This window comes from Oncorhynchus nerka, linkage group LG10 (assembly GCF_034236695.1).
Source record: "Oncorhynchus nerka isolate Pitt River linkage group LG10, Oner_Uvic_2.0, whole genome shotgun sequence".
Taxonomy (NCBI): Eukaryota; Metazoa; Chordata; class Actinopteri; order Salmoniformes; family Salmonidae; genus Oncorhynchus; species Oncorhynchus nerka.
The window spans coordinates 27602457-27746635 of NC_088405.1; the positions used below are offsets into that span (position 1 = coordinate 27602457).

A 144179-nucleotide genomic window follows, 5' to 3' on the forward strand; every position below is an offset into this window, starting at 1 on the left:
TTTTTCTCTCCAGATTTTCTCAAACTCTGGGATGTTCTTGTCATGTAGAGTCAGCCAGAAGGCTAAACTGGATAACCTAACCTCTATCAAAATAAAAAGATGGCGGAGCCGCAAAAATTCTTCTGTGCAAAGGTGTTTATTTACAAGTGATTCCGGAACAAAACACAACAGTACTGCCATCAACATCTACCTTATGGGACAGCTTAAAAACAATGCTGCCCCATCCACAGCTCAATCCAAAATACCTCTCCCCCTGACTGAAAGAGAGGCTCCCTTTTGTAGGGCTAGCCCCTCCCCTCAGAACAATTAACCCTCATTAATGAATCAATTAACAATACAAACTTACATTTTCCATGAACTAAACATACTAAAGGATATACATTGCAACACGGTTTTAAACAATATCACAACATAACATTTACAACATTACATCACTACTGACAATATCTTTCAATATGCCCATATGCATTAATGAGCCATTTGGGACAGGCACTATAAAGCCAACCCAATTCCCTTAGCTCGGGTCCTTTTCCAGCATACCCGGAAGCTACAGAGATGGAGAGAGAGGAACAGAACAAACAAACAATGCGCTCATCCACAACATTGATAAGTATAATAATTATTGTATCTCTCAAATATGAACATTGACAAGTGTGAAATGCATGCACCAAGACAGAAGTTAATTTGTGTGTCGAACCACATTGTTAACTTATGGTATAATGGCGCAGGGAGGAGTGATGAATATGTGTGTGCGTTAAAGAACCAAATGCTGCCCGCGTCCAGTGACGGACTTCTACGTCACATTTCTTCTCTTTCAGCTCTACGTCTCTGTTGAATTTGGAAGACGATGGCAGCTCGTACATGACAGTGTGGTCCCCAACAGATTTTACTGGTGAGAGTATAAATGAGACTTTTCCACCATCTTTGGACACATTTTTCAAGTAGTAGTACTACAATTTCATAAAAAGTACCAGTCTTTCCTCTACTGACAGTATTCTGAACTGATAGCCTATCAGAATTGTCGTATTGAATTGAATCTTCTGCCGGTATCTGAGTTGAACTCAATACATGGCATATAGTATGTACAATTATGGTCCTGATGAACACACGAATAGTTGAAATAGATATTCTTACACTCTTTTATTAAGGTCCAACAGTTGTGCTTAAGAAATACTGTATTTAGTACTTGTCACTAATCTACATGATTTGCCATGACATACAGTATCTTAATGCAGTAGTCCCTGTTGCCAGATAACGATACTATGAATATGTGTAATCACTAAATCATTTATATTTACAAGGGGGCAAGGGAGATCAATACTTATTGGGTGATCGGGCAGCTTTTAACATTTTGATAAATAATGCCATTAGTACAATGTCATCTCTTAAAGTGGATGAGTCAATTAAAATACATGAATTAGGTCATATTTCACATTTACTAATATTGGGCCAAAATTTGACTAAAACTTTTTTCACAAACTGTATCACTTGGGAACAAATGATGATCAGGTGCTTTTTAGCCCAAGACAGGAGCCAAAGAAAGATGCAGTGGAAGCAATGTATCATCGAAGGAAAGCCATTATTGCTCTCTTGTTTTGAACAGTTCATATATTTGCCCTAAGATTTCCTGATGGAGTTGATACCAGAGTAGAGCTGGATTGAATATTGAGTAACACATTAGCTTTTTAATTAGTTACAGGTATACGATGAATTGATACCAGTTTGCATGGAGGTTTTTGTACAGGTTGTAATGTACGGATTATTTAGAAAATTGTTGCTTTCAATTCCATTCATTAAATAAACATTGTTAAATAAAAAGAGTTTTCCAATTGGTAGTTATAGTCTTGTTCCATCGCTGCAACTCCCGTATCTACTCGGGAGAGGCGAAGGTTGAGAGCCGTCTGTCCTCCGAAACACAACCCAGCCAAGCCGTACTGCTTCTTGACACAATGCCCGCTTAACCCGGAAGCCAGCCGCACCAATGTGTCGGAGGAAACACTGTACACCTGGCGACCTTGTCAGCATGCATTGCGCCCAGTCCGCCACAGGAGTCGCTAATGCGCGATGCTGGTCCGTCCCTCCCCGAACCCGGATGACGGCGGGCCAATTGTGCGCCGCCCCATGGGTTTCCCGGTCCCGACTGGCTGCGACAGAGCCTGGACTCAAACCAGGATCTCTTGTGGCGCAGCTAGTACTGCGATGCAGTGCCTTAGACCGCTGCGCCACTCGGGAGGCGCTCCTTTTTATATTATTGATTAAATATTTGATTTAGAGGTTTACTTTAGATGTCTTGGGTTTACGTATCTATTCTATATTTCTTTGTTGTTTACAACTTCTATGATCCTGCTATTATTGCCATCAATTATAAAACTGTCCTCTCTGAGGCAAACAAAGGTGTACACCCTCCTACCAAACATATATCTGTTTTGTTTGTGGTATGAATATTTCATTCAGGTAGGGCATGCATATTTCAGCAAGGAGAAAATACAGCTCATATCTTCAGTTCATTTGACTTTTCATTTGTTTTGCTGCTCCACATAACTGCAGTTTATCTACTGTTAACAGTAGACTTGCCTTGTCAGATTTACACCATCAACCTGTTAACAAGCCTTATAGATCACACAATGCAAGCATGTAGTCCATACAGTCCACAGTGATAGAGGAACATATAAGGAACCTGTTTAAGAACATGGGGCTGCTGTTCTCCAATAGAAGAGGATGAAGTATTTGACAGAAAGTCCATTAAAATAGATGGAGCAGCAAGGCAATTACAGAGTGCTGAGGGAAGCAGGATGGGACCTCTTTTATTATGGCTCAGACACTGACACAGTATAGAAAATGAGAAGGAACCCATTTTCTTCCACAATAGCTGCTATTTATACAACAAGTGGTCACTCTTGTCACTCCGCACTTAACCGCTGCCTCCCAGTTGAGGCTCAATTGAAAAAGGATGTAATGGCTCCGAGGCATCTTCCCTCTGAATTACCCCACAGACCAAGTGATTGACGGGGCAAAATGTTTACGGGATTTTTGGTTGTTGTTGCTGTTATTTTTTTCAGACATTTCAAGTAGCTGGGTTCCCCATTATAATTTAATTGAATCAAAATGGAAATCCCAAATATTGTCATCCTTCAAATGTCTTCCGACATGACTTTGTCCTCTCAAGGAAGCTGACGTTTTAATAGAAAGGTAGAACTAGCGTGATTGAACAGAGGGGTTGACATTTGTAAATTCATATCTCTGTTCTGAGTTCTGTTTTTGATTCATTTCTCTCTCTCACTTTTTTTTATGACTGTGAAGTACTGTTTTTGTTCACAGGATCCTTTTGGAATAGATGAGAACCAACAGAATGATTATTCATGTTTCCCATACAGTTTGATGTCAGCGTGCCTTTCTTCATCTTGTTGAACTGATTATTGATTTAGGCACACCTATGCTCTTCAATGAACCGATCATATCTAGATCAGGAGCTAAATGTACATGTCATTGATGAAAATGTTGAGATTCTATCATAAATGAACTGATACTATTATAAATCCAAACATAAGGTATTTACCATATAATGCACATATCATATTTGAAAAGATGTTCTGACTTGCAATGTTCCTCAGTTGTCTCTCCTCTCCCCACAGGTCAAAACTGGGTTTGGACAAAGAACCAGGAATGATTCACTTGGAGACAAGTGTTTCTGACAGACGTGAGTCATCATCACATCTAGGACATCACATTCAGCGATTTTATTATTCGGAATATAGCGATCATTTACAAACACAAGTGACATATTCCATCTGCCAAACTGCCTTTACAGGGTGCAAAATTGCAGAGACCTTACCTATAACCATCGTATTTCAAACAGACAGGAGGGAACTTAACACAAAATTAGTTTGGAATACTGCAGCTATTACTATTGTTTTCAGAAGGGAATAGAATACCAAAAAACAAAGCATAAAACACGCTTATCTATATTTACACTTATACATATCAAATTAAATCAAAATGTATTTGTCACATGCACCGAATACAACAGGTGTAAACCTTACCGTGAAATGCTTACTTACAAGCCTGTAACCAACAATGCAGTTCAATACATGGAGGTAAGACAATATTTACAAATGAACTAAAGTAAAAAATTAAATATGAAGTAACATAATAAAATAACGAGGCTATATACAGGCGGTACCGGTACTGAGCCAATGTGTGGGGGTACAGGTTAGTTGAGGTCATTTGTACATATAGGTAGGGGTAAAGTGACTATGCATAGATAATAAACAGCAGTAGCATCAGTATTTACTTACAAGGGGGTGCAAAGACCTAAGCTGTCCTCTTTTATAAAATAGTCATCATGTAGAGAGGAAACTTATCTTCAAGTACACATAACTCTCACCCATGCAAATTGACTGCATCTAGACACACTCGCTACTTTACAATTAAGTTTATTAATTTACTAAGGGACAGTTGGTCTGACTGGGCTCTTAAGTTGGACGGAGTGTTTAGAATGTCTGTTCCATAAGGGCTCCAGTGTTAATGTCTTGTCCCTGAGGAGAATGGCTCATTTGGCTAGAGCTAACACTGAGGGACACATTCCATCTCTGTTAATAGTGGAAATAGAAATTGGCCTCCCTGCTCTTCTGCTTTCTACTATCAATGAAATGAAATGCTAGTCTCTGATTGAATAGTCACAGAGCACTTATTTTCTCCTGTTACATTGTAGCAATTATTTAACTTCTGTTATAGGATCCCAGTATATAACATGTAAGCTGCAGAACTGCACAGAGGCCAACAAAGGCAGGCCTTTCCCTGGGTTTATCAGCCCGGATTCCCTGGTGGTTCAGGACCAGTATGTATTCATCCAGGTGGGAATTTTGAATGTTTCTGAGGTAATAAAAAGGCACTAAAACTGTTGTGTGAAATACTATCTTAATGTAACCTTGTAAGGAATAATGACCATAAACCAAGAGAGAATGGTATAAAAACGTAAAACTAAGACTTACATAATTAGTAGTCTATCAACCCAATTTACAGTGATTTACTGTAATAAATGTGTTTCTCTAGGTACCAATGGGTGGCCGGCCTGTCCATTATGTGTCATACAAAAGAAATGCTTTCTTCCCCATGAAGCTGCCTAAGTACACATTTCCAAAGGTGGGTTGGAAATAGTACTTTGACATGACAATACTTGTATTACTCCTATCCTGTTATGAATCCAGTGAGCAACAGTTTCTTACCCTTTTGAAAAGTTTTTTTTATCACAACACTGATAAAAAATGTTGTTGCTTTTCCTGCTTTCCCAAGGCCAACTTTAATGAAATAATCAGAAAGAAATTGAATAGAAAGTACACATACACAGAAAGAAAATATAATGTAACATGTAAAGTGTTGTTTCATGAGCTAAAATAAAAGATCCCAGGAATGTTCCATACACACAAAAAGCGTATTTCTCTCAAATTTGGTTACATCCCTGTTAGTGAGCATTTCTCCTTTGCCCAGATAATCCATCCGCCTGACAGGTGTGGCAAATCATGAAGCTGATTAAACAGCATGATCATTACACAGGTGCACCTTGTGATGGGGACAATAAAAAGCCACTCTAAAATGTGCACACAACACAACGCTACAGATGTTTTGAGGGAGCGTGCAATTGGCATGCTGACTGCAGAAATGTCCACCAGAGTTGTTGCCAGAAAATTGAACGTTAGTTTCTCTACCATAAGCCGCCTCGAACATCATTTAAAAAAAATTGTCAGTATGTCCAACCAGCCTTACAACCACAGACCATGTGTATGGCGTCGTATCGGTGAGCGGTTTGCTGATGTCAACGTTGTGAACAGAGTGCCCCATGATGGCGGTGCGGTTATTGAATGTGCAGGCATAAACTATAGACAGTGAACTCAGTTGCATTTTATTGATGGCAATTTCAATGAAACATGAGGCCCGTTGTCGTGCCATTCATCTACCACCATCACCTCATGTTTCAGCATGATAATGCACAGCCCCATGTCGCAAGGATCTGTACACAATTCCTGGAAGATGATAATGTCTGTGTTCTTCCATGGCCTGCATACTCAGCAGACATGTCACCCATTGAGCATGTTTGGGATGCTCTGGATTGACGTGTAAGACAGCGTGTTCCAGTTCCCACCCATATCTAGCAACTTCGAACAGTCATTGAAAAGGAGTGGGACAACATTTCACAAGGCCACAATCAACAGCCTGATCTATGTGAAGATGTGTTGTGCTGCATGAGGCAAATGGTGGTCACACCAGATACTGACAGATTTTCTCATCCACGCCCCTACCTGTTTTTTTTAAGGTATCTGTGACCAGATGCATATCTGTATCCCCAGTCATGTGAAATCCATGGATTAGTGCCTAATTAATTAATTAAAATTCAATGATTTCCTTTTATGAACTGTAACTCATTCAAATATTTATATTTTTGTTTTATTTTCTTAGTATACAAAACATTAAGAACATAGACTGACCAGGTGAAAGCAATGATCCCTTACTGATGTCACTTGTTAAATCCATTTCAATCAGTGAAAAATAGGGGTAGGGTTGGGGAGAATTGAACCATGAATGTAATAAGAAACCTTAGGTGCTGACTTAAGGCCTGTAGCAACCACTATATACAGTATAATAGAAAATTGCCTAACACCATAAATTAGTAATATAAATAAACGGCTAATCGCTAACAGTCATAACAAAATGTTCATGCATTCAAATGCAAAATGCTAACGGTAGTGCTGACGCTAGCGGGAGCACGAGCTAGCTAACAACTAGTTACAACTCAACACACAGTAATTATGCACAATAGACCTAAAAACGTAGCTCCACTTAATATGACACAGATGCACGCACAATAAACATCAGACATACAGGTATACAGTCCACAGGAGGAAAAGTTCAGCAGGAGGGAAACTGTTGAAGAGCTCATCAGGATAGGGAAAGCACGTTTCTGACCACACAGCATGCTGGGGTCATAGACTAACTGAATCTGAAGTCCTGGGAACCAAGGCTATTGATAGGCTGAACTAGATGTGGTGATACGTTTTTAGCGAGACCTTGACCAATAAGAAATTAACAAAACTGGGGGTCGTCTGAATAGGAGACTAAACTGACCGACTAGAACTAACTTGAAGGGACAGCTATAATCACCCGACTGAAGCTGAATGTTTTAACAATCAATGTAGATGAAGGGGAGGAGACAGATTGAATAAGGATTTTTAAGCCTTGAGACAATTGAGATATGGATTGTGAATGTGTGCCATTTGAAGGGTGAATGCGCAGGACACAAATATTGAAGTGCCTTTTAAAGGGGTATGATAGTAGGTGCCAGATGCACCGGTTTGTGTCAAGAACTGCAACACTGCTGGGGTTTTCACGCACATCAGTTTCCTGTGTGTATCAAGAATGGTCCACCACCCAAAGGACATCCAGCCAATTTGACGCAACTGTGGGAAGCATTGGAGTCAACATGGGCCAGTATCCCTGTGGAACACTTTCGACACCTCCATGCTCCGACGAATTGAGGCTGTTCAGAGGGCAAAAGGGGGGTTGCAACTCAATATTAGGAGGATTTTCCTAACGTTTAATATATATGAGAGAGAGAGCGAGAGAGCGAGAGAGAGAAAATCAGTCAAAAGTTTGGACACACCTACTCATTCAAGGGTTTTTCTTTATTTCTACATTGTAGAATAGTACTGAAGACATCAAAACTAAGAAATAACACATATGGAGTCATGTAGGAACCAAAAATGTGTTAAACAAATATATTTTAGATTTTTCAAAAAGTAGCCACCTTTTGCCTTGATGACAGCTTTGCACACTCTTGGCATTCCCTCAACCAGTCTGGAAGGAATTCCCACATATTCTGAGCACTTGTTGGCTGCTTTTCCTTCCCTCTGCAGTCCAACTCATCCCAAACCATCTCAATTGAAGGTTGACTGATTGTGGAAGCCAGGTCATCTGCTGCAGCACTCCATCACTCTCCTTCTTGGTCAAATAGTCATTACTCAGTTTGGCCAGCTCTAGGACGAGCCTTGGTGGTTCCAAACTTCTTCCATTTAAGAACGATGGAGGCCACCGTATTCTTGGGGACCTTCAATGCTGCAGAAATGTTTTGGTACCCTTCCGCAGATCTGTGCCTCAACACAATCCTGTCTCGTAGCTCTACGGACAATTCCTTCGACCTCATGGCTTGGTTTTTGCTCTGACATGCATTGTCAACTGTGGGACCTTATATAGACAGGTGTGTGCCTTTCCAAATCATGTCCAATCAATTGAATTTACCACAGGTGGACCACAGGTGGACTCATCTCAAGGATGATCAATGGAAACAGGATGCACCTGAGCTCAATTTCAAGTCTCATAGCAAAGGGTCTGAATACTTATGTAAATAAGGTATTTCTGTTTTTTTTCTGTCTAAAAACCTGTTTTTGCTTTGTCATTTTGAAAATGTAGTGGTAATATTTCATTCAGTACAGAAATTTGCAGGTGGCTTAACTTACCCTGTCCCGCAACTCAACTTACCCCGTATCCAAGAGACCACTTTTTTTGGAAAAGCTATGTTTTCAAAACTGTAATGTTTACATGAATTCTGATTATTTCCAGGGATACATAACATCCTGAAATATACACTACCAGTCAAAAGTTAGCCTACATTGGAATATTGAAGACATCAAAACTATTACATAACACATACGGAATCATGTAGTAACCAAAAAAGTGTTAAACAAATCAAAATATATTTTGTATTTGAGATTATTCTAAGTAGCCACCTTTTGCCTTGATGACAGCTTTAAACATTCTTGGCATTCTCTCAACCAGCTTCATGAGTTAGTTACCTGGAATGCATTTCAATAAACAGGTGTGCCTTGTTAAAAGTTCATTTGTGGAATTTATTTCATTCTTAATGCGTTTGATCCAATCAGTTGTGTTGTGACAAGGTAAGGGTGGTATACACAAGACATCCCTATTTGGTAAATTATTTTCTTTAAGTGCAGTCGCAAAAACCATCAGGCGCTGTGATGAAACTGACTTTTGAGGACTGCCACAGGAAAGGAAGACCCAGAGTTCTCTCTGCTGCAGAGGATACATTCATTAGAGTTATCTGTACATGAGATTGCAGCCCAAATAAATGCTTCACAGAGTTCAAGTAACAGACACATCTCAACATAAACTGTTCAGAGGAGACTGCGTGAATGAGGCCTTCATGGTCAATTTGCTGCAAAAAAAACACTACTAAAGGACACCAATAACAAGAAGAGACTTGCTTGGGCCAAGTATGTCACAGCATCATCAGACTGAGCTTGTTGTCATTGCCACCAGCCATACTGCTCATTGTGAGCGTGATTTCCTGTAAGACAGGAATATCAGTGTTCTACCATTGCCAGCGAAGAGCCCGGATCTCAATCCCATTGAGCACGTCTAGGATCTGTTGGATCGGAGGGTTAGGGCTAGGGCCGTTCCCCAAAGAAATGTCCGGGAACTTGCAGGTGCCTTGGTGGAAGAGTGGGGTAACATCTCACAGCAAGAACCGGCAAATCTGGTGCAGTCCATGAGGAGGAGATGCACTGCAGTACTTAATGCAGCTGGTGGCCACACCAGATTTTGACTATTACTTTTGATTTTGATCCCCCCTTTGTTCAGGGACACATTATTCCATTTCTGTTAGTCACATGTCTGTGGAACTTGTTCAGTTTATGTCTCAGTTGTTGAATCTTGTTATGTTCATACAAATATTTACAGATGTTAAGTTTGCTGAAAATAAATGCAATGGACAGTGAGAGGACATTTCTTTTTTTGCTGAGTTTATATATACTGTACTCTATACTATGCCACTGTATCTTAGTCCAATGCCTCTCTGACATATATGTATGTATACTCTTAATCCATGTTATTTGGGGTATATGTTGTGAAACTGTTAGATATTACTGCACTGTTGGAGCTAGAAGCACAAGCATTTCACTACACCCGCAATAACATCTGCTAAACCTGTGTATTTGACAAATAAAATCGATTTGATTTGATTGATTTGATATTGGGAACTCCTTCAAGACTATTGGAAAAGCATTCTTCATGAAGCTGGTTGAGAGAATGCCAAGAGTTTGCAAAGCTGTCATCAAGGCAAAGGGTGGCTACTTTGAAGAATCTAAAATCTAAAATACACCGCTCAAAAAAATAAAGGGAACACTAAATAACACATCCTAGATCTGAATGAATGAAATATTCTTATTAAATCCTTTTTTCTTTACATAGTTGAATGTGCTGACAACACAATCACACAAAAATGATCAATGGAAATTAAATTTATCAACCCATGGAGGTCTGGATTTGGAGTTGGAGTCAAAATTAAAGTGGAAAACCACACTACAGGCTGATCCAACTTTGATGTAATGTCCTTAAAACAAGTCAAAATGAGGCTCAGTAGTGTGTGTGGCCTCCACGTGCCTGTATAACCTCCCTACAATGCCTGGACATGCTCCTGATGAGGTGGCGGATGGTCTCCTGAGGGATATCCTCCTAGACCTGGACTAAAGCATCCGCCAACTCCTGGACAGTCTGTGGTGCAACAGACTTGTGGCGTTGGTGGATGGAGCGAGACATGATGTCCCAGATGTGCTCAATTGGATTCAGGTCTGGGGAACGGGTGGGCCAGTCCATAGCATCAATGCCTTCCTCTTGCAGGAACTGCTGACACACTCCAGCCACATGAGGTCTAGCATTGTCTTGCATTAGGAGGAACCCAGTGTCAGCCGCACCAGCATATCTTCTCACAAGGGGTCTGAGGATCTCATCTCGGTACCTAATGGCAGTCAGGCTACCTCTAGCGAGCACATGGAGGGCTGTGCGACCCCCAAAGAAATGCACCCCACACCATGACTGACCCACCGCCAAACCGGTCATGCTGGAGGATGTTGCAGGCAGCAAAATGTTTTCCACTGCGTCTCCAGACTCTGTCATGTCTGTCACATGTGCTCAGTGTGAACCTGCTTTCATCTGTGAAGAGCACAGGGCGCCAGTGGCGAATTTGCCAATCTTGGTGTTCTCTGGCAAATGCCAAACGTCCTGCACGGTGTTGGGCTGTAAGCACAACCCCCACCTATGGACGTCGGGACTTCATACCACCCTCATGGAGTCTATTTCTGACCGTTTGAGCAGACACATGCACATTTGTGGCCTGCTGGAGGTCATTTTGCAGGGCTCTGGCAGTGCTCCTCCTGCTCCTCCTTGCACAAAGGTGGAGGTAGCGGTCCTGCTGCTGGGTTGTTTCCCTTCTACGGCCTCCTCCACGTCTCCTGATGTACTGGCCTGTCTCCTGGTAGCGCCTCCATGCTCTGGACACTACACTGACAGACACAGCAAACCTTCTTGCCACAGCTCGCATTGATGTGCCATCCTGGATGAGCTGCACTACCTGAACCACTTGTGTGGGTTGTAGACTCCGTCTCATGCTACCACTAGAGTGAAAGCACCGCCAGCATTCAAAAGTGAGCAAAACATCAGCCAGGAAGCATAGGAACTGAGAAGTGGTCTGTGGTCACCACCTGCAGAACCACTCCTTTATTGGGGGTGTCTTGCTAATTGCCTATAATTTCCACCTAATGTCTATTCCATTTGCACAATATCATGTGAAATGTATTGTCAATCAGTGTTGCTTCCTAAGTGGACAGTTTGATTTCACAGAAGTGTGATTGACTTGGAGTTACATTGTGTTGTTTAAGTGTTCCCTTTATTTTTTTGAGCAGTGTATATTTTGATTTGTTTCACACTTTTTTGGTTGCTACATGATTCCATATGTGTCATTTCATAGTTTTGATGTCTACACTATTATTCTACAATGTAGAAAATAGTTTTAAAAAACTTTAAAAACTTGAATGAGTAGGTGTGTCAACCTTTGACTGGTACTGTATGTAGAGACTGTATGTTTGATAGAAAGAATACCATAATTCCCTTGACGGAGTGATGCTGAATATAAAAAATGGCTTAACTTACCCCACTTTCCCCTACAGTTGTGTGCAGAATTACACCACTGGACACTAACGGGAATTCAATGTAAAAAAAAAACACACAAAAAACATGTAGTTTAAGTTAAAAGTTGGGTGAAAAAAATACAAACATCACAGAAATTCCCTTAAGTTGATGAATTCTTGCAAATCCGATCAGTTTTCAACGTTGATTCAAAATCGTCACATTGCATTTTCTAAACGAAATAACCTGGAAACAACGTTAATTCAACCCGTTTGTGGTCATTGGGTTCCACTGCAGTCCTGAAACAAAAATCCCTAAGGAAAATAACATTTGTAATTGTATGGTATAGGATCCTAACTAATAATTCATTTCCAGGACTTGCAGATAATCAGCACAGATGATAACCAGGTGGTGGCAGCAGTGCAGGATTGGCACCAGAATGACTCCTACAACTTGTACATGTCAGAGGCCCACGGTCTCTTCTTCACTCTGGCCCTGGAGAACGTAGTGAGCAGTGGGGGACCAGAGGGCAACGTCATGATAGACCTCTATGAGGTATGTAGCAAGTGCCATCCCTGTTTGTATGCACACTACCACTTCTGACAAGAAGTCTCAACCTTTATGGCACAGATGGTACTGGAGTGTGCCCTTGCCTTGTAACAGCCATGCATCTTTTTGAAGCCTCAATCCCGGCTGTTCCTCCTTATTTCATATGTTAGTAACTTAAGCAAACACATACTGTACATCAGTCATGAAGACCTGCCATATCCAAGTATGCAGTGTTATTAGAATATATTAGCATACTCATACAATATCAGATCATTATAATCTACATCTATGAAATATAGAGTTTTGTTAGCCATTAACTAGCAGGTCCATGCGTAACCAAGATGATCTAATTTTATAAGGTACAGTATGTAGCATTGTTACGTTAGCACATTTTTCTACACACAATAATTCTTGATTCACTTCTACTATATCAACTTCAGCTACTGTAGAACCTGCACCCATATCTGTCTTCACTGACCGCTAGGTATAGCGCTATTGACGACCTTACAAAGCAACGCCAACCCACACATGTAATCAGCGTTGATTACCTTCATCCTGAACTAGCAGTAAAAGCTACTCATGTAATTATGTTAATACAACCATACAGCCTAGATAGCTATCAGCAACGATTATACTCATTGCTCATTGTCTCCATTAAACCAGAATACGTGTTGAAGCTCACAGGACCAAACACACTGACTGTGAACCCTTTTTGTAAAGGCACTCTGAATATGTACAGGAGATGGCTTATCCAATAATGCTACAAAAAGGTCATAGACATTTCTCGAAACAAAATGTGTGCACTCTGGATTGAGGAGCAGGATGTACTGGAGTGAGTGCTGTGTGAGTGCAGTGCATGCATCTCCGTTTGTAAATACAAAGAAATAGAAATGTCTTTGGGCTCCGCCATATGTTGTTTTCACTCTGCAGAGACCCACAGATGGTCCAAAGCAGTGCTCCCTGTCAGAAATGCTATCGCGTTCCACCTCAAAACTAAGGCTTCAGCTTTACTTATGTTTGAATCATTTACAGTTGTAGCTTTTGACCCTCAATATTTTTTCATGTCTCTGTTTCTCACGTGTTCCTAGGTCGCAGGGATAAAAGGGGTGTTCTTGTCAAATAAAGTTGTCGAGAACGAAGTGAAAACATTTATCACTTACAATAAGGGGCGAGACTGGCGTCTTCTACATGCTCCGACCACTGATCTGAGCGGTACCAGACTCTACTGTGTACAGGTGAGTCTGCATTTGCAAGTGAGCAATATCTGAAAACGTGTAACAGTTTTGGTTTATAAACCACCTTATGTCTTTGTGTCTTGGTATTTCTTAGCCCTATTGTTCATTGCACCTGAATCTCCATGTGTCTGACAACCCGTACACGTCTGGAAACATAGTCAGCAAAGAATCAGCTCCAGGAATTATAGTAGCATCAGGTAAGCACTATTTGATAACTTTCGTTTTTTTTTAGCAATGCCCAAAAGGACCTCTGCTCTCCCTCAGAGGGGTATAGAACAAAGCAGGATCAATTACTTAGCCAGCTAACTTTGATAAACAACCAGAAATAACTATAGATTTTCTGGTTCATTAAGAAAGATCAACTTAGATATGTATTTTAGGTTCTTGAGTCAATTTGACCATGCCAATTTAAAGCTTATCTTTCCAAAAAAATAACAGGTTATTTCCAAATAATTAGGCAAATTAACTGGATAGCTCCTTGATCGTGCTTTGTAGTATACCCCTATGGTTCCCAATTAGCAGTTTTTACACAACTCTTTCACTTTGCTCTTTTTCCACCGTTAAAGACCCCTGTTATCTTGCTGGCATTCTGCCTTAAAACCCTTTGGTCAGATCTGGTTGCACTGTGAAATTGATCAGAGTATGCCTGCACATCTATTGGAGATTGGAATGTCTGAATGTCTCAGTAAATACTCACTTTTTAGGAGAGCTGTAGCCTGTTGCAGTGTGTATGCATCTTCATTTTTATTTAATTGTTCATTAAATATATTGTAATGTGGGTTGAGAAGGCTTAAAATGAAAGTTCATAATTGTTCAATGTGTTTACACTGTAACTATGCTATACCTTCTACATCAAGGTACCATTGGGCCTGAGCTGACCGCCAATAATGTCAGCATTTTCATCACCTCAGATGCTGGCAACACTTGGAGAGAGGTACTGTGATTGAAAGAGACAGGCGCCACTGAAGTGTGACACAAAATCAAGACGACAGACACATAGAAGAAAAGATCAATCGGCTTATGACTCAATCATTTGGAGGAGGGAGCAAACTCTAAATGAATGATGCATGATATAGATTGACATTACCCTTGATCACGCGCCATGGGCAGTCATTGTTATTTTCCTATGCAGCTTCTTAGGAGCGTTTTTCATTTGATGAGCCCTTTTTTCTATATAATATGTTGCATGTGCTATGTTGCTGTGTTTCATGTGCTATGTAGCTGTGTTGCATGATATAGTAGAATAGTAGCATAGTCATGAAATATTATGGTCTATTACTCATCAAAAGTATACATGAACGTTATGTACATCTCTGACCTCTGTGAAAATGTGATGAAATCCTGTCCCTGTTTGTAGGTATTTGAGGAGGAGTATAGCATCCTCTTTCTTAACCAGGGCGGTGCCCTAGTGGCCATTCGACACACACCTCTCCCCATCAGACACATTTGGTATTGTTTCCTTTAACATTCAACTTCGTGCACACTGTTAAATTATCAACATTGATTTACGTTTGTCTATTTAAATGTTTTATGGACTGTATTATGTACAGATGTTGGATCTTAATTTGAGCCAGCTTACTACAGCAGGAAAATAATCCTGCAGCAACATGAAATGTGAATTATTATGTGGATTGTACTGAACTTACATTTTTTGTAGGGATTGATTATTTTTCCGTAAGGGAAAATCAAGTCAGAAATGACTAAATGGAAATTACAAACTTCAGAAGCCTTTTAAAACCTCAAATACACTGCATTGCAGAAATGTTCTCCTGCAACAGGGTGATCAAATGAATTACAGTACAATCCTTTCTATGCACAGTGAGGGGTCCACATGTATGAGAGACAACATGTTGTTTCTCCATCCAGGTTGAGTTTTGATGAGGGAAGACACTGGAACAAATTCAGCTTTACCTCCTCTCCTCTCTATGTAGACGGAGTCTTAGGAGAGCCAGGGGAGGACACCCTCATCATGACGTAAGAATCAAAAGAAATGCCATATGGATATAGTATGTATTATGCAATGCACTGAAGGTTTATTGGATGTTTGTAGAGAAAAAAAAGTTTGTGTCTATTTTCTCTTTGTAATCGCAAACATCCCTTGTGCCCAGCCATAGTAGCCTTTTTTTTTGCACTTCTACAGTTGTGGCAAAAAGTTTTGAGAATGACGCAAATATAACATTTCACAAAGTCTGCTGCCTCAGTTTGTATGATGGCAATTTGCATATACTCCAGAATGTTATCAAGAGTGATCAGATGAATTGCAATTAATTGTAAAGTCCCTCTTTGCCATGCAAATGAACTGAATCCCCCAAAAACATCTCCACTGCATTTCAGCCCTGCCACAAAAGGACCAGCTGACATCATGTCAGTGATTCTCTCGTTAACACAGGTGTGAGTGTTGACGAGGACAGGGCTGGAGATCACTCTGTCATGCTGATTGAGTTTGAATAACATACTGGAAGCTTCAAAAGAAGGGTGGTGCGTGGAATTGTTGTTCATCCTCTGTCAATCATGGTTACCTGCAAGGAAATATGTGCCGTCATCATTGCTTTGCACAAAAAGGGCTTCACAGACAAGGATATTGCTGCCAGTAAGATTGCAACCTAAATCAACCATTTATCGGATCATCAAGAACTTTAAGGAGAGCGGTTCAATTGTTGTGAAGAAGGCTTCAGCGTGCCCAAGAAAGTCCAGCAAGCGCCAGGACCGTCTCCTAAAGTTGATTCAGCTGCAGGATCGGGGCACCACAAGTACAGAGCTTGCTCAGGAATGGCAGTAGGCAGGTGTGAGTGCATCTGCATGCACAGTGAGTCAAAGTGGTGTCAAGAAGGGCAGCAAAGAAGCCACTTCTCTCCAGGAAAAACATCAGGGACAGACTGATATTCTGCAAAAGGTACAGGGATTGGACTGCTGAGGACTGGGGTAAAGTCATTACCTCTGATGAATCCCCTTTCCGATTGTTTGGTTCATCTGGAAAAAAGCTTGTTCGGAGAAGACAAGGTGAGTGCTACCATCAGTCCTGTGTCATGCCAACAGTAAAGCATCCTGAGACCATTCATGTGTGGGGGTTGCTTCACAGCCAAGGAGTGGGCTCACTCACAATTTTGCCTAAGAACACAGCCATGAATAAAGAATGGTTCCAACACATCCTCCGAGAGCAACTTCTCCCAACCATCCAGGAACAATTTGGTGACGAACAATGCCTTTCCCATTGAGAACTTGTGGTCAATCCTCAAGAGGCATGTGGACAAACAAAAGCCCACAAATTCTGACAAACTCCAAACATTGATTATGCAAGAATGGGCTGCCATCAGTCAGGATGTGTCCCAGAAGTTAATTGACAGCATGCCAGGGCGGATTGCAGAGGTCTTGAAAAGGAAGGGTCAACCCTGCTAATATTGACTCTTTGCATCAACTTCATGTAATTGTCAATAAAAGCCTTTGACACGTATGAAATGCTTGTAATTATACTTCATTCCATAGTAACATCTGACAAAAATATCTAAAGACACTGAAATTAATATTTGTGTCATTCTCCAAACTTTTGGCCATGACTGTGTGCTAAAAAAATATTTTTTGCTAATAACCCTTTTTCCCACCCTTTTTTCTCATGCCTGACTTTTTGTGTTTGCAGAATATTTGGCCATTTCAGCCATCGTTCTGAATGGCAGCTTGTCAAGATTGACTTCAGGCCCATCTTCAACAGAAGGTGCACCACAGACGACTATCAGACCTGGCAGTTACACAATGATGTAAGAGCAACCATTTTGATACATTTATAATGGCTTTGGGGACCTTGGTTTGATGGAATACATCTGCTCAAGCTTATTCTTCTACATGGACACAATGAAGATGAACATGTCCTATCTCACCCAATTGTCTATCTCAAATTTGTCTGAATATTATGCCTATTTTCTGTGTATTAACTTCCAGATAACAAAGTACAAGTTATACACATTTTCATGTGTATACTACTATAATGAATTTTTTAACTCCATCAATCAGTGTCTTTCCTTTGAAGCTGTTAAATAAAAAAGGAAGTCAATTCTGAAATGTTATAGTTAATTATTCAAATAATGCATTATTTCTCACAGGGTAAAGTCTGCATCATGGGAGTGAAGAGACTCTTCCAGAATCTGAAGCCCGATGCCAGATGTGTCAAAACCAAAGATCAGTACATCTCCCAGATGTCAGACTCCTGTCCATGCACTGAGGCTGACTTTGAGTGGTGAGGAGCCTACTGTCTGCTACTGTCGCTTATTTAACATTCAATTCAATTCCAGTCTTTATTAATCCTTTTAGCTGCAAAAAAAAGGCACCATTGGAGCACAATAACACAATTGCAGACTGTTTGTAACCATTTATCCCCATTGTGAAGGAGAAGTTTCACAACGTTCATCATACATTTCTGTGATCTGTTGGGTCTGTCCAGGTACATATTTGTAGTAGGGACACTCCCCATAAGAACGCTCTTATGGTTTTGATGGAAGGAATCGTGAAAGATCGTTTGGTGCTGCTAGTTGCATGGCTGGGTCGTTCGAGGGTACAAGCATCAGGTTTATGGGGTTGTCCACATTTCCAGCACCGTTGTTTATCCTTTATCCATTTAACGATCTGTCCTGTGTTCAACTTCTTGGACTCTGGACATGAGATGAGATTTTGTTATGTGTTGTCACAGTGATGAGAGAATGGCTAGGGTTTGGAAGGGGTCTTGGCTTGAGCAGGCTCCTAGGAGCTTGGATATTCACTGATGTTAAGGATTGAAGCGGCTCTCTCCTTTGGTCTAGTGGAGGCACGTTGGTCATTCTTAACTGTCACATTGGTAGAGGGCCACATCTCTGCTTGATATATGCTTAGCCTTGGACTTCTTCTGGATCCTGGCTGTCAAGTCAGGTAAGGCGTACATTTGGCCTGTCCGATACCGTGGTCAAAACTGTACTCCACAAATTAATCTCTGTAGTCCTGTGGCATCTTGCTCAAGAGCGGGTTGACATGGGAAACAAATCTGAGCTCGTAGCTGTTCTGAGTCACTCTCTCTTCCGCTCTCAAAATGGGGCAACGATGACTTTGAGATGCTGTATAATGAGGCAATTAGCTGTTTCATACCAGGTCGTGGGGCAGGTTGTGGAATCATGCTGGAGCGGGGTGAGTAACCAGTTGCTGGTCCAGGGTACCATGGATAGGCAGGAAGAAGTGGAGGTGAGTCACCGTAGGCTCAACTTTCCTCAAGGTTGGTGTCTCGCTGTGCTACCTGTTCTGCCTGAGGTTCCTGTGCTGCCTGTGGTGCCTGTGGGAAAGGCACAAAGTTGTCACAAGGTGTGTGGAGGGACCTGTCAGATAGTGCTGGAGAGGTGCTCCTGGAGGTATCATCATCTTCCTCATCATCAAGGAAAGATGTGGCGAGCTTGAATAGCTCCAGCTCATTCTCTATTTTATTTATGCTTTCTCGTGTAGCAACATATTTTGTTCCCTTTACTGCTGAGCTTTTCTGGCCTGGGAGTCTAATCCTTCACAATCCATGGCGGCACTGTGATTTTCATCCAGCTGACGCTCCACAAGCTTTATTTTCTCCTCCAACATAGCTGCTTGGAGGTTAGAAAGGCCTGGGAATTGGCTCATCAAGTGGGCACTAGATCTGAAGCTGGGCAAACTGCTCTTTGTTAGTATATCTGCTCGACTACTCCATCGTCCTTGTCAGAGCAGTGCCTGTGTTGAGGCTAGGCATTGATCTTGGTGAGCGAGGTATTCAACTGCGTAGTCAGTCAGGTGTACTGGGGAATGTCTCTCTCTCAGAATACAGGGCAGCACAGATGGGCCAGGTGTGTCCATACGTGCTGCTTCCATATCTTTGCGTGATTACTCAATCCAGCTCTAAAGGAGCATGAAGTAGAGGATGGTGCCTCTTGAAATCGTGACTGGTGTGACTATGTGTACAGATGTAGAATAATTATTTAAATATTAATTCAGCAGGAAAATAATCCTGCGGTAACAGGACATGTGAATTATTATGTGGATTATACTTAATGGTCAGTTTTGTAGGGGTTGATACATTTTTTGTTAGGGTAAATCTAAGTCTGAAATGTCAAAGTGAAAATTACAAACTTTAGAAGTTTGCATCAAATTAAGATCCTACATCTGTAGATATGTAGATTGTGTTAGAGAGCGTTAGCAGTTCCTCAGTTAACTTCTCTGGGATATGTGAGACGCTAGCGTCCCACCTGGCCCAAAGCCAGGGAAAATGCAGAGCGCCAAATTCAAATAAATTACTATAAAAATCAAACTTTCATTAAATCACACATGCAAATTAGAGCTACACTTGTTGTGAATCCAGCCAACATGTCAGATTTCAAAAAGGCTTTTCGGCGAAAGAAAACAATGTTATTATCTGAGGATAGGACCTCCATAAACAAAGAGAGAAACCATATTTCAACCCTGCAGGCGTGACACAAAACGTAGAAATAAAAATATAATTAATGCCTTACCTTTGACGAGCTTCTTTAAAGTCGCTCTCACTACACTGGCGGTTAATAGGAATACAAGTTTTAGGTGGCGAAAACTTCTATCCTACATGTCAGATTTCAATACTGGCCGATGTCATAACTCGGGAGGTTGTCTTCTCTCGAATGAGCCATTGATCATATTTTTGTTATATTCCTACCTTAAGAATAGTGCAATTTAACAGAGGGTATAGCACATTTTTCCTATTTGTCTGCCTTTTTAGTCCAGGGTGCATTGCATGGTGCCATTGCCTAAGATATTATAGAAAGGAGATAGGAATCCAATGAATTTAGGAACGTATAACGCCCCACTCAGCAGACTGTCGACCAATCACGTTCATGTTGTCATGTGGTTGCTAAGCTAATCATCACGCAATCCCTTCTCAAAGGCAGTGTACATATCGAGAAACGTGCCTATATTCCTCAAAAGTACGTAATGTCACAATTCCCAAAGCTATACGATATTACAGATAGCAAGTTATCTCACATCTCAGAAAATACTTGTAATGTTGTACTTCTTATTGACAAAATTCTTGCTAATGTTGGGTTGGGAACTAGTGCACAATAGACTTGTATTCGCTATTTGAAGGAGTGCACTCCTTGTCCCAGAATCACCCAGAATGAACCGCACGGCCCATTGACATAGCATGGACAGCGTTTCCCATCTCCTCAAAAGTATATTTGCCATTGTGAATGTCAGACTCCACTCTGTGAGGCACATCAATCTGCAGGTTGAACATGGTGAGATTGTAGACTCCTAAATTGATTGTGCAGTTTGTTTAGGTGAATTTACAGCTAACTAGCTACTTTACATGCTGATATTGGATTTGGTATTATTGTATGTAGCTATGTTTGCTAGCTAGCTAGCTACCTAGCTAGCAATTCAATGCTCTCTCTATGGGCTGGCTGGTTGGCTAGATAGCTAGCTTCTTAACAGGTTTCCGCAAAGATTTTCCATGTTGCAACCAACGTTATTATAATGCCAATATGAAACATTTGTTCACAAAAACATATTATTCTGAAATATTAGTGTTATTTAACACTGTAAATTAAAGAAACAAGTGGTTTTGAGTGGATTCTTCCTTTAAAACCTCTTAGGGATAATTGAGACGTCTGCGTCCCACCTAGCCAACAGGAAATGGAAATGCGCAACGCCAAATGCTAATAGTACTCGCTAAAACTCAAACTTTCATTAAAACACACATGCAGGGTACTGAATTGAAGCTACACTCGTTGTGAATCTAGCCAACAAGTCAGATTTTTAAAATGCTTTTCGGCGAAAGCATGAGAAGCTATTATCTGATAGCATGCAACACCCCGAAATACCTGAAGGGGATGTAAACAAAATAATTAGCATAGCCGGCGCTACACAAGAGAAATAAATTAAATATAAAACATTCATTACCTTTGACGAGCTTCTTTGTTGGCACTCCTATATGTCCCATAAACATCACAATTGGGTCTTTTTCCCGATGAAATCCGTCCATGTATAACCAAAATGTCCATTTATGAAGCCCGTCTGATCCAGGAAAAAACTGCTTTACAAAACGCAACGTCATTTTTAAAAATTAACAAAGTTGCCTATAAACTTTGACAAAACACTTCAAACTACTTTTGTCATCCAACTTTAGTTATTAGTAAACGTTAATAATCGATCAAATTGATCGTGGGGCGATGTGTATTCAATAGCTCCACGTCTTGCAATGAATGGTCGATATTCTCTCTTCCAAAACATCCTGTCGTGTACCGTGAAATCAAGTGTCTCTTCTTCATTTGACCAAGGCACAACTTCAAGGCAATTGCCAAGACTGGCGACATCGTGTGGAAGCTGTAGGACTTGTAAACTGGGAGGTATATATTTTCCCTTGCCATAGACGATACAGCCAACTGGCGGATTAATCTTTTTTTGGGGGGGTGAACAGTTTTCCTTGGGGTTTCGCATGTTAAACACGTCCTGTTATAGTCACAGACATGGTTTAACCAGTTTTAGAAACTTCAGAGTGTTTTCTATCCACACATACTAATCATATGCATATACTATATTCCTGGCATGAGTAGCAGGACGGTGAAATTTTGCGCGATTTTTAACAAAACGTTGAAAAAATAGTCCCGAGCCCTAAGAGGCTTCATAGCCAGCTGTTTTAAACACTAGTTACTTTCACATCGATGTCAACATAGGCAGCATGTCCAATAGGCTAGGGGAAGATAAGCTTCCCGTAAAGTAAATTTAATTATATTTGACAAAAATTGCTATATAAGTAACGTAAACTCACGTATACTCGTACATCGCCTTGGTCCGTACAATTACCCTTATTTTAGCGCCCCCAATACGTAATACTTCCAGATCAACTGTAATGTCAATACCATTGTAAAGCACAATTTCTCCCCTTTCCAACAGAATAAATTACATGACCTAAATGCTGCCCGTTTCTGCATGATTCAAGCAGGCAATGAGCCCCGTCGGATCTTTAAAAAAATGGCGGGTGGGGAATTGAAACTAATACGTGATAGTGAGAAGGAGAGATGTCGTGTGGGAAAATTGCTTTTTTTCACTCTATCTGTCCAACATGTAAATAAAACACTATAAAGAGTTTATCATGTGTCATTACATACCTATTTGAAGGTTTGTGTCAAATTTGAATCAGGTTTTTAGGGCGGTGCTAAAGTGATCTTAGAAGTAAACAGCGGCTTTGAGAATGATGATCGCATGCATCGATGATGCAAAAAATTACTAGGTATCCCCCTTTACCCCCCCTCCCCCGTCACTGTCCATTTCTTGTTTTTAAAGGATGAGAGAAGTGCTACACCTGGTGGAGAGAGATTGTAAGACAGAAATAGTAGCTTCATGCGTACTGTACGTTACGACATGACAAGCCACGATGTAACGGAGGGTCCGTTTATTCAACTTTTCTCCAATACTATAGAGCCATTACCATGTCGATCAACGATTGAATAGAAACGTAGTTCACACCCCGATTTTGAAGTCAACACAGTCGCTACAGTCCCATTAGTTTTCCTTGTAGCCTCGTTTGAATGTTGCGGTTGCGCACATTTCTACGGAATGGGGTTAGTTTACGTTACTCATGTATATACACAAATAAATTAAATCATTTAAAATACTACACCAAAGAGCATGATTTGGCTCCAGAGGATCATTAGAAATTTGGGCAGAACGTGCGGCAAATAGCCTATTAAATATCTTATGAGTAGCAGCTGTCAGTGAAAAGTAGTTAAATTGGCCTATCGCAATATTTCCAAATACAATCGTAGGAAAACATTTGTTTAGAAAGTAAATGGCTATTGCTAAAAAAAGAAGACTCTAATTTGTCTCTAGAATTCTCAACACCCAATTGAGCGAACAGTATCTTATTGGCACCAGCGGAGAGCATCGGCCATATCCCCGGTGAGTGCTGGCATATTCACTGTCTTTATCATTGGATCAGTACAACTGGTCACTGGGAAGTTTTTTGGGGGACAATAATTTCCTCCTCCGGGCTAGATGGACGTCATATTGTACAAGTTGTGTCTCCCCTTTTCTTAGGCCTAGATTAGAAGGTTGTATTCAAGAAAGTGTTGTTTTTACTGTTTGTCAGTGTCACCAGAGTAGCCTACTAATTTGTGTCGTATTAAAAGAGATGTTGCTTGTGTCTCCAGTCATATTAAGCAGGGTTTCACAACCCTCTCCTCGGGGCCCCCCAGACATTTCACATTTTTGTTTTAACCCTAAACTGGCACATCTGATTACATTTCGTCAAAGGTTTGATGGTTAGTTGACTAATTGAATTAGGTGGGCCAGTTTAGGACTAAATCAAATATTTGAAACGTCTGGGTGGGCCGAGGAGAGGGTTGGGAAACCCTGCTATAAACCCTGATTAGACCTACTCTGTCACTATGCGCTAAACACATTCGTTGTTCAAAACGGTCTCTTTTGCGAACAGTGATTGAGTCACATTATTAGCCTAAATTCTGACTAAGCAATCTACTCATCACATTAGGAATAGTAGCCTACCTTACATTAGTCTGCAAATGCGATGATAGATGCATGTAAATCCTTTATTATAAAAGTGCAGTTTTATGGTGTCAAAATAGCTTCCCCAAACTTGAAACTCACTTGCCGCCTATGGATGTCAGCATCTGAAGGCAGCCTTTTTGTGACTTGATAGTGTGTATTATGCATCTATTTCATGTTGCGCTGTATGCAGCTTTCCACAAGTAAATGTGTGAATTTATGATGAGGTTGAGCTGTGGTTGACATTGTATATGCCATTCCAAGGACCTTTAAACCTAATATTGTTTTCGCTGTTCTCCAAATAGCATTTTAGGTTTATTAAATGTGTAGAAATGCAGTAAATTAGCTTCAATTTCCAAAGAATGCCATACCCTAGGTTTAGCCGAAATAACGCCACGGACACTAATCAGCTAATAATGACAGTAAAATCTAACCATAGTAACAGAGATGGCATAAAAATTAGCTGCATAAATGCTGTATAATGACGAAAAACGGACCAAATGAATAACAACTTCATCAGTTGTCAGTTCATCAGCAGCAGGTCTCGAGCTGAACAGTAAACACTGGAAGTTTGTGACTTCCTTCATTACAGTGCCTTCGGAAAGTATTCAGACCCCTTGACTTTTTCCACATTTTGTTAAGTTATAGCCTTATTCTAAAATGGATTAAATTTAAAAAAAATCCTCAGCAATCTACACAAAATACCCCATAATGACAAAGCAAAAACAGGTTTTTAGAAATGTTAGCAAATGTATTAAACATAAAAAACATAAATACCTTATTTACATAAGTATTCAGACCCTTTGCTATGAGACTAAAAATTGAACTCAGGTGCATCCTGTTTCCATTGATCATCCTTGAGATGTTTCTTCAACTTGATTGGAGTCCACCTGTGGTAAAGTCAATTGGACATGATTTAGAAAGGCACACACCTGTCTGTGTAAGGTCCCACAGTTGACAGTGAATGTCAGAGCAAAAACCAAGCCATGAGGTTGAAGGAATTGTCCGTAGAGCTCCGAGACAGGATTGTGTCGAGGCAGAGATCTGGGGAAGGGTACCAAAACATTTCAGCAGCATTGAAGGTCCCCAAGAACCTAGTGGCCTTCATCATTCTTAAATGGAAGAAGTTTGGAAACACCAAGACTCTTCCTAGAGCTGGCCTCCTGGGCAAACTGAGCAATCAGGGGAGAAGGGCCTTGGTCAGGGAGTTTACCAAGAACCTGATGGTCATTCTCACAGAACTCTAAAGTTTTGAACCCGATCAAACATCTCTGGAGAGACCTGAAATTAGCTGTGCTGCAATGCTCCCCATCGAACCTGACAGAGCTTGAGAGGATCTGCTGAGAATAATGGGATAAACTCCCCAAATACAGGTGTGCCAAGCTTGTAGTGTCATACCCAAGAAGAATCAATGCTGTAATTGCCGCCTAAGGTGCTTCAACAAAGTACTGAGTAAAGGGTCTGAATACTTATGTAAATGAATACGGAAATGCAATATTTCCATTATTTCAACAAACAAAAAAATTGCAATTTCACCTGGATTCACCTGGTCAGTCTGTCATGGAAAGAGCAGGTGTTCTTAATGTTTTTTTTCACTCAGCGTAAGTGTAAACAGACAAGATAAGGACAAGATCAGGACGAAGGACGCATTTAGCTCCAGGTATAAACAGGTTTTCAGATACAAACAATGCACCTCCTGTGTCATTACCTGATGATGGTCTCAGTGAGCTCATACTCAGTAAAGTAGAATCCATTCCACCCACAAAATAGGGGAGGCTTATGCATGTAGAAAGGTCTCAGGATGTTGAGTGTGCTTGAATGTCAGTATTTGAAGTGGTGTGTGTTTTGTGTGTGTGTGTGTTTGTGTGTCTTGATGAAGGGTCTGCACTCCACTCATGAATATGCTGTCATTTGTTTACTGGAGCAAACCTTTTAATTCCAGCTAACACTGACATCTGACATCTGCCCATCAATCAAGTTTATACGATATTTGTTTATGTAACATTTTCTTACAGTGTTCCAAAGCCAGTAAACATACACTATATATACTGTTTAACAGTTGGTGGATTCGGCTATTTCAGCCACCCCTGTTGCTGACAGGTGTATAAAATCGAGCACACAGCCATGCAATCTCCATAGACAAACAATGGCAGTGGAATGGCCTTACTGTGACTCAGTGACTTTCAACTTGTGCACTGTCATAGGATGCCACCATTCCAACAGGTCAATTCATCAAGTACTGCCCTGCTAGAGCTGACAACTGCAAGTGCTGTTATTGTGAAGTGGAAATGTCTAGGAGCAACAACGGCTCAGCCACGAAGTGGTAGGCCACACAAGCTCACAGAACGGGACCGCCGAGTGCTGTAGCGTGTAAAATCATCTGTCTTCAGTTGTAACACTCACTACCGACTTCCAAACTGCCTCTGGAAGCAAATGGTTTGTTGAGATCAGTGTGGAAGAATTTGACTGGTCTGCACAGAGCCCTGACATCAACCCCATCGAACACACATGGGATGAATTGGAACGCCGACTGTGAGCCAGGCCTAATCGTCCAACATCAGTGCACGACCTCACTAATGCTCTTGTAGCTGAATTGAAGCATATCCACGCGGCAACATTCCAACATATAGTGGAGAGTCTTCCCAGAAGAGTGGAGGCTGTTATAGCAGCAAAGGAGGGACCTCCATGTTAATGCCCATGGTTTTGCAATGAGATGTTTGACGAGCAGGTGTCCACATACTTTTTCATGTAGTGTATATAGACATTTTATTTTCTTATGGTGATATTGATGTCGAACACGTCAAACAGAATAGTATATCAAGCTAAGTAATGATTGGTGTTAAAAATCAAGGAAATAAAACAAATGAACTTTGAAAACAGACATCCACTTTCTATACTTCATCCATATTACTGACCACGACCTGTAGCTTATTGATTTTTCTCACCCACCCCAAACAGTGATTTTGGCTTTGAGAGGCAGAGTGATGGAGGATGCACGGCTGCCTTCTGGTTTGTTCCATCCTCCGTGTCCAGAGACTGCACCACCGGAGACAGCTTCCTAAACACTACAGGGTATGGTAAATCCTTCTCCATGTAATATAATTCAGTGAAGTAGACAGAGTATTTCCTTGTTTTATTTCTTTGTATGTATTTAAGGGTGAGTACAGGTTGTCTAGTTATTTATGTCTGTATGTGTGTATGTTGTAGATACCGTAAGGCTCTGTCCAATAACTGCACTGTGGGAACCCTTGGGAAGTACCGCCTTAGGAGGCAGAGGTGTCCCCACCAGGCCCCCAGAGGTCTGCAGCTGGTCACCAGTGAGGGAACACTCACAGCCACCCTGGGGAACAACGTGACCCTCCTGGTGTTTCTGGAGGAGGTAATGGTCTGGCATATTTCTTAGAGATCTTATCAAACTATTAAAAGCTACACTCATAGAAGAACGGTTCCAAGAGGCTTCTTCAGCTCTCCCCATAGTAGAACCCTTTTGGTTTCCATGTAGAACAGGTTTTTACATGGAACCAAAAATGGTTCTTCAAAGGTTCTCCTATGGGGACAGCCGAAGAACCCTTTTAGGTTTTATTCTGAACAAAAATATAAACGCAACATGCAACAATGTCAAAAATGTTACTGAGTTAGAGTTCATATACAGTGGGGCAAAAAAGTATTTAGTCAGCCACCAATTGTGCAAGTTCTCCCACTTAAAAAGAAGAGAGAGGCCTGTCATTTTCATCATCGGTACACTTCAACTAAAAAAATCCAGAAAATCACATTGTAGGATTTTTAATAAATTTATTTGCAAATTATGGTGGAAAATAAGTATTTATATTTCTCACTTTTTCTGTCATAGTTGAAGTGTACCTATGATGAAAATTACAGGCCTCTCTCATATTTTTAAGTGGGAGAACTTGCACAATTGGTGGCTGACTAAATACTCTTTTGCCCCACTGTATGGTAGTCAGTCAATTGAAATAAATAAATTAAGCCCTAATCTATGGATATCACATGACTGGGAATACAGATATGCATCTGTTGGTCACAGATACCGCAACAAAAAAAGGTAGGGGTGTGGATCAGAAAAACAGTCCGTGTCTGGTGTGACCACCATTTGCTTCATGCAGCGCGAAAAACGTCTCCTTTGCATAGAGTTGGTCAGGTTGTTGTTTGTGGCCTGTTGAATGTTGTCCCACTCCTCTTCAATGGCTGTGCGAGGTTGCTGGATATTGGCGGGAACTGTAAACACTGTCGTACATGTCGACCCAGAGCATCCCAAACATGCTCAATGGGTGACATGTCTGGCGAGTATGCAGGCCATGGAAGAACTGGGACATTTTCTGCTTCCAGGAATTGTATACAGATGCTTGCGACACTGGGCTGTGCATTATCATGCTGAAACATGAGGTGATGGCGGCGGATGAATGGCACGACAACGGGCCTCAGGATCTCGTGACGGTATCTCTGTGCATTCAAATTGCCATCGATAAAATGTGATTGTGTTCGTTGTCCGTAGTTTATGCCTGCCCGTACCATAACCCCACATCCACCATGGGGCACTCTGTTCACAACTTTGACAACAGCAAACTGCACGCCCACATGACACCATACACATGGTCTGCGGTAGTGAGGCCGGTGGAACGTACTGCCAAATTCTCTACAATGACGTTGGAAGCGGCTTATGGTAGAGCAATGCACATTAAATTCTCTGGCAACAGCTCTGGTGGACATTCCTGCTGTCAGCATGCCAATTGCACACTCCTTCAAAACTTGAAACATCTGTGTCATTGTGTTGTGTGACAAAAATGCACATTTTAGAGTGGCCTTTTAATGTTCCCAGCACAAGGTGCACCTGTGTAATGATCATGCTGTTTAATCAGCTTCTTTTTATGCCATACCTGTCAGGTGGATGGATTATCTTGGTAAAGGACAAATGCTCACGAACAGGGTTGTAAACAAATTTGCATTTGCACAAAATACATTTACGTACACATTGATCTACACTCATTTGTCTACCAATGGAATGAAATGAGCAGCAGTGCATCATGTTGTACATTTTGTTGGTTCATAGGCCTTATCTACGAGCCTTGATGTTTGTTGTGTAACACTTGTAGCCATTGTCATACAGTTATTACATACTGTACAGATGTAGGATCTTAATATGATCTGCCTGTTGCAGGATAACTTCCTGCAATGCAGGACATTTAAAGTTGTAATGTATTTCAGGTTTAAAAAGGCTTCTGAAGATTGTAATTTCCACCTTGAAATTTCAAACGAAATTTTCCCAAAAATGGCCATTAATTATGATCCACCTAACAATTCACATTTCCTGTTGCTGCATGAATATTTTCCCGCTGTAGCAAACTGGCTGAAATTAAAATCCTACGTCTGTATAACAATGTATTGCTACAGGCAGAATATGTGTAGGGTATAGAAATCAATATACTGTAAATAGTGCATTTAAATGATTATGTTAAACATGCACACTGTATCTCGCCATAAACATGCATTTCCATTGGTAGGGTGACGGCTCCACAACAAGTATAACAGTGGACTTTGGAGACGGGACGGCCATATCCTACGCTAACATCAGCTCCATAGAGGATGGGGTCAAACATACCTACAGTAAAGTGGGCATTTACCAAGTGGCTGCCATGGCACTCAACAGCCTGGGCTCTGAGAGAGTCTTACTATACCTGCATGTTACTTGTAAGTGAAACTAAAAATGAAAGTCGGATAGAATGACTTTGCTGTAGAGTTACAGTACAGGTGCTCTTTGCAGCATTTCTACCTGAAAATATCTTTCTGTAAATGACGTTTCTGCAGTAGGAAAGGACTACAATTCCATGAAAGAAAGCACATTTTTTTTTGCTGTTGTTTGGTGTTGTAGGTACACTTGAGCAAGTGCAGCTTTCAGCTCCCTCTGTGGTTGTTAGGAATAAAGCAGTGGATCTATCAACAGTCCTGAAGCCACGTGATGTTGGAACAGTCACCTACTACTGGTGGTTCAACAACCACACTGAGGTCAGTCAATCAACATTTCCACTATATCTTCAAACTGTTTAGATTTACGGAACCTGACTCGCCTCATTTACAGTATGAATTGTAATATTGTGTGTTGTATGGACAAACCTACCTATAGTGACACAAGATTGAGTTTTGATACAAAAAAATGAACATAGTCAAACATGCTACAGGCATCATCGATAATATCATCTATACACATATAAAGACTATACCCCCCCCCCCCCCCCCAAAAAATGACACAAATAAAATGAGCTTGTCTTTTCCTCCTACCACTGACTTTGCTGATAACCACTTTATTGAGGGAAAATGTACTTGCTACCATTGTTATATGTGGTTGTCTCACCTAGCTAGCTTAAAATGAATGCACTAATTCTAAGTCGCTCCGGATAAACACATCTACTGAATGACTCAAATGGAAATGTATTAAAAATGTATGCATTCATTTTCTATGTCTGTAAGCCTGTCGTGACTTTAGTGGGAGGAATGTCCTTCACCTTCTACAAGGAGGGAACTCATACTGTCACCGTGCAAGTGTCAGCAGGCAACACAGTCCTTCAAGACAAAATAACTGTTGCAGTCTATGGTGAGGTCTTTGAAATGACTCATCTCTGTATTACTGAGGTGTTATAGCTAGGTTTCTAACAACCAGGTGGTAAATGATCTGTGATATAAAATATTGATTGTGATGTTCATCCACTTGATCATTATAATAATTTAGATGTTTAATGTTTAATTAAGCAATAAGGCACGAGGGAGTTAAGGGCTGTTCTTACACAACGCAGAGTGCCTGGATACAGCGCTAAGCCATGGTATATTGGCCATATACCACAAACCCCCGAGGTGCCTTATTGCTATTATAAACTGGTTACCAATGTAATTAGAGCAGTAAAAATGTATGTTTTGTCTTACCCTTGGTATACGGTCTGATATACCACAGCTGTCAGCCAATCAGCATTCAGAGCTCAAACCACCCAGTTTATAATCATTTATATCTCTTATGATCTAGTAACAGTTTCTTTCTTATTATCTGGTATCCATTAGCAATTAACATATCTTGTATTTTCCTGTAGAATATTTCCGGTCACACGTTTTAGCATTCTCCTCTAATCTGGACGCCTTCAATCCTGCTGTGGCTGAATGGAGACAGGACATCAGTAGAGTGGTCAAGGACTCCATGGTCCAAGTGAGTCCTTCTTTTAATATTCTACAGTGCTACTACTGCACTTTTTACCAGTGAATTACTGGGATTACAGTGACTAATTGGTGATCTCTGATGATTAATTCACAAGTAATTTTAACAGCATTGCGAACAATTTGGTAGCAAATGGTACACTCTTTGAAAAATCTAGAACCTTAAAGGTTTTTTTGGCTGTCCCCATAGGAGAACCCTTTGAAGAACCCTTTTTGGTTGCAGGTAGAACACTTTTGCTTCCAGGTAGAACCTATTGGGTTCCATGTAGAACCATTTGGCCTTTTGTAAATAACAGGTAGAGTACACCATATAAGGAAAAGTGCTTCCAGTCAGTCCCCTTCGTCTCTCTCAGGATGTCAAGAAGCGCATTGGGTTACATAACGGACACTGAGCTATATATACCCCTCACAGTGGGAAACATTCACTTTGACCTTCTGTCTTGTCAGATATTACCACGTTTTATACCAGGAAAGTGACAGGGGACCTCTGGTTACAGCGCAAATGCACTTAAAAGACCTGCCCTTTACCAAAGACTGTCAAATGGAACTTGCATGTTTGGTCTGATTTGTGCATTATATCTTGACAGTGACTGGTACTTAGTCAAATGAGATCTAAAGCAGAAAACTGGGTGGATTTAGCCTTTTCCATGCTTAATTACAGTGCAATGCTATACAGTAGAACACAACCTTATGTAAATAAAGAAGAAACTGAGACCCCAGAATTGTATTTATTTTTCATTACTTTTTAATTGAAGGTCACAGGGATCAATGGAGAGCAGCTTCTGGTGTCAGTGCTCCCAGGGTTGCCAACGGCAGCAGAGTTGTTTATCATCCCAGAGAAAAGGCCAACAGAGGGGACGATGAATAGAAAAGGGACACATTTAGAGCAGGTAATGTGTCACCAGGCTTCTACATTTTTTGAATTAGTTATTTTGGATTATTATTGTTATTCTCATTTACATAGTTCCATTACTTGAATCATGCCAAAGTTAGGCCAACCTCAACATTCAATACAAGCAAATAATAACAGCATCACTAGCAGCACAATGTAGAAACACATTTCCTCTTGATTATATTATTCATATCATGGTGGCTTCATGATTTGCTCATAATGAGTTTTTCTCTCTTTGCTGCTTTAATCACACGTGCATGTGGAGCCTACTGTTATTTTATTCTAAATATAAGCGCAACAAAATGACATGTCAGAACACATTCCCACCACTAGAGGGCAATGTCTTCACATCAAAATAGTAGAACCTCAGCCTTGAAAACCTGCATTCATCTCAATACAGCATTGTAATCTGCATCACAATTTATTTCACATAACTCAATTCTAACCATGAGAAGTGGATAGTTCTAATACATACTATACTTCACCATTCACTCCAATATCGAAGGGTTTGTTTCGAAAAGAACCACATTGAATAGAATGACTAAGATGTTGGCACTGCGCTCTAATTGTTAAACAGCTCTATAATCCTTGGCATTCTATAGAACTGATAAAACACACCACGTTTTCATCCGCATTTCAGTAGCTCAAGCTTATAGTAAAATGGATATCCATTTCAGTCCGTCATCAGACACTTTTATTCTGCATCATCTGTTACAATCCCAGATGCACGTATTTGCATAGGACATATTTGCATATGACATATTTGCATATGTTGCAACAAGTAAACACAATTCCAGTGGATCAGTTAGCCTTGAACTGAGTTAATAGGTATTTAACAATGATGCATCGTGTAGTAGGACACATGTAGAGAGGATACTAGTGGTGGGGCACCCTGAGTTGGGAATTAGGGGGATGTATTTATCTACAGCCTGTCTGATTACCTGGCAAGACCTTACAGACAATGGGGTAATACATCTTAGTTCACTGTTGCACGTCTTCTTGTGTCGTGAGTGGCATGGCGTGTGTGCGCATGTTTGTGTGCCCATGCGTGTGTGCATGAGTGCTTGCGGGATGTCTGGTGCAGCTTATTAAAATGTGTAATAGATTTACTGACCCTGATATGCCACTAGAATAAAAAGTAATTATTCATACAGAGTAGAGCAGTCTAATTTTAACCAATGGGAAGAGTTTAGAAAGAACGAGATGGAATAAGTGAGCCATGGCTAAGGACTCAAATGGGCTTTGGGAAGGCTTTCTGGTCTCTTGTTAAATGACTGCTTCATTTAGGTGTGAAAACCAGGGGAAATCATAGAGTATTGGAAAGAAAAGGAGGAGAAAGATACTTATTTTATAGTGGCCTACCATATTATTAATCAGAAAAAACATCCAAAACAAAAAAAGTATTGGAAAAGCGGCATACTGTACAGTATACACTTTTCAAATGTCACTCACTCTTGCCTCATAAGGTAATTTGTCCTGATAAGATTTCAATTGCTATTATTGGTTGGTAAGCCTTTCGACAGGAATTGAATTACAGTAGGCCTTTCCATGTCATATCAGCACGTGCCCTTCTTGAAAATGAAGCAGTATTTACTATTCATGATTGAAGTTTAAATATTGATGAGTGTGAAATGGTGCTGGTAACCAGAGCTGTGTTTTATTCCTCCACAGCTTTCTCAGGTCCTGCTAAGTGCCCTGAACCAGGACCTCATCCAGTTTACTCTGCGGCCCGGGGTTCAGGTTAACGTTTACCCCACACGACTGTCTCCAGGTCAGCCAGTCTGCTGCTGTGTCCACAGTATAGTCTGATGTCTGGTTATAGGACAGTTACAGATATAAGGTCCGACCTACAGTACTACTATGTAATTAGAATGAAGAGTTATGGATGTTGGCCATTTTGGAATGATGCTATGTAGTAGAATGTAGTAGAATAAAATAGTAGAATATTCAGTAGGTATTCATATTTGCTGAAACAGTCTCAAAACCCCCAAGACAACACACACACACACACACACACACACACACACACATACTTGAGAGGTTGTTAGCACAGGGTCAGCCAAAGAGCAATACACCTGAGCAAATCTTTAAGTTAAAGGGATACTTCAGGATTTTGGCAATGAGGCCCATTATCTACTTCACCAGAGTCAAATGAACTCTCTGTGCTAGCATGCTAGTAGATATACAAATGGTATCCAGGAGTTTATCTGACTCTGGGGAAGTAGATAAAATACCTCATTGCCAAAACCCTGAAGTATCCCTTTCATGTGATGCTCCAAAGGTTTTGTATAATTTCAGCCAGTAGTTTTGAAAGTAGTGCTCACGAGCCAAAACGGGTCCCTGAAAATTGTACACAATTGTGTATTACGTATGATATGTTACACATTTTCACCCCCAAAAATTACATTTATTTATTTTTCGCAATTTGTAAGATATGTTACGAATTCTAATTCATACGATATGTTACGAAGTCATGAGAACTTAACATCCTGCATCTTTAAGTGCTTGCATCTTTAAGGCCAAAACAGCAGGATATTGCACCTGGGATTTGAACCAGCATCCCAGAGAAGTCTAGTGCCACAACATCTTCATGAGAACAATATAAGAAAGACATAACTCATGTTGTTTTAATCATTAAGGTCAAATTCAGTTACACTATGGTGGTGAAAATGTCAAAAACTTGGACCAGATATCACCCCTGGTAAAAAGCCTCACAGCACCTGGGAGTTTGATGCCAGAAGTAAAAGACTAAAAGATGTATGTCTCTCTTTGTCTGATGTCTATATCCTTTTTTCTCCTTTATTCTTTTCCAAGCTCCTCTCGTGGACACCAGTGAGAGTGGGCACAATGGTGCTGCAGTCATTATGCTCGTGTCTGTAGTATTTGTGGGTTTGGCAGTTTTCGTTATCTTCAAGTTCAAAAGGTAAGGTATCCCGGACTTCATTTGAATGAAGCTGATTCAAATGAGAGTGATATTGTTATTTCAGGCCATTCTCACACACCAATCATTAAGACAATTCATCTGTACATCTTACTACTCAAATCCAATAGCTAAAACGAGCCAAAATATAATGAACTATCTTTAGGGTAATCCTAACAATTGAACTTCTTCGAAGCCACTCTTCTCTTTACTATCCTCTTGAATATTCCTGGGAATTACAGTTTAATCAGTTCTCTAAGTTCTGAATGGGTGTCAGTATTCTGCAGTTTATCAATATTAATCTATCTGACAATGTGAAAGTTGACCTTTCTGAAATGCTAAATAGAGCCAGTGAGGCATTCAACAGAATGGCAGCAATGGTTGAAAAGTTAAGACCTGAGACAACATACAATGCCATATTAAATGGATAGTATCCTCTGCTTCCATTACATTGCAAAAGACCACACTCTCCCACAAGTTAAAGGTGCATTATGCAGAAATCGCACCGCCATTTCCTAAAATTTGAATAGCTTGCCTAATTTCAGTTTATGTGACAAAACAGGAAGTCATTGTGCCATCTAAACCGCTGTGAAATATATTTTCCATAACAAAAATATAGTATTTTCAGCTGTTTGAAGCTGGTGTGCTAAACCAAAAGTAAAAGACGCAAAAACAAAACTTAAGAATGGGAGGCATAGAAATAGCGCAGATAGAACAGATCTCCAGCTTCTTAGCTTCTGCTTTCATTGACAATGACCGATCTATAACTCATTATGTAACTATGTGAATTTGGTCGGGTAGCCCAAAAAGTTCAATATTGCAGCTTTAAAAATGATTACTACTCAAAGTGTTAAGTGTGTGAATCTGTCACTTTTCAAGACATAATGAGGGTAGTTCATAGTTTAACATTTATCACCACAATGATAAGGTACTGTAACTGCCCCATGAAACCCAGAATTATTAGAAAATTAAACAGGAAAATTAAACAGGGAGTGTTACTCCATTTTCCCTCATTCCCTCATATTTTATGAGATATATTACAGAAGGGAATAAGCAGAAAACAATGTATTTACTATTCCTTTGCTGTTCCTCTTAACTCTTTTGTACAATGTATATTTCCTATAGGAAGATCCCTGGCATCAACATATACACAGAGGAGAGGTCAGAGAAACAACAGGAAGTGATCCCTACGGTGGCGTCCATAGCTGTCCCAAATCCTGAGGGAGACATGGTGACCTCTTTGGAGCACTTGGACACAGGGCCAGATGCACGTGGCATAGGTAAGGTATCCTTCATAAAAGGGCAATTACTGATAAGTCATCAAGAATAACTCATGCCTTATTGATGAGATATTGCTATAAATTCACATATTTGACCTTTTCTATAGTGGTGTACTGCTCTATTAAAGGAATAGTGCGACATTTTGGCAATCACGCCCTTTTTTCTACTTACACAGAGTCAGCTGAACTCATAGATACCATTGTTATATCTCTGCTTAGAGTTTGAAGTCAGCTGGAGCCATTGCTAACAGCTAACATGATACCTGAAACGACCTTCAACTTCTTTCAAACTGCACGCAGAGACATACCAATGGTATCCATGAGTTCATCTGACTCTGGGGAAGTAGAAACAAGGCCATAATTGCTAATTGTTGTACTATCCTTTTAATGCTTGGCTGATTTAAAAAATATAAGTTCACAGGTAGATCAAATCAATTAATTGAAATGAAAATGTCCTTACGTTCATCATTTAAGTTGATACGCTCCCATAGGTTTGCATTGGTACTGTAAGACGGCCTTACCATGCCAATACACCTCATTAAATTGAATTGTGTACAGCAGTTTATTTTTGTGTTTATGAATAAATTAGTGTCCTGAATAATGTAGCAGTGCTGTGATAAGCGACTCTGTAGAGCTCTAGTGGTTGATATACTCCTTTCCATTGTCAAGCAAGATTTGTTGGTATCGAAGATGGATATGCTTGCATGCTAAAATAGATTTGCTAGTGTGCTAATGCTGATATATCATTTCTGCTCTGTCTCTTGTGTCACTATCTCTCTGGCTAGGATACCTGCCATCTCTCACAGACATCAAACTCTCCGATGAAACTCCCCATGTGTTTTAATTCTCCGAGTCTACAGCCGACTTGTAATACATCTTTTTGGCAGTTACTTCCAGCAAACTCTGAAGTCATGGAACCAATGGATGGTCTCGGGTGTTTTCTACCCATGCATGGACAGACCAGCTTACACTATTTTGCCTGTACTCTGGGGGGAGGGGGACTGTACAGATTTTTACATGCGTCTTGAAAAAGGAAATTTTTGATCGAATTACTTGTATTTTTGCAAGAACATTGAAGTTGTTTATGGGAATTGTGTAAATACAGAATTGCTGAACTAAAGATGATTTGACTCAGATGGTTACAGTTGTGTATATGACCTCAAGACATAAAACAGTAATGTACAGTAATCTTGAGTGTTCCATTTATAGTTCAACTCTAGTGGTAGGTGTGTGGAGGATATGTAAGTGAAGTGTACTTAGTGACTAACTACATGGAAATGCTGTGTTTGAATGAGATGTGAAAGAAATGTCTGAATGTTTGGTTTTATCACATTGGCCTGAGTTCTAACTTGAGATTCATGCACAAAACTCTGCACTTGTTTCTCAAATTTGGTTTCAGCCCATAAGGCATGCGCTAGTTCAATCAGTGACCTGAGACCTGTCATATTGACTGTGTTATGCCATTCTTATGACAACGTTATGACAGATCCTATGTTTTATCTGCTGGTTGTAAGAGGATGGAACTTTTCACTTAGTACATATCAATATCAGACGAGATCTTTCCCACTGGGCAAAAACTGGTTGAATCAACGTTGTTTCCACGTAATTTCAACTCAAATTGTGATGACATTGAATCAACATGGAAAACTGATTGGATTTGGTCACCAACGTAAGGGCATTTCACCCAACTTTGAACCTAAATCCAATGATATGGTGTCATGTTAGTTGACAACTCAACCAAATGTAAATCCAAACTAGACGTTGAACTGAAAGTCTGTGCTCAGTGGGTTGGCTCTGCTGGAATCTGCCTGAATCAGAAGTTGAGGGCACACTTAAATTGGAGTGCAGTCCTTGCAGAAAGAAACTGGTAGACCCCAGGGGCTTGCATGAGAAGGTTATAGTTCACGACTTACCATGCAGACTTCATGTCTGTCAAAGCTAGGATTTTCTTTTGCACATAAGAAAGGGACATACAGTATCTGCATGCTTTTTTCTTTACATTTATTCTCACACTAGATATGTGTCATGGTATTAACTCTGGATGCTACCACTCAACTTACAGTATTGTTGCACACATTGCCATCGGAACGTCTTTACTTGGGAAAAACGTAGGGGAAAGATTCACTTCCAATCTCCTCGTTTTCCAAATTGGGACTGAGAAATGGAAGAATATTCCTTCTTGTCGACAGTCTGCTAGCCTGAGATGACTGACAGTTTTCGGTTGGTTGGCTGTCTCTTTGAGAGAGGCACAGAAGTTCTGAATCAAACTCTCTTTTAATGTATTGTCAGCATAACATGTCAGTTAGACAAATTAACTAGACGCTATCCACTTGCCTCCACACTCCTTCAATACAGACTAACACATAAATGAACTCAACAACTCAAACCATACATCCAGCAATTCCGTTTTTATTCATAGCTTGGTATTTCTAAAACAACACTTTGTTACGCTTTGTTAAGCATACTGTGCAAGAAAACTGTACATATTTGTTTTCATGTTATTTGTTGTTCACCTCACAAAGAGTTACAGCTAATATGTATTTGGAGAAATGTAAAAGTACTTTCCATTTGCAAACAGGCTATAGCTACAGTAGGTCCTCTACAGCCCCGTTTATACCTGGTGCTAACATATGTCCCTTTTCCTGATCTTATCCACATTCTGATTGTGCCCTTATTGTAGCCATTTTGTAACCTTTATTTAACTAGGCAAGTCAGTTAAGAACAAAATCTTATTTACAATGACGGCCTACGCTGGCCAAACCCGGACAACACTGGACCAATTGTGTGCCGCCCTATGGGACTCCCAATCACAGGCGGTTGTGATACAGCCTGGAATCGAACCAAGGTGTCTGTAGTGACACCTCAAGCACTGAGATGCAGTGCCTTAGATCGCTGCGCCACTGCATTTACACATGGTAGTAAAATGTGTCTTGTAGACATCCACTGTGTACCTATTGCGACCAGATATCCTGGTCTGTCCCTGTATGCAAATTATTTAACAGATATTCTTTCAAAATTATATTTACTTATTGTAGGACACATATAGATTCCATAAGTCAATGGTGTCACCTGTCAAGGACTTTAGGGGATGGGATAGTGATGATTTCACAGTCAATATCCGTCGACACTTGAAAGATATCCAGACACAATGCATTTTAGACTACCTCCGGAGGTGGTCAGGAAGATCTGATCACAATCAGATCACAATGCTTATTTTTTAATCAACTACACCTATTTAAAAATGTGGGCACAATCAGAATGTAGACAATATCAGGACAAAGGACACATGTTAGAATCAAGTATAAACGGAACTTACGGTTCATCAATTCAGATGTCTTTTTGGGTGATATCCTTCCATACCAGACAATGTGAGTTGAAATAATACACGTCAAAAATACTGGCAATATTAAGATCTAGAGGGTCAAACATAATTAACATGATCTTTTTTGGTTCAAGATTATCTGCAACTATATTTTTATTTGTTTTTGTTTAAACTTTATTTTATCAGGGAGTCATAGTGAGACCGAGGTCCCTTTTACAGAAAATGCACACATCAATATAAATACTAAATGTAAGCTGAAAGAAAAACACGGTCATAAAAAACAAACAAGTTCATCAGTAATAAGATCCTCAATCAGCTTTCTAAACTTGCCCTAAAGGGACCAGATCATCACATTTAAGAACATGTTGAAGACTGTCACACAAATAACGTGCAAGAAAACTTAAAGCTGATTTACCTAACTCAGTAGAGACCAAAGGATTTTCCAGAGTTAGGCATCCCTGAGACCAGGTGTGGTAACTTTAATGTGTAAAGTTTAGTAATGATGTTCTGTATAGAGGTACATTTTGTATAGTGGCACAAAAGGGTTTTATAAATGAAAACATAGCAATGCATCAATTTACGTGACGTCAAAGAGGGCCAACCAACTCTCTGGTAGAGAATGCAGTGATGAGTACTAAAACTGTAATAAAGCGTAGTGCGCATCTAACGGCTTTAATGAAGTGCCAGCTGCGTTCATAAAGATGTGGTTATAGTCTAGGACCAATAGGAACTTTGACTGAATAATCTGCTTTCTACTATTTAGCTAAAGGCGGGACCTATTTCCATAGACATTCTGTTTGATTAGTTCACGAAAGTAATTATTCCAACTGCCCCTAACAGTTGGTTGTATAACAGTTTGATTTAGATGCTGATAAACCTGAGTTAGTTACAGTAGATCTGAGATCTTATTAAGATGAGTAGGAGGAGAACTGATCTTGGAGAAAATGGACTGGGATTAGCTCATGATAAGGATCTTTAAGATAACCATCCACAGTTTGGTTTTTAACTGTAACAAGTGTTATTTAGCATACAATGTGTTCTAAGGTTTCATTTGCATATACTTGGGGGCCGACTGGGAGGACAATGAAGCCTGGAGTGTATCTAATGGACTAGTTTCACATTTTCCCCGCTGCTCAACAAATTAATTATCCCCTCTCCAGGATATCAACACATAGTCAAGCAGGATTTCCATAAGTGGAATAGCGCCTTGAATGAAAATATCCCACAACAATAGCTTGCAGCAATATTGTTAGACCCAGTGTAAAATTGACGTACGTGTTTCCTTTCATTGAGTACTGCATTATAGTATCTGTCCCTGCTACAGGAATGCAGTGCCAATAATTTGGAATGAGAAACTGAGGTAGAGTGAGACACCCAGGGTCATGGAGCTGTTTGGCAATGATGCAGGTTGGTGACTGACATCATGGTGTTGAAATATTGACACAAAAAAAGTAAAGAGAGAGAAATAGAGACGGGGTGGGGGGGAGAGAAAGAAATGCACTGGTTCAGAGCCAAATATTACTTCAATGTCAGGGGAATGAAATCTCACACAAACTTATCATACTTCTGGCAAAAAGCGATAACTTCAGGGCCTATGATGAATAACAAGGAAGTGTTTGTGTGTGTGTGCATGTCCATGTGCGTGTGTGCATGTCTAGCCTTAGTTGGCAGATCTAAGGAATATGTGTTCCAGCCAGGATTCACTCTGCAATACCTTTGGGGGTAATAGTGAAACAAAGATTCAGGAAGCTGGGGGGTGTTTGTGTTAGAGGTTGTCCCCATGACAGTACAGGCAGACAACATGCATACATTATTTCATGGAAATAGCTTTGTTTCTCTATCACTTCTGTGGCAAATAGTTATTACATGGTAGACTATCCCCGAACCATGGTGAATAACATGAAGCATTGGTCATGATAATTATGCTGGTTTCGTTAAAGTCATGCGAACCCAGACACTAGATTCTCAGAATCCGTGCTTATGGAGAACGTAAAGCTTGGAACTTAAGGTTAGTTTCCTTTAAATATTTGTTTTCATCTCCATCAATATATGTAAAAAAAAAAACACACAAAAAACAACAACATACTTTCATAGAAAAATACATTTATTTTGAACAATTTGAAAATTGTATTTTGTTTACAGTAAGAAATGGTGAAGTAAAAACTAAAATATTAGCTCAGCTAACAAAATGAACAATACAGTACAGCTCATGCGCTACAGCAACGTTTGCTACATGTTATACAAGACCATCAGACAAATGTTTTAGAAACAGTTTAATAGTTTGACTAATCTTAAAATCACCATGATCAACACTTGCTTACGTCTTCGTATTATCTTACATGTTACTGCTAAAAAGTGAATGATGACATGCTAGAAAAGGTGAACAATATTATTGTACTTATTGTAAAATGAGCAGTAGGCTAATAAATAATACAAACTCTGTTTAATGTACCAAGCTTTTTGAATGGTCAGTTTAAGAAAAAATGTAGGCCTACATGTTTTGTATCAACCTGTACACATCCTAACAGCCTCAACTGTAGTCCGGATATTGTTTATCAAGCAGCCACACTGATTTGTACACTGAACAAAAATATAAACACAACATATAAAGTTTTGGTCCCATGTTTCATGGGCTGAAATAAAAGATCCCAGAAATGTTCCATATGCACAAAAAGCTTTTTTTCTCTCACATTCTGTGCACAAATTTGTTTATATTCCTGTTAGTGAGCATTTCTCCATTGCCAAGATAATCCATCCACCTGACAGGTGTGGCATATCAAGAAGCCGATTAAACAGCATGCTTGTTACGTAGGTGCACCTTGTGCTGGGGACAATAAAAGGCCACTTTAAAAATGTGCAGTTTTTCACACAAAACAATGCCACAGTCTCAAGTTTTAAAGGAAGCGTGCAATTGGCACGCAGACTGCAGGGATGTCCACCAGAGCTGTTGCCAGATAATTTAATGTTCATTTCTCTACCATAAGCTGCCGCCAACGTTGTTTAGAGAATTTGGCAGTCTGTCCAACCGGCCTCACATCTGCAGACCACCTGTAACCACGCCAGCAAAGGACCTCCACATCCGGCATCTTCACCTGTGCTGAGAAGTGTCTGGAATAAAGCCCTTTTGTGGGGGAAAACTAATTCTGATGGGCTGGGCCTGGCTCCCCAGTGGGTGGGTCTGGCTGCCAAGTGGGTCGGCCTGTGCCCTCCCAGGCCCACCCATGGCTGCACCCCTGACCAGTCATGTGAAATCCACATATTAGGGCCTAATTCATTATTTTCAATTGACTGATTTCCTTACATGAACTGTAACTCCTTGTGTGAACTGTAATTCCTTTATAAGTACCGTATTTATTGAACTGCATTATTGGTTAAGGGCTTGTAAGTAAGCATTTCACCTGTTGTATTTGGCGCATGTGACAAATAACATTTGATTTGAAACTGTTGCGTGTTGCATTTATATTTTTGTTCAGTATAGTATGCCTTTTGTCTTATTACCTACATTCCACCTCCCCTGTGCAATATAACAATAGATGCAGTTGTCATTATCAAGAGAACATCCATGAGATAATCATGTTGAGCTAAATAATTAATTAGCAATGCAATCTGGCACTTAAGAACACAATATATTTGTTCAACAATGGCATTTTCTAATGCCTAATACAACATCCATAGATGTCAAATTACAATTCTTCAATACTGAAATAATGTATATACACAAAATAATATATTCTCCTGCTATATAGTAGATTTCTAAAGTCTTGTGAAATACATATTTAGTAGCAGTTCTCAGCGACCAAAGTAAATGGTGAAAACAAAGATTTTTTTTAAATTGGCACATTGAAACACCACAATCTGTACTTACAGTACTCGTGATCTAATTTCTTAGACATTAGTACAAGTAGGAAATTCTCTTGTGATCACTCTCTCCCCATTTCTTCCATATTCTCCTGGTGATAGAATACAGAAATCAAAGTATAATTATTATGAATAGTGCCCCCAAAGACCCTATTGTCACCAATGTTTTGATGTTGGCAGCATTTTGTGGATCTTTGTGTAACCTACCAACTAAACTAGCATAGGAACCACTGCAGGCATCAGAGTAATCATGGAATCTTAGCAGACAGACAACAGGTGGTCAATTCATTGAATCTAATGGTACAAATAACATTTCCTGTATTGCTCTGCCAATTGAAAATAAAAAGTTGGAAGGCAACAGAAGAGAAATCAATCTGTCTCAGATCACTAAGGTCTGCTGGAGGAGAGACCTGCTGTGAGATGAAGATTGGCCAAAGTGCTGACCTCCCAAAAAGCCTCCAGCCCAAATGTCTATCAGGACCACTGCAGTGCCACAATTGTCAAAAACAGTTAGCAGTCCCCTGCTTTAACAACCCAAAATGGTTTCCCTATGTCAACCTTTATGCTTCATGCTTACAGGAGCTTATGGTGCAGATTGAATTGGAAAGTAGGACTATACCGTAAATCTTTCTGTATCTTGTAGTGGCTTATGATAATGCCTTCATGACACTTGAGATTGACACAATGCTTGCCATTGCAATTCATAATTCTCACAGAACTCATAACATCTGACACAAATCCCAGAAATGTTCCATAAGCACAAAAAGCTTATTTCTCTCACATTCTGTGCACAAATTTGTTTACATTCCTGTTACTGAGCATTTCTCCTTTGCCGAGATAATCCATCCACCTGACAGGTGTGGCATATCAAGAAGCTGATTAAACAGCATGATTGTTACATAGGTGTACCTTGTGCTGGGGGACAATAAAAGGCCACTTTAAAATGTGCAGTTTTTCACACAAAACAATGCGAATTCTGATAGAATATAAGGTCAAACGGATTTCTAAAGAGTGCTTCACTGTGGTTTTTATTGCAGCTTGCTTGATGCATTAGCCATTTGTTTGAAAATGTGTGAGTTAGCTGACTGGCTAATTAGGGCTTTTTAACTTGCTGTCCAAGCAAAGATGAAAACATATTACAATGTTTCAATTATACTTTTTGTTTTACCCAATGCATTTAGCGCGATTAATTGATAAAAATGCGTGCTTGACTGGGTCCGAACGAGCTTCATGTATATTACGGCATTTTACAATACAACTTTATTGTCCATATGTTACATAGCATGATGGAAATGTGTCTTCTGCTCTGTACGTTGTGTGGACAGCTGATTTACATACAATACCAGTCAAAAGTTTGGACACATCTACTCATTCTGGGGTTTTTCTTTATTTGTACTATTTTCCACATTGTAAAATAATAGTGAAGACATCAAAAGTATGAAATAACACATATGGAATCATGTAGTAACCAAAAAGTGCCAAACAAATCAACATGCACTACAGTTCAAATGTTTGGGTCACTTAGAAATGTCCTTGTTATTGAAAGAAAAGCAAAATTGTTGTCCATTTAAAATAACATCAAATTGATCACAAATACGGTGTAGACTTGGTATTTTATTAGGATCCCCATTAGCTGTTGCAAATGCAGCAGCTACTCTTCCTGGGGTCCACACAAAACATGAAACATAATACATAATGACATAACACAGAACATCAACTTAAAACAAGAACACCTCAAGGACAGAACTACATACATTTTTAAAAGGCACACGTAGCCTACATATCAATGCATACACACAAACTATCTAGGTCAAAAAGGGGAGATGCGTTGTGCCACGAGGTGCTGCTTTATCTGTTTTTTGAAACCAGGTTTGCAGTTTATTTGAGCGATATGAGATGGAATGAAGTTCCATGCAATAAGGGCTCTATATAATACTGAACGTTTTCTTGAATTTGTTCTGATTTTGGGGACTATGATAAGTCCCCAGGTGACATGTCTGGTGGGATAAGTGTGTGTGTCAGAGCTGTGTGTAAGTTGACTATCCAAACAATTTGGGATTTTCAACACATTGTTTCTTATAAAAATATGTTGTAAATTACTATTGTAGCTGGAAACGGGGGATTTTTAATGGAATATCTGTCACGACCTCCTCCGAAGTCGGTCCCTCTCCTTGTTCGGGCAAAGTTCTAGCCATCGCCGATCCACCTTTAATTTTCCATATGTTTTTTCTTGTCTATCCACACATCGCACAGAACTCGCTTTGCCATTCCTCCACTAAGCTCTCCCCCTTCCAGTGCGTACTGGGGTACCAGCCGGTTCTGGAACCTTGGCATCAGAGTCAGACCAAGGCTCCTGCGGTGGACGACTGGTTTAGGCGCGCGGAGGAGACATGGGAAGCTGTCCGTGTTCACCTTCAGTGGGCCATGCTGCGTCAAATGGAGAACGCAGACCGCCACCGCAGTGAGGCCCCGATGTTCGCAACGAGCGACCGGGTCTGGCTCTCAACCCGAAATCTGCCCCTCCGCCTGCCCTGCTGGAATCTGGGTCCGCGGTTTGTGGGGCCATTTAAAGTCCTGAGGAGAGTGAACAAGGTTTGTTACAGGTTACAGCTTCCCCCCGATTACTGTATTAACCCCTCGTTCCATGTGTCTCTCCTCAGGCCGGTGGTGGCTGGCCCGCTCCTGGTACGTCTGAGGTGCGGGAGGTTCCTCCGCTCCCTCTGGACATTGAGGGGGCCCCCGGCATACTCCGTTCACTCCATACTGGATTCGAGGCGTCGGGCGAGGGGCCTTCAGTATCTCGTGGAGTGGGAGGGGTATGGCCCGGAGGAGAGGTGCTGGGTTCTGGTCGAGGACGTGTTGGACCCTTTAATGCTGCAGGTGTTCCACTCGCCCTCTGGGGGGGGGTACTGTCAGTACGTTGGTCACCGGTCTTCTAGCCATCGCCGATCCACCTTTCATTTTCCGTTTGTTTTGTCTTGTCTTCCCACACACCTGGTTTCAATTCCATCAATTCCATGTTGTGTATTTAACCCTCTGTTCCCCACATGTCCTTGTCTGGTATTGTTTATTGTAAGTGCTTGTGCACGTTATGTCTGGGCTTTTGTCCCATTGTATATATATTGTTTTGTTCACTGTAATTTTTATCATTAAAAACTGTCTTTTCTCTCCTGCGCCTGACTTCTCTTCCACCAGTATGCACGCCTTACAATATCTACATAGGCACACAGAGGCTAATTATCTGCAACCATCACACCTGTGTTCCAATGGCACGTCGTGTTAGCTAATCCAAGTTTATAATTTTAAACGGCTAATTGATCATTAGAAAACCCTTTTGCAATTATGTTAGCACAGCTGAAAACTATTGTTCTGTTTAAATAAGCAATAAAACTGTCCTTCTTTAGACTAGTTGAGTATCTGGAGCATCAGCATTTGTGGGTTCGATTACAGGCTCAAAATGGCCAGAAACAAAGACCTGGTTCTGAAACTCATCAGCCTATTCCTGTTCTGAGAAATGAAGGCTATTCCATGCGAGAAATTGCCAAGAAACTGAATATCTCGTACAAAGCTGTGTACTACTCCCTTCACAGAACAGCGCAAACTGACTCTAACCAGAATAGAAAGAGGAGTGGGAGTCCCCAGTGCACAACTGAGCAAGAGGTCAAGCACATTAGAGTATCTAGTTTGAGAAACAGACGCCTCACAAGTCCTCAACTGACAGCTTCATTAAATACTACCCACAAAACACCACTTTCAACGTCAACAGTGAAGAGGCGACTTCGAGATGCTGGCATTCTAGGCAGAGTTCCTCTGTCCAGTGTCTGTGTTTTCATTTTATTGGCCAGTCTGAGATATGGCATTTTCTTTGCAACTCTGCTGGTGACACTTTGCTGGTGACACTGTCTGTGATTTATTTAGATTTCAAGGCACACTTAACCAGCATGGCTAACACAGCATTCTGCAGCGATACGCCATCCCATCTGGTTTGTTCTTAGTGGGACTATCATTTGTTTTCAAACAGGACAATGACCCAAAACACCTCAAGGCTGTGTAAGGGCTATTTGACCAAGAAGGAGAGTGATGGAGCAATGCATCAGATGACCTGGGCCTCCACAATCACCCGACCTTGGGATGAGTTGGAACACAGAGTGAAGGAAAAGCAGCCAACAAGTGCTCAGCATATGTGGGAACTCCTTCAAGACTGTTGGAAAAGCATTCCAGGTGACTGCCTCATGAAGCTGGTTGAGAGAATGCCAAGAGTGTGCAAAGGGTGTCTACTTTAAATAACACTTTTTTGCTTAACACTTTTTGGTTACTTCATGATTCCATGTGTGTTATTTCATAGTGTTGATGTCTTCACTATTATTCTACAATGTAGAAAAGAGTAAAAATAAATAAAAATCATGAAATGAGTAGGTGTGTCCAAACGTTGACTGGTACTGTAGGCTACGACATGTGATCATTTTCTTGGGAGCCTGGCTCTGAAGGCCTAGGTCCAATAGGCAGGTCTGTTACTGTTCTAGACGCTACGTCAAACTTACCTCTGCTCCTGGTCTTCAGTTCTTTCTCCATGAGTTCCTTCTCTGTGGGGAACTCACTGAGCTTCATCTTGGACATGGTATTGTTCTGCCCGACCGTGCCAATCATCTCCGGCTCCTTTTCCTGGTTCTCCTCAGCCTGGACATGGATCCAAGGGATTTTCCTAACAAGCCAGACACCACTCGACTGACGTCATGCAAACTTAACCTGCAGTACTGTAAGAACTTCACTTATGTGTTAATAGTTGAGAGTATAATGTGGCTTTCCGAATGCCACTAAGACAAAATAAGACAAAATAGGTTGACTATAACCAACCAATGAATATTATAATGAGAACATACCTTTTCAACTTGAAGATGAAAAATGCAGCTAAACCAACAAACACCACAGACAGCAACATCAGCATGACTGAGCTACTGTGAATAGGGTTGGAGTAAACCAGAGGTGCTGGGGAAAGAAAGAGATGAACCAGTTTCTGCTTTAGCCAATTCCTTTGTTGATATCATTTATTTAATGTAGTATTGTCTTTTGTATTACTCTTGTCTATAACTGTTCTGTACTGTGTCATGTACGTTTTGTGTGGACCCCAGGAAGAGTAGCTGCTGCATAAGGGATCCTAATAAACTAAAGTAATCATGCCAAACACACAAAAAAAGACGGAGAAAAACAAGGGGAGAAACCAGCAAATATTCATTTTTTCACGTAGTATGAGCCCATTAGGTCTGAGCGGTTCAGAAGGAGCGGTATCTGTCATGTTCCATTTTAAGAAGGCATACAAAGCGCCTCCATACATGAGGTCGCACTCTATCTCTCCATGCATCTGAAAGGTTTGTGCTTAGTCATGGCTTTAAGTGCTGAGGCGTATTATCCTGAGTATGTATTAGCCCACCCCTCCCAAACCATATTTCTCTCTTCCAAGATGAGACCAGTGAAGTTGATGACCTTTCCATAGCATTTTAAAGGCTTCTCAGACCTTTCCATGCAGACACAAGTGAAGACAGATCAATCGCTGGATGAAAAGGGTAAAGTAATGTGGGCTTGATGGACACGTTTTGGTGATATGCTAATATCCAAATGACCCCACTGATTTCCAAGGTGCATACTAAAGATACCCGTTGTTAATCGTATTATTGATCGCAATGACTCCAAGACACTCTACTGTAATAAGATAGTTGTAAAGGGGATTCAATGGAAAATGTCCATCAATATCTGCTGTTGACATTAGTTGACATTGTCTGGGGAATTGAGTGTCAGTACAGTACTTATTATAGTATTTTGAATTGTTTATGTATTGTTACTTTGCACTTTATACTGTGAAAGAGACAAAGAAAAACTGCAACTTACCCAAAGTTAGCTGTGTGATGTAAACAATTATTTGAGTGTCAGCTTTCAACTCAAACTGGACCAATCCGTGGTTCAGGGAATTTATAACAAGGTTTGATATCTGTTTGACATAATAGACAAATGACTTGGCACCCCAAAATGTGCATTTGCAAAGATTATTCTTTTCAAATTTGAATAAAGGTTTATGATAACATTATCTTGGAAAACCAATTAAGTCAGTTAAACCCCATTGTTTATACAAATGTGGATTTTGAGCAGATGAATTAGACGATTAGATCTGTTCTAGAAGATTTCCAAAAAGACAAACTCTTGTAAGAAGTCAAGCAAAATATGCTTACACTCACTAAGTCCTCTTTGTTCTGCTTCCCGTGTTCAGGCAACTGTGTCTCAGGCAGGATAAATAGTTCTGCTGTTGTTGGAACACCTGGAAACAACGATACCAACAGCCGTTCCTCTGGAAACCCAGAAACCTGTAATAACAGTCGTACAGTCAAACATATACACTGCTATTGTGGGAAAACACATGATACTAAACATCTATGTTTACTTTACTTCCTTAATATGTCACATTGAATGAAGTAATCCTCATCATGTCTCATGTTTTGAAATGGTTAAGACCATAAAAGACATTGATTGCGTGACAACCTCATGTTGACTGTCGTCCCAGAGGGAACTTCTTCCTGTACCTGTGATACAGCTGTCCTCACCACGCGGCCCACGTCCTCTCTCCACTCCGGGATGTCAGGGTTGTGCTCGTCCAAAGCCGGAGAGAACGATAACAGCAGGGATTTGAAGAAATCTGTGATACATGGAGGATGCTGCCATGAACCCTCTACCACAAAGTGTTTCCGTGTGGCACTGTACCATTTAGAATTCTTTAGTTTGCTCAGAATTGCTTTTGATCTGACATGAATTTACAATTTATTCTTGTTCCTCATGGCATGGAGGTGACTAGCTGGGAGTAGAGGTGACTAGCTGGGAGTAGAGGTGACTAGCTGGGAGTAGAGGTTACTAGCTGGGAGTAGAGGTGACTAGCTGGGAGTAGAGGTTACTAGCTGGGAGTAGAGGTGACTAGCTAGGAGTAGAGGTTACTAGCTGGGAGTAGAGGTTACTAGCTGGGAGTAGAGGTTACTAGCTGGGAGTAGAGGTTACTAGCTGGGAGTAGAGTTTACTAGCTGGGAGTAGAGGTGACTAGCTAGGAGTAGAGGTTACTAGCTGGGAGTAGAGGTGACTAGCTAGGAGTAGAGGTTACTAGCTGGGAGTAGAGGTTACTAGCTGGGAGTAGAGGTTACTAGTTGGGAGTAGAGGTGACTAGATGGGAGTAGAGGTGACATCCACATTGTCACTAACAAGGAGGCAGTGTTTACATGAACATAGAAGATGTGTGATTAAAAAGTTGCATACCTACGTTACATTCTTATTACCAATAAAGACATTCGAAGGACTCCTTCCCACTCACCTTTGACAATGATGACCTTGGTATCCTGCAGTATGTTGCACCCAGAAGACACTTGGACCATGATCCTGTTCATGCCCTCCTTCCAAAACGTGTACGAGATGCTTCCATCCAAGGTTATTAAGGGCTGGGTTTCGCAAGATAAAGAGAATGGCATAGAAAACCGCACAACCTTGCCTTTTCCAGCACACATGGAAAACACAAAGGACAAAAATAACTTTCCGCAAATAAACTCAAGGTCAGAGTAATTGGGTGAAGAAACCTCACCTCGGAGCTGTTTTCAAACCACCAGAAGAAGGTGAGTGTTCTGTGGTGGACAGGCCAGACCACAGCCGTTAGGTTAGCTTCTTTCTTCCGGATGGCAACAATAGGAGCTGAGAGATACACACGCTCCACTGGGCCTGAGACACACCAAAGCACACAAGAGAACCATATTGGCCAATATAAACTGAAAGCAGTCTTTTTGGGAACAGTAAATTGGTTAGTTGACCAATACAACCAAATCAAACAGCTTCATAAGCACTTAACATTCAATCCATTAAAGGTTGTTGTAGGTCAATCTATAGTTGGTGACATATGATCATCCGTAACCTATGCTGGTGTCAGTAGTTTACTGTGGTAACATGCTTGGGCAGGAAAAGTCATTAAACCACATTAGACATAAGAGAACCAGTGTTTCTCATTGACATACTGGTGATGTGTAGGAACAGGGAGCTAATGGCATAACCCTGGCTGTTCTCTGCATGTGCTGTCACTCTGAAGATCCCATCTTCTCTATAGCTGTGTTTGATTCCATCGCCTCTCCGGCTCAGGTTGTACATGAAAGTGATGCCGTCCCCAAAGTCTAGCTGGATATGAGTCCACAACGAGTTTCCCTAGAGACAAGAAGTAAGACAGGCATCATTAGTCAAAACAGATTATGTCATGACACTGCATTATCTTTCACAGGGAAGAGCTGTCTATGGAAATACTTGGGATGAGATTTGAGATTAGACATTGGAGAAGTACAGGGCCCAGTTTTTCTAAACGTTTAAATCAGAATCAGAATGAGCCGGATTATCTTATCCTCTTTTTTTGCTATCCAGGATCAGATCAATCTGGCCATTTCTTTGCCATTTTTTCCAGAAAATAATCGGATAGGATCATTCTGATCCAGATACCACAATATCAAGATCACAGAATCTGTCATAGGGAAACAGAGATGAGTAAACTACATGAACAAATGTACCTAGACTACAAATAATAGAGCCTGCATATCACTTATAAGTAAGTACATTCATTTGAAACTTCTCAACATAACAACATCTATACTGCGATCAATAAAACCAAATTCAACTTTGATTATCAGATATCAGAACGTTTTTAAAAACCTTGTCACCTTTGTTACATTGACATTTCTTGGTTGTAGAGCTTTCACCTTTCTAAATCCACCCGGAATCCACCCTTCATGTGGTGTCAAGATAATCCCGGTTTTGGGCATCAAAACTATCCTATTCACTATTTTTGAGTCTTGAAAAACACAAACATTCAACCCTGATTAAAGGTGAGATTGGATTACCAAATCTGTATCCCTATCGGAATCACCTTTTTCAGTTTTTGTAAAAACCCAATTCTAACATTTAGTTCTATTTGATTGCCAAAATATGATCAGATAACTTTTGAAAAATTGGGCCCTGGAGACGAGAAAGTGAGAGATAAAGATAAAAAGCCAAACAGACACAGACAAATGTAGTGAGTCATAGTGCTTTCATCCCAAAACCAGAAGAGAAAAGTTCAGGCTTTGGGGACATCACATCAACCAACACAAGATAATCGAGGACAAACATCCACAGTTTACTGATGAGATAATAATAATATGTCTAGTAATGGCACAGTTTCAGTTGGTGGTGGAAGAGGAAACTCACATCGTCCAGATACACCAGGAAGGTGACATTACTGCCCACGGTGGCGGTGAGCTCTCCCTGGCTGGTAGTCAGTCTGAGGCCTCTGGGAGGCCTGGGGGAACAATGCTGTTTCCTGGGGGAGTACACATCCTTCCCTCCCTCTTTGCAATTATTGGACAAAACCTTTCTGTACCTGAACATTCACAGCATAGATGTAATTTTAGGATGGAGAGTGAGACTAGCTTTAACGTAATCTCACAATGCAGAGAGAGTAATTTGCTGAACAAAGGGCCCTATCAAATCACAGCACAGAGTGTTATTTTGCCCAAGGAAGGAAGGAATTAGGGACAGTACTACAAGTTACCTACCCTGTGCTGTTGAGGTAGTTATGGCTAGTGCTACAGCTTCTTGTCACAGTGCTTGGGTTGAACCAAAAAGCAGCGGTACACTTTCCATCGGCTTGACGTTCATACCCATAATCACTGTAAAACATGAGACATTTCAGTCTCCTTTCCCCTATCTGTCACAAAAACGATATTTGAACGATAGGTGCTAGTATGACTACATGGTTTAAAATCACAACTAGAGACATGACTATTGTCAGACATGTAGGATCAAAGAGAATTTCAGACAGAAAGATAAGACATTTATAATTAATTTAGCAATTCATTACGTATTAATTGGATAATGATAAATCATTTGACATTATGTAAATTAGACCAGCCTGTTAGTCACATTCACAATTTTCAAACTATAATTGGATTGTGTGTATGCATGAACAGTGGCTATATGCAATAAACTAGAGAACATGTTGGGAATTGAAGAGGTATGAAGTTGAGCAAACTAATATTTGTGGTTAGATGTGTGATTAGGAGGGCTGGGTGTTGGGGGATGAGTTACACTTACAATGCCCTTGCCTATTCACTGACGTAAATAATGAGGAAGTCTACCATAACTTGCCATTCAAAATCATATGTCCTGCAGATGCATGGTTCTGAGGATATGACTCGGGAGTAGTCCTGGGCCAGCATACAGCGGTTACCCGGCCTCCGTTTCATAAAGGTCTGCTTCTCTCCCATCACACATGGCTCTCCCTATCAAACAACATGACATGTCATTCCCTGTGGGGAATTTCATTACATTGATTCAATGTTTTTTAGTGCTCAACAGTCTGAAATTATACTGTATGAATATACAATGTGATTCAGCGTGTGTGTCTGTATGTGTGTGTGTGTGTGTGTGTGTGTGTGTGTGTGTGTGTGTGTGTGTGTGTGTGTGTGTGTGTGTGTGCGAGTGCGAGCATGCGTGTGCATGCATTTATGTGCTGCGTTTACAGTTACATTAAACCAACATGCCCATCTTGATGTTGGCATCAATACAATAACTTTCAATGTCTTTTACCTTGTTATGTAGGTGCCAAGTCTGATAATCTCCATCCATGCATCTCCTGCTAAAGATGGCTTTGTAGTCAATCTTTATCAGCTGCCATTCTGAAACACGGCTTAAGTGTCCAGTGAAACTTAATTCAACAAAACAAAACATTAGGTAAGTTGTTAGCCTTATTGTCTTTGTCGCTTGTAAAATTAAGATGCTGGGTCTGCTCAGACCAGTATTTTGCTGTGGCTGAGACGCACAAACTAAACACAAACAAAAATAATATATATGCCAACACAATTACGTGTATCGCACCTCTGGGAAAACAAAACATTGTAAATTGAGAAATTAAGTGTAAACGCTATTTACCCTTTCATGCATAATAACAACACTATTTTACTCTCATCACCAGATGAGCTGGAATCTAGAATATGAGGTCTGTGTTTACTTCATGTTGGCCAAATCCCGACTCCACTTACGTGATGATGTGATTCTCTGGCTGCATGAGAACTCCATCCAGAAACAAAGGAGCCAGAGAGAAACTGTGGCGATCCCATTTCTTACCCTCGTCCAGACTTACCCTGTTTCACAACACAGGACAATAACTATTAACAAATGATTGAATACATAATGAGGTTTATTAGTTTCAAGTTTCAAGTTTTAATGTCACATGCACAAGTACAGTGAAATGCCTTTCTTGCAAACTCAAAACAATGACTATGTTAGTAATGGTATAATTACAATTATAAACTGGGTGGTTTGAGCCCTGAATTCTGATTGGCTGACAGCCATGGTATATCAGACCGTATACCACGGGTAAGACAAAACATTTAGTTTCACTGCTCTAATTACACTGGTAAGCAGTTTATAATAGCAATAAGGCTCCTTGAGGGTTTGTGGTATATGGCAATTATATCATGGCTAAAGGCTGTGTCCAGGCACTCCGTGTTGCGTCGTGCGTAAGAACAGCCCTTAGCCGTGGTATATTGGCCGTATACCACACCTCTTCTGGCCTTATTGCTTAAGTACACCACAATTCCAAAAGACGTAACTCTATGGCATCTTTGTAATCTTTGTAAGGTGTGACAATGAAAAGAGTTTAACAGAAAATATTTCTAACCATTTCTACAAACAGAGGTCAACAAAATGTGTCCAAATTCCTGGTGTTACTGTTCTTCAGACAGTAAGATACATTCTCACCATGACGTAGATGAAAAATGAAGTACCCTTATCAGCTTGTTCTCTATGTTGGAAATTATCCCAACTACGCACTCAACCAATGTTTCACGGGTCTAGGTAAATGTCGAAGGCAACAAAACATAAAAAAATGGATATGACTCATGCTCTAACAATTGAGGGACTTAAATCACCGTTCACAGATCTTAATTGATTGTGACACTGTTTCAGTGCGGGGAACATCAAAGTATCTGGTGTGACAGAGTTCCAACAACACAAGGACCCAGGCCAACAAAGTCCCTCGATACTTCAAACCTCTACTTTGCTGCATTTGCATAAAAGCTCTCGAAAATACCCACGAACAGTACAAAGCGGTAACAGCCATTTTTTTGTTGAAAGGATTCTGACAGTTTTGATGTGGTGAGAGAAACAGTTGCAGTTGCTGGAGATAGACATCCCATGCAAACGTACCTTGCCAATCAGCATTTCAAAGGCTAAATATAATCGTATGCAACAACAACACCTAAACTGAAATCAGAATGAAATGAATTGTGTCCTGAAATAGGAACTTCAGCATTAGTCTCAACGTTTTGCACACCAGTTTCTGAAATCAACTGGTAAGTTACAGTATAATGCATCTTTACATACAGTGAATATCATTATTATACTCCCATACGCTGTAGTAGAATTACAGTGAACCTACCATACGTGCCGGATGGGTACTGTTGCAACTAAAGAAACTGCAACTAAAGCACCTCCATTGTCAAGAAACCAAACACCGAGTTCTTCTTCAAAAATCTAAAGAAGGTAGAAGATAATAAACATGATTTACATCAGAAGTTGTTCACATTCAAAAGGCACATTTTAGACAAAACTAACTGAAGTTGGAGCCCATTTTGAGGCACAGATCGGTCTCACCTGTCTCCAGCTATTTCCAGCATCAGATGTTATAAACATTCCAAGGTTAGCGGAGGACAGCTCTGTACCAATGTTGCCTGAAAACAAAAACAAATATATGTATTCATATACTGATATATTTGCATAGTAAAGACTCATATTTTCAAAGAAAACAAACCTGCATAACAAACCTGCGTATTTTTTAAAATAAATTGAAGGACCTGATCTCATTATAAACACGTTTATTGATCTGTATTCTGTTAACAGATTCTTTACATTTCTACCACATATAACAGTTTGCACAACGTTTTCTTTTAGCAGCTGTGCCTACCTTTACTAATTTGTTGGTTGAACACAGAAACAGGTGTAACAGTATAACTTTAAACCGTCCCCTCGCCCATACCCGGGCTCCTCTGCACACATCAACAACAGTCACCCACGAAGCATTGTTACCCATCGCTCCACAAAAGCCGCGGCCCTTGCAGAGCAAGGGGAACTACTACTTCAAGGTCTCAGAGCAAGTGACGTCACCGATTTAAACACTATTTAGCGCGCACCACCGCTAACTGAGGTAGCGTTTCACATCCGTTACACTCACCCCCCTTTTGACCTCCTCCTTTTCCGCAGCAACCAGTGATCCGGGTCAACAGCATCAATGTAACAGTATAACTTTAGACCATCCCCTCGCCCATACCCGGGCTCGAACCAGGGACCCTCTGCACACATCAACAACAGTCACCCACTAAGCATCGTTACCCATCGCTCCACAAAAGCCGCGGCCCTTTAACTAAGCTAGCGTTTCACATCCGTTACAAAGGCATTATCAACCTATTTCTACTTCTGTCCTACCTGTAGCTACAATGATCCCAGGTGCTGAGTCCATGCTAAAGATGCGTCCAGGCAGGTAAGGGTTCACTGGCGTATCCAGGTGCAGATGCAGAGAACAAAATGGCTGCCAAAACAAACACAATGGATTCAATTTAGATATAGACCTAAACCAAGACACCAAATCAAACATCTTATTCGGATCCATATCTGACTCATTTATATTTGACTCTGTATTCAAACTGCGCAAACTAATCTCTATTTAAAAAGGACGTTTACAAAGACCATTTATGGAACAAATACACTTTTTTAATCTTTTCCACCAACAGATTGAAACTGGCTGCAGAGGACATTGGAGCTGGCATTTCCATTTTAAAGCCATGTAATTAAAAAATCCTCAAGATGTAAAGATAAATCTGACAAACTTGTTTCATTTACTGATAAATCTGAATCACTCATCTCTCTGATTCAGCCACTTTGTGAAACATTAATAGAAGCTTTTACAAACCCAGAAGGGAGGCCAGAGTACAACAGGCATTTGAACGACACAGGCAAAAACAGTGTTATATCAATAATTCCTCTCATTATTTTCTTAATGCATAATATGTGCATATTATGTTAACTCGCTTTTAACATTCAAAATGATTGTATCACTTAAATTAATATCAAACATATCTAACCCAGAACACCACTAACTGCCATTAACTGTAATGTAACTTTCATTAGGGTGATGTATCTGAACAGTGATTACTGGAGGCAAATTGAAATAATTGAGGTTAATGGAGATTTTGACACACTTTGTGGACTAGCAACTGCCATGAACAACTCAAACTCTTAAATCAATGAGCTTTGGTTGGATTGGAACATTTGATGAATGAATTTGTTCAGAAGCCGAATGAATTTGGTCATCATCCACCACGCCACCCATAACTTCAACTCACCAGGATGCAGTGCAGACTGTTTCCAGCCACATCAGTGTTGGGGGCTTGCAGAAGGGCCCAAGTCTGACCCTTGTTATAGGTGATGAATGTCTTCACTTCATGGCCCACCAATTTGTTGGCTAGAAATATGCCATTTATTCCTTCCACCTAGAATGACAATAAGCCAAATGGATAAAACAAAAGAGGTATCGCATTGAGAGAGAGAGTGTGTATGTCATTATTTTAAACAATAACTTCATGGTTCTGAAACATCTTTGCTCTGTGCGAAACTACAGTGGAGATGAAATCATACACAGGGAGTGTGCCTTTCAGAGGTACTAAACAAACGGTACTTAACATAGTAATATGGTACACCTAAGAGCACCTTATGGAAGTTGTTCCACAGACTGAGTGTCTTACATACACATACAATAGATGCACCTTATACAGGTCGACCAGTACATTTCCGCCTGGCTCTCTTCTGGTCCGGAGGTTCTCTAGAGACAGAGTGAAGTAGACCCCTGGAGAGTCTGAGATATACAGGCTGTAGGTGTCATTCTGGTTCCACTCCTGTACAGCAGAAAACACCTGCTTCTCATTTGTACTGATGATGTGCATGTCCTGTTAGAGGAGCGAGAGATGGTGAAAGGATGAACATATGGGCAGGTAGGTAGAGACAAATAGATAGACACACAGACAGAGGGAGAGAAATATGCTGTAGAGAGAGCAAAATAACAAGTGTGCTTCAAGATGAGCAGCTTACGGCCTCCACAACATGACAGCAGTCTGAGTAAAGTGAGGCTTCAGAAATGAAAATTGTCTCACGTTCCTCAAACTGTAGCTGCATCTGTCGCAAGGTGTATTTGGGAAGTTTGATGCTTACCTTAGGAAGACAGTATTTGGGTAGTTTGATGCTTACCTTAGGAAGACAGTATTTGGGTAGCTGAATTCGCTTAAATGATTCCCTCATATAGGACACAAAGTAACTCGCCTGCCCTGACTTGGTAACCTGTGGAAGAAAAAAAAACATCTTGCTTCAAGAGCTCTTGTGGGCTAATAAGCGTAACGCTAGCTTGTCAAGTTCATATTTTATTGAGTATGTTAAACTCATCGATGTTTCAGGCATGCTGGGCTTCATTAGAATGAATCAATTTGAAATGTCAATGATTTTAACACACTCATTTTTTACTGCACCTTGACTTGAGGTCGTGGAAGGACTGACTTACCCCACAGAAGAACTCTGTTATTTTTCAAATATTCTAGAAGTGAAAATGTAGGTACAACTTCAATCCAGTTTTGGAAAATCGAGTTTAGCCATATCAATACAAGAATTTACAAAAATTATAATGAAGAAATACATTTAAAATCAGAATTGTTTTTGTGTAATTTAGGGACTTGATGCTACAACACGGTAGGCAATACAAGTTTATACACCAACATCCCAATTAAATACTACTGTATTTACAGTTGCTGAACAAATGGTTTTGTCCTTCTCTACATGTCTTAGAAGGACCACTACCACCCCTCCACTCTATGGCCCACACCACTTGATTTCTTATTTTCTAATCAACTAGAGGGATGGCGATTGTCTCCAAACAGACTACATTAGAGCTCTAATGGAATAATCTATCGAAAATCAATGGGCTACATTTTCACAGGCCAGATTTCTGAGGATGTTGCACTTGGCTGTTCCTTCTCCCCCAAGAGACATTCGAGAGGTGTTGAAGACTGCTTATTTCGTTGTAGCCCAATCGATAACCTCATTACTCTTTGTCAAGTTAAATCCAACTGCCCGAAGCAATGAAAGTCACAAGAAAGTCATCTGTACCGCCACAGCTCCCTGCACAACCTGGTCTCAGAGCATTTCATATTATTCTGTACAGACATCCAAGACACTCCATTTAGTATAATATGTTACGTTTCGAATGGTATGTAGCAATTTGTGGATGTCCATCACCCATTTTGTATGATATGTTAAGAATTACAATTTGAATTATATGTTACGAATTTGCTAAATGTATGATAGTTACGAATTGTAGCTAGGTGGCTAACATTAGCTAGGCTAGGGGTTAAGGGTTATGGTTAAGTTTAGGAGTTAGGTTAAAAGGTTGAGGTTAGGGTTAGGGGAAGGGTTAGCTAACATTCTAAGTAGTTGCAAAGTATCTAAAATGTAGTAAGCCGTTGAAAATTTGCTAATTAGCTCAAATGTTAAAGTTGCCCGTGATGTGATTCACGTTATACACCCACCATCCACCCCGACCAACCAACCTACTTTAGTTTTTGCTTTTTAGTAACCATCTGTCTTATGTAACCATACCCAGCATAACATATCATACAAATTTGAGTGTCCGGAATTGCATTTACTATGTTACACCTAGTCTATGAGACCAGGCTGCCTGCAACAAGCCAGCTGTGTCCAACTGGGCTATTTTCACCAAAATCTATGATGATGGGGTCAATTCCATCTCAACTCCAATTCGATTCCGACATTGTATTGGATCATTATTTATGACCCAGACAGTTACTAATTATTTAGAATGAGAATTATTTTGTTCATTAATCGCATTTTCAATTAAATCCCTGAATTGACATAGTTGAAACAAATCAACTTACCACTGTACAATCCTACCATTTATCTACATACTCACAAAGGTGTTTTTTATAGGCAAGACGCAGCCCCACATAACCATAAACCCCACATTACATGTCTGTCTCATTCTAAACCAAAAGAGAACACTTGAAGAGCACTTACTGTATGTCGTGTAAGTCTTAGCAAACCATTTCTACATCATATTGTTAAATACTGTTACACAATAGGTGAACCTAAACCCTCATTAGTGCTGCAAAACTGTGTAAATGGAGGAAGAGCAAAGCTGACAGAGAAAGACAGACATCTTCAGCTGTAAATGGAAATCAATGGCAACAGGAGGCAGTAGAAATCAAATCAGTCATAATGACACACAATGTCATTGCCTAATGCGAGCCAATGTCATGTCAACCTAGTTGGCAATAACAACCCCAAACTCCATACAGATTCCTTGCCCAATTATAAGAAAAGCCTTTCAGCAGATGTGATGAAAAAAACACTTTTCAGCAGTCACAGAATCCTTCAACATCATAGGCAGCTTGGACAATAGATAATCAAGATCTAAGTGTAGCAGGTGTTTGGAAAGAAAGCCATTTTGTAGACTTCAACGGTACAACACTGATTGGCTGCAGCAGAAGAACAGAGTTCACAGAAAAACACAAGCCTTTTGTGAACGTATAAAATGTACCGAAGATATAGACAGATACAGTACACACCTGAACAAACACATAGTTGTCCTGAACAACCAGAGAATTTTTGTCTATGTATCCCGGGAACAGGTATTGTCTGTTTGATTCTGTGCATCGTTGAGCTCTGCACTTAACATACTGAGCACCTAACACAGAAGAGAACTAGATTAGTTGTCAGTAACAATCCTAGAAAAAAACAACCAATGAAGAGAAATCACAAATGAATGGACTTCCGTCTATCTTTAGTGGGCACTACTCTTTCCAAACCAATTCTACATTTTCTGAGGACAGGATAAAAATAGCATTCCTCTTGCACTGTGACAAAAACAAAAAAAGTGTTGATAATTCAATCATTGTCTCTCACATCACACAAGTAATACTATTTTGTCCCACCCCGGAATCTCAGTAACTGGTTTGATTGAATAAAGTCTATAGTGTTAGTGTTTTTGGAGAATCAAGGTTCTGATATGGGGCACAAGGGTCCGATTAAAGGGAAAAAAATCTCTATCAATCTATTATATAAAGCTCTATATTTGTCAAGAGACTCCTACTCTGCTTTACAGTGCTTCTGGGGCCTATCCTGCAGCCCAGAATGAGCCTTATATTCCAGTGACCTCGCTCTAAATGGGAGGCAAGGGGTCCTTGGGGTCCTGCTACTGTGGGGGAGGGAGGCAAGCTACAGAGCAGCACTCACGTCCTTTGGCGATGTGGGTCTCCATGTGGACCACATCTGCCTCTCTGTCTAGCCCAGTTTGTGCCCTGCAACATAGGAGAGAGAGTTGATGGAAAACAGAGACGAAAGAGGACAAGAGTGGGGGAGGAAGGTGAAAGGTGGAGGAAGAGGAGGTAGAGAAGGAGAATGAAAAGGGGGAAGAGGAGGACAGCAATTTAGAGGAGGACTAAGAAGAAGAAAAAGATGGGGAAGAGGGGGTGGAGGTGATGGAGGAAAAAGAGAATGGGGAAGGGGAGGATGAAGAGGAGGGGAAGAGGAGGAGGATGATGAGGAAGAGGAGGGGAGGAGGATTAGGAAGAAGAGGGGGCGGAGAGGATGATGAAGAGGAGGGGGCAGACAAGCAATTTAGAAGTAGGGGGATGGCCTTAAGAGGACAGTGGTAGCCTGTGATGGACAGCCTTATTCTGTGTTTCGCTTTACAGCACAGACAACACATCTCCATTTCCTGTACGCCAACTTCCAATTTGTGCCAGCCTCAGCAATTCATCTTAATTTGTGATAGCGTAAACAAAGGGAGACAGAAGCGGGAAAGCCTCCACACTACACAATTACTTAGGTTTGTGGTGCTCTCTCTCTCTCTCTCTCTCTCTCTCTCTCTCTCTCTCTCTCATTTTTAACATGGCATAAAGCAAAGGTAAACTCTATTATATGTTACTATTCTAAAAACATTATATAGAGGCAAAAACATGTAATGCATTCAGTAAATACAAACAGTTAAACAATTCATCCGTGAAACCATACATTTTCCAAGCACATTATAGTCTTGTGTGCGGTGCTATTAGTCCATTCATGCTGTCCTTATTCATCAATTGTTTTGCTGTTCATGTGAGGAGGGTGTCCTCCAAACAATGTCTTTTCTTTTTCAGCTTGAGAGGCACTTGGGTTTGACACATAACGTGACTGACTGTGGTAAACTGCATCACATCAATATGCCTTGTGAACATGCACTCGAAATTACAAAATGACAACTAGCAAAAACAACATGTTATTCTTGGGCTTTAGAAAGAGGAGTCCATTATTCCCGGCTACGTGATATGGGTTCAAGTACTATAGGTTGGTTGTCATAATCTGTCAAGACCTATTTTGACAGACACTAGTAAATCCATCTGACAGAGTTCGGTATGGATCCATTACATAACCTCCATTTACTAATTAGGAAAATTACTTTGACCACACACTGCAGTTGGTCATTCAATTTACATTATGATTTAGTTTCTGTTTTTATCTTCACCAATTCGGGGCTAAAAGACAATGTGCTTTACATAATATTTTTCAAGAAAGCTGCAAGATAGCATTTCTAATTTGCATATGAGATTCTATATAAGATACAAATGCTAAAGGAGTGTTTCCGAAAGGAGTGTTTCTAAATGAATATTGACAAACATGGGCAGGAATGAAATCATACCAGAAGAACCGGCCAGGAGTTACATTCTCACTAACCAACTGCCATTTTCTTCCAAAATCCATTGTGCTGTACACCTGACAAAACATGAATTTGATCAAACATTGTTACATCAAGTCTGTATATTCAACCTTTACAATTATGTTATGCAGAACAAGTGTTGAAAGCGCAAAATACAAAACAGAATTACTATCTTTCAACTTGAAAGACTTATTTTCCATTCAACATGGAAATAAAAGTCCTGCTGCTTAGCCTACCTTGTTGTCAGGACTGCTAGCCAGCAGCCAGTTTTCCTGAGTTGGATGAAACAGCAGACCGTCCATGTAGAAGTTAATGGGATACTTCTCGAAGCTGGCACCTTCATCTGAGCTGATGAGTACACTTTGCTCCAGCTCTGGGTCGCTAAGCATCATTATCTAAAGTACAAAAGGAAGAGAAACAGAGTATAGATTATAGTGCTCAACGGAGGATATGATTGCATGATGTCATTGTACAGCATTAGGAATAAACAGCCGCATTAAAGCAGTTTTGATTAAAGTAAAAAAGACATGATGCACCAACATCCTTTTCAATAATAAACTGATCAACAGAACATCACAGCTTGTTGTAAACTATCTTAGTGGTTTTTAGTATGGTAGAATGATGCTGATACTAAATGTTGAAATGTTCTTTGGAGTCCTTGTCCTTGTCCATAAACTTCAGTCTTTACTCAACAATAGTCCATAAACTTTACTTTAACATGGTCCTACAAGCCACCATCAGTTGACTTATTTCACCGGATGCCAGAGTATCTCTGGTTTAGCCAACGCTACTGAGACAACAAAGGAGTTTATTAAAGCAGAGAGAGAGACCCAGGCTAAGGAACAGCTGAATAAACATGTAGCTTTCTGGTTTTACATTTACATTTAACATTTAAGTCATTTAGCAGACGCTCTTATCCAGAGCGACTTCACTGGAGTGTGATACAAACCTTTCTCTTGTTGGTTGGGCAGACGTATAGGCAAGCCAAGGTTGACCCAACCTTTTTATTCAGTTTTATATAAGTGCTCCCATAGTCCACTGATCTGTGAACAGTAAAGAAGACCATGTAAGGAACACAGTATGAGTTGTTCTCCATTGATATGGCTGGAGTAAGTCTAATACTTAGATATATTTTTTAAGTGCAGAGCCTGTGGTTTAACAGAAACGTGCCCGGCTGCTGCTCTTACCACATACAGTGCATTCAGAAAGTATTCACACCCCTTGACTTTTTATGTTACGTTACAGTCTTATTCTAAAATGTATTAAATTATTTTTTCCCTCATCAATCTACACACAATGACCAAGCTACACACAATGACCAAGCATTTTATTTTTACAAAAACTGAAATAGTACATTTACATAAGTATTCAGACTCTTTCTCAGTACTTTGTAGAAGCACCTTTATCAGCGATTACAGCTTCGAGTCTTGTGGGGACAATGCTACAAGCTTGGCGGACCTGTATTTGTGGAGTTTCTCCCATTCTTCTCTGCAGATTATCTCAAGCTCTGTCATGTTGGATGGGGAGCATCGTTGCACAGCTATTTTCAGGTCTCTCCAGAGACGTTAGATCGGGTTCAAGTCCGGGCTCTGGCTGGGCCACTCAAGGACATTCAGAGACTTGTCCCGAAGCCACTCCTGTGTTGTCTTGGCTGTGTGCTTAGGGTCATTGTCCTGTTGGAAGGTGAACCTTCACCCCAGTCTGAGGTCCTGAGCAGGTTTTCATCAAGGATCTCTCTCTACTTTGCTGCTTTAATTTTTCCCTCGATCCTGACTAGTCTCAAAGTCCCTGCCTCTGAAAAACATCCCCACAGCATGACGCTGCCACCACCATGCTTCACCGTAGGAATGGTGCCAGGTTTCCTCCAGACGTGATGCTTGGCATTCAGGCCAAAGAGTGAAATGTTGCTTCCATCAGACCAGAGATGTTTCTCATGGTCTGAGAGTCTTTAGTTGCCTTTTGGCAAACACCAAGCGGGCAGTCATGTGCCTTTTACTGAGGAGTGGCTTCTGTCTGGCCACTCTACCATATAGTCCTGATTGGTAGAATGCTGCAGAGATGGTTGTACTTCTGGAAGGTTCTCCCATCTTCACAGAGGATCTCTGCACCTCTGTCAGAGTGACCATCGGGTTCTTGGTCACCTCTCTGACCAAGGCCCTTCTCCCCCAAATGCTCAGTTTGGCTGGGTGGTCAGTTCTAGGAAGAGCCTTGGTGGTTCCAAACTTCTTCCATGTAAGAATGATGAAGGCCATTGTTTTCTAGGGGATCTTCAACGTTGCAGATGTTTTTTGGTACCCTTCCCCAGATCTCTGCCTCGACACAATCCTGTCTCGGAGCTCTACGGACAATTCCTTCAACCTCATGGCTTGGTTTTTGCTCTGACATGCACTGTCAACTGAAGGGCCTTATATAGACAGGTGTGTGCCATTCTGAATCATGTCCAATTAATTACACTTACCACAGGTGGACTCTAATCAAGTTGTAGAAACATCTCCAGGATGATCAATAGAAACAGGATGCACCTGAGCTCAAATTCAAGTCTCATAGCAAAGGGTCTGAATACTTATGTAAATAAGGTATTTCTATTTTTACTTTGTTATTATGAGGTATTGTGTGTATATTAATGAGGATTTTAAAAAATGTAATCTATTTTAGAATGAGGCTGTAATGTAAAAAATGAGGAAAAAAATCCCTGCTTTTTCCCTTCTGACTCTCTCTCCAACATACCTCTCTCCCTCTGTTACATTGCTGTCTAAATCAGTGATGGGCAACTTTGATGGGGGCCACAAAAAAGCAGGTCAGCATACCCACATCCATACCCACACATGTAGCCATTTTAGTGGCCGTCTTCTTGACAGCAGAGAGAAAAACATTTTAGATTTGATTTCCTGCAATTTTACACATTTTGCCATGGGGAGGAGAGACGATTTTGCAATTTTATAACAAATTTCATGCAATTCTACTCATTTTGCCATGGTTTCTATCCACAGTTTTATGCGAATAAAGTAATAGCATATGAAAAAAAATCACAACAACTTGTGATGAAAACGGGAAGTTTCGGTACAATTTTATAAAAGCCGTCTGATAGGCCTCAGGAGTAGCGCAGCGGTCACTACAGATTCTGGTTTGATCCCAGGCTTGTCGCAGCCGGCAGCGACCGGGGGACCCATGAGGCGGCGCACAATTGGCCAAGCGTCGTCCGGGTTAGAGGAAGGTCCATATGGGAGTTGCAGTGATGGGACAATACGTCTTTATGCGCAAATATTGATAATAACCATCATATCGAAGTCAACTTGGAGTCATATGAGGATATGGTGTGTGGTCCTCCCACTACGACTTGGGAAACAATGTGGTTTATTAGGCTGGAGAACATTTTTATTATGATGAACTTCACAGGGTGGTGAAAGTGCACAGTGATCTTGATGCTCCTTCGCACATTCGCAGACCAGAGAAGGCACATTTGCTATTTAACGCAGTTAAAACAGTTTTTGTGACAAAGCTATTGGTAAATGTTGAAAATGCGATGGAAACACATTGAACTTTACATTTGTATTCAGTACATGAAAACGTACACGTAAAAGTACATTTTGTGTCCATGGGTCATCACGTAGTCATTTCTATCTGCAACAAGTCATTTTGGTGGAAACACCTCACTGGTGGGGAAATTTGCATATTTTCTTCATGCACATTTTAGAATATTCGCATTGAAAATCTGTTGCCAATTGGATGTGACTAGCTAGTGACTGAAATAACAAGACTGAAATAACAACTGCTGATGCACAACCACATTTCTAAATTGCGCCTTGTGTGCCAAAAAAAAAAGATGTAAGGACAGTCTCTTTACATTTGATTACATTACATTCTTTCATATAATGAAGTACCTTTCAGAATTCAGTTAAACTCTGTTGTCCTTCAACTTGGTGAATGAAGTGTATTTTGTCTGGTAATTTATTTAATTGAATGAGTGTACGATTGACCTAAATCCCTGAAGCGCTTTATGAGATAACATATTTAAGCGTCTATGTCCACACAGTAGGCTATGCTGAATTGCCCCCCAGAAACAAACAAATGAAAGACATTAAAAGACATTTGCTTCTCTGAACGTTCTCTGCCCCTTATCTACCACTCCCAGTGTTGTTCTATAACAAGGGTAAATATGTCTCCCTCCCTCTCTATTCTACATAGCTCTATTACCACTCACCAAACACACAACCCACTCGTCTCTCTCAGTTCTACCTGAGCGCCTCCAAATGTAATTTCATTGCATAATTGGATAGAAACCCAGGGTCTGCTATCGCTGCTTTTGCATTAAGCTGGATCATTCCATTGGCTGTTGAGATCATTTGCAAAGGTTTCCTCCTCAACTCTTTTTGTATTTGTGTCTTAGAGCTCTTCATTGCGGTTGACAAATATCCTCAACTGTAGCTGGAAAGACGGCATTGCATATGAAGCTATTACAGTGGGACGTTCCTTCACTAAGGGAAGCGGTCATTACTTTAAAACATGTTCTGCAGGAGATGCTGGTTAAGATACCTTTCGCGAGGCACCAATTGATCTTCCCATTGCCATCCAGAGTGCCCAGGGGCTATATCCATAAATCCTTTATCCTATTATTACAGATATCATTTACTCTGTTTCTTTTCATAACATTCAAATGCTTTCCTTTTTTAATATCATACTAAGAGCCTTGCCGCATCCCCCGAGGTACAGTCTAATTTACTGGCGGTGCTATTGTTAACCAGACACCTTGATGATGGAAGACCTGTACACAATATGGGCCTTCAAAACGTGTCAAGTCGGGTGTAAATCTTAGCGGTGCCTCTAGTGAAACAGAAATTAATTTGAGTCTCTCTGCTTGGTGAACTGATGGTCTTTTTGTCAGGTGTATTTTCAAAATGAAATGAGTTTCCTGTGGGCTTAGGAAAAGGTGAGAGGAAGAAATACAAGAGCCTGTATCAGCCTCCATATAATCCTTAATGAATTCCGTTCTTATTTATGATGTGACAGCATACAGTAACTCAACGTACGATATAGGGTGAATGGATTGGTAGGCCTGCAGTTATTGCATGTACTGTGTGTATTGGCTCTGCAACAAATGGTTAGGGGCATTATTCAATCAAAACCAACATCAGGGAATTTCCTGGATGAGGAAAATCAACATTGACCAATAGCAAGGTAGTTAAGATAAGGCAGGTAGCCTAGTGGTTAGAGAGTCGATTTGAATCCCGGATCCGATGGGAAAAATCTGAGGGGAAGTGAGCTAGCAGCCGGAGGGTTGCTGGTATCTAATCCTTGATGCCGTTGTGCCCTTGAAGAAGGCACTTAACCCCCCACAACAGCTCTCCGGGCGCCCAACAGTGGTGTAGTGGAGGGTAAACACAGAACGCACAGTTCACCCACTTTTCCCCCAAATAGTTTACCCACCTTTTGCGGCAGAATGCATTGAAAGAATAGGAAGAGTTACTTTTTTCACCTGGACTGGCGATCACAGTTTATCCAGCTATGTTATTACCTCTGCTTCACTGGCGCCCAGGGTGGCAGCCTCCTGCCCCCCGCACCTCTCCAAAACTTCTACAGTGTATTCGGAAAGTATTCAGGCCGCTTGACTTTTCCCACATTTTGCTAGGTAACCGCCTTATTCTAAAATGTATTAAATTAAATGTTTTCTTCATCAATCTACACACAGTACCCCATAATGAAAAAGCAAAATCAGGTTTTTAGAAATGTTTGCGAATGTATTAAAAATAAAAACATAAATACTTTATTTACATGAGCTGTCAGGAGGGGTCAGTGGAAGCAGGTAGCTGACTAGTGGTGACTATTCAGCAGCTTGATGGTCTGGGGGTAGAAGCTATTGGCTAGTCTGTTAGTTTTAGGCATGATACTCCTGTACCACCCACGTCTGAGTGATGGAAGCGGGGAGAACAGGCAATGACTTGGGAGGTCCCTGATGATCTTCTTGGCCTTCCTGCAATACCTGATGTTGTAGGTGTCCTGGAAGGCAGGCAGTGTGCACCCAAAGCTGCGTTCGGCTGAGCGTACCACCCTCTGTAGTGCCTTATGGTCAGCGACGGTGGAGATGCCGTACCATGCTGTGATACAGCCCGACAGTATGCTCTCGATGGTGCCCCTGTAAATCACTGTGAGGGCTCTCGGGTACAGAACACATTTCTTTAGCCTCCAGAGGTTAAAGCGTCGCTGTCGTGCTTTCTTCACCATGGTGTCCGTGTGGTTTGAACATTTCAGCTCCTTGGAGATGTGTATGCTGAGGAACTTGAAGTTTTTGACCGCCTCCATGGCGGCCCGGTGGATGAGGATGGGGACGTGCCCAGCCTGATTACTCCTGAAGTCCATAAACAGCTCCTTTGTTTTGCTGATGTTGAGAGAGAGGTTGTTTACCTGGCACCACACCATCAGAGTGCCTACCTCCTCCCTGTAGACCACCTTATTGTTGTTAGTAATCAGGCCTACCAATGTCGTTAGAGTGCTGGAGTTGGAACTGTGTGAGACCACGCAGTCGTGGGTATACGGGGAGTACAGGAGGGGGCGCATGCTTGTGGGGCCCCATGTTGAGGATCAGTGTGGAGGAGGTAATGTTGCATACCACCTGGGGGTGGCCCGTCACAAAGTCCAGGACCCAGTTTCATAGGGAAGTGTTCAGTCCCAGGGCCATGAGCTTTGTGGTGAGCTTAGAGGGCACTATGGTATTGAAGGCCGAGCTGTAGTCGATGAACAGCATCCTTACATATGCATTCCTCTTGTCCAGGGGGTGAGGGCAGTGTGCAGTGCAATGGGACAGTAGGCAAATTGGAGAGGTCGAGTGTGTCAGGGAGGAAGGAGTTGATATGGTCTTTGACTAGCCTCTCGAAGCACTTCATGATGACGGAAGTGAATGCTAACGGTTGGTTGTCATTCAGTTCAGTTACTTTCCATTTCTTGGTCACAGGGATGTAAGTGAACATCTTGAAGCAGGTGCGGATAACGGCCTTAGTTAGCGAGTGATTGAAAATGTCAGAAAACACAACAGCTAGCTGGTCTGCACATGCTCCGAGGACGCAGCTAGAGATGCTGTCTGGGCCGAGAGCCTTGCAAGGGTTAACACATATACACAATTATTTACATATGTCTTCCATGGAAACCGTAAGCACGTAGTCCTCGTTGTCCGCAGGGACTCTCCTCGGCAGCTCAGAATATTCTTGCTTGAAGCGTGAGAAAAAGGTATTTAGCTTGTCTGGTAGGGCGGTGTTGGTGTCTGTGATGTGCCTGGCTTTCTTTTTGTAATCAGTGATTGTTAGAAGCCCCTGCCACATACGCCTTGCATCCAACCAGCTGAATTGCTCCTCCACTTTGACCCTATACTTGTTTCTCGCCATCTTGATAGATCTGCGTAGGTCGTATTTGTACTGTTTAACCATACAATTGTCCACGTTCACCTTGCCGTGTTCATAAGCAGTATTTCTCTCCTTCAGTTTTCCGACAAGGCTGCCATCAATCCACAGTTTTTGATTCGAATACATTTTGAAAGACAGCATCGGTATCACATCGTCTATGCATTTTTTATGAATCCAGTGACTGAGTTGGCGTATTCCTTGATGTTATCCCCAGAGGCAACATATTTCAATCCACGTAATCAATGCAGTCTTGGAGCATGGATTCTGATTGGTCAGACCAGTATTGTACAGACCTGAACACCGGAAACTCCCTCTTGAGTCTTTGTTTGAAGAAGAAAAATGGAGTCATGGTCAGATTTGCTGAAAGGAGGATGGGAGATTATACCCATGTCAAAAAGCCATGTAGCAGTGGACCAGCATAGAATCTCTGCTAATTGGACAGTAACAGCACGGTTCTTAAATTACTTTTGTTAAAGTCCCCCACAATAATGAACGCTGCCTCCGTGTATCCGGTCTCCAGTTTGTTCAGGGTCCAATGAAGATCTTTGAGAGCATTTTTGTTGTAGTCTTGTGGCGGGATGTACACATTTGATGACCAACTTTTCCATGTCAGGAGAGCATAAGCTCTCAAGTTTTCCCCGTCACACCACTTGTTATTGGTCATAAAGCAGAGCCCTCTGCCTTTGTTCTTGCCAGAGAGTCCTCTTCCTATCCGCTCAAAGAACTGTAAATCCAGCTGGTTGTATATAATTAATTTGGATGTTGGAGGAAAGACAGCTCTTTGAAAAACAGAGTATGTTGAAGAATCTGATGTTCCTCTGGAAGGAGATCCTCGCACTGAGTTCGTCAAGTTTATTTCCCAATGATGAAACATTGGTGAGTAGTATGCTCAGTAATGAAGGACGAGTCGCCCAGTGTCTCAATCTCACTAAGCCCCCCACCTCCTCCCGTCCCCCACTCTTACAGCGTCTTCGTTTCCTATTCTCCGGTAGGACACCCAGGCAACCCGGGGCCTCACAGGAGAACCATTGTTCCACTGTCTCCGGGAATTCAGGAAGGTCGGGTAGACGGTGAGTACCGAGCTGTGTGCTAGTCGTTTGAACAGACAGCTTGGTACTTTCAACATGTCAATACTTCTCTCAAAGACAAGTAGTGATGCAGTCAATCTCTCCTCTACTTTGAGCCAGGAGAGATTGGCATGCATGTCATTGATGTTAGCTCTCTGTGTACATTTAAGGGCTGTCTGTGCAGCTCTGTTATGGGCCAAATGTAATGTGCCTATGCTCTTCTTTGTGTCACTTGACCATATGACTGGGCAGTAGTCCAGGTGTGACAAAACTAGGGCCTGTAGGACTTGTTTTGTTGATAGCAATATCAAGAAACAGGGCAACACTTTATTACAGACAGACCACTCCCCATCTTAGCTACCATTGCATCAATATGTTTTGACCATGACAGTTTTACAATCCAGGGTTATTCCAAGAAGTTTGTAGCCTTATCACATGTAAAATATATAAAATGTATAAAATAATACATTGAAATGAAATTATTTTTAAAATAGAATGATAAAGCTGTAAAACATTATGCTAAATATAAACCATCAACTTAGTGAATAACATTGATGTTTATTATGAGGGTTTCAGCAAACAACATCCTTTATTTATTTATTTTACACACTTTCATTTATTTTACTATGTCTGTATGTCTTTTTTGTAAATGTTTCGGCTCCAAACTGGTGGCAGGTCTGGAAAAAGTAAATAGTTGGAAGAGATGCAGTTAATTGAAAATAATGCCATTGATAATTACATGCTTTTTAAATTAATTGCACTACTTTATCTTGAACCATATGGTCTATCCACTAAAAAATTATGGACAATATGGACAAAGATATAAAAAATAGTAATATTATATGTGAATACATAAATTACACAATTTACCCTAGATTACCTGTTAATTACCAAAATTACAGACGATTCTGGTAACTTTGGTACATTACCAGTAACTTTGCAACCCTAATTGTTTTAGAACAGAGCCCTACAGTAGGTTCAGCACATATGAATTACAACATGTTCATGAAGTCTTACCTCCACAGAGAACTCTCAGTGAAAGCACCCAAGTTAAAGTCATACTGCTTCGTCAAGGTCAGGATCACCTAAAAATAACAACAAAAGCACTTTAATTATATGCAATTGCAGGCACATCTACTGTACGTCTGCAATCAAATTCACTTACAACATTTATTACCTGTGTCTAACAGCATGGAATATGCACTATGATTGCCACATTAGCATAAAATATAATCTCCGTAAGACAGCACAATGACAAATGATCCACAAGTTGTCTAGATCTGCCAGTCTGTTGGATGCAATGATCTGAACAGCCATGCAAGCTGTCAAGTCTTGTGACAGTCCCTCAGCGGATTCAGAAAATTGTTCAGTGAACAACAAAATGAAGTACAGCCAGTCCTCCCGCCTTTCTTTCTCTCATTCGCTCAATCTCTAACTCCCCTCTCTTTCTCCTACTCTCTCTATCCTTCAAATATATAAAATCAGATAACTTTTCATAGTGCAGACTGCAACATAAAAATGTGAACAGTCTGTATTCAACCAATAATGTGTTGATTTAGGTTTTCTAGTTCTACAAGCATTCAATTGCTGTAGTACTAGTTATGGTTGTACTCTACAAGTACATTATTTTGCTCTTATGTTGTTTTGTCTTCACAGTGGATGGGCACACAAAGTGTTTGTGGGAAGGGAAATATGGGCCATAAATGTCTACACATTCACAGAGGGCAGTGTGAAATGGTGTCAATGCATTATTGTCACTCCAATGGCATTATCCATTTATTTTGTTAATGCTTAAGGTGCATGACAGATAGAGGGGTCAGACATGAGGAGGAGAAGGACTATACAACGGCAATTACTAAAATCATACAAACGCCTGTTTTCTACTAGAAATGCGGTGTTTGGATTCAAAATTATATTGTTTTTAGTACTTCACAGTAGCTGAAATTATGTTTTCTTGAAAGAAGAATTCATTCCGGCCATTTTACAAAAATATATTTAAATAAATCATATTAGTAGTCATGCCAAAATGACTGAAGAATTACAGAAAATGATGCCTTCCTTGTCTCTTGCCTATGACTTTCAGGTCCCTCCCACTTTAATTGTAGTTTCACAGTTGAGCAATTTACTAAAAACAAATTCCATGAACATTTGGTTTAATGTTGAATAAAACTTCATTTACCAGAGATTGAGTTTCCATTTTTTATTGAAGGAGAAATGTACAGATTATTTAACGACTTTCTGAGCATTTAAGTAGCTAGCTCTTAGCTTTACTGCATGTGAGGGAAAGGGAACCACACAGAGGAGTTGCATGTGATGTCACTTCACCAAAGCACATCATTGGCTCCTCTAAGGACCCCCCTTCTGTAAAAAGTCATGGTGGTTTGTATTTTTCCATTTAGAAAAGCATGGATGTCTCAACATTTTCTGATAAAGGTATATTCTATACATGGAATGATGTACTGCAGTTAACCCACTGTTCATAGGCCGTCATTGAAAATAAGATTTTGTTCTTAACTGACTTGCCTAGTTAAAAATAATAATAGTTAAGTAACCAAAAATGTGTGAAACAAATCAAAATATATTCTGTATTTGAGATTCTTTAAATGAGCCACCCTTTGCCTTGTTGACAGCTTTGCACACTCTTGGCATTCTCTCAACCAGCTTCATGAGGTAGTCACCTGGAATTTATTTAAATTAACAGGTGTGCCTTGTTAAAAGTTAATTCGTGGAATTTCATTCCTTCTTAATGCGTTTGAGCCAATCAGTTGTGTTGTGACAAATTAGTGGTGGTATACAGAAGATAGCCCTATTTGACAAAATACAAAGTCCATATTATGGCAAGAACAGCTCAAATAAGCAAAGAGAAACGAAAGTCCATCATTATTTTAAGACATGAAGATGAGTCAATGCAGAAAGTTCAAGAACTTTGAAAGTTTCTTCAAGTACAGGCACAAAACCAATCAAGCACTATGATGAAACTGGCTCTCATGAGGACCGCCACAGGAAAGGAAGACCCAGAGTTACCTCTGCTGCAGAGGATAACTTCATTAGAGTTACCAGCCTCAGATTGCAGCCCAAATAAATGCTTCACAGTGTTCAAGTAACAGACACATCTCAACATCAACTGTTCAGAGGAGACTGAGTGAATCAGGCCTTCATGGTCAAATTGCTGCAAAGAAACCACTACTAAAAGACACCAATAGGAAGAAGAAACTTGCTTGGGCCAAGAAACAGAAGCAATTGACATTAGACGTAAAATGGCGCTGGAAGAAATGGCAGCAGTTTTACGGGCGCCCAACCTATTGTGCTATTATGTGGGGTTTTTCTCGTTATTTGTAACTTATTTTGTAAATAATGTTTCTGCAACCGTATCTCTGGATATCAGGACAGCGATCACTCACCTCAGATTAGACAAGAGCTTCTGGATATCAGGACAGCGATCACTCACCTCAGATTAGACAAGAGCTTCTGGAAATCAGGACAGCGATCACTCACCTCGGATTAGACAAAGAATTTTTCAACAACAAGCAAGACTCACATGATATTCTCCAAACACCCGGCAGGGCCAACATCCCAGTTATTCGCAAGAGGAAGCGACGCAGATACAGAGGTCGAAGAGCCGGATGCCTCGCCAGGACCCGCAGAAGGCGAGTAGGAAAGCTGCCGTTACCGTCAATATTACTCACCAACGTGCAATCATTGGACAATAAGTTAGACGAGGTACGATCACGAATATCCTACCAACGGGACATCAAAAACTGTAATATCCTATGTTTCACGGAATAGTGGCTGAATGACGACATGGATATTCAGCTAGCGGGAAATATGCTGCACCGGCAGGATAGAACGGCACACTCCGGTAAGACGGGGGATGGGGGGGGGGGGGGCGGGGTCTGTGCATATTTGTAAACATCAGCTGGTGCACGAAATCTTAGGAAATCTCTAGATTTTGCTCGCCTGAAGTAGAGTATATTATGATATATTGCAGGCCACACTACTTTGCCTAGAGAGTTATCAGCTATATCTTTCATGGCTGTTGATTTACCAGAAAAAGATGCTGGCACTAAGACCGCACTCAGTCAGATGTATAAGGAAATAAGCAAACAGGAAACCACTCACTCAGAGGCGGCGTTCCTAGTGGACTTTAATGCAGGGAAACTTAAATCAGTTCTACCAAATCTCTATCAACATGTAAAATGTGCAACCAGAGGGAAAACAATTCTAGACCACCTTTACTCCACACACAGAGACGCGTACAAAGCTCTCCCTCGCCCTCCATTTGGTAAATCCGACCACAACTCCATCCTCCTGATTCCTGCTTATAAGCAAAATTAAAGCAGGAAGCACCACTGACTCAGTCTATAAAAAAGTGGTCAGATGAAGCAGATGCTAAACTACAGGACTGTTTTGCTATCACAGACTGGAACATGTTCCGGGATTCTTCCGATGACATTGAGGAATACCCCACATCAGTCACTGGCTTTATCAATAAGTGCATCGAGGACGTCGTCCCCACAGTGACTGTACGTACATACCCCAACCAGAAGCCTTGGATTACAGGCAACACTGAGCTAAAGGGTAGAGGGTAGAGCTGCCGCTTTCAAGGTGCGGGACTCAAACCTGGAAGCTTACAAGAAATCCCGCTATGGCCTGCGACGAACCATCAAACAGGCAAAGCGTCAATACAGGGCTAAGATTGAATCATACTACACCGGCTCTGACGCTCGACAGATGTGGCAGGGCTTGCAAACTATTACAGACTACAAAGGGAAGCACAGCCACGAGCTGCCCAGTGACACGAGCCTACCAGACGAGTTAAATCACTTCTATGCTCGCTTCGAGGAAAGCAACACTGAGGCATCCATGAGAGCATCAGCTGTTCCGGACAACTGTGTGATCACGCTCCCTGTAGCCAACATGAGTAAGACCTTTAATCAGGTCAACATACACAAGGCTGCGGGGCCAGACGGATTTCCAGGACGTGGTCTCCGGACATGTGCTGACCAACTGGCAGGTGTCTTCACTCACATTTTCAACATGTCTCTGATTGAGTCTGTAATATCAACATGTTTCAAGCAGAGCACCATAATCCCTGTGCCCAAGGACACAAAGGCAACCTGCCTAAATAACTACAGACCCGTAGCACTGACGTCCATAGCCATGAAGTGCTTTGAAAGGCTGGTAATGGCTCACATCAACACCATTATCCCAGAAACCCTGTGTGTGGGTTTGTGTGTATCCCACAACTGTTGCGAGGGAGTAAAAGATGTTAGGGACAATATACGATGATTCACAATAATTGTTTGCTAATATAATAATTCCTGCCATAATGTAAATTTGGTAATGGCGAGACTGGTGAGACGTAAAATCTTTTGCATAAATTGCCCATATTACTACTAATATGAATAGCTAATTATGGAAAATAAGATAAACAGGATTTAAAAAATATACATATACTGTATATATATATACAGTACACACATATATTTATTAATGACTATATGTAATACAAATCAATTGGGGACCAATTGGAGATTTACTTAGTAGCAATGTAAATATCATGGTACAGCTATATGGACACTCAATCGTCATGTTACTTTTTAATGGTATGTTTACAAACATATTTTGATAAATAGAATGGAATGTTGTGTCTCATTATGGTAAGTGGTGAAGTAAGTATAGCCAGTTACTATTGTAATGGCTTGCAGATAATAAGAAAAGACAATCAGTATTTACCTGGCAAAAAGAGAAGGAATATAATATGTATTGTTTACAGGAAACTCATTTAACAATTTTAGATGAAGTTTTGTGGAAAAAGGACTGGGGAGGGTGGGGGGGTGATACTAATTAACAGTAATTTTGTTTCAAATGTTGAAATTGTCCAAACAGATCATCAAGGTAGATGGATTATTTTAAATATGTTATTGGACAATAAACAGATATGGCTTATTAACCTATACGGTCCAAATAATGATGATCCAAGCTTCTTTGAAAATATATAACAATTGATCAACTCTACACTATGGTGGGGGATGTTAATACCTCTATGGACCGTAAAGGAAATCACACTACAAACTATCACCCTCAGGCACTTAAGGAAATCATGAATGTCATGGATATATTAGAATTAGTGGATATGTAGGCTTACATATCCTGACCTAGTGAGATATACATGGCGGAGGCTTAATCAAGCTAGTCGTCTTGATTACCTTCTTATGTCATTCTCTCTGGCATCAAAAGTTAAAGTGTTGATAGGGGACAGAATGCGGTCGGATCATTACATAATTGGCATATATATTACTCTTACAGAATTTCCACGTGGGAGAGGATATTGGAAATTTAATCAAAGCCTACTGGATGATAAGTTGTTTATAACTAGGACAGAATCATTTAGAACAGACTTTTTCCCGACATAACATAGGTACCGCAGATCCCTTTATTGTATGGGACACTTTTAAATGTGCCTTTAGAGGCAACGCAATTCAGTACTCATCTATAAAACAAATACAATTTAGATCAAAAGAGTCCATATTAACAAAGGAAATTGAAGGACTAAAAGTCCAGTTAGATAGCAATAAAAACTGTACCATAGAGGCACAGAATAAGAAGGAGGAAAAATAAAAATAAATGGAGGAACTTATTCAAGATCCAGTGTAATATTATAAAAATAAAGCAAACTGGGTGGAATATGGGGAAAAATGCACCAAATTCTTTTTCAATCTTCAACATAGAAATCCTACCAAAATGTATTGAAACTTGTTACAAACAGAGCAAACTGTCTCGAACCAGAATAGAAAGAGTGGGAGGCCCCGGTGCACAACTGAGCAAGAGGACAAGTACATTAGTGTATCTAATGAGTTGCCTCTTAACTGTTGACATTGAGACTGGTGTTTTCCGGGTACTATTTAATGAATCTGCCAGTTGAGGACTTGTGAGGCATCTGTCTCAAACTAGATACTAATGTACTTTTGCTCAATTGTGCACCGGGGCCTCCCACTCTTCTTTCTATTCTGGTTTCTATTCTAGTATCAAGGCGAGACCCAGATGCAGACACAGGAGACAGATGGTTGGAGTCTTACAATGTTTATTAATCCAAAAGGAGTAGGCAATAGAACGGTCATGGACCTGGCAAAAGGTCCAAACCAGATCAGAGTCCAGGAGGTACAGAGTGGCAGACAGGCTCGAGGTCAGGGCAGGCGGAATGATCAGGTAGGCGGGTACAGAGTCCAGAAACAGGCAAGGGTCAAAACCAGGAGGACTAGAAAAAGGAGAATAGCAAAAAGCAGGAGAACGGGAAACACCCTGGTTGACTTGGAACATACAAGACAAACTGGCACAGAGAGACAGGAAACACAGGGATAAATACACTGGGGAAAACAAGCGACACCTGGAGGGGTGGAGACAATAACGAGGACAGGTGAAACAGATCAGGGTGTGACAGAGCCAGTTTGCGCTGTTCTGTGAAGGGAGTAGTACACAGCGTTATACGAGATCTTCAGTTTCTTGTCAATTTCTCGCACGGAATAGCCTTAATTTCTCAGAACAAGAATAGACTGACGAGTTTCAGAAGAAAGGTCTTTGTTTCTGGCCAGTTTGAGCCTGTAATTGAACTCATAAATGCTGATGCTCATGATACTCAACTAGACTAAAGAAGGACAATTTTATTGCTTCTTTAACCAGAACAACAGTTTTCAGCTGTGCTAACATAATTGGAAAGGGTTTTCTGATCAATTAAACTATTAAAATTATAAACGTGGATTAACTAACACAACGTGCCATTGGAACACAGGAGTGATGGTTGCTGATAGTGGGCCTCTGTACGCCTATGTGGATATTCCATAAAAAATAGTCATTTACAAAATTCACTGTATTTCTGAATAATTTGATGTTATTTTAATGGACCAAAAATGTGCTTTTCTTTCAAAAACAAGGAAATTTCGAAGTGACCCCAAACTTTTGAAAGGTAGTATATATGGGGGATACAACCTTCTTAGCTCTGCAGATTTTGCTGCGAGGAGGCAGAGCCATTAGATCATTTATTTTGGTTTTGTCCATATGTAGCTCGTTTTTGGTCACAGGTCCAGGAATGGCTGAAGAATTGCAACATTTACCTTGAACTAACATTGCAAATAGCAATACTGGGTGATTTGAAAAGTCATAGTCAATCAATCAATAATATAATAATTATTTTAGCAAAAAAATTTATCTTTAATTTACAATCTGTAGAAGCTATGAGAATAGAAAGGTTCAGTACTTTTGTGAAGCATCACAGCACAGTTGAAAAATATATGGCAAATAGAAATCCAAAATGGATGGTGTTAAGAGATACAGTAGATGGGAGGGGTTGAATGGAGCTGAAGGGTGGGACTAATAACAACAACATAACCAATGTAAAATGTATATAGGTTCAGATATTTTGTGAAATAGCACAGCAGCAAATAGAAATCAGACTGGATGGACATCAGAAATAGAGGTAGGACTAAAAACAAACAAAATAGAACTATTGCAAAATAGATTGTGTCTGTAAAATGTGTATAGGATGTATATGCTGAAGATAGAAGCCTAAGTGTTATTGTTTATTAGTTTACTCCAATTGGGGGAGGGGTGGTAGGGTTTGCAGGGAAAAGTGAAGGTATATTCTAAAAAATCTGTGGGTATGTACATATCTATGTATATGGATATATATATTTACCCCCCCCAAAAGAAAATGGGGGATTGGAAATTAAGCAGACAATTACATTGATGGAACAACAATCTATTCACAATATTAAAGCTGATCCACCCCTTAAAAATAAAAAATATAGTACTTAAGTAAAAATACTTTAAGTACTACTAAGTCGTTTTTGGGGGTATCTGTACTTTACTATTTATATTTTTGATTACTTTTATTTTTACTTCACTACATTCCGAAAGAAAATAGTTTACATTTTACCCCGAACATTTTCTCTGACACCCAAAAGTACATGTTACATTTTGAATGCTTAGCAGTACAGTAAAATGGCCCTACTGCCTCTGATCTGGCGGACCCACAAACACAAATGCTTTGTTTGTAAGTTATGTCTGAGTGATGTGCCTCTGGTGATCTGTAAATTGAAAACACAAACAAATGGTGTCGTCTGGTTTTCTTAATATAAGGAACACTTTTGATACTTAAGTATATTTGAGCAATTATTTTTTATTTAACCTTAATTTAACCAGGCAAGTCAGTTCTGAACAAAGTCTTATTTACAATGATTTACATGTACTTTTGATACTTAAGTATATTTAAAACCAAATACGTTTAGACATTTACTTAAGTAGTATTTTACTGGGTGACTTTCACTTTAACTTGAGACATTTTCTAATAAGGTATCTTTACTTTTACTCAAGTATGACAATTAGTTACATTTTCCAACACTGCCAACGGCATCATGAAATTGACCAAGTACCAAGACATTTGAGTCAAAAACCGGGAGTCTGAAACTTGGCCGGAAGTGGATCTTACAGAGAGAGAGGGATCAAACCAGGGTCTGTAATGACGCCTCTAGCACTGACATGCAGTACCTTAGATCGCTGCGCCACTCGGGAGCCCTAAATAGATGAGTGAGTGAGTGAGTGAGTGAGTGAGTGAGTGAGTGAGAGAGAGAGAGAGAGAGAGAGAGAGAGAGAGAGAGAGAGAGTGGGGGATAGAGAGTGAAGGGGGATAGAGAGTGAGGGGGATAGAGAGTGAAGGGGGGATAGAGAGAGGAAGAGAGGGTAAAAGGGGGGATAGAGAAAGAGAGAGAGTGAAGGGGGAGATCGGGAGAGAGATAGAGAGAGTAGAAGATAAATATCAAGAGAGGAGCAACAATGTGCCGTAGCATCATGAATAAAAAATGGGGACTGAAAGAGAGGTCGAAAGCTCAATTACAGTGAGTTTAAACACATTAACCTTATGGGACCCATAGAACGAGTCATTAAACCAAAGAAGCCACACAAGAGTTAAAGAACAATGCCATGCCTCCAGCCCGACACCAAAATGCTAAAAACCCAATTGACCCACAATTTACCCATCAAACGACGGCTCTGCTAGGCATGGACTATCTCCATTCCAGGTTAATTAACCAATCAAGGAGAAAGATAACCATTTGCATAACTAAATGCGCCATGTCTGCAAGGACCAACACCAGAGTCAGAATCAATTTGGAATATAGATTTAGTTAAATGGCTCTGATGTTCGAACTAATTGCCTCTGAAAAACACGAGGAGGAAAAAATGTCCACCAAACAGTGTAGCCTACACTCTTTGAAAAAAAGGTTCCAAAAGGGTTCTTCGGCTGTCCCTATAGGATAACCCTTTTCGGTTCTAGAATGGATAGTACATGAACCCAAAAGGGTTCTACCTGGAACCAAAAGGGTTCTACCTGGAACCAAAAGTGTTCTACCGAGAACCATCAAGACTTATTCAAAGGGTTCTCCTATGGGGACAACCGAACAACCCTCATCCCTATTCATTTCTTCATGTTTTGCTGGTTATGATGGGTCAGTGGCAACGGAGCCTGACACTTCACATGGTAAATTACATCTGTCTGTAATAAGATTTCAACTGCCAACTAAACCTCTTTCTGGAGGGAATATAATGACGCCATATCATATCATACCAAAAGGCATTGGTTGTCCTTCATTTTAACAGCTTAAGTGATGCCAGAGGCATGTGTGGTGACAATTACATTGTGACATCATTGTCATAAGTTTCATGATTTCACCCACCATTAGCCTAATGAAGAACAAATCATACAAATCCATGTGCGATGATCTGTTGATTTGGGTGTAATTGACCCTCACACAAGTGTCAGGCCAAGATTTGGGTTCAGGCTAAGCATCCATTTAGTCAATGCTGTCTAAATTGTGAGAGAATTTTCCACATATCTGTTGTTTCTCCCCATTGGCTTCATGACTGTTAAATATACTGACCCATAGAATTGGGTCAACAGCAATCCACCGCAGGGCAGCATGCTGCCCAGGCAGATAACTAGAAGGAGAAATTGTCGCTAAGTGGATTCATCACGGGTACATCATTGGAGACAAAATGTTCCTACGTCTCTCTCATTATTGGTAGGCAACGCAACTGCAGTTCATGTCAATCGAGAACAACTACTATACATGCAAATACTGCAGCCACCAGGGACCGAGCAGCAATGAACCTCTAACATACTGTATCTGCAATGCTTGACTATTGATGTCGCAAAAGGCACATGCCAAATTCAAGAGTTTTTATGATGCATTATTGCATTTATGTAAATATCCAAAACAAAACAAACAATAATGGCAACTAAAATTATTTTGAGCCTTCTAGATAAATACACATTTCAATGCATATCATCACTCACTTGCATACATGAAATTAAGTAAGGACCCAGGAAAGGCCGAAAGCAGTGCATTTATTCATGTTTATGTTTTATTGATGTGGGGAGAACTTTGCCCCAGGAAAGTCAACCAATCATTTTCAGATTGGCTCCCACTCTCTGTGGAGATCAGTCATTCCTTTATCTTAACATTCTATTCTTGTTTTTTGTTTTGTTTTAATTGGCTTATCCAAGTGCCTGGTTTTGTTATGGAACCATGAATTCCAATCCTGTATGTTTTGTGGAACGTGAAAGCAGACAGAGACATAAAAGGTATACCAAAGAAAAGAGCTGTTTGCAGAGATTTAGATTCTTTGGAGATGCTTGAATGGACAGACTCCATGGCAACAGAGGTGTTCTAGCCATAATTTAATTTTGATATACATTGTGATACCAGCTGGACACATCTCTCTCTCTCTCTCTCTCTCCCTCTCTGTCACACACACACATACATACGGACAAGCACACTTCTGACAAAATCAATTCTCTGTGCTACTAGATCACTATTGGTTTCCAGCCAAGGACGGAAACTCTGAAATTCAAAGTGTTCTCTTTGCTTGGATGAGGCAACACAAAGCTGCAGAGGGCAAATTGAGATTATTACTTGGTCTCACAGAATACCCCAGCCTATACACTGATTTCTTACATCTTACAACACTTCACATCATCAAAAACAGAACAGAACATTTCCATATTGGCCGATTACAGTCGGCTCTTAACTTGGATTTGCGTTTTTATGACAGACGCTTTCCTTTAACACGGTTTGAATCACTACATTCAGTGCAAATGGAGAAACATCCTGGTCCTGGAGATCTATAGGATGCCCAGGTATTTGTTCCAGCCCAGCGCTAACACACCTAATCAGGGGCATAATGATTGATTGAAGAAATGCTGGTCAATAGTATGCTCGCCCACCAGCTGGCTCTCTATCTGTTGAACTGGTATGTGCAAGAGCAATTATCCTGGGGATGAGGTTAAGTCAAGAGTAACTCATGTAGCTAGAGTTGGCCAAGCAGCAGTCAAGCATGGACTGCACCAGTAAATACCAGGGTATTTCATTTGCAGATACAGGATCTTAATTTGAGCATCCTGTTGCAGGATAACTAAACATTGGTGTGTATTTGAGATTTAAAAAGGTTTCAGAAGTTTGTAATTTCCACTTTGCAATTTCAGACTTGATTTAGTCTTACTAAGAATTTATCAACCGTCACAAAAATGACCATTAATTATAATCCACAAAATAATAAAAACAATTCTGCTGTAGTAAACTGGTTCAAATTATGATCCTACTTCTGTAACAGAGGTAGAGAGGACAGCCTGTTTCCTGCTATTTCATTAAAACTAGAAACAATATGAGTGATAGATCCAGGTCCTAGACATTCTCCCTCCCTAAGGATCATATAGGACTTGTGATGCTTTCCAACTACATGCCTCCAATCATACTTAGTTTATCCTTCTCTCTCCCACTGGATCGTACTGTAAGAAGATTGCATCCCTCAAATATCACTTCATTCTAATGGGATAGGTAGTGGAGCGATATGATCATTCATCTTAAAAAGGGCATTTTGTATGAGAAATGTGGAACACTGTGATAGAAGACTGCAGACACTTTTCTGTTGGACTCAAGAGTATCCTGAGGGGCCAAACATACAATTTAAATTAACTTCCAGGGACACCCAGTTAATATCAGTCAACTATCAGGTTCTTTGTAATATACTTCGCAAAAAATCCACTTCAGAAGCAATACCATGTGTAAGTTACCTTTCAAGTTCCCTGAAAAGTTCAACGTAATAGGAGCTAGTGTACTGCTACTCTGCATACTCATGAATATGTACAGGATTTTGCATATCATAACAAATACATAAGCCATATCTTGGGAGAAAAAGAGTCCACTTGGCCACCGTGGTGTGTGTTTACTCACCTCCACTAGCATACTCCACTAGTAAAAAGAGTCCACTGGGCCACCGTGGTGTGTGTTTACCCACCTCCACTAGCATACTCCACTAGTAAAAAGAGTCCACTGGGCCACCGTGGTGTGTGTTTACCCACCTCCACTAGCATACTCCACTAGTAAAAAGAGTCCACTGGGCCACCGTGGTGTGTGTTTACCCACCTCCAGTAGCATACTCCACTAGTAAAAAGAGTCCACTGGGCCACCGTGGTGTGTGTTTACTCACCTCCACTAGCATACTCCACTAGTAAAAAGAGTCCACTGGGCCACCATAGTGTGTGTTTACTCACCTTTACTTGTATATTCATTCCTGGTAATAATTGTTGATTTGTTTCTTTATTACCTTTAAATATCCAAGTTGGTAAATGTTGAAAAGGTCTGAAAGACTATCTGGTGTATTGGAACTAAATATCCTGATTTCACATATATTATCTTTCCCAGCAGGCATAGCCTTGTTTCACTGTAATAGGTTCATTCATTAACAATTAAATCAATCCATTAACGTACACCAGCTAATGGCGAGGTTTTAAACACCACCGCATTTTCCCCAAACTCCGTTTTACTCTATAGCCATCAACATCTCCACTAAAGAAAAACAGACTTGATCGTGAGAGAGGCCAGTCGTGACCTGATTCCTTAAAAGATGAGGTAGGGAGGGGTCTGAATGCATCAAAAGATTGAAAAACATATGGCTCATAGGTCTAGACCAGGGGTGTTCAACCTTGTTCCTGGAGAGCAGAGGAGGCTGCTGAGGGGAGGACAACTCAAAATAATGGCCAGAATGGAGTGAATGGAATGCGTTTGATACCATTTCTTTCACTCCATTCCAGCCATTATATTGAACCATCCTCCCCTTAGCAGCCTCCACTACGGGAGAGCTACCCTCCACTACGGGAGAGCAACCCTCCTGTAGGTTTTCACTCCAGCCGCAGTTGTAACTAACCTGGTCCAACTTATCAACCAGCTAATAATTAGAATCTGGTGTGCTAGATTAGGGTTGCAATGAAAACCTACTGGATGATAGTTCTGCGGGAACAGGGTAGGAGAGCCCTGGTCTAGACATTGTGGCAAACACATTCATTTAATTGGGCCCCTGATGCACAACACACTAGTTGGATCTGCAGTGCCACTGAGAAAGACTTGTCAAACAGCACAAAGCTGGCAGGTAGCAGGAGAAGAAAGACTGTGACTGTGCCTCTGTTGTTCTCTCCAGATTGCAACCCATTTCACTGCACTGGCAAGCACAGGCAATTCAGAGGCCACTGAAATACATCTCAAGTTGATTCATTGTTAAAACTGGTACATTGCCTTCTCGGATTGGAATAACATAAAAAGAGATGCAGAAAATAAGTCATTTAGAAAAGCTGTATTTTCATTAGCTGAACACATTTGGTGATGCTCACTCTGATTACTGTTGCTGTTTCGAGGCACCCCTCAAACATTTGAATTTGTGGTAACCTAATAATCAGGCACACATTAATAACAGACTGTGAAAGCAAGTTGTGCAAATCACGAAGATAAACACCTATGACAGAACAATATGTGACAAGTTTTGCTCTCATTAATGTATTCATATATTCATAAGACATCATTTTCATCAAACACCTGCAGTGAAATATTGATTGGTTACATTTAGTTAGCTAAAAGCCCACCGCCTTGATTGTAATCAAAAGGACATCTCCAAAAGGACATCTACAAAAAAACACAGTAGCAAATGACAAACAAAAAATATATTGCTTAGCTATAGAAAGACCTTGGTCTTTCCTAATCACAAATATGGATTGAATTGATTGTTTGTCTTTGTGAGTGATGACAAGTTATTCTGTGAAGTACCAATTTCATCCAAGCATAACTCTGGTGAAAGCCCTTATGCATTGATTGAGCTTGGCGAACAACATTAGTCTTTAAATGCTTGCTGTAGGCCAACACTCCATTATCCCCAATCCACACAGCCATGCTTGCTATGTTTAAAACGTCAAAGTGTATGAGGATTCCTTACTCCATAATAAGTCCCTTGCATTCCAAGCACCTGAGAAATAATGGATGTATGAATGGCACTACGAGACATCGGCTGAGTAGTGTTTCACGACCTCGCTCAGCTTAGAACATGATAGCATTATTTTGCTTCAGGCAGGTGCCTGTGTGTGGCTCATGCACCATTGTAAGGGATGCCACATGACAACATTATATTTTAGTTAACAAGGTTCTGTAGATTCTGGCATCCATAAGGTGTCAGTAGAAGAATTTGGTATATACAGTACCTGTACATTCAAACAGTTGCATTTTGAGATTATATAATGTCAAAACCTCTGCAATTTTATGTTGAAAGGATCATGATTTAACTGAAGGTGAGATTTGAGTGAAGAAAAGATGGGGAACATCATAATATCTCCTGTCAATGAAAATAAATAGATAAACAATAACAACAAATTAAGCTATACTCCTCAATATTACTATGCTTTGACAGTTATTCATAATTCCTTACATGCAAGCTTGTCAAATTTGATTCACCGCCTGCTTCATCTCTGATTAAGTCCATAACATAATGAGTGTGTGTGTGCCTATGTGTGTGTGTGTGTGTGTGTGTGTGTGTCTGCGTGCAACAGAAGTGCAGCATTGACTTTAAATGCACTTTGTGAAGCCAAATGAATCTGAGTGCTGTGGAAGTGCTGAGGCCCCACAGTGATGTTCTGCATTATGGTCCCTTCACACAAATCATTCATGATAAAAGCAAATAGAAGTGTCATTTGGAGGAGTACAAATATAGTTATAGGAGTGGAAGGCTAACACTCTAAGTGCCCTTATTACTGTACAAGTATTCCTGTAAGTACAGTGTAAAAAGTATTGTAATTACAAATTGTTACACTGCACTTACAACTGTAATCCTTACCCTTGTCCTTACCCTTACCCTAACTCTAATCTTAACTCTAACCCTAAACACATGGCAAGTGCAGTGTAACAATGAGTGAGTAATCACATTTTTTTTTACACTGTACTGACAGGAATAATTAGACTAACACTATTCAATAACCACAAAGCAGTCTGTCATCAACCCCACAAACGTATAATACTATGTCATTAAGACATTGTGGGTGAACATTCACAGAGTAACATGGTCTTCGTTCCAGCCTTCCACGGTGGTGTATAATGTAATCAATCAAGTATCCAACCCCCGGTTGTATGTGCGCCTCAATACCACGGTAGCCCACTGAGCTATGGCAATATCCCTGAGCTCTAACATGAGTCTTCAGCTCTCTGGCAAAGTTACCCAGGCAAGGTGTAGTTCACTGAACTACATCTGCTACACAGAGACTACAGAAAGTGAAACGTTCCAATAGACCCCTAAACAGTTTGGACTACAGTGTCAATGACTGCCACACTTACATACTGCGGTAACCTATTATACACTGAGTAGACTTAAGAAATAAGGCACGAGGGGGTGTAGTATATGTCCAATATACCATCGCTAAGAGCTGTTCTTAGGCAAGACGCAACGCCATTAACTGTGGTATATTGGCCATATACCACAAACCCCCAAGGTGCTTAAATGCTATTATAAACTGGTTACCAATGTAATTAGAGCAGTAAAAATAAATGCTTTGTCATACTGATATACCACGGCCTTCAGCCAATCAGCATTAAGGGCTCAAACCACACAGTTAATAAAAAAACATCAAAACATCTTAGATGTGATGTCCCGTTTTGGGAACCTGTATGGTTCTGGTACCGGTTCTGACCAGCATCTTTGCTTATAAATCGTCATATATCTAATTGGATTGCATTGAGCGACAGCCCTGATTCTCACGGACACAGGCGTATGTATATTTGGCCTGTGTGAAGCGGGATGTGAAATCTGACACCACTTGAACCTGGGATGTCCCTTCTACCATTTCATTAGCTCTTCCAACTTTCCATCAACTCCTGGCTGAACACTACTCACGTGCTCTATTTAACCTTTATTTAACTAGGCAAGTCAGTTAAGAACAAATTCTTATTTACAATGATGGCCTACTCCAGTCAAACCCTAACCCGGACAACGCTGTGCCAATTGTGAGCCGCCCTATGGGACTCCCAATCACGGCCGGTTGTGATACAGCCTGGAATCGAACCAGGGTCTGTAGTGACGCCTCTAGCACTGAGATGCAGTGCCTTAGACTGCTGCACCACTTGGGAGCCCACTAGCAAAATATTGCAGCAGGAGAGAGTGGTTTCGTCGCAGTAGCACATTCATAGATCAATTTATAGCCAGTAATCTAAGATAATTCATATATTTTAAACATAAAACCCTTTTTGTTTGTCATAGAGGGAGAATATTAATATCTGATGAAAGGCGAGTTCCCAACGAGTTCAGGAAGCCAAGCTACAGCTATGTGATACGTTCACTGCGATGGGGGCAGACGTTTTCATCAAGAGAGATCTTTTATCAAATATGCACATTTTCTCTAACACTAAACATACAAATATGTGTTTTACAGTTATAAGGAAGGTGATATATTTAGAAAGCATATAAGTAATTTCAGGCCTTAATCATACAGTTGTATTGAATAGGAAATACATCATATAAAATATTTCATATTTGTATCATATTTTTACTGTGTATTTGAGCGTGTGTCCTCCAAAGTGACTACACCCCCAAAAAATGTACCAGAAAGGTGAAATTTTAACCTTTCTTGGAGTATGCAGGATTACTAATTATTGTTTATGGCCCTCTCAAGATAAATAATTACTTTGGGGGACTATGTAGATTACATTTTTGATTACATTTAGTTACATTTAACTGGTTTTAAGAACACCTTCCTAATTTTGAGTTGCACCCCCTTTTGCCCTCAGAACAGCCTCAATTCGTCGGGGCATGGACATTACAAGGTGTCAAAAATGTTCCACAGGGATGCTGGCCCATGTTGACTCCAACTTCCCACAGTTGTGTCAAGTTGGCAGGGTGTCATTTGGGTGGTAAACCATTCTTGATACACATGGGAAACTATTGAGCATGAAAAACCCAGCAGTGTTGCAGTTCTTGACACAACCAGGTGCGCCAGGCACCTACTACCATATCCCATTCAAAGGCACTTAAATATTTTGTCTTGCCCATTCACTCTCTGAATGGCACACATACAGTACACAATTCATGTCTCAATTGTCTCATGGCATAAAAATCCTTCTTTTAAACTGTCTCCTCCCCTTCATCTACACTGATTGAAGTGGATTTAACAAGTGACATCAATAACGGATCTTAGCTTTCACCTGGATTCACCTGGTCAGTCTGTCATGGAAAGAGCAGGTGTTATTCATGTTTTATACACTCAGTGTAGATTAGACCACACCTATTTCTCCTACTATTGCCATACCTTACTGATGTTGACACTTGGACTAATTTTGAAATTACAACAGTGGGCCAAATGCCATGGACAAAGGAGGCATTAAATAAATTGTATAAAGCTGAAATACTCCGCAGAGTATACCCTGGGTAGCCAACAGCCCAGGGGCGAACTGGTCATTTGGCATTTTGGGCAAATGCCTGACGGGCTGCTTCATTTTTAGCCCAGTGGGCCTGTGTAACTTGGATTTTTTTTGCACAAAATGATTGTTTGTTGTCTGTGCAGATTGTTGTTTATAAGAGTATTTAATCTATTATGAATATGTTTTTCTCTATAATGGAATGAGATAGAATAGTTATATCAGTGCCAAAAACGGATTAATTTGTCTCTGGTTTGGAGGCACAGTGCTCATTCTGAGCTTTAGTTGTATGGAGTAATATTTCACTGTATGCTTGCAACACATTTTCTTCATTCATTTAGTCCACTCCAAAAGGTACGCTCACAGTTCGCACCGAACCATCTTTGTGTTGGGTGGGTTGTTCAAAATTGACAACAAAAAAAAGGGGCACAGCCGGCGGCCCATCGGCCTGTTAAGATTTTTTATTTAAAAAATTGACAATTTTTCTGTTGCATAATAATATATTTGAGCAGTGGGCAATGGCTGCCCCCCCCCCCCCCCCCTCTAAAAAGATGGGCCCTTCTGGTTTTCTGATTGGCTGAGCTAAGGCCATGCAAAAATGTACATTAGCAAAGAGACCCGATCTGACTTTCTGTCATCAGGCATCCCAGATCATGGATCGTATAAAACAGAAAGGTGGAGCCGAAAAAATTGGAGACCAAACAAAGTATCTTGAGGCGGACGCTGCTAAATGTGTGAACTAAACTTATTTTCTAAAGGTTCTGGTTCTGCTGGTCCAAGTGCTGTGACTGATTATGCTATGCTTAGCGCCAACCGATCAGCTGCTGCTACAGTGCAGTCAAGGTAGGGAGAAAACAGAGAAGGACACACAGACACTGACACAGATTAAGCCTAATGCTATCAGTTAACATTTTGGCTGAATATTGTATGAAATAGTAGGCTAATTAACACTTAGGCCTAATTAGAGAATGGGGGATTCGGGGAACAAATATGACAGGCAATAACCTAAAAAATCATTAGACTTGCTTTTATAACACATAACCCAATAGCCATCTACTGTATAAGACATTACATACAGTGCTACTGCTTTTTATTAAATATCAGTCATGATGTATTACAATGAAACACTGAATTAATGCACAATAATTGCTCAATAATCCTCCGTTAAAGGTCAATTCGGGGACTATCTGTGTATTTGAATTGTTCTATTAAAGTTGATTTGCTTCTAAATCTCAGTCTCTTCAGCCAGCGAGTGGGTCGTAGTTTAGGAGCTGTAGTAACAAGTGACTCTGTTGTTGAATCACAGAGCATAGCCACCGCCACTGGAGGCTGGAAAGTCCTTGCATATTTTACCGCCGATTTCATTCGCTGAAAGGCCTGTCATTTCTTTGCAGAAAGATACGCATACACAGGGAATCTATCCGCATCCACATAAACTAGTTCCGGCATCACTCTATGACAAACACAGAAGGTTTTGTATTGAATTCAATATAATAAAATAGATAAAGAGGGAGGGAGAGAGACAGCCAGGTCCTTAATGTAGCCATCGGCTGCAGCCAAAGCATTAAGGATCTGGCTCTCTCTCTCTCTCTCTCTCTCTCCTCGCTCTCGCTCTCTCTCTCCTCGCTCTCGCTCTGTTTTCTTCTATTAAATGATATGTAGCCTAATATTTAAACACTTAGCAAAGTAGGCAGGGGGGAACGCGTCAGGCACTAATTTGAAATATGAATTTATACTGTTATAAGGTACTAAATGAGCAAATGGTGATCTATAAGGTATTCATTCTGTGATTTTGTTCTTTGGCTAATATTTGTGTTTATTCATTCACAACTAGGATGGGTAACACTTTATTTTAAAGTGTTACCCTAGGATGTTCCTGGGCACCGCACAGGCAGTGTTGTCCCCTGCTCTTCTGGTCCCAGTGATGCTAGGCTTACAGCACAGACATCTCAGCTGCTGCAGCAGTCATGTGTAGTGGAGGTAGGGGGAACAGAGAGAGAAACACTCACTCTGACCCAGATGTCCTGCCAGTTTATTGATAGTTTGGCTCTGTATTATATATGTAATAGTAATTAACCCTTAGCATGGGGGGTGCTTTCATAAGGTATTATGGGCCAATGGTCATCTATTAGGCATTTATTCAGTAATTGTTCGTCTTTATATAATAAATATGTTTATTAATTCACAACCAGGATGTTGCTGGGCCCAGTACAGGCAGTGTGGTCCTCTGGTCTTCTGGTACCAGTGATGTGATAAAGGATGCTAGGCTTAGCAGAGACAGCTCAGAAGTGAGTGCAGTGGAGGTAGGAAGAAAACAGAGAGACACAGATGTACTGCCAGTTTCTTAATATGTTGGCTCTATATGTAATAGCCATTAACACTTAGGAGTGACAGACAGAGTACAAGGTGAAGCAAAGACAGACAGAGTGACAACAGAGGAGAACAAGGAGAAGCACAGACAGACAGACAGACAGACAGACAGACAGACAGACAGACAGACAGACAGACAGACAGCAGAGAAGATGCAGACATATGGCACAACAGGGAGGCAACAGAGGCCCAATTATAGTGGTGAGTTCTATCACCAGCAGAGTTTTACAATGTTGTATTTGTCTTAGACATGAGCTGTTGAAAAGAGAAAAGGAGGAGGACAATGTTTCACAGGTCACTGTCTGCCCCTGTGCACTAATAATTAATTAGCCATAAAGCAAAGTAACCTCAATCACGAGACAGACATGTTATACATGAATAATATCATGTCTTTAAATGATTCAGAGAAATGCTCCCTCTGAGTATAATTGACAATAAAACCATGCATTATTTCGCGCGGGGTGAAAAAGCTGTGCGTAATGATGCGCAACTTGAACGCTCGGCTTTTGAAATATACTGCAGGTGATACATTGAGTAAGAGATTAAAATGTTGAGTTAAACATCGTCTTTAGAGATGCACACCATTTGTACATTATTAACTTTGATTTTAACTCACGCTGCTGTTTTCTCCAACCCAGTGCCCCATTGCCTGGTTGTGCGCAGAGTCTCCGGACAGAGGGAAAGTGGAGGTAACCAGAAGCGGCTCACTTTGCCTCGGGCTAGTTCTTGCGTCCTCCCCAGTTCGTCGGTATTCTGTCCTCGAACTGTAAACGCCTTGTAAAGGCTCCACAAGCTTCTCGGCTGAAAATGCGTCACCAGGACCTCCAATTTGACCCCTGTCCGAATATTCGCCAAATGATGTGCTTCGCTTTGTCCTCGTACGGTTACTTGAATCAAATGTACCGTCTTTAACTTCAAAGGAACTGTCAGACTTTTTGCTGTCAGCAGTAAAATGCTTGGAACGGTTTGGCGCCTTTTTATCTCTGACAGTAGATACAGCGTCTGGTGGCACTTTCCCAATAACTCCGTCCAAGTCCTTTGGCAATTTCTCCTCACCTTTTGGAACTACGGCTTTTCCATCAATTGTTTCCATTCTAAAATCTCTGGAAAATGTGGATTCCTTGTCGATATACTTTGGGACTTTGACCCATGCGGATTTTAGGTTTGCGCGCAGCTCCAGAGGCAATTTATCCATACGGTTAAACCAAACGTTCGTCGTCGTGGAACTCGCTGGCCAACTTATTTCAGCGTATGCCGTCAACGTATTGTAAAAAGAGATTAAAATGCAAGTCAAAAGAGCCCAACACCAAACTGACCCCGAGACGACCATGGTTTTCAACTCACTGTTGCCAAATATGTTAAAAAATAAAAATACGTTTGACGGTGGTAGTAGATTGATCAACTTGTGAAATATTCACTGCGTTACCGTTACAATCAAGAGTCGCTTAAACTGATCTGCTCACGTCCAGGAATTTGTCAAAGTGACCAACAACCAGTTGGGGAGGCGCTGCACAGCAGACAAAATACGCCCGACAGAAAGTGATTGTGGCAATTGGAGGGGTGTGTAGGACAAGAATTACGTTAAAAACGCATTAAATATCTAAACTTGTTTATTTATTTTTAATCAACATGAATTAGTGGCAGTATCATTATTTGCCAAATCCATATGGAATAGTTATCCGGGCAACTGGATAGCCTCCTCCAGTGCGTCATTGGTTCACCCGACAAAACATGAATCTCAGTATAGGCAATCTTTACCATTGAATTTCCTTCTGCAGAACAGGTGAGTGTACAGCTTTAATAGACAACCAATAAGCCATGTGGATATAATAGACACATTTTGGATATATTTTGTAGATTTGAAGGAAGAAACATCGAGAGTATGTTGCCAATTTTCTGACATGTATGTGTATTTAGGCCTACATTTGGAAGAGTTCACCGAAAATACAAATGTACATGATTTTCTTCTAACCTTGACTTAGACAGTTTATATGTTGTGCATATTTAGGTTATTTCATTCATTTCAGCAGCCTCTGGCTGGCATTAGCTTCCTCGGCCTAATAAATGGCTCTCAACAAGGTATATCCTAGCATGGAAGTTCCTTCCAAACCTCTGCAACATAAATTGAGTAGAAAATCATGTAAATGTTTATTTTGGGTGAACTATGCCAGGAAAACAATAGGAACGCCTTGGGTTAAGAAGTATTCAAGAATGACAGTATTGTCATCGGCTCAAACCAGCTCAGAACATGGCAGTCTAGCTGTTCTTCCGAGGTGGTGCGGAGTCATGGAAAACTCTCATTGCTGTGTATCACTGTGCTACAGAAAACTGAAAACTGGAGGAAAAAAACCCACAAAAAAAAACAGCAGTTGATCTTTATCCAACTTATCTGTTCATATTTGAATGTACCACTTTTTTTAAATAGGCCAAACAAACAATGTGCTTTGAAATTATATTGAGTCTGTATGGTTGTGTATTTTTCAAGAATTTCTATGCCCTCTAGGCAATACTATATCCTATTCTGGTGTTCTAAATGTTCTGTTTGTAAGTCAGGCCATATAGGCCATATGGCCTGTTTTTGAAAAGTATGGTCATGTGCATACACTTTCCTTATCAAGTAAACAATGTATTAATACCTACTTACATACATTTGAGGAGAAGTAGCATTCTGCATAATGATATGCTAATCGAAAATGATTAAGTTCTATTGGAGGTGCACAGCGAATCAAGAGTCATTTCCTTTTGTCAGTGTCAGTCAGCGCTCCCTATAATTGTATCTCAGTCTTTGAGGATATGGCAGTTGTTGATTTGAGAAACAGGAGAGCAAAGTGGGGAGGAGGTCTATGAAGAACATAATTATGCAGGAGATAGTGACGGAAATGTATGTGATATTTACATCACCTGTCAATCGCGCTTAGAACAAAGATTTCCATTTCCTTCAAGGCCAAAAGTGCCTTTGCATCAAAGGAAGGAGACAAAGCATTTTGCTGCATCAAAAGAGAGGGCAACCGTTACATAGAATAATTAGGCTATGCAATTACTCCCACTTTATCCAACTTGGATCTCTTATGACTTCTTTTTACTATTATCTTTCTATCCTATTCTTGCTAATGAATGACAATAACGTAGCAAAACCTGCAATATAAACTGTAATATGCTAGTTGTGAAACTCACATAAGAAACCATTCTTGCCACTTACATGTACACTGAGTGTACAAAACATGAAGAACCTGCTCTTTCCATGACATAGACTGACTAGGTCAATCCAGGTGAAAGCCCTTATTGATGTCACTTGTTAAATCCACTTCAATCAGTATATATGAAGGGGATGAGACCGGTTAAATAAGGATTTTTAAGCCTTGAGACAATTGAGACATGGATTGTGCATGTGTGCAATTCAGAGAGTGAATGGGCAATACAAAAGATTTAAGTGACTTTGAACGCGGTATGTAGTAGGTGCCAGGCACACCGTTTTGTGTCAAGATCTGCAATGCTGATGGGCTTTTCACTCTCAACAGTTTCCCATGTGTATCAAGAATGGTCCACTATCCAAAGGACATCCAGCCACAACAGAACAGGGAAGGATTGGAATCAACATTGGCCAGCATCCCCGGGGAACGCTTTCGACACCTTGTAGAGTCCATGCCCTGGCAAACAATATCAGGAAGGTGTTCCTAATCTTTTGTACACTCAGTGTATATTTAACAGTATTGCTTCCGTCCCTCTCCTCGCCCCAACCTGGGCTCGAACCAGGGACCCTCTGCGCACATCAACAGTCACCCTCAAAGCATCGTTACCCATCGCTCCACAAAAGCTGTGGCCCTTGCAGAGCAAGGTGAACCACTACTTCAAGGTCTCAAAGCAAGTGACGTCACCGATTGAAACGCTATTAGCGCCCACCACCGCTAACTAGCTAGCCATTTCACATCGGTTACATATATCATGATTGTTCTGTAGTTACTGTATATGACCATCTTGCTATGAAATACACTCTGTATAAGCAGCTCAAGGCATGTTTTAAATCACATGTAACACTCACTCAGTGTCCTTGAAAGTTTAATTTAAAATCACAACACACATGAGTTGTTGACATAATGGATGAAAGTGACAGCAAATCAATTTGTGGCTGATACAACCTATGACAGTGCCACAGTATATCCCTATAGAGTGTAATGTACAAAAAAGCAAAAGAGAATCCAGTGACTCCGTGTCTCAGGAGTTTTGCATTTGGCCACTCCTTTCTGCACGGCTGTACAAACAAATTGAGATTCATGGAACTGGAAGCTTGGGCAGCAGGTGCTACTGTTGTGGCTCTCAAACTCAGCCCCATGCAGACGCCGTACACCGGCAAGCACGCACGCCACACACACACACACGCACACGCACACTCACACACAGAACCACACACACACACTATGTGGGCCAATCCTGCCACCACAACCCCTCTGACATGGAAGTCTAATTGGACTGATGAGACTCTGTTTACCGATTATTCACCTGAAATGAAGTGGCCAGTTCCAAAACTGACCATGGCAGACCAGTAAGGGAAACCACCTCCATCAATGACATATCTTTTAATCTATTCTAACCTTGAGCCATTCCAAGCATGTGTTGTTGTGTGTGTGTGTGTGTGTGTGTGTGTGTGTGTGTGTGTGTGTGTGTGTGTGTGTGTGTGTGAAGGAGGGGGGACTGAGAGAGAGAGAGAGACAGACAGAAGGAAAGAACAAGGGGGTGCAGAAGTGTGTGCGAGCGCGCGTGTGTGTGCATGTGTCTGCGTGCGAGACAAAGAGAGAGATGGAGAAAAAGAGTCTCCCAGACTCCAACTCTGCGTGTGTGTATCTACGCTTTTCACTCCCCTCCCCTGATTAGATGATTAATTAGATTATCAGATCAAATCCTCTCATTTAAGTAGGTTTGCCGAGTCGAGCCCTGAAAACAGCAGCTCCTCTCAGCCTCCAGCCAACCGAGCCTAGACAAGGAGGAGCAGCCCAGAAGCTCTCAGGATAAAATCACATTTGTGCAGCCACTGTCTGCATTCCAAGCTTGCTAGCTTCAACACTTCCTTGATCCTGACAGAACAGACACACTGGAAGTAACAGCAACAGTAATGGTCGCCACACAGACAACTCACAGTCCGGCACTGGAGATGAACAACAAGGTGCACTATCTCCATGCCATTAACCCTTAAAAATCGAAAGTCTTCCTTATGCTTCGGTTCGGCTGGTGCTGACATGGAATTGTTTAACGATGGTCAGACCATGTATCCTTTAGCTAATTGATTTGGAATTTTAGGACCCCTGTAGGTATCAAAAAAGTATATACAAAAATGATTTGACAAAATATTGAACTTCTTTACTTCTATAGTCCATAGAAATACATGAATAACACATAAAAAAATGGCGAAACCGACGGTCAAAAAATGTAAATTTGGATTAAACATTTTTTTTAAACCTCAGCAATCTACACACAATACCTCATAATGACAAAGTGAATAAAGGTTTATCGAAATGTTAGTAAATGTATAAAATAAAAAAAAACAGAAATACATTATTTGCGTAGGTATTCAGACCCTTTGCTATGAGACTCGGAATTGAACTCAGGTGCATCCTATTTCCATTAATCATCCTTGAGATGTTTCTACAACTTGATTGGAGTCCATCTGTGGTAAATTCAATTGATTTGACATGATTTGGATAGGCACACACCTGTCTATATAAGGTCCCACAGTTTAGATTGCATATCAGAGCAAAAACCATGTAATTATGGGGTCGAAGGAATTGTCTGTAGAGCTGCGAGACAGGATTGTGTCAAGGCACAGATCTAGGGAAGGGTAGAAATATATTTCTGCTGGTTTGAAGATCCTCAAGAACACAGTGGCCTCCATCATTCTTAAATGGAAGAAGTTTGGAACCACCAAGCTCTGGACACCCAGAAACCTTCCAGAAGGACTACCATCTCTGCAAAACTCCACCAATCAGGCGTTTATGGTAGAGTGGCCAGACGGAAGCCACTCCTCAGTAAAAGGCACATGACAGCCCGCTTGAAAATAAAGGTGTGCCAAGCTTGTAGCGTCATACCCAAGAAGATTCAAGGCTGTAATTGCTGCCGAAGGTGCTTCAACAAAGTACTGAGTAAAGGGTCTGAATACTTATGTAAATGTGATATTTCTGTTTTTCATTTTTAATAAATTAGCAAACATTTCTAAAAACCTGTTTTTCCTTTGTCATTAGGGGGTATTGTGTGTCGATTGATGAGGGGAAAAACAAATTTTATAATAAGGCTGTAATGTAACAAAATGTGAAAAAAGTCAAGGGGTCTGAATACTTTCTGAAGGCGCTGTATATATATTTCATGGACATACTGTATATTTAACCCCGGTACTGGGTTACCTTGAAACGAGTCCCGTGACACTAGAGGGGGATGTAGAGCAAAACAGAGAACACCATGTTTGTGTTCATATTAGTCTAAAGGCCAAACCGTTATGACACTACAGACATTTTTGTAAGAAGACTGATTTTCGGGATGTCTCCTGGTCTGACAACCAGCTCTGTAGCTCTGCCACTTTCCAACGTTGATGTGGAAGGTGGACATAGGCCGATGATTGAGCCCATACAAAAGAGCTCATACAAAAACAAACTTAAACAGATGGATTTTGATGCGTATTTTGTTATTTGGTTAATTAGATGGACAGACAAGTCAATCGATTAAAGACAAAAAAACCTACCTACTGCGGATGAAGAGATCTTCCAAATGAGTCATTACCTGGTTTTAGAGGGTTTCCTTGTTGACTGCGCACTTTACCACTATATCTTGTATAGTATCATGTTTCTGCACCATTCTTTGTGTGTCTGTATGAACAGCAATGTAAACCTTTGTTTTTGTAACTTGTACCTGGCTGTATTGATAATAAATTCCTCTGTATGATCATTGAAGTCTATCTTTCTATATCCTAACTGTCATCCTCTCAGTTTATATTGGCGGGCACTATATTGTAACTCCTCTTATCCATGTTGAGTATTCAAGAAGGTTCTTCTTGTTCCCGAGAAAATGTTTGTCGTTTTTCTTTCCAGCATACATCAATACCATTTTAGAAGAGGAGGACCATGTGTTCCAGCATTAAACAAAAACCTTAATGTGATTGATCAAAATACCTGCACATGAGACGTAGATCAAAGTATACGATTCCTCCTTCATTATAATCTGTCTTCCAGAGTGAGGCTACAGTATGTATTTCCTTTAAATAAAGTCTAGATATTTCTCTATTAGCTTTATCATTTCTAATCAGGGAGGATTATCGTGATTAGCAGGGGACCACCCATGCATAATACCACTACTGTAGGGCAGGAGTATGTGTCTCTACATAACACATTTGTTTATTGCCACTGGAAAGCGAACCCCATCCGTTATCAAAGGAAATCTCTTTGACCCACTTAGAAAAATAAACTTCAAGGCAGAACTTCAGCTTTATCCTTCTTTAATGTGTTGGATAAAGTATGTCTATAGGTCTACCTATTGATTCAAAAACCAAACCAAACACTACTAGGCCCTATTCAACCAAAAGGTTGTGGATGGGAGTTTCCAAGATGAGACTAAAGACATAATACATCCATGTTAACTGTGCAAAGCAAAACATCTATAAAATGGATATTGGAATTACCAAAAACAGACAAAAGAAATTCCCTTTAACGGTTCAGAATACCTTCCAATTTGACTGTACAACAGCTCAGTTCTACAGTGCCTTTTCCTGTGTCTTTCCTTTCAACACAAGCTGAAAGGAAAAATCAATACTTTTTAATCCTCTGGCAACTATTTCAGATTTTTTTAATGGGTACTTTAGTACTGGTCAAAGGGTGATGTGTTATCTCTACTCTCTTGGTTTTCTGGTCTAACAGATGCTTTGCCTTTTCTCTCTCTCTCCCTTTCTCTCTGCAGTTGTACAAAACATGAAAACACAATCATATCTTTTGATCAACCATGGGTGCCCAAAGTGTAAAATGGCCCAAATTTCAATTGTAGTTGTTAATCATATATATTGTGCTAAAGCTACGTAGAGTGACATGTTGTAAAAAAATGACTTTGCATTAAATCTGTCACTGCTGGCTGATTTATGCACGCTTCTATATGAAGATATACGGTCCACATTTCTCTATGAATAATATGTAGTAGGGCATTTGGAAACAACCACCAAAGGACATGCAGAATGAATAACAAACCATAATGTAACTCCAGCTCATGGAAACAATAGATTTGCATTAGTTGACCTAAAACCGAAGCCACAATAGAAATGGATGACTTCTCCTGGGAAAATATCTAGTCATATTACTGTAAATTATGTTACCTAAAACAGTAGCAGGACTGATGCATTTAGGCAAAATTGTCTGTTTATACGAATCAACTGTTGGGCATAGATTCAGAACTCCTTGATCATGGAATCAGAGACACTTGTATGGGCAGATGGGAAGAATAATTTATTTGTAGCAACGGACCCAATTCCTTTGAGATAAAGATTGTTCAAAGGTCTTGTTCGCACCTTGTTCAGGGTAAGAAAGGGCACTGTCCTGTAATTCTCTGAGGGGAAAAGCATGCATGGAAGTTTAATGCCTTGCTACAGACAGTCTCAGAAATAGGGACTGGCCATGTCTCTCATCATCCATCCTATAGTGCCCTGTGGTACCATGATGACTGGAACGCAGCTCTCCCGAAATGGACACAGCATTTCCCACCGATGGACCTTGCTCCAGACAGCTAGCTCTGTAACTGGGGTCAACGCAGGGCCTGGTAGTGGCAAGAGAAGGTGGAGGAGGGTATGAGAGACTGGATGAATTCATTTGAGATAGAGTGAAGGAGATAGACACATCAAAATTGGATATGCAAAAACATGCCGAGTACCAGCACGAGGCTGGAAGGTTCCCTTTTATGTTGGGTTTCCATACTTAGATTAGAAATGTAAATGCGGTTTCAGAGTCATATATTCCCGGTTGGTGAGGGTAATTGATTATTAAAATGGAAACAAAGGATAATTGTGTGGCAGATGTATGTAGGCCTACTACTCTGAGTGTACAAAACATTAATAACACCTTCCTAATATTGAGTTGCACCCTCTTTTGCCCTCAGAACAGCCTCAATTCATCAGGGCATAGACTACAAGGTGTCGAAAGTGTTCCACAGGGATGCTGGCCCATAGTGACTGGTGGACCAGTCTTGATACACACAGGAAACTGTTGAGCCTGAAAAACCCAGCAGCATTGCAGTTCTTGACACACTCAAACTGGTGCGTCTGGCACCTACTACATAACCCTTTCAAAGGCTCTTAAATATTTTGACATGCCTACTCACCCGTTGAATGGCACACATACAAAATCCATGTCTCAATTGTCTCAAGGCTTAAACATCCTTCTTTAACCTGTCTCCTCCTCTTCATCTACACTGACTAAAGTGGCTTGAACAGGTGACATCAATAAGGCATCATAGCTTTCACCTGGATTCAGCTGGTCAGTCTATGTCATGGAAAGACCAGGTGTTTATAATGTTTCATTCTATGGCAGATAGTGTTTTCAACAGCTCAGCCTATTTGTAATTTCACATTAGCACCTGGTGTGGTAAAGTTATGGATGGTAACAACAGTGACTGAAAAGGCAGCTGATTGAAAAGCCACGTCTATACCATCACCACATAGTATTAATAGCATCTCAACAATCTTTGCCAGCAAATGCTATAAATAAATTAGGAAGAAACACTTTTATGTCTGTATTCAACAACAAACAGTACCCCCAAAGTACAAAGTACAAGCAACTGTAGTAGATATCAGATCATGGAATAATATATAGCGAAGTGCTTTTTTGAAGTGGAGTCAAACATGGCTTTAAGAGTCTGGCCATTTATAATTACTAAAACTTAAACTGACTCATGTAGAATGTGAGGCTGAGTCTAATCCAGAATGACATGAGTTGCAGTATACTCCCTGAATCCCTGAACTACTCACCATTACTCTCATGCAGTGAGGATACTCCTCTGTGTCCGATAGGGGGGGGAAACAAACCCGTGGCAAAATGCAGCTAGCGTAACAAAATCAACAGCAAAAAATGATTTATTCACACTCATGAACAGTCAGTCCCCATCATAGGATAACATGGATGTGATTTGGGTAAACACTTTCAGGCGACGGGGTGGTTCATGATGCTATTCTTCCCTGCTAAAATGGAGGCTGAGACAATTCCTGGGAGACTAAATTAAAGGCTGCTCCTCTCTGCGCCCGGATTTACTCGGCTCCTCTTCCTCGATGCGGGGTGGCTTACAACAGCGCCACGGCAGTGTAACAGACTTGCACAGACTCCTGACTGTGCCCTAAACAGAGTGAAGGAGGTGTGACACATTTCACAGCGACTCCTAGCTGTTCCCAGAGCAGATGATGAGGACTGTCGTGACAGCTCTCCACAGAGAGGGCGAGGAATCTTCCTACCATAGCAACTTCCATCTCATTTTATGTCAACATTCTTCTTCTTCTTTTTTTAAAGCTTTTCACTCGGTTGTCAGTTGGCAGTCTAGATCACATTTGTGATGCTGTGAAGGATTGAGCATGTTTTTTTTTTTGAACAGCATATGCCAAAAATAATTGATATTTTCCAAGAACTAGTATCAGGAAGCATGGCCCCTGAATGTTCTTACTAGCTTCGCCTAGATATGTGAGAAATGCTCTTTGATCTGTCATAATCCCTATCCGTCTTTTCATGTAACTTTGACAGCACTTTCTATTCAAGGTAGTGCCTTTGGACACAGCTGGGATCAGATAGAGATATATTAAAGCGAAAGGACTGCAGCAGACAGTGTAATTGCCTTGTGATTTCCTATTTTCTTTAGTCGGAGTACTCTAGTTAATTTAAAAGGCAAGGGGGAGGAATAACTTTAGTACTTTACCTGAACTCTGGAAGAATCAGGATAATTTCCACTCGGAGTGTCATGGTTAACTCATTCTTTAAATGGACAGCTGTTCTCCAGCCCCCAAGGTGGGCTATATTCAGAGACAATCTTCATATAACAGCATTTAACAAATTCTGCTAGAAACAGAGTTTTTATTTTGTTCCCACAAATTGAAAAACAATTGCAAAGGATCCGTTCTGTGTTTCCTGTTAGACATATTAAAGACAAGCGGCATACTTTTTTTTTTTATCTCTTTGAAACAGACGACTTTCATGTTGCGCTGATACTGTCTAGCTCTGGGTAACACAGTTGAAATATTCATATGCTGTTGCATATATATATGAGTGCAGATGAATGAGAAACTAAAAAACAAAACAGTCAACTATCAAAATAACAGTCAGTCCTGAGTGGCTTTTTCTCTGTCTTTAGTCGCTTCTATATTTCCACCACTTTGTTTTGTGCCTCCATGCCTCACAGCACTAGCGAGCCAGCCTCTCTCTCCCCTGCACGCACCAGCAGGATTTAGATACCCCATGTATTATGGATGGGAAAAATAAACGAAATGCACAAACCATTTATATGAAACACTACAGGATCACAAGACAGAGAGATTAAAATGGTCAAATAAAGCATCTCGCTGCATTGGAAAATAAAGCAAGCAAAACAAAGCACTATAAATTTGGTTCATTTTTCTTGACGCCTCCCTGTGTGTTGCCCTGTAACCAATTACATAAAGCTACCACTCCCCCACTTGCTGGGAGTCTATTAAAATGGGCCTTAATCTAATAGAAGGCTTATGAATGTGTTGTTGTGATAATCATTCCTCTCATTCAGGGTGATAGCGCCTTAATCAAACAGAGGCATGCTGAGGAGAACCTCCCTTCGCAACACTAAATTAAACTAACTGTGCATGCAGAGTTGTTATGCACTGCAGTTTTATTCTTATATGAATAATTACACCAAGGTTACAAAGGGGCAAACTGTTAACTTTTTTATTAAATGTTTTCTAACTATTTAAATCTGGTTTTATTGATGTCAGAAACCCACAAGGCATTCCGTGTGGTAATTGTCATACATAACCTACAGAAACCCACTGGGCATTGAGGGTGGTAATTGTCATACATAATCTACAGAAATCCACGGGGCATTGAGGGTGGTAATTGTCATACATAACCTACAGAAATCCACGGGGCATTGAGGGTGGTAATTGTCATACATAATCTACAGAAATCCACGGGGCATTGAGGGTGGTACATTACATTTACATTTAAGTCATTTAGCAGACGCTCTTATCCAGAGCATAACCTACAGAAATCCACGGGGCATTGAGGGTGGTAATTGTCATACATAACCTACAGAAATCCACAGGGTATTGAGGGTGGTAATTGTCATACATAACCTACAGAAATCCACAGGGCATTGAGGGTGGTAATTGTCATACATAACCTACAGAAATCCACCGGGCATTGAGGGTGGTAATTGTCATACAAAGCCTACAGAAATCCACGGGGCATTGAGGGTGGTAATTGTCATACATAACCTACAGAAATCCACGGGGCATTGAGGGTGGTAATTGTCATACATAACCTACAGAAACCCACTGGGCATTGAGGGTGGTAATTGTCATACATAGCCTACAGAAACCCACGGGGCATTGAGGGTGGTGATTGTCATACATAGCCTACAGAAACCCACGGAGCATTGAGGGTGGTAATTGTCATACATTACCTACAGAAATCCACGGGGCATTGAGGGTGGTAATTGTCATACATAACCTACAGAAATCCACGGGGCATTGAGGGGGTTAATTGTCATACATAACCTACAGAAATCCACCGGGCATTGAGGGTGGTAATTGTCATACAAAGCCTACAGAAATCCACGGGGCATTGAGGGTGGTAATTGTCATACATAACCTACAGAAATCCACCGGGCATTGAGGGTGGTAATTGTCATACATAGCCTACAGAAACCCACGGGGCATTGAGGGTGGTGATTGTCATACATAACCTACAGAAATCCACGGGGCATTGAGGGTGGTAATTGTCATACATAGCCTACAGAAACCCACGGGGCATTGAGGGTGGTGATTGTCATACATAACCTACAGAAACCCACGGGGCATTGAGGGTGGTGATTGTCATACATAGCCTACAGAAACCCACGGGGCATTGAGGGTGGTAATTGTCATACATAACCTACAGAAATCCACCGGGCATTGAGGGTGGTAATTGTCATACATAGCCTACAGAAACCCACGGGGCATTGAGGGTGGTGATTGTCATGCATAGCCTACAGAAACCCACGGAGCATTGAGGGTGGTAATTGTCATACAAAGTGCTATCTATAACCTAAAAGGGTCCTTCGGCTGTCCCCATGAAGAACCTTTTTTAGTTCCAGGTATAACCCTTTTGGTTCCAGGTAGAACCCTTTTGTGTCCCAAGTAAAACCTTTTCCACAAAAGGGTTTTCCTATGGAGACAGCCAAAGAACACTTTTGGAACCCTTTTGTTCCTGTATACACTGTATACTGCAACAGGATAAGTCCAGATACATAGAATGTAAAATTACAAGACAAATTAATAATGTATTTTCTCTTGTACAAATTTTCAACCTACTCTTTTTCTCAACCTACTCTGCATTTTAGTTAGTCACAGAAACTATGAGCGTACTAACGATGCGTATTTAATGTTCTTCTTTGTCTCATTTGGGAGTTTTTGAAGGTAAACCTGGTCTAGCTTTCCCTGGGGTATGCACATGACAAGCAGTGAAGAAGCTTGAACTAGCATGAACACTAGAAGTCAGTTTGTTTGTGGCCTTCATGTAGAGTTTGATGCTGATTGCAAGCGGGACAAGCGTTATTATTTCATGCATGATGCATCTAACTTTTTATCTAATAGCAACAACATATCTAAAGTACGCCTGAAATAACGCAAAGTAATCACAACTTATTGATCCGCCAAACCTTATATGAATAGTAAATGTGAAAATAACATATGCTACACTAATAGAAAAAAGGGTTCCAAAAAGGGATCTTTGGCTGTCCCCATAGGAGAACCCTTTTTAGTTCCAGGTAGAACCATTTTGGGGTAGAACCCTTTTGGGTCCAAAAGGTTCTAAATGCAACCCAAAAGGGTTTTTACCTGTAACCAAAAAGGGTTCTTCCAAGGGTTATGGAGACAAATAACCCCTTTAGGTTCTAGATAGCACCTTTTTTTCTAAGTGTACTTGAAATTGTCTCTGAATTGAGTGAACATGTGACTTATACTATCAAAGACTGAAATAAACCCTGGGAAGCCCATTTCATCTGCTTAATGGAGGTTTGATCATACAGTGGCAAGTAAAAGTATGTGAACCTTTTGGAATTACCTGGATTTCTGTATACATTGGTCATCAAATTTGATCTGATCTTCATTTAAGTCACAACAATAGACAAACATAGTGTGCTTAAACTAATAACACACAAATAATTGTATTTTTCTTGTCTATATTGAACACATCATTTAAACATTCACATTGTAAGTTGGAAAAAAGTATGTGAACCCCTAGAGTAATGACTTCTCTAAAAGCTAATTGGAGTCAGGAGTTAGATAACCTAGAGTCCAATCAATGAGACAAATTGGAGATGTTGGTTATAACTGCCTTGCCCTATAAAAAACACTCATCAAATTTGAGTTTGCTATTCACAAGAAGCATTGCCTGATATGAACCATGCCTCGAACAAAAGAGATCTCAGAAGACCTAAAATTAAGAATAGTTGACTTGCATAAAGCTGGAAAGGGTTACAAAAGTATCTCTAAAAGCCTTGATGGTTGTCAGTCCACGGTAAGAAAAAAATAGTAGACAAATGGAGAAAGTTCAGCACTGTCGCTACTCTCCCTAGGAGTGGCCGTCCTGCAAAGATGACTGCAAGAGTGTAACAGTATAACTTTAGACCGTCCCCTCGCCCATACCCGGGTGCGAACCAGGGACCCTCTGCACACATCACCAACAGTCACCCACGAAGCATTGTTACCCATCGCTCCACAAAAGCCGTGGCCCTTTCAGAGCAAGGGGAACCACTACTTCAAGGTCTCAGAGCAAGTGACGTCACCGATTGAAACGCTATTTAGCGCAAACCACCGCTAACTAAGCTAGCCGTTTCACATCCGTTACAAGAGCACAGCGCAGAATAAATAACATGCTAACATCTCTGTTGACAAGTCTACGATACGTAAAACACAAAACACGTAAAACACGAATGGTGTTCATGGGAGGACACCATGGGAGAAACCACTGCTGTACCTCTGAAGTTTGCGAAAGTGCACATGGATGTTCCATAGCGCTACTGGCAAAATATTCTGTGGACAGATGAAACTACAGTTGAGTTGTTTGGGAGGAACACAACACTATGTGAGGTAAAAAAAAAGGCACAGCACACCAACATCAAAACCTCATCTGTAAAATATGGTGGAGGGAGAATCATGGTTTGGGGCTGCTTTGCTTCCTCAGGGCCTGGACAGCCTGCTATCATCGACGGATAGCAAGCTAACATTTTGCAGGTGAATGTTAGACTTTCTGTCTGCCAGTTGAAGCTCAACAGAAGTTGGGTGATTGTTACGGATACCAGTATCCTGTGTGTGTATCCTGTGTGTGTGTGTGTGTATCATGTGTTCTTTTCTCTACTTCTCCCCTCACAAGTGAAAATCATCACTCCCCAATCAGTCACCAATCCAATCATCAATCAGAAGACACACCTCCTCCTGTCTCCTACCCTATCACAGTTCCTTTCCCTTGTTTTAAAAACCCTGTCAGTAGTTTGCTCTAGAGCTCAATCTCTCTGTAAATGCCATGTCTGTAGGTCTCTGTGTGTCACTCTCTCGTTGTGTATTGACCTCTCTTTTGTTTGAGCACCTCCATAGCACTTTGTCATCACCTGTGAGTATTGTTATGGTGTTTGTTTGTTTGCTGGTGGGAAAAGGGGAAACCAAGACAAGTCGCCAATGGGCATACACTACCCGTAGGTAGACTTTGTTAAATACACTAGTTAGAACTGGGCGGACCACCCACTGTATTTTTGTTTAGTTAGCTGTTGTTAAAGTAGGCTAGTCTAGCTTAGGGGTGTTTTTGAATACTTATTGTTTCTTTCCTTGGGTCCAGCTCAGCCCCTTTTCCTGCCCCCCCAGTGATGCAACAGGACAATGACCCAAAACACAGAATGGCTTCATTGGAAGAAAATACGCCTTCTGGAGTGGCCCAGTCATAGTCCTGTAGTCCTGACCTCACCCCAATTGAGATGATGTGGCATGAACTCAAGATAGCAGTTCACACTGGACATCCTAAAAATATTGCTGAACTGAAACAGTTTTGTAAAGAAGAATGGTTCAAAATTCCTCCTGACTGTTGTACAGGTCTGATCTGCAACAACAGAAAATGTTTGGTTGAGGTTATTGCTGCCAAAGGAGGGTCAACCAGATATTAAATCCAAGGGTTCACATACTTTTCCCACCCTGCACTGTGAATGTTTACACGGTGTGTTCAATAAAGACAAGAAAACGTATAATTGTTTGTTATTAGTTTAAGCAGACTGCATTTGTCTATTGTTGTGACTTAGATGAAGATCAGATCAAATTTGATGACCAATTTATGCAGAAATCCAGTTAATTCCAAACGGTTCACATACTTTGTCTTGCCACTCTGTCTTTCAGAACTCTGTAGAATTAAGATGTAAGTGACAGTAGATCCTTCCCACTTGGCTCAATGTTCATACTGCTGAATGACCTCAGTATGATATGATCGAAAGGAAATTCAAGTCCTATGGAGAAAATTGCATGTCACTAAACAGAAATATCATGGTGAAAATGAAAGTGGTATCTCTGTAACCTATGTGGAAATAAAGCTATGAATATATCAGCATGTTAGGTTGCAATTTCACAATTGTCCAGGTAGATCTCAACTATAGTCTCTATACATTATTGATATGAACATCTTTGAATGCAAGTCAGCAGCAGACTTTATTTACCTAATGGGGTTTGAATGCAATGATCCAAAAGACCTTTAAAAACAACAGCAATCAGAAATTCACTACACAGCTGTGTCTGACCAGCATGGCAATCCACACTGTCTATGGGACTCTTACGTGTGGGGTAATCGCTGTATCTATATGCCACAAAGAGACATACCAGACAAACCAAGCTGTTTTATAGTGCATTATGGCGTCTTGTAAGGCACAGGGCCTCTGATGGCAAAGTCATCGAAGTACAAACCTTAGAGTGAGTATAAAGCCCACAGACAAAGAACAGGCAAATTGGTACTTTTGTTGCTTTTGCTGAACCACTCACAATGCTTTGCTTAGTATTCTATTTGGTCAGCACACATTCAACAGTGTCTATGTGCTTTATTTTTGTAACTCAGGTTCAAATTGTCATCTTCCATTTTCTGGCTGAGTGGAAAGTTACAACCACTGCACTACTTTTTGATCTCATGAAAAATATCACTCAAATTGTCAACTCTCTAAAGTTTTAAACTAATAAATATGAAGTCAAGGCAAGTTATCATGTGTGCATATTTCATTATCATTCCTTTCCTATAGTCCTTCTATCCTGTCACGCAGCAAAGTATTTCAATTCACTAGCAAAGATGAAACAGAAGCACAGAGTCATTGGTGAAATGGTGTTATATCTCTGCCTTAAAAGTTGATTTAACTTTGTCACTGAGTCACTACACAAGGCCAGCTCTGTCAGACTATTCAATTTCAATTACTGTGTGTGTGTGTGTGTGTGTGTGTGTGTGTGTGTGGGAACCCTCTTTGCTGCCAGTCCTTTTGTTTTTTTTTAGAATAAGAGAGGAGATTCAAAAATTAGGCAAAAATGTCACAGCTGAAACTAGTAGTCAGACGAATAGTAGATGTTCATCACTTTGTCAGTTGAACCACTTATCCATTTTATAATGGCTTTCACAATTATTTCGCAGGTTAGCATTTTTTATCATGAATCTTGTTCTGGAGGCAGCACTGCGGAGTGGTCACCAGCTGGCACAGCCACAAAGTCATAAAATCGGATTTTAAACCGAACCCTGACCATAACCACACTGCTAACCATAATGCCTAATCCTAACCTTAAATTAAGATCAAAAATACATTTTTAGTTTTTCATGAATTTTAACAATATAGCAAATTTTGACTTTGCAGCTGGCCCTTCTAGTAGAAATCACTCAGTTCTGCCTCCAGGACAAGACCTACCTCAATAAACGTCAACCTGCAATTATTTCATTGCTTTAACCCAAAGTCAATTGATTACACGCTATCATTGCATTCCCATCTACAGTACAATGTGGCTATGCAAACAAGGATAAATGTATATGTTTCATGAATCCAAGGATGTGAGGTGCTTAGTGTAACAGTGAGGTGCTTAGTGATTTTTCACTGATGTCCCACTCACAGTAAAAACAAGTAATGGAGAGAACAAAGACTTAATTCAATGTCTCAACATTGTGGGAGACAAATTGTTGACTTGTAAGATACAATGTTATAGAAAGTAAGTAGTGAAATGTATCCGTGGAATGTATCTTTTGTGTTCAGGAAATTATAAAAAGAAACAAGTTTACACAATGGGATACAGGAAATGACAAAAGGCTGTGTGTCATAATTGGCATCTCTTAGTTCATGTTAAACTTCTTCCAATGCTACTTGGTTAGTGAAATCTATGGTTGAATTTTGGTTCAGTATTTTTTTTAAATTGAAATCACAGTCTGTGCTTGCTCATAAGTTTGAAGCATGTGTCTTAATATTTGACAGTATAAACATTGATACAAGCTTAAACAAAAAAAATGTACATAAAGCTGGCCAGGCGTAAAGTCCTTCTGCTTTTGAAGTACAGTTAAATTAATGGGTATGTTTTGTCCGGCTCGGATGCTAATCTACATGCACAGGGGCTCTCTATTATATACTTTGGAGATGGCTTAATGGGAAGTCACCACGCCTGACAGGGAAACATCCCTATCATTTCCCTTTCAAAGCAGTCTCCCCAAACACAACACAAACAAGCCAAGACATTACCATATATTGGCTGTCATGGGGAAAGGAAATTATGTTCCCTTTGACGAGTCCTATTCAGACAGTGTGTACCACAACACATTAGGGCCTTTATTCAGCATCTATCACAGCATTAGATTCACTTTGTGGCCAGAGCACAGATCTATCTTACTTTGATGTGTGTTTAAGATTCTGGGCTGTGGCTAGGTTCACTTTTCATTTCAAACGACGAGATTGCCAATTTGGAGCTACACGTGTAAACAAATTGATTCTAATCTTCGGCAACACATTTTCAAATATTTCACGTCATAGGTGTTCAACCCCTCAATAAAGATCACTGATTATGAAATTGTTGCGTTGGGAATTTAATCAGGCGTGAAACCTCTCCCAGTCCTCAAACGGGAGAAGAATTGTTCATGAGACAGTTACCATGCTGCTTTTTACAGTAATTTAATGTAAAGTACAGCCTTCTAAATGGAAAGCAAATAATCCACTGCATGAACAGTAGATTTAGCAGTGGCACATTCTGAAATAGATAGTGTGAGGTATTTAATCATTGGCCGGGAGGATAATGAGAACGGACAACTATCTTGGGGTCCATAATAGCATCATTCTCCCCATCCACAAGATAGGAGTTCAACTGGGCAAAGGTGAGTGCTCCTATGTTATCAGTATGGCGCCCATAATCTCTACCAGACTGCCTGCAGAATACAAAAGTACCTGGATTTAATGGCCTTGGCATCGGCCCAATATCTGTCCCTCTCACCCACTATGAGCTGTGAGTTATCTGACTGGCGCCCTCATCTCTGTACCTGAGTCAATCTGTATCTGATGTCAAGTCCTTTTACACATCAAGCCGTTTGATCTGGAGATGTCTGCCCCCCCCTTCCATTTCCTCTCTGTTTCTCTCCTGTTACTCTCCTGTCTCAGGCAGCTCAGTTCTATTGACTCAGTCAACTGATTCAGGCTAGCATCAGTCTGGCCTTAGAGCTCATTTACTATTTCCATTCGCTTCCATTCCTGAGATGGTTGAAGCTAATGCATGGGAAGTAAGACAATGACAACATTAATTCACTTGGGTACCTAGAGCTAGCTCCCTGTATAGCAGCGTAGTGGATGGATTGCAAAATGGCTGTAAGTGAATAGAGGCCAGCTTGATTGGTGACAGGGCACTCTTGCACTCCTCTCCAGTTCAGCACCTCTGGTGTATTGAATCACAGACTCTCTGCCACCAGAGTCAATAAACACAGAGAACCTGGAGCTAATCGTCTCTCTAAACATCAAACATTAGGAGCTGATAGATCCAGTGCATTGAGAGCTATCAGTAGTTCAGTTTAGTTTATTAGGATGCCAATTAGCCACTGCACATGCAGAAGCTACTCTTCCTGGGGTCCACATAAAACATACAAAAATACATGACAAAGTACAGAACAGTTATAGACAAGAACAACATAAGTTATTACATTAAATTGAAAATAAAAAATAATATAAGAGATACAGTGCCGAAAGTATTCGTACCCGTTGACATATTACACATTTTGTTTTGTTACAGCCTGAATTCAAAATGGATTAAATAAATAACAAATCTCACCCATCTACACACAATACCCCATAACAACAAAGTGAAAACATGTTTTTAGAAATGTTTGCAAATGTATTGAAAATGAAATACAGAAATATCTAATTTACATAAGTATTCACATCCATGAGTCAATACTTTGAAGAAGCACATTTTGCCGCGATTACAGCTGTGAGTCTATCTGGGTAAGTGTCTAAGAGCTTTCCACACCTAGATTGTGCAACATTTGCCCATTATTTTTAAAGAATTATTCAAGCTCTGTCAAATCGGTTGTTGATCATTGCTAGACAGCCTTTTTCAGGTCTTGCCATAGATTGTCATGTAGATTTAAATCAAAACTGTAACTCGACCACTCAAGGACATTCTCTTTCTTCTTGGTAAGCATCTCCAGTGTAGATTTGGCCTTGTATTTTAGGTTATTGTTCTGCTGAAAGGTGAAGTCATCTCCCAGTGTCTGGTGGAAAGCAGACTGAACCAGGTTTTCCTCTAGGATTTTCCCTGTGCTTAGCTCCATTCCGTCTTTTTTTATCCTAAAAAACTCCCCAGTCCTTAACTATTACAAGCAGACCCATAACATGATGCAGCCACCAATATGCTTGAAAAATGGAGAGTGGTACTCAGCAATGTGTTGTATTGAATTTGCCCCAAACATAACACTTTGTATTCAGGACAAAACGTTAAATGCTTTGCCACAACTTTTTCAGTGTTACTTCAGTGCCTTGTTGCAAACAGGATGCATGTTTTAGAATATTTTTATTCTGTACAGGCTTCCTTCTTTTCACTCTGTCAATTAGGTTAGTATTGTGGAGTACTGTGGAGTAACTATAATGTTGTTGATCCATCTTCAGTTTTGTCATATGACAGCCACTAAACTCTGTAACTGTTTTAAAGTCACCGTTGGCTTCATGGTGAATCCCTGAGTGGTTTCCTTCCTCTCTGGCATTTGAGTTAGAAACGATGCCTGTATCTTTGTAGTGACTGGGTGCATTGATACACCAACCAAAGTGTAATTAATAACTTGACTATGCTCAAAGGGATATTCAATGTCTGCCAGTAAGTGCTCTTTTTTGCGAGGCATTGGAAAACCTCCCTGGTCTTTGTGGTTGAAACTGTGTTTGAAATTCTCTACTCGACTGATGGACCTTACAGAAAATTATATGTGTGGGGTACAGAGATGAGGAAGTCATTCAAAAATCATGTTGAACACTATTATTGCGGTCCATTTAACATATTATGTGACTTGTTCAGCACATTTTTACACCTGAACTTACACTATATATTGAAAAGTATGTGGACACTCCTTCAAATTAGTGGATTTGGCTATTTCAGCCACACCAGTTGCTCACATGGGAATAAAACTGAGCACACAGCCATGCAACCTCCATAGCAAACAGTAGAATGGCTTTACTGAAGAGCTCAGTGACTTTCAACGTGGCAACGTCCTAGGATACCACTTTTCCAACAAGTCTGTTTGTCAAATGTCTGACCTGCTAGAGTTGCCCCGGTTGCCCCTGTTATTGTGAAGTGGAAACCTCTAGGAGCAACAATGGCTCAGCCGCGATGTGGTAGGCCACACAAGCTCACAGAGCACGACTGCCGTGTACTGATGTGAATAAAAAACATCAGTCCTTGGTTCCAAATCGCCTGTGGAAGCAACGTCAGCAACGTCCATGGCCGAGCAGACTAAGATCACCATGCGCAGTGCCAAGTGCCTGCTGGAAGGGTGTAAAGTTCACCGCCATTGGACTCTGGAGCATTCCAAGTGAAGCTGGTTGAGAGAATTCCAAGAGTGTTCAAAGCTGTCATCAAGGTCAAAGGTGGCTATTTGAAGAATCTCAAATATAAAATATATTTAGATTTGTTTAACATTTTTTGGTTACTACATGATTCCATATGTGTTATTTCATAGTTTTGACATCTTCACTATTATTCTACAATGTAGAAACTAGTTAAAATAAAGAAAAACCGTTGAATGAATATGCGTTCTAAAACTTTTGACCGGTAGTGTATACATATGTATATTGGAAAGACACCAAGAGACAACAAAAATTGTTTTTAGGGGCGACAGGTAGCATAGTGGTTAGAGCGTTGGGCCAGTAACCGAAAGGTTGAATCCCTGAGCTGATAAGGTAAAATTCTGTTGTTCTGCTCCTGAGCAAGGTAGTTAACCCATTGTTCACCGGGCAGAAAAGTTGTGGATGTTGATTAAGGCAGCCCCCCGCACCTCTGTGATTCAGAGGTTGGGTTTATTGCAGAAGACACATTTCAGTTGAAGGCATTCAGTTGTGAAACTGGCTCGGTCTTTACCTTTTACAACAAAAAATACTAAACTCAGCAAAAAAAGAAACATCCCTTTTTCAGGACACTGTCTTTCAAAGATAATTTGTAAAAATCCAAATAACTTCACAGATCTTCATTGTAAAGTGTTTCAACACTGGTTCCCATGCTTGTTTATTGAACCATAACCAATTAATGAACATGCACCTGTGGAACGGTCGTTAAGACACTAACAGCTTACAGATGGTAGGCAATTAAGGTCACAGTTATGAAAACCTAGGACACGAAAGAGGACTTTCTACTGACTCTGAAAAACACCAAAAGAAAGATGCCCAGGGTCCCTGCTGATCTGCGTGAATGTGCCTAAGGCATGCTGCAAGGAGGCATGAGGACTGCAGATGTGGCCAAGGCAATAAATTACTGTGAGACGCCTAAGACAGTGCTACAGGGAGACAGGACGGACAGCTGATCATCCTCGCTGTTGCAGACCACGTGTAACACCTGCACAGGATCGGTACATCTGAACATCACACCTGCGGGACAGATACAGGATGGCAACAACAACTGCCTGAGTTACACCAGGAACGCACAATCCCTCCATCAGTGCTCAGGCTGAGAGAGGCTGGAATGAGGGCTTGTAGGCCTGTTGTAAGGCAGGTCCTCATCAGACATCACCGGCAACAACGTCGCCTATGGGCACAAACTCACCGTCTCTGGACCAGACAGGACTGGCAAAAAGTGCTCTTCACTGACGAGTCACGGTTTTGTCTCACCAGGAGTGATGGTCGGATTCACGTTTATCGTCGAAGGAATGAGCGTTACACCGATGCCTGTACTCTGGAGCGGGAACGATTTGGAGGTGGAGGGTCCGTCATGGTCTGGAGCGGTGTGTCACAGCACCATCGGACTGAGCTTGCTGTCATTGCAGGCAATCTCAACGCTGTGCATAACAGGGAAGACATCCTGCTCCCCCATGTGGTACCCTTTCTGCAGGCTCATCCTGACATGACCCTCCAGCATTTCATTTTTTTTCTGAATTTGTTTACACTATTTAGTAGTACTGGGGCTAGCACTTCCCTCATTACAGCTTTCATCAACTTCAAGCAAGCTTTAATGCAGTTCACAACCAGAGCATTTTGCCTTTAGACTTCCATCCTCAGTACAGTGAGTCCACATCTGTCATCTTATTTGAACACTTTTTGGATCATCTCAAAGAAACCGAGTGACTTGCTCTTCACAAATAACATCACATCTATGTAAACCTTTGACAATGTGCATGACACAGTTGTTAAATAGAGATTCATACTTTTCCAGGAACTGTACTCTGAAAATAACAAAACTTTCACATCTGTCACATCAATAGAATGGGAACAAACTCACTGAGAAAATTCAATAGGTGGCAGTCAATGCTGCAAATCTAAGGATTTGATGCCACAGCAAGCTGTCTGAATGAAGCTTATTGTAAGCTTATTGTAAGTAGACAACTGAGTGTTTGAAAGTGTAATATAAATATCAGTCAGATGATTAGATCAATGTAGATCTCTCTTCAAACATGAAAATGAAACAATCAGAAACATGTCTTGGCCTTTTTTGTTTTAAATCCTCGGTCAAAAGGTATAATATCAAGGAGAACAGACGAATTCATTGATTAACATCTTGTCAATATGATTTAAATGTAGATTATGCTTAATGGAATATGTATTTCAGATTGGATAAAAAAATGTGACTTGGTTTACTATTAATTACCCTGGCTGTAGTTACAGTTTGGCTGTAGTTTAATTTTATTTAAAATGTATTTGGGTACATCATCTCATTCTGAATGAATGTATACTGAACAAAAATATAAACACAACATGCAACAATTTCAAAGATTTTACTGAGTTACAGTAAATCAATCAATTGAAATAAATTCATTAGGCCCTAATCTATGGATTTCACATGAATGGGCAGCCAGGCCTACCCACTGGGGAGCCAGGCCCAGCCAATCATTTAAAAGGAATCCCCACAAAAGAGATTTATTACAGAGAAATACTCCTCAGTTTCATCAGCTGTCCAGGTGACTGGTCTCAGACGATCCCGCATGTGAAGAAGCCAGATGTGGACGTCCTGGGCTGGTGCGATATGGCTCATCATTTTCCCCACAGTGTAATTTTCCTGAGTAACACCAAGGACAGTTTTGAATTTAGACACCAAATTATCATGGAATCCTCAAATTTATAACACACTAAAAGGGTGTGATTAGCTAATACATTTCTTTAATATAGACCCTCCCTGATTACAGTTTGCCACTGGAGGGAATGTTCAAGGTCTGTGTATATCTTTGTAATTAGTGATTCTCATGGCGGTACCACCAATGACATAATACTAAGGGACACATACAGTATTAAATAACAAAAAAAAAAGTATTTTAATAGCATTCTTTGTTTTTGTGGATCTATACAATATACTTACTGATTTGGTTTACTTTCTTTCTCTAAATCCCCACAACATGCCACTACAACTCTACTCAGCACTACTGCAACAAGACAAATGGCTTGTCATTAGTACTTTATAGGTTTTGCCATATGAAGGACTTGCATTATATTTTATTAATCATAAACAGTTCAATATAAACCAAAATATGTACAGCAAATTCTCCAGTGTTAAAAAATAATACAAAAATAACACTGAGAGTGTTGAATCAACACTGAAAGTGTGGAGTTTGTGGACCCATATACTCATGGAATCAGTGCTAAATTAACACACTGCTTAGTGTAAAGCCTGGTTAAAATATATGCTATAATATGTTATGTACTTTTGTTTAAAATAAGATTAATTAATCAATGTACATGCACAAACATAGATATTGAAACAGACAATAAAAAACAATCTACATGCAATAGAGCATGCTGGGAAATATGATAATGATGGGTGGTTTTGGTTCAAAGTGATGTGTAAGAGTTTCAGGCCCATGTATTAGGGTAAAACTAGGCCCTCAAAATAAGGCCTTATGAAATATATATGGTATAATGTTAAATAGATATATTAAACGTATTCGCTTAAGGTCTGACTTGCTGAAGTCCATTGGACCAAAAGTGGATGAATGCAACAACCATGTCTCTGTCACTTATAAATACAGTCATGGATGGTAACTCTACAATCTACTCGAAAGGCAAGGCTCTCTGGGAAACATTTGAATAAGGCTTTACACTAAGCAGTGTGTTAATTTAATACTGTTCCAGTGTGTAGAAGGGTCCATAGATTCCACACTTTCAGTGTTGTTTCAACACTCTCAGTGTTATATTTACATTTGCATTTTTAACACTGGAGAATTTGCTGTGTGTATGATGTGTAACTGTCATTATAAAGTGTTTTTAATGGTTGCAAAGCAAAGGGCTGCACATGCCTCCACAATTCAAGAATGATCCAAATGCCATTTAAATACACTTCAAATGCCATAATCCAAAACGTTCAATGATCCTGTTTCGATTTATGGTAAAATGTCAATGCAGTTCAATCAGGTATTGAAAATAGGCCTACAGTACATTGAGTGGATTTTATAGAATTACAAGGTGCAAGGCTCCAGTACTAGTCTGTCCATGGCATACTGACATTTAGATTTCTTTGTACAAGTTTGATGTTAATGATTTGGCTTTCTAGGGGGGTACCTTCATATCGTCTGAGCAGTGTGAGTGCAATATCCGGCCTTGGGATGAAAGCACATTGATTGCCCTCCTCTGAAGGTTTTTATGAGGTCCTGCTTTCATCAAGACCAGGCCATTATTGAGCTGTACTCAATAACTTAAACTCCATTGATGATGGTATTATGGTCCATGCATGGTCTGACAACTATCTAAAAGCCAACCTTTATAAATGCAATTTACTATCGCAAAAGACATCAAAACATACATTATTCTAAATGATTTAATAATCTGGCAGAAAAACTAAGGGGATAATGGCCACCACTTACTAAATTAAAAATCAGGGAACTCTTGAAGAACCAGGGAACTCAGGGAATTCTTGAAGAAAAGGAGAACCTTATACCAAGTCTCTATGGTCTTACAGTTTTTGCCCATTTGAGCGTACCAGGACATTGTTTTTTTTCTCCGATTTTGAATCTTCTCTTTTTAAAAAGGACATTATACTTACGTAATGAATCTTAAATCAACTGTTTTGTAGATTTATACAATATGCTACCTCAATAAACAATAATGCATAAAGTAGCCTACTTCGCAGAGTAACAAGGGATGTCAGGGAATAGGCATTATATTGTTACGTAATAGCTAAACAATGAGCTTGCTAACTTGCTAACTGCATACTATTGAATCAGCAGCCCCTAGACATTTTATTTTGTGCATTCATAAAAATGGACTTGTCATTCCTGTAATTGATTAACAATTCAATCAGACTTTGTAATTTGGAAGCCCCTTAGATTCACATTAGGCAGTATTAGCGCCTCTGCTTTCACATTAGAAAGTATTGAAGTAGGAAGTGAAGTTAGTCTGTCTTCATGACAGTCTAAGTGTCCATTTGGATCTATTGTTATACTGTGGTTTCTGATTGGGTTAAATGCTGAAATGAGTTTGAGTGATTTTGTTAAAGCTTGAACCTTGCTGCCATAATACAGACAGAAAGAGGCATGGAGATTGCGTTTCTACAATGTCTACATATTTCTTGATTGAAAATGCTTTGAGAGGCAATGACGGAAATACAATCTATGCTCATTTCATTTATTGCATGATCTGTTAATGACGGCAATTGCACTTAATGTAAACTGCCCACATCACAGACACACTCTCTAGAATAAGACCCTACATTTCCTATTTAAATACCAACAATATTTAATAAGCAACAACTGATACTGGTAAAATGTTGTTACTATTTTCACTGCTGTTCAAAAACCTAAAAGTTTCCAAACTGAGGAAATGTATGGTGGGGGCCTTGACTGGCTAGTGACATTTAGCCTACAAAACTGCATATTTAGCATATTTGTCTGTGAGAAATACATTGACCTCTGCTCTTTTCACTTCATTTGCTGTCAAAATATAAATATTGAACACCAAGGCCTCACCTTTGCTCTCCAAATTGGCATTGGAATATGTGATGTGGATGGCAGGGTTGGTTTCATATGTCAGTCGTGTTCACATTAGCATCAAGACTCTTGAGTAAACACAAACCCAAGTCAAGAGGTCCAATTTAGACCTCAATGTCATACTTTATACACAAAGCCATACTGTAACTCATGGACACTCCCTATCTAGGATAAATCACCTAGAATTATAATACACAGCGGACAATAACTCAAGGCAGAGGTTGATCCTAAAACTGATTTAAGATCACTATCCCCTTCCCAAATACTAATTGTAAATGATAGAAGGTTAGGAAAGCAAAACAGACTCCAGATCAGCACTTTGGAACCTCGGCATACAATATAGTACCCCCAGAAGCCACAGGCATCTCATGCAATCCAATTTGTAGCCTATCCCCATTCTTGCTGCCTGTTCAATTCTCTTTGTTTTTTTCTCTCTGCTAAGACCCACAATCTCTTTAGATCTCAAGAGGCTTAATCAGGGTCTGTGTTAGACTACTTCACAGCAGCCTTTGGCCACAACGGATATTATCCATCTTTCTCTCCAACAAATCTGTCAATCCACCCAACGGGAAATGAAACTTGCCGAGAAGCTTTTGTCTGGAACACCCTGGCAGCAAAAAAACATGAATTCCTAATTTAATACTAGCACAGGTGATCTCTGATTATCTACAGTAGTAGTGTAGTAGCTACACCACACAGCAATATCAGGCACAGTTTCAGTCACAAATTCCTCTCTTGTGCAATGGAACCAGCCAAGGGAATGCTTGCTTTGATTTGGCTTCATTTGCATAAACCCTCCCAACTATTATTTTAATAAGTGATCCACACCCAGGGAGTTGCCAGTGCATGACAGATTTGCATATTCCAGACACCATAACCTTTGATTCCAACCTATCAACCAGACCTTTTTATCATTAATTTCATTTGGATTCTTTTTATTTTCTGAAAAGAAGAAGATGTATATCAGATACAAAGATTGTTGTGAAAATGACAGCTGTTAAAATTACATAGACCTACAATGTCTAATACCTGCAACTCTGTGGCTTTACAGTGCCCCCTGATGGTATTACTGTGACTTCTTTAAGTCTTAATTGTCAGATTGTTTTCTCTTGCTCTGAAAACTTGAGGGTAGAAATTCAGGGACTGGTTGCCATGTTCGCAGAATGTAAGAAATATATTAATGAACTAGACATGTTTCATGGGAACATTGCAAGAATTGTCAAGATGTCGCCTGATGGTCCCAAAGAAACGTTCTCACCAACCCCAAAAATGTCATGCATGTTCATTTATACAGTAATTATTATTCAACATATCTTCAGCTGGGATTTAACTTCACAACCTCTCGGTTCACGTCATTTAGATATTCCTGCTACGTCACCATGTCTGTGTCCATTATCAGTTAATTGTACTACTCTCTCACATATTTCAACAATTTAAGGGCTTTCTGTATAGTTGTCTATACAACTATACACATATAATAGGGCACATTAAGTTTTTCTTGAGTGTACATTATTAAAAAATTTTGTATTTTAATCTGCGTCGTTGGGAAGGGCTCATACGCATCGTTGGGAAGGGCACGTAAACAAGCATTTTACGGGAAGGCTACAACCGTTGTTTCTACACCTGCATTGCTTGCTGTATGGGGTTTTAGGCTGGGTTTCTGTACAGCACTTTGTGACATCAGCTGAAGAAAGAAGGGCTTTATAAATACATTTGATTGAATTTGATTCATTTGATGAAGAAAATATGATTTGATTTAACAGAGCTGACATTCACCCTATTGCTCACACTTAACTATACTGGCCCAATAAGCACATGCCCTAGAAAAATTCCCTATTGGGACAGTGGTTAGGGTGTTTGTTATTGGTGCTGGTGGCCAGAATCCGAGAGCCGCTAGAGGACTCTCTCTCCTCTCATATTCTTAGCAATATCCAGTTGAAGTCGGAAGTTTACATACACTTATGTTTGAGTCATTAAAACTCATTTTTCAACAACACCACCAATTTTGTGTTATCAAAACTACAGTTTGTTCATGACACAAGTCATTTTTCCAACAATTGTTCACAGACAGAATATTTCACTTATAATTCACTGTATCACAATTCCAGTGGGTCAGAAGTTTACTTACACTAAGTTGACTGTGCCTTTAAACAGCTTGGAAAATTCCAGAAAATGATGTCATGGTTTTAGAAGCTTCTGATAGTCAAATTGACATCATTTGAGTAAATTGGAGGTGTACCTGTGTATGTATTTCAAGGCCTACCTTCAAACTCAGTGTCTCTTTGCTTGACATCATGGGAAAATCTAAAGAAATCAGCCAAGACCTCAGAAAGAAAATGTAGACCTCCACAAGTCTAGTTCATCCTTGGGAGCAATTTCTAAAAACCTGAAGGTACCACATTCATCTGTACAAACAATAGTTTGCAAGTATAAACATCATGGGACCACGCAGCCGTCATACCGCTCAGGAAGGAGACGCGATATGTCTCCTAGAGATGAACATACTTTGGTGCGAAAAGTGCAAATCAATCCCAGAACAACAGCAAAGGACCTTGTGAAGATGCTGGAGGGAACAGGTACAAACGTATCTACATCCACAGTAAAACAAGTCCTATATCGACACAACCTGAAAGGCCGCTCAGCAAGGAAGGCCGCTCTCTGCTCCAAAACCGCCATAAAAAAAGCCAGACTACGGTTTGCAACTGCACATGGGGACAAAGATTGTACTTTTTGGAGAAATGTCCACTGGTCTGACAAAACAAAAATAGAACCGTTTGGCCATAATGACCATCATTATGTTTGGAGGAAAAAGGGGGAGGCTTGCAAGCCGAAGAACACCATCCCAACCTTGAAGCAACATCTCAAGACATCAGTCAGGAAGTTACAGCTTGGTCGCAAATGGGTCTTCCAAATCGACAATGACCCCAAGCATACTTCCAAGTTGTGGCAAAATGGCTTGAGGACAACAAAGTCAAGGTATTGGAGTGGCCATCACAAAGCCCTGACCTCAATCCTATAGAAAATCCTATAGAAAATTCACCCAACTTATTGTTGGAAGCTTGTGGAAGGCTACCCGAAATGTTTGACCCAAGTTAAACAATTTATAGGCAATGCTACTAAATACGAATTTAGTGTATGTAAACTTCTGACCCATTGGGAATATGATGAAAGAAATAAAAGCTGAAATAAATCATTCTCTCTACTATTATTCTGACATTTCACATTCTTAAAATAAAGTGGTGATCCTAACTGACCTAAGAGAGGGAATTTTTACTCTGATTAAATGTCAGGAATTGTGATAAACTGAGTTTAAATGTATTTGGCTAAGGTGTATTTAAACTTCCGACTTCAACTGCATGTTAATGTAATTATTTGGCAACAGTTAAAGAACACCTATCTTATCTAATTAAAATGAGTTTATCTTTGAAGGATGGGAATCAGTAGAATTCTAGATAGGTGAGCATCTCTCGTCTTTTTGAAATCCACACCGCAGTATAGCATGTAAAACAAATGTGTCTCAGATAAGGAATCACATTAGCTCTCATCATTGCATTTCTATGTGTAAAATGGCCCAGGTGGTAGTGTTGCCTCTGACAGAAACATACCAAGAACATGGTTGCCATATTCTCAGAATATCTGAAATATGTATATTTACAATAGCCTGTATGTCCTTTCTCACATTTACCATTTAAGCAATGATGATACAATCGATACCAAAACAATACACAACACAGAGTTCAATCTCCAAGTTTTAATGTGAAAATGAGACAAATTGCAACAGAATGACTTGGGACCAGTGTTGAGGGTAATATATTACTTACAGTAACAGAGTAATATAAAGAGTTACTGTCTTCAAATACTGTAATATTATTAAAGTTACTTTTTCAAGTAATCCTTTATATTAATTTCAGAAGCATATCTCTACCAGCGTTATATATTTATAAACTGGGTGGATCGAGTCATGAAAGCTGATTGGCTGACAGCCGTGATATATCAGACCGTATAGCACTGGTATGAGAAAATATGTATTTTTACTACTCTACGTTGATAACCAGTTTATAATAGCAATAAGGCACCTCGGGGGTTTGTGGTATATGGCCAATATACTACAGCTAAGGGCTGTGTCCAGGCACTCCACGATGTGTTGTGCGTAAGAACAGCCCTTAGCTGTGGTATACTGGCCATATACCACACCCACTCGTGCCTTTTTGCTTAAATATACAGTACGAGTCAAATGTTTGGACACACCTACTCATTCAATGGTTTTTCTTTATTTTTTACTATTTTCTACATAGTGAAGACATCAACACTACGAAATAACACATATGGAATGAAATAGTAACCAAACAAATGTTAAACAAATCAAAATATATTTAATATTTGAGATTCTTCAAAGTAGCCACCATTTGCCTTTATGACAGCGTGCACACTCTTGGCATTCAACCATGTTCACCTGGAATGTTTTTCCAACCGTCTTGAAGGAGTTCCCACATATGCTGAGCACTTGTTGGCTGCTTTTCCTTTACTCTGCGGTCCAACTCAACTAAAACCATCTCAGTTGGGTTGAGGTTGGGTGATTGTGGAGGCCAGGCCATCTGGTGCAGCACTTAATCACTCTCATTCTTGGTCAAATAGCCCTTACATAGTCTGTAGGTGTGTTAGGTCATTGTCCTGTTGAAAAACAAATGATAGTCCTACTAAGTGCAAACCAGATGGGATGGCGTAGTTGCAAAGAAAAAGAGTTGCAAAGAAAAAGCTATATCTCGGACTGGCCAATAAAAATGAAAGAAAGAACACAGACTCTGGACAGAGGAACTCTGCCTAGAAGGCCAGCATCCCGGAGTCGCCTGTTCACTGTTGACATTGAGACTGGTGTTTTGCGGGTACTATTTAATGAAGCTTCCAGTTGAGGACTTGTGAGGCATCTGTATCTCATACTAGAGTCTCTAATGTACTTGTCCTCTCGCTCAGTTGTACACGAGGCCTCCCACTCCTCTTTCTATTCTAGTTAGAGACAGTTTGCGTTGTTCTGTGAAGAGAGTAGTAGACAGCATTGTACGAGATCTTCAGTTTCTTGGCAATTTCTCGCATGGAATAGCCTTCATTTCGCAGAACAAGTATAAAATGATGAGTTTCAGAAGAAAGTTCTTTGTTTCTAGCCATTTTGAGCCTGTAATCGAACCCACAAATGCTGATACTCCAGATACTCAACTAGTCTAAAGAAGGTCAGTTTTATTACTTCTTTATTGTTCTAACGATACCTTAATCTTAGGGTTGTTGACCTGTTGGAAGGTGAACCTTTGCCCCAGTCTGAGGTCCTGAGTGCTCTGGAGCAGGTTTTCATCAAAGATCTCTCTCTACTTTGCTCCATTAATTTTTCCCTTGATTCTGACTTGTCTCACAGTCCCTACTGCTGAAAAACATCCCCACAGCATGATGCAGCCACCACATGCTTCACCATAGGGCTTGCGCCAGGTTTCCACCAGACGTGATGCTTGTCATTCAGGCCAAATATCTCAGTCTTGGTTTCATCAGACCAGAGAATCTTGTCTCCCATGGTCTGAGAGTCCTTTATGTGACTTTTGGCAAACTCCAAGTGGGCTGCCATGTGCCTTTTACTGAGGAGTGGCTTCCGTCTGGCCACTCTACCACAAATGCCTGATTGGTGGAGTGCTGCAGAGATGGTTGTCCTTCTGGATGGTTCTCCCATCGCCACAGAGGACCTCTGGAGCTCTGTCAGAGTGACCATCGGGTTCTTTGTCACCTCCCTGACCAAGCTCCTTCCCCCCCAATTGCTCAGTTTGGCCAGCTCTAGGAAGAGTGTTGGTGGTTCCAAACTTTTTCTATTTAAGACTGATGGAGGCCACTGTTGTTCTTGGGGACCTGCAATGCTGCAAACATGTTTTGGTACCCTTCCCCAGATCTGTGCAATGACACAATTCTGTCTCAGATCTCTAAGGACAATTCCTTTGACCTCATAGGTTGTTTTTTGCCCTGACATGCACTGGCAACTGTGGAACCTTATATAGACAGGTGTGTTCCTTTCTAAATCACGTCGACTCAATTGAATTTACCACAGGTGGACTCCGATCTAGTTGTAGAAACATCTCAAGGATGATCAATGGAAACAGGATGCACCTGAGCTCAATTTCGAGTCTCATAGCAAAGGATCTGAATACTTATGTAAATAAGGTATTTCTGTTTCTATATTTAATACATTTGCAAACATTTCTAATAACCTGTTTTTGCTTTGTAATTATGGGGTATGGTATGTAGATTGATGAGGAAATGTTTTTATTTAATCCATTTTAGAATAAGTCTGTAACATAACAAAATGTGGAAAAGAGAAGGGGTCTAAAAACTTTCAGAATGCACTGTAAATGAACACTCAAGTGTGTCAAACATTACATTTTAGAAGCACTGTGTGAGTATCCCTAACCTTGCCGACAAACAAAGAGTTCTGAATGGATCAATGGTTCACCAATCAGGGCCTTGATTGACTCGGGAACAGTAACAAGGGTTGATTTGTAATTACATTTTTTGGGGACACATAAATGGCCCAGAGATGTCCGGGGTTTGGCCTGTGTAGGCCGTCATTGTAAATAAGAATTTGTTCTTAATTTGCCTAGTTAAATAAAGGTCAAATTAAATAAAAAAAATGTTTTTACATAGACCACAAGAGTCTAAACATGGCTGAGGGCAATAGAGCAATATGTCCACTAGATGACAGCAAAGGGACTTCTCACGACCCTACAGGAAAGGTGAGAAATCCATATCTTATCAACTGTTCTGCCTGCGGCTATGGAATCCTGACCTGTTCACCGGATGTGCTACCTGTCCCAGACCTGCTGTTTTCAACTCTCTAGAGACAGCAGGAGTGGTAGAGATACTCTTAATGATCGGCTATGAAAAGCCAACTGACATTTACTCCTGAGGTGCTGACTTGCTGCACCCTCGACAACTACTGTGATTATTATTATTTGACCATGCTGGTCATTTATGAACAGTTGAACATCTTGTCCATGTTCTGTTATAATCTCCACCCGGCACAGCCAGAAGAGGACTGGCCACCCCTCATAGCCTGGTTCCTCTCTAGGTTTCTTCCTAGGTTTTGGTCTTTCTAGGGAGTTTTTCCTAGCCACCGTGCTTCTTCACCTGCATTGCTTGCTGTTTGGGGTTTTAGGCTGGGTTTCTGTACAGCACTTTGAGATATCAGCTGATCTAAGAAGGGCTATATAAATACATTTGATTTGATCTTCATTTAAACCAGGATACTTAGTGTTCTATAGTTTGTAAGTCCCAAAACGTTCCCTTTGGTTTAGCTGTTTAAGATGGTCCCCTGATCTAATTCGGGTCTAAACATGATCAAAATCCATAGCTTGTAGGGAGGCTGGGATGCCATCGTTTAAGGACTGCCTTGCCATAGTGTTGTCTTCATTGCCTACCCATATGGTATATTTGTGTTCCGCTAAGCAGTCTTGGAGGCGTCTCTTTGTTCATCCAATATAGAACACCTTGCACTGTGGACATTCCAATGTGTAGATGACATGAGTGTATTTGCAGTTAATGAAATGCTTGACTTGAAACTACATTTTAGAAGCTGTCACCAAAATATGTATTATTTCTGAAGTGGTTGCACTGGGTTTGTGGTCTAGCCAAGTTTTTTGAGAGTCACCCGGAAGATAACTGTGGACTAATTTGTCATTTAGGGTAAAGCTTATGGCTCAGGATAAACTTAGTGTAGTAGCGTATCACTTTGGATGATTCCTCAATTATTTTTAGGGATTATGTTAATGTTCTCTGCTTCAATGCTTTATTTTGTAACAAAGTACACTCTCTCTGGTGCATCCCGAAGTGCTCCCCTTTTCAACAAGTCCTCTCTGTCAAGTGCAGTGGCGATTTCAGCTTGTACTACATCATCGACTGCATCCTTATGTAATACATGTATCACTAGCCACTTTAACTATGCCACTTTGTTTACTTTGTCTACATACTCATCTCATATGTATATACTGTACTCGATACCATCTACTGTATGCTGCTCTGTACCATCACTCACTCATATATCCTTATGTACATATTCTTTATCCCCTTACACTGTGTATAAGACAGTAGTTTTAGAATTGTTAGTTAGATTACTTGTTGGTTATCACTGCATTGTCGGAACTAGAAGCACAAGCATTTCGCTACACTCGCATTAACATCTGCTAACCATGTGTATGTGACAAATAAAATTTGATTTGATTTGATTTGATTTACTTCTTGGTGGGGATTTTTTTTATTTTTTATAAAAGTGGAATGCATGCCAGTAAAGCCACTACACAACACAACACTAAACATTACATTAATTGCACTATAACGGTGGCAAACGGTGCCAACAAACTGTTAGGGTGTACATAAAGCTGTCTCAACAGCAGTCCCAACATCAATTGAGATGTACAAACTATGGTATAGGGGGATGACAAGTGGATAAGAGGCAATCCGTAATTTCGATTAAGACATTAATGAGCAAGCTAGGATGGAGGTAGTCAATATAACTATTTGTTTAGCACTTTTGAAATGTACAGCAACAGAATTCAGAACACAGGCTGTTCTTACAGTGTTTTCCCTGTACACCAAGTCAGAACCGTAGGATAAATAAAGGGGGCATAAAAGCAGACAGTGAAAGCCCTTACAAAATTATATGATTACATTTCTAAAACAAGTTAAAGGCAACATGTGCACCACCAAGTCAGAACAGTAGGCAAAATTAAGAGGGGCAAATAGACCAAATGATTAGGGTGAGGCATATGGGCAACTATCAGCTTACTACACAACATACACTTAGTATATCTTTACTAACCACAGTATACATATTTCCCTGGCATATTAAATAATTTATTCAGCAGCATACAATATATTTTTGGACACCTTGTTCTGTTGTGCTCACTTGAACAAGAAGGTGGCACGGCGGTCCTTCGTGGGCAAATTGTGTCATCAAAGTCCGGCATTCTCTGGATTTATGGTGCTTTCAAGGCAACTGAGAACTCTGAAAAAAATAAGGTTGAATCATGATGACGTCATTGATCTTCCGGTTGAAAGAGTTCCTGACTTACATTTCAGAGTAGGATGACCGTTCAAAACGTATTTCCCAGTCGTAGTATGTTTTTTCCACTATCCCCTGTTGTCTTGAACTCACTGAAGTCAAGTTTTCGCAATTCCAAGTTAACAGTTGTTTTTCGTGCGGCACAAATCATGCTTCATTGACAGCATGGCCAATGTTGAATGTTTATAATTTTAAACTTGGAAAAGAGACACTTATTCCCAGATTCGGGACCACACAGCCACTCCACTGTATAGCAGGCAAGTGATTGCTTTGCAATGCTTGCAGTTAGCCACAGTCACTGATTCCTTCCAAACTACTCATTGTCTGGCAGCGAGCAGATAAGAGGCAATCCGTAATTTAGATTAAGACAGCCCCCCACACCTCTCTGATTCGGAGGGGTTGGGTTAAATGCAGAAGACACATTTCAGTTGAATGCATTTAGTTGTACAACTGACTAGGTATCCCCTCCCTCCCATTTCTGTCTTTTCTGTAAATGTTATATAGGTATTGTCTAAGTGAGTGTCCGAGTCAGAATATTAATGTCATCTGTTATTAATTTCATTAACCTTGTTTCTTAAGCTACATATATAAATTGGACTATTTTGAGTACTTTTCTGGGATGATTGCTTGTTTCATTAATGAAGCATACTAGGGCACACCGCCTCAGTGCTAACAGCATAAATCTGGTTCATAGGCAGATGATTGTGCATACAATAGCTGTAGGATCAGCAGAGGCATTAAGGGAAATTAGAGGGACATAAAATAGGTTACTTACATTGTGTCTACCAATGCCCCTGGTATAATGTGCATTTGTTAAAGCATTGCTTTGCAATGCTTGCAGTTAGCCACTGATTCATTCCAAACCACTCATTGTTGAATTTGCGATTTCCAAGTTGTTGTGTAATGTTTATGTCCAATGGCCGATGGGCACCAATACGTTTTATCTACAATTTATCTTCAATATTTATCTTCATATGACAAGGACTAAAAATGATTTGCCAGTAGATTGTCGACTTGATTCATTATAATGACTGCTAGCTAAGATTTGAAAAGTATTATGTTGATATGATCAGTCCAATCAAAGCTACATAATGTGACTTGACGCCATTGATTTGACCTTGGTCTTCTTGGATGGGCACTTCTAATGTAACTCTAAGGGGCTTGAATTGAATAACTCAAGCCAAGGGGCTTGAATTTTCGAGGTCTACCCTTAGACTTGGCGGTGACGTACTGTCCCCATGAGTGACAGAACACTGAGCTAATCATGGCACAACTAGAGAAGATAACCAACACCTACACTCTGTATTTTCCGCTGGCTGACCCACCACCACAGAAAGCACTGAGCTAGGCTGAAACGCCTGCATTTTAGAGCTGCCATACTCAAGAAAGCAAAAAAGAGACCATGTTTGTATGCAGCTTTATTGACTCAATAATTTATTTTTATTTTTTTACATTGTTTGCAAACTGATATGTGACACGTATTAATGCAAAAATAACATGAAAAACAGGTAAGCCCATGTGGGACTCAAATGTGGGGCTCAAAACCATTGGTCAAGTCGTCCGGCCCTTATACCTTCATCTTTCAGGACCTGAGCGCTGTATCCCCGATTCTAGAAGCGATTCTGCAATTCAGCAGATTTCACACTGTAATCTGTTTCCTGATAACAAATTCTACGGACTCTTTGGATTTGGCCATATGGAATGTTCTCTTTTAGCCTTGTGGCCTGGAAGCTGTCTGCCCTCAGAATGGTACTCCCATCTGTAAGCTTTCTAAAGATCAATGTGTGCAAACAACTTTTGTTAATTTTACTGATGTTTGATATTAGGGTTAATGCTGTTAAGGTATTGGCGGAAGGAAATACATTCATCTTCTGGGCCAATCCAGAGCAGGCAAACATCATCAATATAGCGTCCCCACCATATAATCCTATCAAAGAACTGGTTTTTAGAAGGATCCAAAGATAAGTTATTTTCCAATACTGCTTCTGCTATCAGATCCCTCTGTGCATATTACATTATAGTTATACATTATAGTTTCATTCTGTTGCTGAGTTAATGGTAGTTAATGTATGGAGGCTAATTGTAAAGCTAATAGGCTATATTTTTGAAGATCAACTGAGGTGAATAAAGATACAGCAACCAAGGTGATAATAGTGGGATCATTTTTGCTTGTTTTTGCTTTCCTCCAAATTTGCTGTTTTAGTGGACCTTACTAAAACTAAGACCCTGGCAATCCCAGTTAGTCTTGTGGGGTTTTAGACTACAAGGCTGTGATTTGTATATGAAACACAAGGTGGGGTTAGATCATTGGCAACCAGCTGTGCCTTGTTGAGATGTTGTTAACTTCATCACTAAGCCATGAGCAGAATGGGTGTAGCAGTAATAGTTATTTTAATAAATTAAAGCATAAATAACTTGAGACTATAAGACTAATATATTGCATGTAAATGGGTTGTGAATAATCAAGGGTTTCACAGTTTCAGTTATTGGCATAAAATTGGATGTGACATTGGTAAAACATGTTATGGATAAAAAAATGTTTTAGAAGATTGTTTATGTTTTACTGTGGTTATATCAAATGACCTAATTGATACCTAGGTTTATGTAGTGCATTATGAGGTAAACATTTGGCAGATGCAGACCTGCCCTTTCTAAATATCTGGAATGTGAACGTGACAGAAAAATAGCTAAGACATGAGAACTTGCCTACCTGGTTAAATAAATAAAATTAAATGGTTGGAGATGACTTCATCCATGGTATTCCCTGCAAAGCTGACAGACATATGGTGGACGTTGAAACAGAAGAAAAGAGAACAACTTCAGCAGGCAGGGATGAGGATTAGCTTGGCTGCAAGTTCATTCTCCGCCAATTTAATTTGCATGAATTTCTCAAAAGGCAGAACATATTTGCCGTTAGATGACTGTGTTGATAGGGGAAAACGTTACACAAACCATTATACAGTGTACTCGGAAAGTATTCATACGCATTGACCTGTGTTGATAGGGGAAAATGTTACACAAACCATTATACAGTGTACTCAGAAAGTATTCATACGTATTGACCTGTGTTGATAGGGGAAAATGTTACACAAACCATTATACAGTGTACTCGGAAAGTATTCAGACGCATTGACTTTTGCCACATTTTGTTACGTTACAGCCTTATTCTAAAATGAATGAAATTGTTTTTTCCCTCATCAATCTACACACAATACTTCATAATGATATAGCAAAAACAGGTTTTTAGAAATGTTATCAAAGTTATTAAAAATAAAAAGTTGAAATATCATATTTACATAAGTATTCAGGGTCTGAATATTTTTCGAATGCACTGTATGTATGCATCTAATTCCAGTAGCCCTTTCCTGCAGTCAAATGACCAAACTGCCCTCTAGTGGCCTCATAGGTGGAATGTTATTCATATTTTTCAAAATGTCATAATCATTTTTTGGGGGGTGGGTCCGGTGTTTCTATGTTCAATGGTTTTGTTATAGTTCAATCTTTTGTGATGTATATAACGTGGAATATTGGGATGCAAACTCACAATTGAATACATTTAAACTCTATATGTGACATGGTACAGGTGTCTTATTTTTCTTAAGCCCATAACCATGTGTGTGAAGTGTATACTTTTGTTTCAAAGTAAATTTGTTTAAGACTACCAAGAACCAGTCGGTGTGACCATGATTTAGCCCACTGCAGTAAATTAAACAAACAAATAGTTTTAAGCAGGACTCAGTTTTCAGCTACGGTCCAACAAGAATAAGCAGTGAGTGTGAGCCACCATTGGGTTCTGTTGTGGTTGGTGGTGCTGAAGGACAGCTCCTGGTACAGAGGTCACACACAGAACACATCAAGGACACAATTCAAGAGTCCAACCAATGTAAACCAATACCCACACATTCCGAACTGAATACTGTATTATAGCAACTCTAAATATTATGCTGCATTTACAAATATACCATATGCTCCATGCACTATTGAAATTAGCGACATTTTAATTTGCAGCATTTTAATTTGCAGGCAGCAGATGTTTGGGAAAAAAATATAATTGAATGCAACAGATGGCCAGAAGTACACAGTGCACATTATATCCAAGGCCACCAGACCCCATTCAGCTAAGTTTCCTTGACAACCAAGGATGACACGTCAATGGTCTCCTCAACCGTTCCTGTCTCCCTGGTGATTACCGCTCTCTGCTATTAGTGGCCTACATTTAAGCATAATAACGGAAAGGGGCAATTGCATGGAGTTGGAATGATGCTGAGATTCGTATTGTTCACAAAATGTTGCCAAACAAAAACCATAGATTTTTGCACAAGGACTAATTTTAACAATTTAACTGAACATTTTACAAAAACACATTTATTGGAGGAACTGTGCATACGCAAAGCTTGGTAACAGAATTTTGGTAAAATCCCCCTCAGTTTTTGATGTGACCATGTTTTCCAAAAAGATTCAAAGATCTCTACAGAAAGAATCAGGTGTCAGCTATGACAATGACACCTTGACTTTGAAAAAAATAAAGTTTGGTTATTGAACTACAGTAAGTGAAGTGGATTTACATACATCCGGTAACAAAATGATGCATGATTCCATATATATATATATTTATATATAGACTCTATATTTGACACACTGTTTGACATACATGCTCCTATGAACTTCACATGTTGGTGCTCATGGGTCCTTTTACATGGAAATGTCCAAAGCACAACGATGACAATTTGAGTTATATGCTCGTATCCAAAAAGCAAAAGATACATTTTCCATTTTCTATCTTGACCTTCCTTGAATGAGCACTTTAGGACAGCTTCCTGGCTTCTGTCAGGCTTTTCAAACAGTTGCCCGTTGTTGATTTTTATTTATTTATTCAAGTCCCCCTGCAAAAGTGCAGCCTGGAGGGTCCATAGCTCTGCTGTGAGGATGATGTCACAGTTACAGTGTGAGTAGAGACAGATGTGTTGAAGACAGAGTCTGTCATGAACGTGGACACGGTCAGAGAAAAAGACTGTACTGTACTGCAGCACTGAAAGCTTCCTCAGTCCGCTCATACACGGTCGCTTTCACATCTCAAAGTGTATGTATATACAAAGAGCATGATGTCTGAGGGTGTTGTGTTATATTACCGTAATTGTGTTATGATGTTGTTCAGCGTAAACTTAACATAGTAAATGTAAATCAGAGACACTCAAATTAGTATGATATGTTACATTTGGTATGGTTGCATAAGACAGAAGGCTAATTAAGGCAAACACGAAAGTGGTTGGTTGGGGTGGATAATTAGGCATATACCGCAAACGTCTATCAACCCAAAGGCTGCGTGTTAGAATCTCATCAGGGACAACATCTGCATTTTAGCAACTTTGCAACGACACTAAATACAGTGGGGAGAACAAGTATTTGATACTCTGCCGATTTTGCAGGTTTTCCTACTTACAAAGCATGTAGAGGTCTGTCATTTTTATCATAGGTACACTTCAACTGTGAGAGACGGAATCTAAAACAAAAATCCAGAAAATCACATTGTATGATTTTTAAGTAATTCATTTGCAAGTCCCCACAGCAATGTTCCAACATCTAGTGGAAAGCCTTCCCAGAAGAGTGGAGGCTGTTATAGCAGCAATGTGGGGACCAACCATAATAATGCCCATGATTTTGGAATTAGATGTTTGACGAGCAGTATGTGTCCACATACTTTTGTTAATGTAGTGTACGTACTGCTTTTTAGCTACTTTGCAACTATTAGCATGTTAGCTAACCCTTCCCTTAACTCTATCCTTAACCCTATCCTTAACCCTAACCCTAACCCCTAGCCTAGCTAACCTTACACACCTAGCTAACGTTAGCAAAAAAACTAATTGGAATTCGTAACATATCATACGTTTTCAATTCTCAATATATTGTACAAATTTGCAATTCGTAACATATCATTTGAATTGTAATTAGTAAGATATCATACAAAATGGATGATGGACATAACAAATTGGAGTGTCCAGAGGGTTTTACTACATCACAGGTTTGAGGAGTTAGCGAGGTAACTTTGGCCAGCTCTGAGTTCATATAAAAGTGTCTCACCTTTAAGCCAGGTAAATTTCAATGGCAACGAATCTTTCAGAACTAACCTGGTCCGGTGCAGGCTAACTCCACTTATCCTGAATTAAATGACTGAGCAGCAAGTTAAGGACCAATTAAATCAGGTTCCCTCCTTCTTGCAAAGATTGCTTCACCATCCCCTTCATTTGAGGAAGCAGACTGATTAAATGTTTTATTAATCCCCCAAAAATAGTGTAAAAAGAAAGTTATGTTAAAATATATCACATTACACATTTAGTGATGACAGAAGGCATTTTAAAATGCAGGTATTGTAACACATTTGTATGATATAATAAAAAAAATATTAATGGAGTGGGGGAAAAAGGTGCTTGTGCATTGATAAGCACACAAAAGACAACATTAACGATAAGTAATACACTAAAGACAGCCTTTCTAAAAGCCTATTTCACACCATAGCCTGCTGAATTTCCACGCTTGGATTGCGTCCTACCTGACAGGTCGCTCCTACCAGGTGGCGTGGCGAGAATCTGTCTCCTCACCACGCGCTCTCACCACTGGCGTCCCCCAGGGCTCTGTTCTAGGCCCTCTCCTATTCTCGCTATACACCAAGTCACTTGGCTCTGTCATAACCTCACATGGTCTCTCCTATCATTGCTATGCAGACGACACACAATTAATCTTCTCCTTTCCCCCTTCTGATGACCAGGTGGCGAATCGCATCTCTGCATGTCTGGCAGACATATCAGTGTGGATGACGGATCACCACCTCAAGCTGAACCTCGGCAAGACGGAGCTGCTCTTCCTCCCGGGGAAGGACTGCCCGTTCCATGATCTCGCCATCACGGTTGACAACTCCATTGTGTCCTCCTCCCAGAGCGCTAAGAACCTTGGCGTGATCCTGGACAACACCCTGTCGTTCTCAACTAACATCAAGGCGGTGGCCCGTTCTTGTAGGTTCATGCTCTACAACATCCGCAGAGTACGACCCTGCCTCACACAGGAAGCAGCGCAGGTCCTAATCCAGGCACTTGTCATCTCCCGTCTGGATTACTGCACCTCGCTGTTGGCTGGGCTCCCTGCCTGTGCCATTAAACCCCTACAACTCATCCAGAACGCCGCAGCCCGTCTGGTGTTCAACCTTCCCAAGTTCTCTCACGTCACCCCGCTCCTCCGCTCTCTCCACTGGCTTCCAGTTGAAGCTCGCATCCGCTACAAGACCATGGTGCTTGCCTACGGAGCTGTGAGGGGAACGGCACCTCAGTACCTCCAGGCTCTGATCAGGCCCTACACCCAAACAAGGGCACTGCGTTCATCCACCTCTGGCCTGCTCGCCTCCCTACCACTGAGGAAGTACAGTTCCCGCGCAGCCCAGTCAAAACTGTTCGCTGCTCTGGCCCCCCAATGGTGGAACAAACTCCCTCACGACGCCAGGACAGCGGAGTCAATCACCACCTTCCGGAGACACCTGAAACCCCACCTCTTTCAGGAATACCTAGGATAGGATAAAGTAATCCTTCTCACCCCTCCCCCCCTTGAAAGATTTAGATGCACTATTGTAAAGTGGCTGTTCCACTGGATGTCTTAAGGTGAACGCACCAATTTGTAAGTCGCTCTGGATAAGAGCGTCTGCTAAATGACTTAAATGTAAAATGTAAATGAATTTGCTAGATAACTTTTCTTTCATTTTGATTTCTGCACAAATTCAAATGTGGCAGTGACTCGCCCATGGATTGACGTTTTAGTATTGTCTCAATGAAGAGTTCGGTGTTCGTCCAGCCATTTGCAACATGCACGCGCAGTTATAAGCCCACTAGCGTTAGCATCAGCAATATCCACCGTCATATTATGTATGAAGCGTGAGCTGGAATGTAAACTAACTGAAGCTGGCAAGCTTTAGAAAACCCTGGGTAGATCTAGCCTGCTTTGCAGGATACTCCTCATGTTGTGTGGTTTTATTGTTGTGTAGACCCATGGGGAGTTGGTGCGTCTGTCTACACACACATACAATTAACTTTATTAGTCCATTCAATTTATTAGTCCATTCAATGCATTAATCCATTCAACAATCCAGTTATTTATAATAGCTACATAATGAGGTCACAATGCTAGGATGACCAGACATCCCAGAATTTCCAGGGACAGTCCCTGATTTTGATGTCCTGTCCCCAGCTAGAGTTGTCCCCGAAAATGTCTCCAATTAGCTTAGCTTTCAGAAAGAAAAAAAGCATCTCTGTCTCTGAAGTTAAATTGAGGCTGATATTAATAATCAAACACTGTATGCAATCAGATTTGATGGCTATTCCTGTACAAAAACTTGTTTAAATGAGAATGTTTGATCAGTATGCATTGTAAACATTGTATGAACAACCATCCCCATGGCCAGAAAGTACATAGGCGATTCTAAAATGATTAGATTGGCTAAGATTAGGGAAACTGTGGAGGGGTAATGCATTTAAAAAAAATGTTTTACATTTATTTTACCCCCTTTTTCTCCCCAATTACGTGGTATCCAATTGTAGTTACTATCTTGTCTCATCGCTACAACTCCCGTACGGGCTCAGGAGAGACGAAGGTCGAAAGCCATGCGTCCTCCGAAACACAACCCATCCAAGCCGCACTACTTCTTAACACAGCGCGCATCCAACCCGGAAGCCAGCCGCACCAATGCGTCGAGGAAACAACGTGCACCTGGCGACCTAGTTAGTGTCCACTGCGCCCAGCCCGCCACAGGAGTCGCTAGTGCGCGATGAGTCAAGGATATCCCTACCGGCCAAACCCTCCCTAACCCGGACGATGCTAGGCCAATTGTGCGTCGCCCCATGGACCTTTCGCTTAGCTACACCCAGATTTTAATTTCCAAAATCTGGTCACCTTACACCCCAATGGTCACCTTACACCCCAACTGGATCAATCAACGTTGTTTCAACGTAATTTCAATTTAAAAAATGATATGTGATGACGTTGAATCAACATGGAAAACTGAAAACTCAACATAAAATTATTTCTTATTTTTTTCACCCAACTTTTAACCTAAAAGATTTTTTGTTGATTTTCCCGTTGAATTCAGATTAGTTGACAAATCAACCAACGAGACATTGAGCTGACGTCTTTGCCCATTGGGACAATACTAGCATTGCCACTAGTATTAATCAATCAAACAGTGTATGTCTCTTGCTAACAATGACCTCATGTGCGGTCTTAAAATATACTGCTTTCACTCAGCAAAAAATATATGGGCCAGTGCTGGTATCAGGGCTGAAACCCAGTCAGAGACACCGTAAACCTTACATCTAGAGTTCCACTTCCGAACCAAACCCCACACCCTGACCCCAGTGCTGCTCCTGCCCCCCCAAACCCTGCAGCAGACAGAGGCCCCCCAGTCGCCCACAACAGAGCGTCCAGTGTCGCCCCAGGCCCCAGTGCAGACTGTGACTTCAGCAAGACCCCAATATAGCTCCACCATGGTGCGTATCCCTGCTGCTTCACCTCCAGCCATAACCAGACACATCCCTAAAAACACTATTCCCATAGCACCATCTTCTTTTATGCCCTCAACATCTCATCCCACTGGGCATAAACTGGTTGAATCAACATTGTTTCCATGTTATTTCAACAACAACAAAAAATTATGTGATGACGTAGAATCAACATGAAAACTGATTGGATTTGCAAAAAGTCATCAACGTAAAGGAATTTTGGGAACCTAAATTCAATGATATGGTACACATTTTTGTTGATTTCACTTTAAAACCACTTTAGTTGACAACTCAATCAAATGTAAATTAAAACTTAATGTTGAACTGGTGTATGTGGGATAGCTCTGTCCTGATTTGAAAAACACACCTACCTCATTATCAACTATCAAATTGCCTTAAAACCTGTAGCTATATTACAGTCCTTCCTGGTACATAACAATGATTGAATCTTCAGCGTAAATAACTCAACTGTGAGGTGTCAAAAGGTGTCAGATAGTGTTATGCTATGATGTATACATGAGCTATATGTGGGGAAGCTACAGTAGGCTAGGCCATCTTGAGACATGTTTAGTGGCAGGGATCAGCTTATCCAGGAGTCATAAGTAATGACCTTACAAGGAAACATAGTGATTGGCATTTGAGGAAACTCCTGTCATGACGTGGCCCTCTTTGGTTATAGCGAGTGCCTTCCCCCTCTCTCCTCTCCTACACCTAGGCTCTGTTCTATCAGGTCATAAATTCCTGGAGGAGACTCTCTCCCCCTGGCCATGCAGAAAGAGACACATAGAGAGAACAAAGGAACTTCTTCTACATCACAGAACCAGGAGAACTGAACAATCTCCATGTTTTGCAGAATGTGTAAATGGTCGGTGGAGAATCCAGCTACGACCCGGTCCGTTTTGTTTCATGTTTGTGACCTCATAAAAGACAATACAGCCACATTACCATAACTATGTTTATAGAGGTGCCTCCATTATGAGGTTTGCGTCTAATTATTGTATAAAATGAATGAGTAAAGATTCAACTATTTGTGAAATTATGTAATGATGTTAATATGAGAGAAATGTATTTCCTTTAAAGTTTATTGATCTGGCGTCATGGGACAGCCCTTTTCTACTGTTCCGAATAAAAACCCCACCTGAAGAAACCCTCTTCAGACCATGTATACCTCGGTCAGCTGAGGGGGCAAAGGTTTGAATAGAGACCACAAAAATCTCAGTTTAAGCTAAGGTTGTAATGGTTGATGAACTCCTAACCATACCACATGGAGCATTGGCTACACGGTGGAAATGGTTAAACTCTGAGATTATCGACCGAGACAGAATAAGAGCAAATTTTCAATACTAATTACTAGTCTGCAGCTTGAAATTATGTGAACCTGGGATGCGAAGACCGACAACCGCCGAAACATCTATTCTATAAGAACATTTCTGAATGGTACTCTGAAGTATCCATTCTACCACGAAAGACTTCTGACACACGGAACAAATAGCAGTCTACAGTAGGAGGACCCCTCATCACCATGGTGACTTGGTGACATGTTACCTTATCTAATGTAACACCACCAGCCTCACTGCTGAGTGTGTGTGTGTGTGTGTGTGTGTGTGTGTAAACATGTTTGTATTTAGCAGTGCACAGCTGCCAACCAGATTTAACATGGCCTTCACGTCGTCGTCTGCTTTATTTGACTGTGGGTCAGAGCCAATGACAGAACATCCGTTACTGTCGGGAAAATCAATAGTTTGGAGTAAATTGTCCCTTATCTTGTTATACACTGACTTTGAAAATACACTACTGGTTCACCCAGATGTATATTATAAACTACAGAAGGCACACAGATATTATTTGACATTATATATACACAGTATCTGGTTGTTTTTCTAGATTAAATGTTTTCAAGCTTTGTTTCTGTGCCCCGATTATACAATTAAGTATGTGTTTAATATTAGCCTGTACTGTATGATAAGTACTATAGGCTGTCTGCCTCCTGACTTTACACACAATTACACTGAAGTCTATGTGTACCCATGTAGGAGTGGTATGTGGAATATGTAAGGTATTGCACCTGACTGGACGACAGGCAGATATTGTTATCACAACAGACACCACACACAAATACGAGCCTATATTTTGTTAGGATTCCTCAGTTAAGTATTTGGATACTGAATTGGAGAGAATGTCAAAATATCACATTACCTCAACTGTCACTGCTAGTGACGTATAAACCAAGCTCTGTGAAGCATTAAGTAACACATTCAGGACTAGTTACTCTCGTCCTGTTCCTCAATGGCCCCCAGGCAGTCAGTGACAGTACTTACTATTTAATACATTGAGTTCATTAGTGCGGCTTGCTAGAAACATCATTCAAACTTTAAGACGAGCAGAGCGGTCAGGAACAGTGGGCTTGCATACAACTTGTTATTATATATTATACTTTTTAAATGATTAAACTTTTTGTCCATCTTCATTCATTCTCATCGGATTTCTTCAACAGTCTAAAGGTCCCATTGTGACATCATCAACTCCCAGACTTCCAACATTCCATTCTAATAAAATACCATTTTATTTGTCACATGCTTGGTAAACAACAGGTGTAGACTAACAGTGAAATGCTTACTTATGAGCCCTTCGCAACAATCCAGAGAAAAATAAGAGAAGTAATAACAAATACACAATAAGAAATTATATCTTGGCTATATACCAATACCGAGTTGATGTGCAGGGGTACGAAGTAGACATGTACATATAACTAGGAATAAAGTGACAAGGCAACAGGATAGATAATAAACAGAGCAGCAGCATATGTGATATGGGTCATTACAGATAGTCCAGGTAGCTGTTTGGTCAACTATTTAACTAACTATTTTGCAGTCTTACGACTTGGAGGTAGAAGCTGTTCAGGGTCCTGTTGGTTACAGACTTGTTGCATAGGTACCGCTTGCCGGGTGGTAGCACAGAGAACAGCATATGACTTGGGTGGCTGGAGTCTGACAATTTTAGGGCCTTCCTCTGACACTGCCTGGTATAGAGGTCCTGGATGGCAGGTAGTTCAGCTCCATTGATGTACTGAACCATATGCACTACCCTCTGTAGAGCCTTGTGGTTGGATGCCAAGCAGTTGCCAGTGAAGATTCTCTCAATGGTGCAGCTGTATAACTTTTTGAGGATCTGAGGGCCCATGACAAATCTTTTCAGCTTCCTGAGGGGGAAGACGCGTTATCGTGCCCTTTTCATGACTATGTTGGTGTGTGGGGCTTTCGACCCGCTCTACTACAGCCCCGTCGATGTGAATGGGGACGTGCTCGGCCCTGCTTTACCTGTAGTTCACAATCAGCTCCTTTGTTTTGCTGACGTTGAGAGAGAGGTTGTTTCCCTGGCACCACAATAACAGGCCTCCTCCCTATAGGCTGCATCATCGTTGTCGGTGATCAGGCCTACCACCGTCATGTTGTTTGCAAACTTAATGATGGTGTAGGAGTCGTACCCAGCCACACAGTCGTAGGTGAACAGGGAGTATGGGAGGGGACTAAGCACACACCCCTGAGGGGTCCTGTGTTGAGAGTCAGCGAGGCAGATGTGTTGATCCTACCCTCACCACCTGGGGTGGTCCAGGATCCAGTTCCAGAGGGAGGTGTTCAGTCTCAGGGCCCTTAGCTTAGTGATGAGCTTGGAGAGCACTATAGCGTTGATGGCTGAGCTGTAGTATCTGAACAACATTTCACATAGGTTTTCCTCTTGTCCAGGTCGGAGAGAGCAGTGTGGAGTGCAATAGAGGTTGTGTCATCTGTGGATCTGTTGGGATGGTATGTGATTGGGGTGAGTTTAGGGTATCTGGGATGATGGTGTTGATGTGAGCCATGACCAGCCATTCAAAGCATTTCATGGCTACACATGTGAGTGCTACAGGGCAATAGACAGTTATCTTGGTGTTTTTGGGCACAAGGACTATGGTCTGCTTGAAATATATAGGTATTACAGACTTGGTCAGGGAGAGCTTGAAAATGTCAGTAAAGACTCTTGCCAGCTGGTCAGCGCATGCTTTGAATGCATATCCTGGTAATCCATCTGGCACTGCGGCCTTGTAAATGTTAACCTGTTTAAAGGTCTTACTCTTATCGGCTACAGAGAGAGTGATCACACAGTCGTCCAGAACAGCTGGTACTCTCATGCATGGTTCAGTGTTGCTTGCCTCGAAGTGAGTATAGAATGCATTTAGCTCTTCCAGTAGGCTCGTGTCACTGCGAAGCTCACGGCTGGGTTTACCTTTGTAATCCGTGATAGTTTGCAAGCCATCCACATCTGACAAGCATCAATTTAAAGGATTTGATTTTAGTCCTGTATTGATGCTTTGCCTGTTTGATGGCGCAGAGGTCGTAGTGGGATTTCTTATAAGCGTCCAGATTAGTGTAATGCTCTTTTGACGTTGCAGCTCTAGCCTTTAGCTTACTGTGGATGTTGCCTTTAATCCATGGCTTCTGGTTGGGAAATGTACATATGGTCACTGAGAGAACAACTTCGT

The 144179-nt window shown here is 40.6% G+C and overlaps 2 protein-coding genes across 5 annotated transcripts; one reads left to right on the forward strand and one right to left on the reverse strand.

Annotated features, from left to right (window-relative positions):
* Positions 1-511: 511 nt before the first annotated feature.
* Positions 512-40562, forward strand: LOC115135090 (VPS10 domain-containing receptor SorCS1-like). 4 transcript variants are annotated; one of them, XM_065023181.1, is made up of 24 exons: positions 512-610; positions 819-892; positions 3633-3697; positions 4735-4853; positions 5053-5142; positions 12346-12525; positions 13608-13754; positions 13849-13951; positions 14666-14688; positions 15112-15203; positions 15621-15728; positions 17389-17506; positions 17849-17982; positions 27219-27332; positions 27468-27639; positions 29777-29963; positions 30145-30278; positions 30741-30864; positions 31352-31464; positions 32228-32362; positions 34036-34135; positions 35179-35287; positions 36410-36564; positions 37350-40562. In XM_065023181.1, the coding sequence occupies exons 3-24, from the start codon at positions 3664-3666 to the stop codon at positions 37406-37408; spliced, it is 2550 nt and encodes an 849-aa protein (XP_064879253.1). In that variant the 5' UTR covers positions 512-610; positions 819-892; positions 3633-3663; the 3' UTR covers positions 37409-40562. The 4 variants fall into 4 exon arrangements, with proteins under 4 accessions (XP_064879253.1, XP_064879252.1, XP_064879255.1 ...); XM_065023180.1 differs by having other exon boundaries at positions 513-610; positions 14612-14688; XM_065023183.1 differs by lacking the exons at positions 4735-4853; positions 5053-5142 and having other exon boundaries at positions 513-610; positions 14612-14688.
* Positions 40563-41975: 1413 nt separating this feature from the next.
* LOC115135091 (VPS10 domain-containing receptor SorCS3-like) lies at positions 41976-94652 on the reverse strand. The gene is made up of 27 exons (XM_029669359.2): positions 93805-94652; positions 73066-73133; positions 64540-64633; positions 63827-63985; positions 63573-63646; positions 62129-62193; positions 61462-61580; positions 59078-59167; positions 58600-58779; positions 58180-58326; positions 57263-57365; positions 56435-56511; positions 56220-56314; positions 54820-54921; positions 54368-54485; positions 53927-54060; positions 53335-53448; positions 52988-53159; positions 51775-51958; positions 51351-51484; positions 51087-51210; positions 50314-50426; positions 49966-50097; positions 49628-49727; positions 48625-48730; positions 48286-48446; positions 41976-43836 (listed from the first exon to the last, which is right to left on the reverse strand). Exons 1-27 carry the CDS (start codon positions 94516-94518, stop codon positions 43772-43774), a joined length of 3744 nt encoding a protein of 1247 aa, XP_029525219.1. The 5' UTR covers positions 94519-94652; the 3' UTR covers positions 41976-43771.
* Between the last annotated feature and the right edge of the window lie 49527 nt (positions 94653-144179).

Excerpts from the sequence above, each read along its gene's own strand:
- LOC115135090 (XM_065023180.1), top strand. The coding sequence starts at position 3,664 with ATGATTCACTTGGAGACAAGTGTTTCTGACAGAC. Across the intron at positions 17,507-17,848 it reads CCTGGCAGTTACACAATGAT|GGTAAAGTCTGCATCATGGG; the intron begins GTAAGAGCAACC and ends TATTTCTCACAG. Across the intron at positions 17,983-27,218 it reads ACTGAGGCTGACTTTGAGTG|TGATTTTGGCTTTGAGAGGC; the intron begins GTGAGGAGCCTA and ends CACCCCAAACAG.
- LOC115135091 (XM_029669359.2), bottom strand. The coding sequence starts at position 94,518 with ATGGTCGTCTCGGGGTCAGTTTGGTGTTGGGCTCTTTTGACTTGCATT. Across the intron at positions 63,986-64,539 it reads GCCCAACCAACAAGAGAAAG|ATAATGATGCTTAGCGACCC; the intron begins GTTTGTATCACA and ends TTTGTACTTTAG. Across the intron at positions 61,581-62,128 it reads GACCCACATCGCCAAAGGAC|GTGCTCAGTATGTTAAGTGC; the intron begins GTGAGTGCTGCT and ends CTTCTGTGTTAG.